Source organism: Anarhichas minor, unplaced genomic scaffold (assembly GCF_050575085.1).
Source record: "Anarhichas minor isolate MPS153535 unplaced genomic scaffold, ASM5057508v1 ptg000003l, whole genome shotgun sequence".
NCBI lineage: Eukaryota > Metazoa > Chordata > Actinopteri > Perciformes > Anarhichadidae > Anarhichas > Anarhichas minor.
The window spans coordinates 11,918,595-12,058,698 of record NW_027466449.1 but is presented as its reverse complement, the minus strand read 5'-3'; the positions used below and the strand labels follow the sequence as shown (position 1 = coordinate 12,058,698).

The following is a 140,104-nucleotide window of genomic DNA, read 5'->3' as shown; positions in this document are numbered from 1 at the left end:
GCAACGCTCAACATTCCTAACAATGAGAGGGATGATTTGATACTTAAGGTACGAGGATGACCTAACTTTCATTGTGCGTCCGTTTCTGGATCTAGAGTCAGCTTTCCCAACATATCAAAGCGGAGGAGGACGTGTGTGAGTAAAGCTGACTGTAAGAGAATGTGACCGTGCGGGACAGCTGACAAGAGGCCATGCGTGCCTCCCTACCGTGAGTGTATGCGAGAGAAATGTGTCATGTGAGTCGCGTGTGTGTACCCCCCACTCACATGACTGCACTCAGATCTGGCTGGATTAGAGGGGAGGTTCAGGGGGTGAGCATGAGTGACTGTAGATGAAATACTGCTTGCACACACACACCTGCATCCCCCTCCTCAACAGCTGAACACACACACACACACACACACACACACACACACACACACACACACACACACACACACACACACACACACACACACACACACACACACACACACACACACACACACACACACACACACACACACACACACACACACACGTCCTTCGTTTTGGCTCAGCCCATCAAACGCCACGTGGCACCTGCTTATGCCCCCTTGTTTCCACACATCCTGCAAACACATACACACAAAGACTCATACAGTGACTTTCAAACGCAGGCATGCCCGCTCCAAGGCTGTGTCAGCCATGAACCGCACACCAGTCGCTCAGCTGTACTAAAGCTGTCCGTGTTTGGAAGAAGACGACTGGAGTCTTCCGAGGTGAATCAGGATTATTACCTTAACACTTAATCCCTTCCAACGCTGGCACGCAACATATGACGGCAACACACTTTAAAACACTTGGCTCAACACTGACTAAACTTCACACAGCTGATGCTAAAGACATTAAACTGGGATACAGTTATATTAACTTCAGATTCAAATGTCTTAAACATGATTCATAATTATGGATGGAACACGAGGGGTTTTAGAGCAACTGCCTGGCAGTTCAATGTGGCTGCGACATCCTCACCACCGTCACAATTTTGCCTCCCGAGAACAATATTTAATATGTTTGGACGGCTTGCCAAATCCTCGCTGGGAGCAGGAAAATCTGTGGGTAATCAAGTCTTGGTGTGTGGAATTATATGACTGGAGAGACATTCAAACCCAGATTGCAGATCTGACTCAATGTGATACAGGACTCTTTCATCACAGGGCTGCTTTGAGGAGCAGAGAGTGACTCTGCTCAGTAATGATCTCCCGATCTCCAAGAAACGGCACCGGTCCAACCTCCCCGTCTGTCTGCAACCTCACAGCGTTCCCCCCCCCCTCCAACCGCACTCAGCCCCCCCTCCGGAACAGCTTGTGCTGCCAGAGCACACCTAGCACTTACGTAATAGCACGCATCACCGTGTGCATGCGTGTGTGTTTGAAGAGTAAAAAGAGGCTATGCGAGCCGCAGGCTACAGTTTATCTCACAGCCAAGTGTCGTGGTGTATATTCAGAGAGATGATAGGCTTTCCTTGTTTCCTTGTCGTGTAAAGCTCGGGTTGGAGCTCAACAGCATTTTAGGTAAATATGAATCCCTAGGTTTGTTTTCAACAACTGCAAGTAACTTAAACTTAAAAAATAGATATGTATCGTTGTTTGCTGGCCGAGAAGCTATAAACACTACAGGTTTTAGTAACAACCTGAAAACGAGATGAGAAGCACACACTATGGAATACTTATTAAATGTATTGGTACACATTAAAAATAACTATATCCTATGTCATTTTACACCTTAACTTTTGTTCCAAATACCAGAGATGATTCTCCAGCTATTGAGATGATGCAGTCAGCTAGATTCTTTTCCTTGGGGAAGAGGAACCACTCCGTTTGTTTTATTGAACCACAAAAAACAAACAGTTCACTCATGGTCTGAGGTTTCTTTTCACTCACAAACTTTGGCCTAGTGTGGTCCCATCTGGGACGATCTTCCAATGTGTAGGAGTCAGCCCCGGATGGTTCCCTTAGTAAAGCTCACAAAAAGTGAGATCTATGCTTTACTGGAAGTAGGGCTGTGCCCAGTACTCTGAAGCGTCATAGTGTCATTCAAATTCTAAATCAACATTTGAATGCTGCACAGCTTCTTTTTTTCCTATTCATTGTGTTTAAACCCCGTTTTTTCTGCCATACCAATTGTAGAATTAGATTCCACCGTCAGGTGCGGATGATTGTTTTACGACTTATGTGATCCAGACGTTTACTAAAAAAGATAGATGTAATCATTTCCAAAATTCTCAACATGTTTTTATCTAACTGCGGTCAAAAAACAGTTTGCTCTCCTGGTTGCCGCACACAAAGGGAGGCACACACCTGTATTAATTAACGGGCTGGTCCAGAAGCTTAAATTACATTTATACCACCACAATAACAAAAATCTATCTTTTTCCAGCTTCAGAAAAAAATAATATTCTGTAGGCTTTTCATAATGTTGTCAGACATGTATTATACCAATACGAGCCTGTCAGGGATAAAAACAAGCACTTTCAGTGCACGTTAATTTAAATGATTACATTGCAGCCTGTTTAGCCGTCTGCAAAGCAAAATACTGGGCCAATTAAAAGAAATTGTGTTCCCACTTGTTACTCAGACATAAAAACATGGAAAAATAGGGTCCAGGTTAAAGAAATACCAAAGTTACCCTTTAACAAATCTGGGTATCGATCCCATTGACTGTATGAGTGTGAGGAGGGGTGGGGCTGGGTTTGTCACAGTGGTGCCAACACCCAGAGAGCAAACTCAATTCTGTTCAAAACAGCCATTATCCACCCCTGTACACACACACACATACACTATAGAAAACATGAAATCAAAGCAAACCTGAATCAACACGAAGCACAACAGCGTGATTAGTGCTTCATATTGGGGACAATGGAGACCACTTGTTTGGTTGAGTTGAGCTCAAACCGTATTGTTTGGGCCAACCTTCTGTCCGACACCGAGAGGTCTCGGTGCACTTCAGTCTTTGTTGAGACTGAGGGTGACATCCAGGTACACTGTGTTTAATTACACGGGCCAACTTTAATGTGTACCACCATCACTCCACTCCCACATTAAGTCGGCTTTAAAGGTCCTGTCCTGACACGAAAGTCATCACTGATTTGGCAACTGGTTGAAATTCTCCTCAGTAGTAAGTTATGTTAGCATTACTGCCGCTCATCAGTCATGAGGGGCTGGAGGAATCGGTCAGGGGGTAGCTTCGAGTCAACATGTTTTTGTTTTTTTTTCTTTCAAAATCCACGCTGGTCTTTTCATTTTTCTCTCTCAAAGAAAAACAAACGCATCTCAATAAACACACCTATGCCCGCAAATAATTGGCTAGCACCAGACGAGGCAGAGTCATGCACAGTCTTGTTCAAATAGTCTGAATGCAGTGAAGTCAGTCAAAAACATCCAGACAGACTTTGGTCAGACCAACTCATACCATTCTACAACACCAAACTCAAAAGGTAGCCCAAAAGTCAGACACGAGTACACATCATCAGTGGTTCATAGTCTGCGACTGAAAGAAAGACAACCACTGTCTCCTTTTCACACACAAATACACTAATGCCGACCTCTGACCCGTGCATATATCAATACAGTACAGAGTGCAGAGAGACTACACAAACACTGGCGTCTAATGCAAATAAAGCTAAATATTTCTCAAGCTCTTTTTGCTGTAATCCCACCTTTACTTATCTTCCTTTGGAAAAATAGATCAAAACCTAAAAAGAAAAATCCTAATGAAATGTTTTTAAACAGATCCCTCAAAATATATAACATAAAGAGTATTCTGAGGATGACAACGTGGTGTTTCTAGAAGATCATAAGTTTATGAGAACCATAATTATATGGCTGTATCTGATGTTTTATTTCATTAATGATTTTTCTGTATATAATTGAAGTTGATGCAGAGTACTATTATTAATGTTTATGTTGATCCTGTTAGAGGCTGCAAGAGGAAGCCGTTTGAGGTTATTAAACTGCTGGAAGACTCCAATAACTTTTAGAAAATGATATCACTGTTTAGCAACCTTTAAGGATAGGAAAAGAAAACAGCTTTCCTCGATTATAATCAGTATTATATTAAAATACTCCAAACATCTTCTCAACACACCTATCAGCCACTCAACCTTCCTGCACACGGCCATGCCGTCACAACATTTATTAGTCCTTAGCTGCACCAAACAATCCGATACCTGCGACTGCATTAAGCATGATTGATTGTGAAAGAACGAAATGTAAAATGCCTGCAGAGTGAGCGTGCTTTCCTTCAAGCTGAGCCGTCAGAGGCCGAGCCAGGTCAAACTCGGCTTCATGTTACTTTTCCGCTACCTTTTTTCTTAGAGCCAAATTTCATTGTGCTCTTGGTAGCGGAGCACACGACCCCATAGGGCCCCCCCCCCCCCTCCTACGTGTGCTGCAGAGGGCCTGCTTTCCTAAACAGTATACAGAGTTGCCATTACCCGTGGCCCAAGTAGGTGGGATTGAAAACAGCGCCCAGTAAGGCTACTGGGAGATCAAAGGGGGAGCCTGGGCAGGCCTGGCCCCGGGTCTGATTTATTTTTCAATAAATAAACGGTGCATCTGTTGAGGAGTGGCGAGGGAGAGAGAGCCGCCGCTCGCTCGCTTTCTTCTGCCGCCATCTGTCCTCTGGCCGGGAGAGGAGGCGGAGGAGGAGAGCCAGGGCCTTTTTTCTCTCTTTTTTTTTTTTTACAGCGGCCGTTATGCAACACGACTGCCTGCTTCACTGCATGCCTGTTCCCTATTAAACCGACTCATTCTGGTACTGCACAGTCCCGACGCCTTCGCACACATAACGGCTTCACTCAAACAGAGGCACTTGTTGCGTTTCATCCTCTGAGGAGGTGTTACCCAAACACGTGTTAAGTATGTTTAACAGGGGGTGATGTCATTCAAAGCAAATAACTGCAAGTGAACATACAATAAGGACAGCGGGTGTATATAATATTCCCCATAAGGAATACTGTACATTCAACGACATGTAGCTCACACTTTAAAGTATAACTTTACCAAGTTACGTTACAACTCTAACGTTTGCTTGGACCTGGAAATAGGGCAACATTGCTTTCCTGGCATTGGCTTATGTGTCGTCTACAATGACAACAAGGACAGATTTACCAGTTAAAATGAGTAGCCATTTTTGAAACAATGGGACTTTGATTGCCCACAAAAGGTAAACACAAGCATATTTCTAAATGACGACTGTCACGGAAGATTTCAGTTCATCAACGCTGCCCAAGTGGGTTGGCTGGAAACTCGGTCTGTAGCTGACTTTTTATTGTTTCCAGCAAACTTGTTTTAAATGAGAAACCGGGAAAGGAGTCTGGATGTACACATGAAGGCTACAAACATGTTAAATGCCTTAAGCTACACGTCCCAGGCCAAAAAATAAATAATCTGCATCTTCAGCATCTATTTACTACAGTTGCTAAGCCATGATTGGACAATCACTATTCGGGGGAAGGGGGTTTATCAAATGGCCAACATTTCAGTCAGTATATCTAAATAACTTTAGCGAGTGCAACCGTAATGGTGGTAATAAAGCGTCACAAGATGACTGCGTGAGTAAATACACTGTAAGTTGAATCATGTAGCTGGTCTTTAAACTGCGATGGGGATGAACCTTTCCCAGATCTCATTAATAAACTCGGGGTGTCAAATGTTACTATTACCAACAGCAAATCCAAGTTGAGATGGAATTGTGATAAACTGGTATGAACCTTATCAACATATATCAGTAGGCTACATAAGCCTTTAGAGCAGTTTGTGTGACTCATTTACTTTGTTATTGGACAGGAGATAGACAGACAGTGTAACTGTACACAACATTTCATAATACTATCATTATCTGCACAGTGACACATGAAGAAAAGGTTTTTCCCAGATTACACAATATAGACATTTAGAAGAAATGGGGCCATCATTGTCACACTGACAACAACAAACAAACTCAGGAACAAGCATGTTCGCAGGAGATACTGTAACAGGTGAAGTAGACTATGCATTCCAGTGAAAAGTATGTTTGAACATGCAGCCAGTGTTTACCCATGAACAATATTACCTCCTCATCTTCCACAACTCATTTTCATAATCGACTAACTGGAAATGGTCGTGTCTGTTTTGTTCAACTGAATTCAAGCATAAAATTAAACTGCAACAATTACTGGCAACAGGAAATAATTTCTCCATTTCTTCATACGTTATTTTTAGGAGGATTGCAAAGCAAAAGTACTTTTTTTCTTTGATTACGTTTAAGCTAAAACACATCTGACCCCAACCCACGCAGCAGAATCAAATATTTACATGACACTGAAATGACACATGCCACCGTCACGGTGTCGTCACTGAGGGGAAAAAAACCCACTCATGTTGCCAAACAACACTAAATCCTGTTAACGCTGTGGAATTAAACACAGCCAACGCTATTCAGTTCAGGGTGATCGATACGATTACAGTAGAAAAGCACCAACTCACCAGCAGCTGGTCTCTTTCTGCTCTGACAAATTCAAGTGTACTGACTGCTGTCTCAGGCAATCTTGGCTGGACTGTGACGCAACCAGCCTTCCTATCCATAGCTTCAGGGCAGAAGAGAGAGAGATAGACATGAGGGCGGTGAACAAGACCAAAAAAGGAGGAAGAGAGGGGGGGAACTGGGTAATTCCAAGTGAATTTAGAATTGATTTTTGTAAACTTTTAAACACTTCCAATTTGATACAAAGTATAAGGAAAGGGGAGAACTCTGGTGGGTGCCAGGGGATATGACTGGTCTGTTGATATAAGAAGCAGATGTACAATATGCAGACAAAAGGAGGAAAGGCAGATTAAAAGTGCTGGTCTGCACAGATGTGAATGTGTGCTACCATCACAGCCTCAGACAGACAGAAAAAGTCAAACGAAAGAACGATAGCCATCTATTTTGACGAGGAATTAATCATTTGTCATTTTTTTTTTTTTTAAATGCTTGAATGATTGACAACTTCATAAATGAGAGAATTTGCTGCTTTTCCTCGTCTTACAAGTATCACAAATATCTCAGGGTTTGTTGAACAAAACAAGACATTTGATGAAGTCATCTTAAATTCTTGACAGCATTTTTCCCTGTTATATAAAATCGTTAGTCCCATTTCAGTTCGGCTATCCTTTGCTTTTACAGAGAATGAATGAAAACTACAACACATGCTAATGTTTCCTCCTGCAACACACTCTCAGCACTGCATATATTACGTAATCACAGTGCCGTCACACAAAGACTCCCAAGAGAAAAGCTTGTTGTTTACATTACGTTTACCTACCATAGAAAACTCCACTTCCTAGGAAAGACAACCCCTTTGACTTTCAGCAGAAGAACCGATCAATATCTCCAACAGACAGACAGCAGGTGGTGAAAGTTTTAGTCCTAACCTGGATCGAACTTGCTCTGTAGTCCCTCAGATGAGTGTGTGCGTGTGTGTCTCAGTGAGTTTCAAAATAATCCTGATCGTCGGGGTTAAAAACAGAGGAACGAGAGACAGACGGCGGGATCGAAAGGAACGTGGCTGAGCTGAGGATCACTCTGTTTACTACAGCAGTCTAATGGGAAGACACAAATATACACACACGCGCAGCAAATCATCAACCACGCCTATCTGCTCAATCTCTCTCTCACACACACACACACACACACACACACACACACACACACACACACACACACACACACACACACACACACACACACACACACACACACACACACACACACACACACACACACACACACACACACACACACACACACACACACACACACACACACACACACACACACACACACACACACTGACTCATGTAAAATCCCACTGAAACCAAGCCCTTCTCTCTTGAGAATTTAAGTTTCCCCATCTGTGTTTCAGCTGATCGGGGTGTAAACCAAACTCCATGAGCAGCAGTCCATTCGTTTCTCATTGATGCCGGTTATAAACTATCCTGCGTGATTTAGTGTTTCACTGCGACCCCGAGGTTACCGAAGGTTGAATGAGGGAGTTCAGCCGAGTTTCTTCAAAAGTTCGAACCAGGAGTGGGAAGTAAATGTTCTCAAACACAACCAGCACCCGGACAACATTAGAACACATAAACTTACATAACCACACTCAGTTTACCTTCCGTTTGGTCCAGATCAGTTTTGAAACGAAAAAAAAGAAAGAAGGAAAAACAGGTTAGTTTTCATATTTATATTTTAAAATCAAATGAGGAATAATAAGAAAAATGACCTGATTTTCCATTTTGAAAGAAATGCTTTTGATGTGGTGTAGTGATGACACAATAAATTGATTAATCAGTCTATTAATGAATTTGAAAATGTATTAATCCTTTGAGTAATTTCCAAAAAGGGAAAACCACAAGTGTTATGTGTGTGAACGTTAACTAACTTGTTATAGCACTCCTCGGCTTATGAAAACAGTTGCGTAATGTCTTCTGGGGCCCTCGGGGAGCTTTGTCACATCTGAGAAAAATAACCTCGACGTCACAGTGATGTCATTAGGGTTACCTCACTTGGAGATAACCCCAATGACCCGAGGCTGATGTTTGGAGACTTAACTTTTATCACAGAAGGCCTGTGTTTGAAGCTGCAACGCTTCGATTAATTGATTAGTTGATAAAGAGATAACAAAATCAGTTAATCTATTGTGTCATTCTTAAGAAATGTCTTCCACGTGTGAGGATTGACTGTTTTTAGCATATATGATAGTACATTAAATATCTTTTGGTTTCAGACTGTTGGTTGGATAAAACAAGCAATTTAAGGACATTACTTGTTGATTTAAGACGTCCGTGTTTGCCACGCTAGAAAGGTCTAATGAAGAGACGCTATTGAGTATTGTCTACGGGAAAAGGAGGATACAGTGTTTGTAAATCTTGGACTGAAAGTCATATCTCGGCATCTGACCATTCCTTTTTTTTAAATCCGTTTCTCCTAAATCCATGAGTCAAATGACTAATACTCAATCGCTGAAATACCCCTGAAGCAAACCATTCTCTGGCTCCAGATTCTGAAATGTGAGGATTTGCCGTTTTTCTGTAATCGGCCCATAAATCAAAAATGAAAATAATCATTAGATGCAGTCCTTGTGTGGTGCGGTGTGTGTGTGTGTGGGGGGGAAGAGTACAGTGTTGTGTAGGAGTGTGGTGCAAGAGCAAGTATGATTTGTAGTCTAATGTTCTGTTACAGCCTGCTGCGCTGACCGCGGACACTAAGCCCACTACTCTCTGTTCTTTTGTCATTCGGGTTAATCCAAGATGAACCGTGTTTAAATCCCCCGCAATTAGCTATCTCACAAAAACAATTCAAGCCCCTGAGGCTGGGGGACGCATGTTTGGAGGAAGAGAAGGGGGGGGGGGGGTAGGTTTTAATGCCCCAACCCCTCCTCCTCTTGTCCTGTGTCTTCACAACAAGGCGACCTGTTGAATCCATGTCTACCCCGCCACCCCCCACTGTCCGCCTTAATTAGGGGAGGCTATATTTAAAAAAAAGAGTGGACAGCAGCAATGCAATTATCTTCAAGGATTAGACCCCACTGGCACTGCCATTGTTGTGGAGCTGAAAAAGATCCTTGATGCCTGACCTTGGCATTACCCTCAAAAACCATAAGCTCCGAATTCTTTCACGTCTTCAGGGGAGCAGTTAAAATACGGGAGGAAAAACAAAGGGAAACGTGAGCGTGAAGATAACAAGGATGAGCAATTTGGTGAGAGGGGAAAAAAAAGCACAAAAAAAAAGAGAGAAAGGATTAAAGCCAAATATTTCACCCGTGATGATGCCTCTGGAAGTTCCACTGTTTCGTGGCTGGCTTCAGTTAGGAGTGATTTAGAGAACACGCTTCCACGGCCATAATAACACGTTCTGAATTGGAGATTTTACAAAGCTTATTATCGCCTCTCCAACTAAGCAGTGCAGACCGCTGTTCTCACAGCATTTCATTAAGCGGCGGCTGTTTACGTTCTCAAAACACTCTGAGCAAACCAACAATTAGTGGGGTTTGCCATGGGAAGACTCTTCGCATGCGAGGGATTTAGGGGGGGGTTGTTTTCTCAATCCATCTTCTCACTGGGGGCCTTCTCTTAAGTCTTTGAATCCTGGCTATATTGGTCGGCCAATACAAGGCCGTTTCCATTGGAGCGTCAGTCAGGTACCCTCTTCCTGTTATTCCCCTGTCTGCCGCGATGCTGCTTCCTGACTGGGATGTTCCTGGGGGGTTGAACTGGCGTCACTGGGGCACCTCACTTACTAGTGTTTGTTCTTTTCTGACGGAACATTGAGTGTATGGAGACACATAAGTCAGTGTCCAGTGTGTCCATCATTGCCCGACTTTCTTTCCACTCACCCTGACAGACATCCTCCACTTGTCAGTGGCATTACATCATTGTTTTGGGGGTCAGCAGTTGATCTTGAATATCAGTGAGGCATCGTACAACAAAGAAAAATAGAATGCGTTTTTTTTATTTTTATTTTTTTATACGCAACAATGTAGCATTTGCTGAACAGCAGCTACTGTGGCAATTAGAGGATCAATGACAAGTCTCTTCAGTCAGTTGCTTTAAAGCCTGATATTTCATATGAACAATTGATGACACAACTTTGTGTAACAAAACACCTAACAGCAGAAAGACAAAGGTGAGTATTTGGAAGCTAAAGAGACCAAAAACCAGACCAAGTCACGCTGAATATAATAAGGGTACATTTTGATGCTAATTGATTCAACTTTGGATGTGTAAGTTGGGAATTAAAAGTTAGGTAGTCTCGCTTTCAGAGTGAACTTAATTTCTCAATTAAGTTATTATTAATCAGCTGGTGGTGTTGAAATACTCGAAGTACATTTTCCAAGTTAATAAAGAAACCTACGTCCTCTACATGCGTGTTTTGTATTTTCATTGGAATTGGACATCGTCATATCGTCACATTTCCATTAACGACATAGCGATCTAATCTGAAATGAGTCACTGTCTCCGAGTCATCAGCTTCTCTTTCTGGACCATCACATCCCATAGGGCTGGAAAAGTACAGCTTCTGTGATTGGTTCACAGCTGATGTGGTTTGTGTGTGTCTATACAAGAGGGAGCTGCGAGCCAGTTGTAGCCTGCTGGGGTGAGAGGGATCAACATCATAACAGTGTTACTCCACTGGGGAGAAATTTATATATAAACAAGGGATTATCGATGACTAAACACAAGGAGGATATTTCTGTCTTTTACAGGATAAACATGATGTGCTACATAAAAAAAGAAAAAGTTATCATCGGCTGACGTGTATAGTACAACGAGGCCCGCTAGCACTCAATACAAAAGCTTATCCTCAAGTATCAAGTCATACATTCCCCATGTAGTGAAATTATTTACAAGATGTCTCATGAATGGGTGATGACAACATACTGTAAACTCACACTAGTCATAGTCACAAAGCTGGTTACTGCAGAAATATGGAGGAAGAGGTCTAACGACTTATATAGAAACTCCTTGGCGGAGGCAATTGTTTCTCAAACTGGTCCATCATGTAAAAAACTTGGACCCCATCAGAAAGGTGATTAACAGTAAATCAAGAATAATGTGTTAGAATGCAAGAGAGGGCCAGTAAGTCTGATCCAGAGTGACTTTTTCCACCAAATGAAACACTCGTAGAAGAAGTTGCCTGGGATCACTTTTCCTGGGTGCACAGAATAACAGTTTGTAATGTCTTTTGAATGCATTTCAGCTTTACTTGATAGTTTACAGGTCTCATTAAAGCCTGGTACACTGCATAGCCCCTCAGCCAACTAAACCACAACACACTGACTGAATCTGGCGCGTGCATCCAAAATCCTTTTAAGGCATCGTTCTGTGTGTGGCAAAGTCGCTCTTGTAAGTTTGTCACTGTGAGTATGTTAGCATGCTAACGTTACCGTTAACCCCAGTGTCAAAGTTACTCTATAAAAGACATGACATATTTCAAGCTGCTAAGTGTGAAATGGTCCACACTTCCTGTCTCTTAAGTGGGTGACTGGGCGCAGCCCAATGTATTTATATTTTCTGTTGCCAACATTTGATATTTACACAGCTAACAACCATATTTAACATTACAAAAATTCGTTAGCTAGAACGTTTGCAAAGTTAGCTTACATTTTTGACAGTTTAAACGTAAAACTATAACGATTCCATGATTTGATTCTACAGCTGCTTCCTTTGCAGAATAATTGTGTATTAAGTTGTTGTACACAAAATAATGAACCCACAATGTTTAGTCAGTCTAGCAGCAGAAAATATGTAAACTGAGCTGCTGCTGTGTGTGAACGAGCATGTCTGCGAATGAGAAGCGGGGAATGAAATGTTGCACAGAGAGAAAAAGACTAAGAAAGACAACATAACATATTCCTCAAATGGACCTCAAGAAGGATGAAAAGGAGAGGCAGGTAAACTAAGAGCATGAATACAGCTGTTTTGAACTACAGTCCGTACATGCTGAGTGACTGACTGCTCCCACCTTGCAGGAGAAGTCAATCCCTGCAGGCTGAAGGATGGACTACAATCAGACAGGTTGGGAAGGTGTTGGTGTAATTGCAAAAACGGAATTTAATCCATCTCTACCAGGAAAAGCCACCTAATACCCTGTACCCATCAGCCCCTTGACACATACAGAAAGTGGGCATCCAGGCCAATAGGAGTGTTTACCTAGCAGCCTTAGCAGGTCCTTGTCAGTGTCAGTTAGGTGAGATTTTCAGCCAAGCAGGTCAGTGGAAAGGAAAGCCGGGTTAAGTGAGTCAAGCCAGTGTGTCTGTTTTTGTAAGACAGCAAAATCTGGTGTGAAAAGAAAATCCAACTTGACGATTATTAAAGAAGGAGAACAGCTAAAGGTAGAATGATTCAACCACTAGTAATAAGGTGATTGGTATACGACACGGGTGCGTCAGTGCTTGTCTGACTAATATCATATAACTTCCCGTAAAACTTACTCATACTATGTGACTGAATGGGACAAAATGGAGGAAGAAAAAGAGAGAATGAAAGCCAACCAAAATGACAATGTGTGGAAGGGTGAGGACCGAGGAAGGAAGGTTTCCAGAAAGAAAACGATTTAAATATGGCATTTACGTTTCATGTATTAATTTGAGCACGCTTACAGTCTTTTTATCAGTCTAAAAGGATCGGATGTTTTTCATCTGTTGCAATTTGCTGATGCAATAGATTTTTTTTAAATCGATAAATCTACTTTTCAATCTTCGAGTCCAAAAACTTTCTTACAAAGTTGCAAATTTCTCCCAGAATGTCTGCTATTTCCACTCAGGTTTTTTTTTATTTTTTTGAAAATGTGCATAAAAACAGGTGGGTGGGAATTCACTTTCAGAGAGAAACTTATTTTCATTCTTCCTGCGTCTGTCAAACCCCGACACTCTTCACATTATCCTTGTGCCTCCAGCTGTTTGGGCAGGGAGGGGACCCGTTGCCAAGGCGACCCACACCTTTTCGGCTCGTCTTGTCTGGTCCTGTTTTGTCAAAGCTGAGGGAAGGAGGGAGGGAAATGAAGGAGACAGCGATAGAGGCAAAGAGGAGGGAGGGGGCAAGCGATCAGGGATAATAAGCCCGTCTCTGGGAGTCTAGATCCAGGGAGCAAGCTCAGACTAGCATTGAACGCTAACCAACATAATCTGAAATGAATCCAACCAGCCCAGCCAAGAACAGAGTCTGGATTGGACGTCATCTTCCAGTTGGACACCTGCCGGCCGATATTAAATCCCAGTGACTTGCAGAAACCCACAGCAAAGTATTCAAAGACACCAGTAAGCCCTCTTGGAAGCACATGTGTTAGGCCAAAAAGCCTGGTAGTAACCTTTTGATAGCTGTTGTGTTATGTGGTGACGACGCTGAGCTACGGCAGCACAAGCACAGAGGGTGACAAATGGTGTGATTTCAGTAAATTATGGTGCAGGTGAACTCATTCAGTCCAGTCATGCTGTGACTAGAAGAGACGCAGCCACACCAGGAGCTGATCTATGGCAGTGGGAGACCAAAGGCAGGCCTGTCTGGGAATTAAATGGTTGAAAAGCATTGCAGGACCGGCCTAAGATCCTCTTGCTGTCTGTCTGTCTGTGTGTGTTTGTGTCTGCTCTTTGTCCTGCTGCTAAGCCAACGGCATATCAAAGAGAGTATTCGTAGCACTTTGAAGAAAAAGAAAACCTTCTAAAAGTCAAATATAAAAGTTTAATGTTTTTTCTTTCATTTTCAGAGTAAAAATTCCTTCTAAACCTGTTGAGTGGGTGGAGTGGACAACGGTTATATTTATGTTCCCATTCTTTCTAAAAATGTGCCTCTCACGTGTGCAGCCAATGCAGAGTATGCGAGCTCTGGAGGGGAATAAGCAACAGATTGAGTTCTGCACTTTAGGTCAGGGTTGCCATAACATTGCCCCCTACTGTTTAAAGATCGATACAGGCAATGCGTGTTTTAACTCTTGAGCAACAGCCAAAAGATTGAGCCAAATGTGAAATAAGCCGTCAGAAACTATTGCACTTTTTTTTTTTTTTGAAAATTATGCTGAAACACCCGTGTGGACGTAGATCGTTTTCGTTTAAAACCCCCGTTTTAAAGGAAAACGCATCAGTATGGATGTAGCCTTAGCTTGCATCCACTTAGTTGCATTTTACAATTCGGTACATTTGAAGAGAAAAAATATGTTTATATCAAATCTTTAAAATAATGTGAGAACCATTATTAGACATCAGATTACATTATAGTTTGAATTGCTATATTGCTAATAGGTAAAAATACTTTTGCTGTCAACCCATCCCCCTCCATCTCTCCATCTGTCTGTCTATCCCAGTCCACACTGGTCTACAAGTCTTTCCCTAATCTCCTTACATAGTCTCCTGACTCCTTGGTCTGGGTCAACACTGACCCTGACCAAGGAGACAGGTGGCGTCAGACATGCTTTGTCCGACACTACCTTCCCCCTGTGCCACAAAAAGGTCATATAAACACAAATGTAAAGACATACTTCAAAATTAGGTAGCACAAAAACTCACCTTCTGCCTCATTCACAACTCTGCAAACAAATCTTAAAAAAAAAAAAAACTTGTTATGTGAGAGGGGGCAGAAAGGCTCTCGTGAAAAGACTCAATAATGTGAGGAGCAGGGAAAGGAGAGTGCAGGTTAAGCTCTTTGGCTGTCTCTTCTACCCCACTTTATTATTCTCAGTTGCCTTGGAGAAAAACTATATATAACCATCTCTCTCTCTCTGTCCACGTCCTGGCTGAATGCACTTTTCTCTATGTCATTTTCCCTTTCCATTGTTTCCACTAAGGTGCGAGAAGGGGACAACTTCTCGATTCATTGGGAAAATCCATCTAATGCTCAGCTCGAGTGGCAGGAGGAGGTCGACAAACCAAAACAGGCAAGAGGCCGACTGACAGACCAGACACTGTGTCGGTTTCTCTTCTGGCCAGACTCCCATTTTCAGAAACCAGTGGCTTCAAAGGAATAATTCATTTCACAGTCTAGTGGCCAGACACAGAGCCCCGACAATCACGCCCCTTTTAACACCTAAAAAGAAGAAGAAGAAGAAGAAGCAAGCTTTGCCGCTCCGTTTCACCTTCACTGTGTCTCAATGCAACACAAGAGAGATGCAATAACTTCTGGGTACATCCAGCGCGAATCAAAAAGCTCAGTGGGCCCAAAAGGAGTTATGGGGACAATTTAAGGATGCGCACATCCTCTTTAAGTGACAGTAAAAAACACCTTTTGAGGTGCCCTGGTGGCTTTGCCATTTAAAGCGCTGGCCATGTAATAGCACAAGTCCTGGAAATAACTGTGATGAATGTAATTGCCCTCTGACATCTCTTTCGGCAGGCCCACATCATTTGTCAATGCCTCCTAAAATCATTACAAATCCTTGTTGCAAAAAACTACATTTTTAGGTTAAAGTTTGGTTAGTTTTAGGAACAAAGTTGACCGGGTTAGGGTAGGAATAGATCATGGTTTGTGTTAAAATAACTACTTGGGTAAGGTTAGCTGACGTTTGTCATCATGGTTACAATAATAACCAGTTGGTTAGGGAACGATTATGGCCATGGTTAAAAGAAACCAACGGTGCCTGTCGGTAAGAAACAGGAAACGGACGGCAGTATCTCAACCCAAGTCTGACGTTTTGTTAACCCGTCCAACCACCTCTCTTTGCAGACCTTGTGGCTACAGCAACATCTCTCTGTCCAAAGATAAGTTACAAAAACACACTTTTTTTACCATCACCTAAACAATGAAACAAAGCAACCACAACTGTATATATATATACATATACATGGTGGGTCAATGTGACTGGGTTGATTTGTTACATGAATACAATATTACGTGATGAGACATGATAGGAGGCAGCTCGCATCCAGTTAGGACAAGGTGTAACATTGTCACGGGACTTCGGATTCTTGGTTTGCAAATGAAGCACCCCAGATTATAATGTCATGAATTCTTAGGGCCTGTGTCAACATAGCGCCTTTTTCCAATTGTTCCCAATGAGGAGGGGGCGCATGGGGGCCGCCTGGAGAAAAGGAGCTGCACCCAGTGACTTTTTCCTGAGTGCTCTGGGGCCGCTTTTCTGCCGAAAAAAAGGTGTTATGTGGGCACATGCCCGTATGTAGCAGATTTGTCAGCAAAACATTCTGTGAACTCTACTGCAGCAGAGTATAACACAAATAGCTTTGAAGATTAGCAATGCTCTTGATGCCAAATTATGCTAAATGAAGTAAAGATAGTAACATTAGACTTTTTTTTGCCTCTTTTTAGGTGACAGGAGTGAACATTTGTCATCCTCTAACATTATGGTTTCAGAATGATGAAGAAAATTGAAGAAATATTTCATACAAAATAGACTACAGGACTTTAGAACCATCATGTTTTTCTAAAATGAATAGTCTTGGACCATATGAATAAAAGGTATGTATTTTGAAGATGGGCATAGTTCCCCATTAAGTGAACTCAATATTTAAGATTGAAGACACTTTGATTTTCCAGGACATGAAGAAACTCTGAAGATAAGCCTGTTGACTGTTTACTGAAATCACAGTTCTTCTGTTAGTTGACCTGGCAGGTTTAAGGGTTCAATGTCTTACCTTAGAGGCCCTCCGGCGCTCAGGACACTCAGGGTGCTGGCACACCACCCAGTCTTCCTCCTGGACAGGCTTGTCATCTGAAACAGAACACACACGTCAATTAAACATCTCTCTTTATCACCAAAACCAGCCACCCAGCCAGCTACACGTCCATTGACACACCTTTCTTGGTATAGCTGTAAAAACATAATGTAGACACGAAGACTAAAGTCAATGCCTGTGTTTGTATACGGACGGAGTAGGAGAGTGACTATGAGACACACTCTCATGTAGTAATAGAGACCAAGAAGAAGTCTGCTTAAAAAGATTTCGTGAAGGAAAGGTAAACAAAGGGAAGATGGCGGGGTGTGTTGTTGGGAGGAGATCAGAGAGAAATGAATAATAACCAATGAGACAGGAAGAAAATGAAGCGAATGAGAGGAAGCCCCATTCTGTTTTTTTTGTACAAAAGTGCACTCGTCGTGGGGAAAGCTCGCCGTACTCCACCATAACAAATCACCATTGTCAAATAAACCTCTAAATTCTACTTGACTAGTTGGCCAATGCTGCATTGAAGGTATGATGAAAGGCAGTGTTTACTTCTACGTCTTCTCCATGTACACACACGATAAAGATATCATAACAGAGCACCGATATTTATCCGTCTGCCTAATGAGAAAAACAGAGAACACACGTGTGGGGAGGAGAAAGTAAGAGCAGGGAAGGGGAGCATAAAGAGCAGGGGGGGGGGGGGGGGGGGGGGTTGGGACGGACCATGACAGCAAAACCTTTCCAGCAAGCTCAGATAACTTGTTCATTGTAATGTCACCGCTCCCTATTTGGCCCGAGCCACAAATGGTAATACATCATTACTAAATCATCACTCATAGAGAAATGAAGTCGCTTGGTGGCCGAGCTTCAAGGCCGACTTCAAACAACAATTTGTCAACATGAAAGCAATGGTAAAACAGCTGAGGGCCCTCTGCGGGCCTGAGCTGGCGTACGGAAACAAGTCACCTTGAGTCACCCACTTGGCTACAGCTACACTCGCAGGTCAAGTGTGCTTGTGGGGAAGAGGGAAAAACACTGTAATTGGTGCATACCACAGAGCCCATGGGTTCCCCACTGGGATGGGAAGGGTCAACCTGCCTGCAGTGAATTTGCCCGATGGGAGTAAAAACAAGACTGAGAGCCTGCAGCCACACTAGCAGCTGTACTTAGGTACAGCGGTACTTTGAGCTAAATGCTAACACGCTAGCGGCTAATGGAAATCTCGTTTGTTTTTTCATTTTGTATTCGTCATAAAACGAAGTATGAGACAAAGTAAGACCTGATGATGGCCGCTATATGAAATGTTCACCAAAGATAGCAGTTTTTGAGACAGTTAGGAGGATTTATCACCTGGTAACCATGAAAGAACAAAGTTTTGTGCGTGTCCATTAAGTTGATGTTGAGATATTAAACAGAAGGAATGAAATCAGTGACTTGCTGGTGGCGCTAGAACAAAAGTCAGGTAGGATTCATCCTCTGTGGACCATGAATGTAGGGCTGGGCATATCTTGATCAGGATATATATATATATCACAATATTGAATGTTTCCTGGTAATTCAATAAATAAATATGAATATTGAACATGAATATAACCACCTGATTCCGTATACTGCTGTGTGAATTTAATATTTGACAAATCAAGAGTGTTTTCTCGCATTTACGCGACAATTTTAGTGTAAAATAATACAGAAAACTGAGAAATTAGAGTTAGTACGCGCTTGTTATTATCAATTTAGACAACATAATTGTGAAACACTATATCTTGATGTAAGATTCCATCACGATATGATTCCATTGAAAAACAATAAATTATCTAATTGAATAATCGCCCAGGCCTACATGAATGTCTGTACCACATTTTTTTTTTTTTTACCAGAATGTTTTTTAAAACTTCCACCAGCTGTGTCTCTGCTGTGCTGGAAGCAGGACGAGACGGGCTGACTGTGGCCAGCGGGCCACAAGCTAACGGCCCCCTCAGGGTTTACAAGCCTCCAGCTTTAATGGAGTGTTTCCCAAAGAGGCAGGACTGCCTTTACCACAGCGAGACTTCACAGACGACTTACATCCATCAGGTGGTCAGAAGCAAATAAATGCTCATGTTGCTCTGTATCTGCGGGATCAGTAAATAAGCAGCTGTTTGCTAACGAGTTAGCGATATAAACTTCAATGTTGCATCTACAGCTTGTTTCCTCTGCCTCAAAGTGGCCACAAATTAGATTACATTTGATATTTAGCCAATTAGTTTTTTTGGATTAATAGTTAAATCTGCTTGTTTTACCAACTTGGAGATGGATCAGCTATCAGGACTCAACCCCGACTAAGGCTGGCACTCTCTATTGAAAAGTCTATTGAAACGAGAAACAATAAATGTTATGAAATGTCAAAATTCAAAATGCACTGTATAAGCACAACAGGCCGTCCCTTGTGTTCCAGTAAAGGGGTGTTTGTTAAATCCATTGTCACCGAGGTGTGTGGCATTTTGGATTTGACACTAGATGGCGAAATTGTGGAATTGTACAATTCATCTTTCTCCAAGTAACATAACTATGACTACACAAATCTGACGAGTCATCTTTTAGCTCGTCATGCAAAAGAAGCAGCGGAGGCAACACAAATGAACATGGGTTACGTTAAGTGTTGCTTCTCCTTCAGTCAAAACTAACTCAGCCGTAACATGAAATCCACTCAATACGCCGCTGTACTAAACTCAAGCTTCTCCTTAGCTCCTCTACCTCTTAGCCCTCTCTTTACTACCCGACCGTCACGTTGTATTGTGAAAATCACTTCATCGTCTGCTGAAGCTCCGTCTTCTCTCCTACTTGCTCATTTCTTGCTGACTCTCCCGCTTTCTCTCTCTCTATGAACTGGAATTCCTAAACTCAGCACTGCTGATTAAGCCAAAAGCAAACACAAGCACACACACACACACACACACAGACAGAGACACACACACACACACACACACACACACACACACACACACAGACACAACTATACACGAACACACGTGACAGCAGACAATGAGCTTGCACACTAAAGAGACAGTGGAGCATCCCATCAACGCAGCTCTCTGCTGGCTTGGTCGCCACAGATAGACACTGCCTGGGGGCAAAGACCCATTAGGCAACACATAAATAAGCCAGAGCGCCAATGTCAAGTTCAAAATGATGCACACACTCGAACACACACAACATACTAAGTATTCCAACTTGTCAATCAACACTTCCTCAGTTTGGAACCATAACTCCAAGTATGAATGTGGGTTTGAAAGTGGAAATTAGTCAGGATTCTTGTATTTTCTTTTGTTGAAGTTCCCTCTTTACGGTCAAATCTACTTGTGTGCTCGCTACGAGGGAAACGTAAAAGCATTCTGGGCAATTAGTTTTATAATTAGCTTCTAAAATAAGAGGCCTCCTGTTATCCTCCTGACGTTAAGGAAGCATTGTTTCAAATATTACTTTGGATTTTTGGTGGTAAATCTGTCACAATATCATTGGAAACTGCACACATCCATTATACTGTACTAAAAAAGCTTCACAGGAGCAGTGGTTTGCACCTGTACATTTTAATGTAGGCTAAAGATCTGCACACTTTTGGTCTGATATGCAATCCGATATCAAACTCCCAAAAAGTTCATCCAGGTCCATTATCGCTGCATCATGCCCGTCATACTCTAGAACCCCATATTTAGGCGGGGAGAGGCCGAGTCGAGCACACGTTTTTATGAGGAATGTTAAGAATGCTTCACTCTAACTTCTATTTGGTGAGATCTCATCATGGCACAATTTCACATCATGTTTTAGCCCTCCCCCCCGAATGTAATGCTACATGCACCTCTTCGCTAGGAGATCATTATGAAAAGGCCTCCGAAGAGATAAACACAGATGGCAGGCAGGCAGGATGGCGTACGGACTGCTAGACCTGGCAAATCAAGAGCCATATAAGCACATGCCGAGGTAGTAGACAGACATATTCAATACATAAATATGGAATGAGTAGAAGAGAAGGTGAGTAAGCTCTGCATGGACGAAAGGCAGGTTGGCATGGAGAGTCTAATTAATGGATGGACAGATGTATAGGCCTGAGCAAGAAGGGAGGGAGTTTTATAGTGCCTTCTATTAAAGATTCCTAGCAATTTTGGTAGAATTCATATTAATTATTTAATTGGAAACCGTTAATTAATTATAATTGTTCAGAGAAAATTGATACCACTCATATTTGTACAGCGAGTGTGACAGTTAGCCTAGCTTAGCTTAAAGACTGAAAGCAGGGGGAGGAAGCTAGTGCGGCTCTGTCCAAGGCTATCAGAATCTGCCTTAAGCACCTCGACAGTAAAGCTCACTAATTAACACGTTATGGCTTGTTGTTTAATTGACACACAAACAAAAGTGTACAAATAAATTGCAGTTTTAAGGGGGGGTTGTGTGCCAGACTATTTGTTGAATGTCGAGCAGTGACTTCTGGTCTTACTTACAAAATGAAAGAATACAAAACGTTTATTTATTCCTTTTGGAAAAGTTCCTGTTACACAGAAACTTATTTATACCTATCTAATCACACTTATAATGAATAATGGCACCTAAAAAGGCTCTGTTCAGTGAATACCAACCCCAACCTTTACTACTGAAACCATGGAGTATTCCTCTACAGGTGAATGAGTCTGGGCCCAGCGAGCAGACGGTAAAACACAAGCAGGTTGTTTCTGATGCTGAGGGTTCGGCGGCAGCGGAGGCAGGACACAGCCCTCCTGCTTAATATTGTTTTACCCCATAGTGGTTAAATCAAACACGTGTGCATCACACACACTCTCCTACCCCCTCATCTTTCTCCCTCCTCCACCACATCTGAGCAAACCCAAGGTCCCCACGTATAAAACTGAAAACCACAGAACAACATGTGTAAACTGTTCCAGAGAGGGATGGAGGACCAGTCAACAATTTTCAATTCATAAGATGGAGGAAAACAAATATCTAATTCACTCTGCTTACTCATTTTGGAATAATGAAAGAAATACAGCTTTCTGAAGTCTTTACATGTATATCTGATTTCTGCATGACCGTTACATTAAGGTGGAACTCAATACCCCGTCACCATATATAAGAGGGGTCATGAGGGGATTACTGCATATCTTGACTTTTTAAGGGCATTATTGCCGGAGAGTACAGTAATTGGTCAAGCTGGTTATTATATAAGAGGATGGCCTTTTGGTTCAGACTATTCTCTTTATGGGCTTTATTGGTGCTGAATTCCAATTAAAATAAAAGTTCTGCAGTTACTGGAACCCGTAGCTAAGTACGTTATTCCACGTTATTCCTAGACCGAAGATACCTTGTGTGTATTATGGGCACGACTTCTGGTTATTCCTTTCACTGATCCGCCGTCTGTGAGTATCTTCATTTCCTTAGAGATTTTTGGGGAAATAAATTATGTTGGAACACTTCCTGTCACACCATCAATGGGATAATGTGATCTCACCGTTGCTTCCTACAGCCGAGGGAGGATAGGGCGACCTGAATAAGTGGCTCTGATAATAAACAGCAGCATATTTAGCTGCTTTACTTTGAGCTACAGGCCACTTTCGCAGATCGTCATCCGATCCCCTTGTAGTGGCTGAAGTATGATCACATCACATAATCCCGATTAAGGTGCGACAGGCTTTGTTCTCATTTAATATATTTACCCAAAAGCTAAGAAACGGGAAGACAACTGTAGCATATCGCTAACATTTGCGAACACTGGTGAGCCCACAATTCACAAAAGGTATTATTGTTTTGTCCGACCAACAGTCCAAAACAAAAATATTCTGTAAACTATCATATGTAACAAAGAAAAGCACCAAAACCTGTGATTTGAGAACCTGGGACTAGAAAATGTCTTCAAATCAAAATAGATTTCTACTGATGGACTAACTGATTAATCATGTCAGCTTGAAAATCACCCATAAATGATTTTTATACTTGTTGATACACACGTTTCACTGTGAATACAGATTTTCTAAGTTGCTGCAAAATGAAGAAAGTGCGTTTCAAAAAAGGCATGAAAACAGATCAGTTGCTTTCGTAGTGTTCTCGCTGCGCGACGGAAGAACAGAGAGGAGCACCGAGTATGTATGGGTACAACCTTGTTGTAGTGACTCTCTAAATAAGGCAAGAGAAGTGAATTTTGGGCCCGATTCCGAAAATGGATTCTGTTGTGTTTTGGAGAAACGAAAAGTATCTTTAAGCCGAGAATCTCCAGGGCCGAGTGCTCCAACAGAGTTGGGAAATGTTTTCAGAAGAAGCTTGGGGCTTAATTACAGACATGGTGAAAAGGTAAGGATCAAAGCCTCACTGTTCCTTCTGTGGCATTCCTCTTTTCGGTCTTTGCCAAACAAGTCTGCCTCAGCAGGCACCGTCCTTAAGCTGACCAGAAAGTAGCCGGATTTCCAGGAGGCTGGCTGGCAGAGAGAAGAGGATGAAGAACATTCCTCCGGCCCTGTGTTATCACTTCCCCTTCACTAATGGCATAAATCGGGCAGCACAGCGGAAAGCAAGTGCCCCTGTGCCACATCAAAAAAAAAGGACTGAGAGGAGACAGGGAAGCATTTCAGCTCGGCTGTGCACTTCTTCGGTGGTAAATATTTCATCTGTGGAGCTGGTCTCATCCGTTCTTTCCCTCTCGTCTCTCTCATGCGAGGCTGTCTTCATGCCAGGTCACTGAGTGCTTTCCACGGAAGAACAGAGCAATGGAAAGAAAAAAAAAGAGAGAAACCTTTCCATGATGTTGCTTAAATCCTTAGCTCAAAAGTGCAAGTGAACCAGATCATCTGTTTTGTGGAAAGGTTACATACAACAATGTGAAGTAATGTCTGATCCATGTCACACACGTCATAGTGGAGCAGCCAGGTCACAACGACACACAAGGTTTCTACGTTTGAGGCATGTTGCTGTCTCCCAACCATGAACAGTCATGCTAGCTCTGTGCGACTGTGTATAAATGCTAACAACAGCAACATGCTAACAGGCTCACCACAGTTCTTACAATTTATCCTGAGATCAACATGAATTTTTTAACACAAATGTCACGGCAATCCATTGAAGAGTAATGACATTTATTTCACTAAAAGCCAAAAATGTCAACCACATGGTGGTGCTATAGAGAAAGTCAGGTGATCACCTTAGTTGGAGGGTTCATCCTCTAAGGACCATGAATGTCTGTACAGAATGTCATGGCAATCCACTCAATAGTTGTGGAGAGATTTGAGTTTGCACCGAAAGGCAGAAAACGATTCATCTCAATGTCTCAAATGTCTGCAAATAATTAATACTTTAAATGTATAGTATGTTCTGCTCTGAGGGAAAAAACTAAATCGACAATAAAAAGGATAGACAAATGCAAACCATGCCACTGCCCAGCCTCCTGTTTCATTGTGAGAAAACAAACACAAACACAAATCCACCACTAGGTCAGGTGACCCTCACAGTAGCCCAGCTTACCACACAGATCATGGATGACGTCCAGGGATGAGGACCAGGAGTAGCGCTCTGTTCCCGCTTGAGTGAGAGAGGGTGGCAGTGCCTCCAGCTCGTACGCTCCACGCTTCTTCCAGTACAGGAACATTTCGAGTTCTTCAGCCAGCTATTTGGTAATAAAGATATACTCTAAATGTTCAAATCATTACCCTACAGCTTAACTCATCCCTCAGCGTGTAACCCGCCCTTGACCTCGCCAAAAATCATAATGATCTGAACTTCTGCAGACGATCAAAACACCCTTCTCATCAACCATCTTTATGATTTAAAACTTGCCAGACGTGCTTAACTTTAAACTCTGCCAACGGCCAATATGTTCATGTTCATCCCCACCTGCAGGATTACCTCATCCAGCTATAAGCCACAAAACACTTTGCTTTGAAACTTCTGTCCAAGTCTGCTTCAAGGCTGGTCCAAGTAAGCCCATCTCCAGGGGCCCATATTATTGATTCTAAACCTGGAATAAGCTTAGAAGCTGCCATCCAGGTTTCAACAGGCAAGTTTTAAGTAGGTAACAGTCGTCTCTCTACATTAATGTCACATGCCTTTTCCTGTTGACACTGTAGATTTTGTAATCATCCACTGAAAGCCACCCAGCCAGTGCTGCCAAGCACCAAATGCTGCTCTTTTCTAATCCATTTAAGAGAGCTAGACTAAATTACAGACGACCAACTGCTTAAAAAGGTATTGCAAACTTATCTCCACCAGCAGGTCAGATTTCCTCTGCAGTTGCCTTCCCTGAGCCTCGACTTCATCCATGGCAGAGTTTCTCAAACTGTGCAAAACTTTGGAGTGTGAGGCAAGCTGCTCATGTTAAAGCCCTGTGTAGGATCTCCTGGCGATCGGGGGGGCTTTCTGCCCACTCCATCAGACAAGTGTTGTATTCATGCAGAGGTGAGTTGCATGCTGGGATGGGCAATCTGGGCCAATGGCTTTTGGACTGGGTGACACAAAGATCTCTTTTAAAACCTCCCTCCTACGTCCAGAGTGGACTTTCTTTATGTTTTGCGCAAACTGTAAAAGGCTGACATTTTTCTGCATTAATTAGTGCCCGCGCCCTTTATGTCTACTGAAAGATTTATTCCTTTTCATGAATGCAGCAGCTCTGTGGTGACTGAGCTCAGTTATTTCTGTGGCGGTACAATGCACACATTGGCCTCTTGGGGATGAGAAAGATGAAATGAATAAAGGGAGTCTCGTCATAATATTCTTATCTTAGACAAGGCGCTTCCACTCCTAATATCTTTGAAAAAGGGTTAAAACAACGTGCAGTTAAATATTTCAAATGGAGGCATAATATCCCCAGCGTTGCTTAAAATACGATGCACTGCTATCATGCGTCTAAAATGGGAGAAGAAATACTGTGAGAATGTGCTGCACCGGCCGGGGAAGGGAGGGACGTTGTCACACACACACACACAACAACCCACAGGTCCAATTTTGGGATAAGAAATTAGAGGGTAGGATGGGAGCCGGTTCGCTGCTCGGCTCTGGGCTTTGCAGACATATGGTAATAATCTGAAGCAGCTTTGAGCACACGGCTTCCCTTTTAATGAAGAGAGCAGCCGTGCAGCATGAGAACTGGGCTGCAAATAGAAGGGGCCATTTCCACCTACTGCAGACACAAAGAGGGAAGCAAAAGGAGGTACTAGACAGCCTCGCTTTCATCATCCTCCAAGCCGACGGCCAGAAAGTACCTGCCACCAGAACATCACAACCAGGATGTAAGCGGGTGTACTTTTTCCACCAACAATATATATTTATTCCAGAGTTCTGAATACCTGTTTTCTCCCCTCTTAAAAGGGGTGCCTTCATAAAGTGGGGGCCTTGTGGCAGACAGATTAATGTAAAGAACAGTCAAAATCAAAAACAACAGAGGTTGAGATTTTCTGACTTCCACTCCCTGGTGTGGGTCATGCACCAAAAACACTGGATCCTACATTTCCCAGAATACAACTCAATCTTTTAAATGGAACCTCCCTTCCTCCTAAATAAACACACACACTGACACGGCCAGTCTATAATGCAGTCCTCCTGAGATGACATCATCTGGGTCATTTTTTCAAAACTTTTGAACGCTCCTGCAGAGCCTCAGACACTTAGAAGTAGTGCTCACCGTGAAGACGAAACTGAAATGTAAAATTGGTGGAGTAACCCTTTAAATGACTATGTGCTAGAAATCATTTGTAATCACACCTGCATGGGACATTTTTTTGTCCACCAAAAACAAAAGAAAACTGAAGATTTAGCATCATGCACCGCTGCTTCTGGCTTAGATAGCTTAGATCAGATAACAGTGTTAACTTTTTCCGAACGTGGCATCCAGCAGCTTAGGGCAAACATCATCTCGATACCAGACTCAAGGCATGCGTCTCTCAACAGTGCTATCCTGAACACAAGCCCTTAACCTCTTTTCTACCGACATTGGACAACGGTTCACAAAGAAAGATACATAGTCACTGCAGCTGTGTCTTCTAGCGCTATAAAGACGATGGGAGGAGCAGCTCAGCATGTTGTCAGTATTATTACGTTACAGGAAGGCTCCGGGACATTAAAAGGAAAGGTTTATAATTTTGGGAAATACACAGATTTATCTATTATGACGAGAGATTGATGAGAAGATTAATTCCACTCTCATTTCTATCTGTTATATATATATATATGAAGCAACAACCAGGAGACGGTTGGCTTGGATTAGCAGAAAGACAGGAAGTGAGGGAAATGTCGAGCATGGCTAGACAGCAGTAGTAGACAGCAGATAGCAGCTTGTCATCTAACTCTTGGCCAGAAGTGAGTGAACATATTTCCCAAGAATGTCATTAATATAGCATAGGTTTGAGAGTAAACACACCAAAAGTATTTGAAATTTAAAAAATAAAATGTAGTTCTATATTACAGATGTTTTCCTTCACTGAGCATCACCATAACAAAAGCTAAAGTTGGCTCAACTACCTCTAATTTGTTTAAGTGTCAGACACAAAAAGCACGCAGAGTGCCGAGACTGAATGAACTGGCTTCTCAGTAGAATCACACACTCACTAAAGTATTAATGGCGTGTTGAGAAATGAGTGTGTGAGCTGGTGCAGTACGGCAAGACTGTAAATGAGCCTATTAGAGAGCGTGTGTGTGTGTGTGTGTGTGTGTGTGCTGTGAGGGGAGTGTTGATAGAGGGAGTGGAGTTGAAGGCTTGTGCGTGCCCATATGGAGGAGGTTTGGGTTTATATTTAGTAAGTTGGCCCATCAAATGGGCCAGGGTTAACCCTTCACCGGCACAAACCAAGACTATATGTGAAGTTTAAGACTTCTCTGCGTGAAAGAGAAAATGCTGGAGATTCATTTCAGTTCCATCAAAGAGACACTCTAAAAAAAATTCTTCTAGCCAGACTGTATCCGACATGGAGATACAGACAAAGAGTAATAAGTACAGCCTGTGCCTGATGATTTATTCATCTCCATAACTACCAAGCCTAAGAGTCTGCAGCCATGCTAGCAGCTCTGTGAGGTTGCTTTGATCTAAATGCTAATGTCAGCAGGCTAACATGCTCACAATGGCAATGCTAACCCGCTGATGTTTAGCAGGTTGATGTGAAGCTGAAATGATTTACTGGAATGTTTGGTCCAACAAAACAAGACATTTGAAGATGTCAAAATTAAATTACCACAAGTTGACTAGGTGTCCATTTTATATTCTTTAGTAGGTTTAATGTTTTTGACCAACCATCTTTCTGTCTGTTAGCATGCTAACGTCAACACTAAACACAAAGTTAAGCTAAAGCTAGGATGTTTTGCAGGTAATTGGTTATAAATTAAAGTATTGGTCAAGTTAGACTTTCTGACCAGATGATGGAGGTAGATGAAAATGAAGAGATTCCTAAAATGATTACAGTTTATCTGTAAATATTTGTGCCAAATTTCATGAAAATCCTCCACAAATCGTCGAGATATTTCCGTTGGGACAAAGGTGTATGAAAGCAACTCAATAGTATGCTACAACCAGCAAGATAAATCCAAGATAGTATTTGGTACCTGAATAACAATATAATACAATCTAAAAGAAACAGGTGGGTTTATATCACATTATCAACAGATCATATTCTAATATTGTATTTTGGATGGTGTGCAGGACCATCCATGCCAAGTGAATTGCTGTGAGGCATCATGTAATTTAACTGTCCATCCTTAAACCCGCAGGGACAAACAACCCTTCTTCAACTTGTTGATATGAATAATCCCGTAATTTGAACAATCTGGTTAAAATTGCAGTGGGGGCTGCTGTTGAGAAGCCAATAACAGAGTCAACAGGAATCAAAAACACTTATTCCCTAAAAGTACAGTTATTGTCATGTTGCACACATAAACAGCCATTTAGCCAGGCTGGAGGTTATGTGTGTGGAAGGACACATTGAGAGATAAACATTTGCTGCTGTGTTTCTTAAGTTAAAGAAGGTGCGTGACCCTCACATGGCCCCTCTAATTATCTGCTGCAGCGACTGAAGCGGAGCAGCTCACCGTTGGTCTATTTACAACATGAAGGGTGACGTATTAGTTAGACTGTAGTCCAAATGTAAAGATAAACACTGACCCATGACCAAATGTATACAAGCGTGTACACGGTTAAAGTGATTCTGTACGCAAATTAAATGCAAAGCAGAGCCCAACAGTTTGTCCTCTGTCTGATGATGCAAAAAAAGCAGAGATGGACGAGGACAGAGAATAGGCTAATACCCCTCAGAGCAAAAAAAAAAAAAAACATGTACTGAGAATAACAGTGCGTGTAATAAGAGCCGGCGAGTTAAGAGTAGTAGAACAGTCCCGGCTTCTGTTCACCATCAGACATTTCAAGTGTTCTGTGAGTCCTTTGTGAGAGAGAAAGAGATTGTGGGAGACGATACGTGCGAGAAGGGGCGGGAGAACTGGCCTCCAGCAGTGAGCATGGTCACGATAATGACTAAAATGACTAAAAACTGCAAAACAGATGCTGCAGTGACGTATAGAAGGCCACAACACCTGTTACATCTGCGTATTGTGAGTCGCATTAAAGGAACAGAAATTGCTGCTGAACAGTTGCAGAGTAATATTCACAGAGCTTAGATTAGGGACAGCATCATGTTTACGTTTTCGTAAGAGCAATTTAAAATCCACTATATCAGAAAATACATTAAGGATTAAAAGATAGTGGACCAGGAAGTAACATGGAAGTAGAACAGCAGCGTTCAAATCCCAATGTTCCAATATTCTTCTTTTTCCAATTCTGAAATGCACTTACATGGTGTGTCTGGTGGTTTTACAAGAAATAAGAAGGGATTTTTTGTGTCACATGACCTTTTGTACTCCCTGCTGTAGTGAAGTCCACATCCAGGAAGTACAGTACGGAAATGAAGAGATGCAAGGAAGGAAATGATTTGTCAGACACAAGTAAGAGGATCAGAGATTCATTGCATCAGTGCTTGATTTGTTTTCCTATTACAGATAACAAATTCAACCAGTGAAAAAACGAGCTGCATTGCAATGTAGACGAGTGTTTATTGTGGTGCAACCTGCAGCCTGTAAGCAGCTTTTTAAGACGAAGAGTACAAGATGACCACTAGAGACATGAAAAAGTCATTACAGAGCCTGCCGTGCTCCCGACATCATATTCAGTGTATAAGTTGTTATGCATAAATATTACAATAAGCTGCAACATTGCACATGAAGCTGGGATGAGTATCCCTGTCCACAGTTGCAGAGAAAAGAGAGAAAAACAAAAAAGCTGAGCAAAAGCTGTGACCCGGAGCGCCCATCAGGAAAAGGCAGAAAGGAAAAGCGAGGAAAAGAGAAAGGAAATCACTGACGGGAAAAAAAAAAGTGGAACAATGGAGAGACAGTCCGAAAAAATGAAGTTTTAACTGCACAAGCCACGAGCCAGGTGATAGCCACCAACACACATGCACACAGACAACGTGGCGTATGCACCCAAATTACAGCAGTCTAATCTGGTTCAAATGTTGTAGCAGGAAGACTAAACAATCCAAACGCTCCCTCGGAGCTCTGCTTTTTTTAGATCAACACCTCCACAATTCTGCTTAAGAAAAGCATCTCACCAAAAGCTCCATTTAGTAGCTGTTCTGGAGCTTTCGATCATATCGCATGACCTTCCTTCATCAGCAGATGGGAGTTTGTCCAGTTGTCATGGAATTATAAATATTCACGTGTCCATTTTTCACTTCCTGGGCTGATTAAGATCATGTGATGTAATAAAAACACCAGGGCAGCTACTAAATGGACCTTGTGGTGAGACGGATTTCTTATCTTCAATGCTAATATGGACCAGAAGTCCTTACTTAAAGTGCAAAGGAAAACAATAGAGATTTGAGCATTGACAATGCCATGCAAACTCCATCTGCTGATGAAGATCATGTGATCTGATTGAAAGCTCCAGACCAGCTAGTGAATGGACCTGGTGGTGGGATTGATAACTTGGCAACAACAGATGACACTAATGACAGCCCAACACAAACATATCCGGGCATCAAATGACAAAACATGTTGGGCTATGAACTAAACTAACAAAACCACATTCATGAAATCCTCGAACATCTGTAGCCTTTCTACAGATGTTCCCTTTTTTACGCTGACCGACATTTTTCCATCCTACTAGTTCATCTAAAGAGTATGAGCCGAGGTTTCTAGTCTGTGTTTTTGTTTTTCGGTGGTGGACAGAGACCAGACAAGACATCTGGTCCCAGATTAGACTAGTGTGTTTAAGACAGGCTTATGACTCCGGTGGCCTGGAACATTGAAGGGTTCCAGACTCAACCAATTACGGGCCGCTAACTCCATGCTGACTTCTTACTGTATGAACCCATGAACTGCCAGCAATGCATACACCACACATGAAAAGCTACAAACGAGGAGCTGGCTGGTTGTAGAGCTGAAAGAGATTAGTGGACCAACAGAATATCAACCTGCAACAATCTGGATCATTCTTTAACCATCTAGGTCCTTTTGTCTGGGCAAAAAGTCAAAAAAAAATAACTGGTTCCAACTTTTCAAATGTGAATATATATTTTATTAGTCTCTGGACTATTTGTCTTTGGACAAAACAAACCATTTAAACATGCCTACTTTGGGGAAATAATTGTTAGTTGCAGGCCAAAGGAAAGCCTTAATATAAAAAATGCCACTTTGATGTGAATTAGGAGCTGGGGAAAAAAAGAGAGAGAGGAAAGCCCAGATGGCAGGCCTGGGGGAAACACAATAAATAGAGTTGGTTGTGAGATTTACAAGAGCTCATATCTATCATCTGAGTGTGTGCTGAGCTGTACCAAGACCCTTCATCATGAGGGGAACTTCAGATCACAGTGTACTGTCCTCTGATTAAAATGCCCCTGCCTCCAGCTGGGATAATTGCTCAGGTCACTTGCCAAATCCAGCTAGTAACTTTGATGACTGAGGGGGGGGGGCATTCAACAAAGATCTGGTGCCTGAGGATCAAAGTCATTTGACTTCTTTAAGAGCAAAAAAAAAGTGCATTACACAATGTGTTTCTTACAGAACAAAGCATTCAGGTGACTACTTTCAAGTTGCAGGACTTTTTCCCCCCCAACAGCCTGACATTAATACAGAATGACCGATATTCATGGATTCTACTTACTGAGTCGTAATCTGAGCCCAAGCCAGCTCCTCGGTGGAGATTTGTGCAGAACTGAATTCATGGTCCACTTGTTTGGCACCATCTATGCATGCAGTCCTTGAAAAAGAAAAAGAAAGAATCCCCCCCCCGTCGCAGCTCCGTCTGTCGGTGCTCGATGCTAATCACCCAGCGATGTTTAATTAGCCGTCTTCTCTCCAAGGCATGCTCACTTTCTTCCCATTTCTCCTCAGCACGGTGAGATCTGTGGTCGGTGGCGAGCACAAAGCGGTGCAACTCGCATCGCCGGGGCAATGCACGGAAAAGAGTGGTAAAAAAAAAAAGAAAAAAAAAAAGCATCCAGGAAAAGTTAACACCGGGTCTAACAGCCGCTGAGGTGCAGAAGCAACGTTTGGAGTCCGTGCTAAGCTTTGTGTAACCTGTTGCTAGCTGCACACATGCGTAAAAGAAAGCTCCTCGACGTCTGTTGGTGAAGCTCGGTCGGTGCAGGAATGGAGATTACGAGAAGAAGAAGAAGAGGGGAACAAACCTTCTTTGTGAAGCTTTAAAGAAGCAAAACTGTGGATGGAGTTAATTGTATCAACTTTACACAACGTGCCGTTGAAGTTGGACACATTTGGGGGGGGGGGCTGCTTCGTCTCGCCGGCCTCTCTGATCGACCATCGGCTCTCCATTCATTCACACAACCTGAATCCACAAAAGACTCGACGCCGTGTGTCGAGACTGAGGCGCAATGTGGCCGCTAGCGGCGCCAGAGAGACAACAACAACAACAACAACAACAACACGTCCAGTAGTCAACAGCACACAAACCAAAAGAACATTCCGTTTCTGAGGGATTTTATCCAAGAAACACCCAGATGTTTCTCAACCAAGTTATATCTGAGAATAGTCAAGAGGAGACAACATATCAGCCTAAATGAAAATGTAAATACTTTTACTAAAGAACAATTTTGAGGTACTTGTAGGCTACTTTACTTGAATATTTCCATTTTCTATTACTTCTATGCTTCCACTCCACTACAATTGTTTGATAACGTTAGTTATTCGATAAATAATACAAAATATAATACACAAATACATTGTGTTAATATAGAAATTCTCAAATTACACAGCAGATAAAGTAAAATGACAACATTTAAGTGATATAACGTAACATATGCATAAATAATTATAATATCATGATGGTTTGGAGGCTTAGAATAGAAAAATAATAATACTTGCACAACCATAAGATTAGATTGATGCTTAGTGTGGAATTTTCAAACAAGCTTTACTTTTACAAGAGAAAGCCACATCATGTGTGAGGAACATTTAAAACATAGTAGAAACCTGAAAATCTGCACAATCAGAAAGCTGGACGTTTGGTATCTTGGCTTTAAAAATACCGTTTCAAAATATATATTTTCTATCAATTAATTAATCCTGTTTTTGAACAGAACTCGAGCTAACAACTTGCTCTATTTAATTGACGTACTAACTTTCCCTTTCCAGGTTACAACGGGTATGTTTAACATACTACTAAACTTATGGCAGCAGCGTCAAGTAAAAGTCTGTGTTTTTTGCTTGCTCGTTATAAAATAAACAATTTGTGTGTTATTTCTGATCACTCCGGTTCATGTTGACCGTCTAGTGTCGCCTCTACTGTGGGATTTCTCTTTGGTTTGCATGAGGTCTATGAGGAAAAACAATGACAAAGCCAAAACAATGACGCTGGCAAAATGCGTCTGTGTTGTGTTTGTGTGCTCCCACCCTCAATAAAGAGGCGGGGAACAGCGGACAAAGAAAAACGAGGGGGCAGAGAGAGGGGATGTTAAAACAGCCCACTTCACAAATTAGCAATTCTTCAGTGTGTGAGTGTATATTCATGACCGAGTGCTCCTTCCATTCGCAGGCAGATCATTTAAAAGGTCAGTCTAGACTACATACAGTTACAAGTCGCTCTCACGAGGTTTGTGATTCGACTTGATTTGTTTTTTTTTAAATCGATATGAAACATTTAAGTTATTCAGTATTGTAAGCCATCGTCTTTGACAGTTTTCTATTACTGCCATTGAGATATGGCAGTATCTGTGTTGAGAGCAGAATCTCAACACACATGTGCTGCCCCCTTGAGGTCCAAAAGGTAGCACCAAGAAAGAAAAAAGTCCCTAAATATTATCTTTTATATGCCAGAAGGGCCTACATAAGAAAACAGAAACATTGCATTTAAAAAACGCCTTGAATGACTTAAGAGTACAGGACGGCTTTATGTCCCTTTAATAACACAATACCAAATGTACAGCAGTTAATGTGGAGTGTGGAATACTGACAAAAGGGGCTTCAAATTCAAACTAAATGTCAGGGGAAAGATCCCTGCTTGACTCTGCCCTGTTCTGTACTTGAGTGTTGGGTGCAAGCAGAAACAACATGCAAAGTCTTGGCAGTGGGCATTTTTTGGATAAAATGGTTTTAGTACCATTGCCTCTAAATCTACATGGATCCATGACTATGAACCAAATACCAACGTCGGTCTAAAACGGCACATACACAAGAAAACCACAAAGTTTTATTAAAAGGCGTTTCTCATTTAATATCTGGCAGGTTTTTGCATTCATTTGCAGCTTTGGAATGCCAACTACACAATGAAGAGACATCACAGAAGAGCTGCAAGTACTAAGTGTGACATTATTGTCCATGTGACAGAAAACACAGAAGCTCCTTACGGCCCCATCAAACATATACACACACACAGTAGGAGGTTGTAAGTCCATCACAAGGAAGGCAGCCATCCCCTCCTGCAGAGTCCGTGATACTGGCTGTTCTGTCCATCCTCAGTTCTGTACATTCAAAAGGCCAATTCTGACTGGTTTGGCGTGAGACACCACTCAAGAAGGGTAACGGGCAGTGCGATGTAGAAAATGTCATTGCGGCCCCATTTGACTTGGTCTCATCAGTCCCTTGAAGACTCGCAGCTTTCCTGCACCAGTGAGATCAAAACTGTAGTCCGTAGTGACATAGGGCATCTCTCCTTCAAAGCCCGGCTGAAACACAGACAAAAAGGGACTGTAAGTAACGGTAATATTAAGCTTTAAATTAAACTTTATACGTCAAAGCGTTATGAAAGAACAGAGCAGTCTTCTGACCTGTGTTGTGAGGATGCAGGAAGGCAGCGATATCGCGCCCATGAGGAGACAATTGACCTTACAAAGGATGGCGGGATCTACAGGCGTCAGCAAAAAGTACAGACCTCGCACCATGTCGATACCTCGGAGCACACCTGGAACACATTAGCATTTCAATTCATTGACGTTTTACATTTCAATTCAACAGCCAGGAGCCATTACCTAAACACTAATGTTCCGTTTGGGGGTTCCTGGAGACTCCAGGTCCTCTTTAAACACACGTAACATTGTTTTGTCACCGTGACACTTTATGACTTTTGCAAGTCTTAAGAGAACTGCTTATAAAAGGATACGTACCGAAGCCCACACATGGGCAGATGGGAGCCTGGGACAGCAGGACTGGGCCCCCCCTGCTTGAGACTTGCTCCCCCAGGCAGCAGAGTCCCACCAGACTAGCATTGGCAGCATAAAACATATGACTGGGCACGACCTCACAATGGATCACACCTAAAGCCACTGCGGTATGGGGCACCTATGGGAGAATAGTTAGGTTCTTATAAACACAACTTAAATGGAAGTGAATTAAAAAAGACGTAATAAAAATAAATACATCTGGAGCATCATGACTCGTGTACCTGGTATGGGACGAGGGTGTGTAGAGGTCTGATTGGTCCGGGGTCAGGAGACTGCAGCTGACTCAGGTAGGCCAGCAATGACAGCTCTCTGTGCTCATTAGTACGCTGGTGCTTTCTATCAAATACAACACACCCACAGAAAATGATGTAATAATGAAGTTTTTTTTTAACATGTCAATGCCAACACGGGTTGATGGTGGTGCACTTACGCGGTTCCTTGGCGCCCCACTCCTTGAAACTCTGACTGTATAATGAGGTGAGTGTAACTTCTGGGCGGACTGTGGCTCTGCGTGAACTCGTCCAGAGCGGTCTGGGCCGGTGGGTGCGTTTGGCAGCCGTGTGCCGTCCTCAGAAACTCCGGAGTGAGGGCGGGGCACTGGGTGATACCGCTGTGACCGAGCTGGACGACGTGCGAGACCGGGAAGAAGCGGATCATGTCCACGAGCAGCTGAAATCCAAACCCTGTGGACAGCCCCGTACAAGCACACGTTCAGACACTGATTCAAGAGAGTATAGCTCTTAATATTCTGTCATAGAGGGGAGCTTGAGCTGACCTTTCACCCAACCCATGGTGTTGATAATGACGGGAGTCTCTCTGGTCTGGGACCGTCTACGCCACAAGGATTTAAGGGAGTCCAGGTAGCGTTCTAAGTCTGTCTCGCATGACGAATGACCATAGTAGACCATGTGCTTTGGTGTGCACTGATGTGTGAAAGGAGGACCTGGAAAATAACTCAACTTAAGATAACAGTTCTGATAGTGCAGATAAATAATGAAAAGAACAGTTTGACATTTTGGGAAACATTATTATTATTATTAGCCTTTTTGTGGGGACGATTGATACCACTTAAATATCTGTGCGTTGAATATGGAGCTACAGCCAAGAAACAGTCCGGCACAAAACCCCAAAACCATATCACATGTTAATTAGTAAGCTTCACATGTGCTGGTAGGCGGGATCTGTTCTGGTTGGATGGAGCGAGGCTAGCGATTTCCCAGCAAGAGAGCGAATAAGCTTATTTCCCAAAAATGTTTAACTATTACTTTTTAATACACACTAAAAGGATGCTTTGCACCATGTGTGTTTAATATAGACCGTTTGCAATGCAACAATGCAATTCTGTTGAAATGATTTAGAGCATTTTACAGACTTCAATGCATCAAGACGATTTAAAACGTACCCAGAAGTGGTCCTCTGACAGTCGACAAAGACAGGCAGCCAGAGGGAGTGAACTCCGTTTGACCGAGGTCACCTTCCAAATAATCTACGCTAGCAGTGCTACAGACACACACAATTAGTTCATTATGAAAAACATTAGAACATAAAACACACGTTACTATGGACATTTGATGTCAATGGATACAGCAGATTGTATTTGAATACAAAAAAAGAAATAAAGATTACAACTAATTATACGTCACACAACGATCATAGGTATATGCAACACTAGATCACGCTAAATCTAGAGTAGAAATATAAAAATATTACTAAATAATACTGTACATTTATAAATAAGAATGAGAACTTACTGATTTAGTAAGTTATTGATGAGGGTGCGGATGAACGTCGACTTGCCCACGTTCTTGATACCACAAACAAGGATGACAGCACAACCATCCATGTCCCCTATGAATGACAGACGTGCGTCAGTGCAGGATCAAATGTATGTGTGCAGCCATTATCAGACATGGAATAGATAGCATTGCTCTCTCCATCCATCTGTTGAAGGGATGGCTTTTTGTCACTCAGACACACATGTCCGGAATAGAAATGGAGACAAGAAGTGAGTGAGAGAGAACAAAGGTTACCACTTCCCAGTTGGATTAAAACCGGCCACTAGCTGTACATGGTAGGCGTTTTAACCCCGAAGCCATTTCATCACCCCATCAATGTTATAATTAAACAATACCGGATTCTGAATTCTGCTTTCTAGTTTATAATGTCTGGCAGTAAACGAGCATTGAGTGAAAAGATGGTAAATATGGACTCGCAATTGCTCACACGCTTTCAGAGAAATGTATCACAGTGATCTTTAGTAAGTTCAACGAGACGCTTTTAATTTCTCTCTGTGCATTTAAACTTTTGCAGACATGAGGCCGACATGTAAAATTGCCGTAACCTTTAAGCAACTTGTCTAACGTGTGCTTACCTCTGCATGCGCTGACAACCATGTTAAGACCATCTCTGTAGCTCTTTGACATTTTCAGGCCCTCGATGGCTGTGCCCAGGGGAATCATCCCCAAACCATTGAGCGGAGTGTCAAGAACAGCTGACATGAGTTCACTCTACAAGTAAAAAAATAGCTTCTGTTAGACATGTAGAGACTGACTTTTCAAAATGACCTAAACATGAATTATGCCGAAGTTCTCATCATCTCCTGATTCTAGCTCTATTCCAAATTCAATGTAGTTCAACTTTTTTTGTGATTAGGTGAGTACTGACAGTAGCTCGATGTACAAATATCCCGTCAACTCACTACGGGGGGGTTGAACAATTCACTGAGATCTGTGAAGCTCGACAGGAAGCGTGTCAGAGGCGTCTCCATGGGCTCCAGTAGGATGATGGAGGAGTTTGACGTAATACTTTTTAGCAACTTCTTCCGTGATGCTGCAAGACACAAAGAAAAATACAGTTCATAGCACAAGCTTCCTAATACGCAGCTAAGGAAAAATGAATATACAATAATTACATCACTCTCTTCTAGCGGGATAGCCTGCTTCTGCGTTTACCTGGTTGCAGATACTTTCGGAGAATGGGTAAAGCCTCCGTTCTGTCATCTCTGGTTTGGTCAGCGCTTTCCAGAGCTCTAATGGTCAGTGGACAGTGTGAGGCTGGGGAGAAGAGTGGATATGACTGCTGGCCTTCTTCAATGGTGAACCCCATCACTTCCACTCGACCGTACAGACAGGTCAAAAGGCACTTCCCACGGAAACACAAAGTCTGCGGGAGAGTAAATTGTAATGCTCAGTCAGATAAATGGATAAAAAATAAATAAAATACATCTTAATTGTTAGCAGATCATTATCAAAATATCCTGAAGCACACCTGATTCTTCTGCATGACAAGTACCGCATGGTTTTGTCGATCGTCTCTCTCTGCACAGTGATGGAGAGACTCTCCCTCCAGTCTACATGGGCTTACATCGTCCAGGTCACCCGAGGTCGCCACACCGTTCCCGTGAATGGACTTGGAATACTCCTTCCAGTCCTGCGTGTCATTTGACTCGTCATCCATTGTAAACGCTGAACTCCCGTTAGCCTGCGTGTGAGATTTCTTTAATCCAGGCTGAGGGGTGTTTTTCTTTATGTCAGAGACGGGCTTTGCCTTACTCTTCAATCTCTTGACGGTGGGCTTCTTCATCACAGACGCCTGGTGCTCCTTCGCTATTCTGGCCATCACGGGACTGGAGATGAGCTCTGAGGAACTGATGGGAGGCCGGCACCTTTTGCCCCTCACATCCCTCCACTTCAGAGATTTTGCTTGGCCCTTGACCGGTTTGAGTTTATTCACCTTCATGATTCCTGGAATCAACAATTATTCATGTGGGCTGCTGATGAAAAACAGAAGGGGAGAGCCTGCAAAGAGAGAGGCAAGGAAAGGATTAGCATCTGAAAGGACAGGTGTCACTATGTTGTTATCTCCACGAACAAGGAATGGCAATAAATTACCATTTACGAAATAATTAATCAATAACATGTGGTTAAAGAGGTACTCAATAAGACAGTTAACGTTATAATACGAATAAACTGTATTCATATATCACCTTTAATACAATAAACGCAATTCAAAGTGCTTTAGTTACAATAAAGTACAGTGCTTGAGTAAATGTACCCAAGTGGCAGTAACGTCATTCATATTAAAAACACATTAGCCACAGCTAGCTCGATGTTACAGCAATTCGAACGCAGTTGAAAGCTATGCTAACCACGCTGAAACGTACAACAAGCTAACGTTAGCTGTAACGTTATATTTCTTACAATGCACCTTAGTTTGTCAACACGTGAGGCTGAGCAATTAATAAATAAATACACACATACACTACAAAGAGGAACTAACTAGTTACAGCTAGTTAGCTGGCAGACAACAATGAATTTTAAACTTGGCGTGAAGTTACCTGACAGCTATGCTAACTGTTAGCTAATATTGCTGCATTCAGATGGATAAAACGTACCCCCGCTTGGGAGAGAAACAACGCAGGACTGTAGAGATGAGTCTGAAGTTTCGTATTAAATAGATACCGTTTATAATTGGTTAAAGTGGAGCCAAAGAGCTGGCCAACTGTTACTGAGGCGGTGTGCTAACAAGCTAGCTTAGTTACATGTGTGAGCCACTAACAGAAGCCGCGTCTAGATGGTCGACTATGGTTTAACCCGGAGTTTTATTATTTACGTTTACGTTATTAGGTAAAACTATTACACTGTATTTAGCCTATTCACAGACAAATAATAATTTAAAAAACTTAATGTAGCTACAAATAAAAATCATACATGTAGCTATTTTATTGTTACTGGTGTGCCTCTGGGTGTTTAATAATGGACAACAAGCAAGTTTCCCTGGGTTTCGGTCGCGTAAAAAGCGTCACATCCTCTTCCTTTGGCAGTTTTTAGGGGCCTGCAAGAAACGAAAACGAAGCATGTAGGTTAGCTTATTTGCTACGTTTTCAACCTATTTACAGTACATCCGAAGCAGGTGCAGCTTAACTATATGAGAAATAAATAATCCGTTTTTAATCGATCTTGCAGATGTGAGTCTCAGAATGCAGCTGTCGAGTGCGAACCTTGCTAAGGGATCGTCTTAAAATGTGTGCAAGGAAATAAACGTTGAGGTGCGTAACTCGGGTAGGTTGGGGTTTTATAATAATTTAATTTCAATCAGTGTCAACATCATAAAAACGAGCAGTCTAGGAAAATATAGGTCTACGAGAAAACTTAATTTTAATAGTCAATATATTTAATGTACCACTGACACAAATGTGTTAACCTGATGCAACTAATATCAAGCTCTCCAAAAATATTCCAACACTTATTGAAATGTTATTGTTTCAGGTATGCAATGTTGTTTCGTAATTTGAATTGAACTCTATACAAGTACATGTATTTGCAGTGTCATAGATGTAAAATTGTCATCATTTGAATTATTGTTCTCATACATTTGGCCCTTAAAGTTAACTTGTTTATATTGTGTTTATTTGGGATTTGCACCTTGTTGATATTTGATATGTTATATTCTATATTTGCACTATCTCCTTTGTATTTTAACAGCAATTTCCCTTGGGACAAATAGTTATATCTTATGTTATTTTATCTTATCTTATGTTTGGCCATACAATGAATGTGACTCTGTTTTACACTCACTCTGGAAATAGTTGTTCTTTTAGTTCTGTTGATTTACTAAATGATTAATCGACTAATCCATCAGCTCTAAGAAAATAGATATACAGCTACAACAAGGAAAGCAAGCATAATAAACAGCTATAAAATGTACAGGCAAGTAGATGGAATATATATAACCAACATACAACCTCTGTATTAGAGTTTAAATGATTAGTCTACCGACAGAAAAAATGAATAAATAAATATATATATACATCTACATAAAAGTTTTTGATCAATTGTTACTCATTCGTTTCTTTCACTCAAAAATACCAAGTATTTTTTAAATTTTAGATACTCAGATGTGTGTATTTGCTACTTTTCTTTGACATAAATGGTAATAAACTGATCAATGGGAAATTTGGATTTTTCACTATTTTCTGACGTTTTATCGATGACGCTAAATAGATTTTTAAAAAGTCGCTGGTTGTAGCACTAATCTAAACTGTTACTGTAAATTGTGTGTACAAATAGTATGTAAAGTGACTTTATATAGAGTATCATGTCCCTGTGTCTCATTCAGCAGCAGACTTCAGTGAAACCGGAGGGATGCCTGCAGCAGAGAGCAACCATGCACTGCGTGTCCTGTCCTCCCTGAACCAGCAGAGGGCAGTAGGGAGGTTTTGTGATGCGGTGTTAAATGTAGGAGACGGGGTGGTCCACTTGGCCCATCGCAACATCCTTGCCTGTTTCAGTGAACTGTTCCAACAGTCCAACATGCCCACTGCACCGTGCACGGAGTTCTGCCTGCAGGAGTGTCCCACTGACGGTCTGGAGCTGCTCCTGAACTTTGTCTACACCGGAGAACTGAAGTTGGATCCGGACAACCTCGAGAAGGTGCAGCATGCAGCGGCCAGCCTCTGTGTGCCAGAAGCACTCACACTCTGTAAGCAGTTCAAGGAAACTTCTGTGGATCCTGTGCCTCTGAAGCGCAAAAGGGGCAGACCTAGAAAGTCTACATCAGACACAACCCCTGATTCTTCAGTCAAAGAAGAGAACTTGCTTACAATCACAAAAGATGAGTGCAGCCTTGATACTGCCACTGCCAATTGTAGCATGGCCGCCACTACCACCACCACCCGCTCTGGTCGTGTAGTGAAGGGCCCCAGGCGACTGGTGACTGTCGAGGGCCCCACCACAGATTTTACAGCCCCAGAAAAAGTCAGCAAGAAGGCTCTGCTTATACCCATTGAGACAGAAAGTGGTGACGATATTGAGGTGAGCCGAAACCCAGATCAGCCAACTGGTGAAACCGAGGTAAAATACACGAGTATTACAGTGATTGGACATTTGCTGCATGTAACTGCAAGTGCAAATTATGTTGATTTTAAAGATGAATATGGTGTTTATTATTATTATGACACTTGTGTTGTGCTGTTTGCAGATAACTGACTTGCAGATTGACATAAATGACAACGGCGTCAGCCAGGTATTGGAGGAAGAAGAAGAAGAAGAGGACGATGTGGGGGATTTTGAGGGGATCCCTGAAGACACCGATGAGGAGTATGTGCCTGTTGAAGAGCCCATTTCCTCAGCCCCGTCAACATCAAAGGCACGGAAGTGCAAAGTCCAGAGTAAAACGGACCAAAACAAGAACAGTGAGGCTGTGGAAGAAGACTCCAAGAAGGATTCTGTGCAGTGTCCCATCTGTGACAAATCCTTCAAGAGCAAATACTATCTCAAAGTCCACAACAGGTATACAACGTCGGTATTTTCACTTCAGACAACTGTTGAAAGAATAGCCACCAATGTGTCTCCTTCCGCAGGCGGCATACAGGGGAGAGGCCCTTTGGCTGCCTTAAGTGTGGAAAGAGGTACTTCAGGAAGGAGAATCTTTTGCTCCATGAGATCAGAGACTGTGCTAAAGTACAGGTGAGCACCTCTGAATTCTGTCTTCAATATCAAGTAAGATCCTAGAAAGTGTTTCAAACATACGTTTTTTTTTGTGCTGTGTTAAAATGTCAGACGTACACCTGCGTGACATGCTCCTCAACGTTTAACGGAAAAGAAGAGCTACGTTTGCACGTTGTGTCCCACACTGGAAATATGCCCCACAAGGTACTGCCTAATAAACACAGAACAAACACAGCATAATTATGTCAAATCTAAAATGAGTTTCTTCAAAATATTATTAACATGGTGTCATTTTTTTCAGTGTTCAATATGTCCTGAACAGTTTATGCACAAGAAAAACTTGACAATTCACATGATGAAGGTCCATGGTTATCCCAAACCACATCCAGTAAGTTTCCTTACCTACTGGTGATGTACCTTCAGTAAATAGTGATTTTCTGCTTTGAATTGTGTCGCAAAGCTTAAGGTTTCTTATATTTTCCCCTCTGAATCCAAGGTATAAGCCTGCTTCATTCTGTTAAAACATTGTTTTACTTTCTAGTGTCCGCAGTGTCCTAAAACATTCTTAACTCGGTCAGAGCTGCGTGTGCACGAAGCAGCCAAACATCGAGGCGAAAAGCCGTTTGTGTGCGAGGAGTGTGGCCATCGAGCCTCTAGTCGAAACGGCCTGCAGATGCATATTAAAGCCATTCACAGGTACTGGAACAGGTTTCTCTGTCTGGTTTCATCAGACTAGAGGGACCTAACATCTCTATCAGTACCTGTAAATCTGGTGATAGTATTTGTGCATATTGCCTGAGTCTCTTTTTTTGTTTTGCTTTACAGAAATGAGCGCCCTTTTGTATGTAACGTATGTGGCCATGCGTTCTCCCAGAAGAACAACCTAAACATGCATCTGCGTATACACAGTGGTGAGAGGCCCTACCAATGTCACCTCTGTGGCAAAACCTTCAGGACGCAAGGTATCAGCCATCCTTCCTGGTCTGCTGCAGTCTTCATCACTGTGAACGCAACTATGTTGAATAGATTACATCGCACACACAGCTCACGAAGGCAGTCGGTACCTCCAATGTCCATCGTTGAATAAACATCCCATCAATCCGCCAAAAGAAATGGAAAAAGATGCTCCATACTATTCCAGAGGTGCCGGAGAATCACCAAGTGTTTTAAAGTTTTCCTCAGTGTCAAAGTTATGCCGCGGTAGTCTATACGTCCATGGTTACATTACAAACCGAAATAGCTAATAGGTAATTCAACATGCTTCTAATGGTGCCTATTTGCCAAAATCAATACAAATATAGCCCACTTTGTAACTAACTGAATCTACCGCCACATTATGCTTTCTGTTTATGTCCCCGATGGAATTATGGGAATTGTAGTTCCACTATTTAGAGCATGAGTACATGATTATCCTACAAATACAAGTAAGATTGTAATAAGAGTGACACAATCTATAAATATCGACTTTTCTTTGTGTTGCAGTCACAGTAATCCCTGGGTTAGATTAAGAAATAATAATTATATATACAGTATATAAGGATATGTGTATTGTATTAATCATTGTCTTTTTAATACCAGCCAGTCTAGATAAACACCACCGGACGCACACTGGTGAGCGTCCTTTTAGCTGTGATGTTTGTGAGCAGCGCTTCACAGAGAAAGGCGCCCTCATCCGCCACAAGGCCAGCAAACACGAGGAGGGCCGCCCCCACTGTTGTCACATCTGTGGCAAAACCTTCAAAGGTACGATATATAGCATGCTGATTATACAGCGTGCCCCGGTGAGCACGGAGTCAAGCACTCACTAATGTGATTCTTCTTCTTGTTTTTGCCTTCATCAGCGAGGGAGCAACTTCGTGTTCACCTGCGTCGCCATAAGGGCATGAGGAAGTTTGAGTGCATCGACTGCGGCTACAAGTTTACTCGACAGGTAGGCTTGCTGGAAGGGGCTGCAAACAATTATTCACGGTTTTGGTTACTCCCATTGTGCTACACACAGATGGGAGTCAAATCCACAATCCTTGACTTAGGAGGCCAGTACCTTATCCAGTAGGTAACCGAGGCTGCTGCAGTTGTTGCTGAGCCACTGTGCACAACCACTGTTCAGTGGTATTCACACTGTATTCCTTTTGTAAATCACTTTTCTATGGACGGGGATGTTAGCCTTTGTGTGAAATTAAATCATGGAATGTGCCTGAATGTGTTTAGTGGCTGTGTGATGTTGTTTATTGCGGCCCACATTGCAGACTAATTGTTTGATCTATAAAAATGTCAAAACAAGTGAAAAATGCCTGGTAGAGTTTCCCAAAGCTGAGGAGTCCAAAACCCAAAGATGTTCAGTTTACTATCGCAGAAGATGGAGAATAACAGCAAACATTCAGATCTGAGAGGCTGGAACATCTGAGTATTTTGGTGAAAAGGGCATTACTGTTGCAAAAAATGTATATCTGGATAAAAGAAGATCCCCCTTCTCATAAACACGAGGTAAACAATCTCACTGCATGCAATATAGGCTGAGTGTACCAAATTTTCACTTAGAATTCATTTTTTCAGTTTAATATTTTGTCTTCTATTGACCCCCAGTTCAATTTGAATTAATGAATTTAGCCATTTTTCTTAATAAATATGGGCGTACATGGGTATCTAAGACATTTGTAAATCTTTCTTTTGTTTTGTTATTTGTGTATGTATTTAATATTATTATGCTATGTCGTTTTTACTTTCTAAAACATAAATTTAAAAAGTAGCTTCTTTTTTTTTTTTTAATCCAAAAACAAAAAAATACTTTCAGTTCACAAAAGACAAAGAAAAGCAAAAAATAAAAAAACTGAATTTTTGAGAAGTTTCAACTAAGGGGTGTTTGGCTTTTGTCTTGAAAATGATAAATATTATATATATTGGATTATACATTTTCTGTCCATTGACTAATCAATTAATTGACTGATTCTGACCCTCACAGCTCTATATGCTTCCTCCTCCAGGCACACTTGCGACGACACATTCAAATCCACAAACGCACGGAGAACTACAACCCCCGGCAGAGAAAACTAAGGAACGTTATAGTGCAGGAAGTGGACGGCGAGAGTCCTGGTGAGAACGAAGCAACGAAGGAAGTGCAAGACGCGTTGATCGCCGAGGAGACCACTGACGAACAGGAATCTACAAACGCAGAGCCTGACTCGGGGACAGGCCTCACTTCTAGTTGCATAGTGGGGGTGATGATTGAGTCGAGCAGCGTGGTAATGGAGGCCGTGGTGTCCAACCAGAACCTGGGACATGTCGAGGCCGCAGACAGTTTCTCTGTGCCAGAAGTCTTGCAGCAAACACAGCTGGTCACTGAGGCGTACGAGTCCACGATGGACATGGAGGAAATGGTTGAGAATATACCAGAGACTAAGACCTGAAGGACCAGAGACTGTGTGTGTGCAACCCACTCAGAGTGGACGTTACTGTGAAGACCACTTCCTGAATGAGAAGCACCTACATGTGATGGAGAGACATTTGGCCTTACAGTTCCAAAGATGACACTGCAACATATTCAGCTACTGTCGACTTTCCAGCCATGCAAGAGAAGAAGAGCAGCAAGTCATTCTCATGCTTTTAGTAGTTAACTGTAACTGAACCGCATGCGTGTGAAGGATGCATGAATGTGAAACCATGCTTTTGCAGCTAGACTCTGGAAAATCGAATAAACTATCCTTGGTGCAGCATATTTTGGGAAATTATTGCCTTTCACGATGAGATTGCTACCACTCACACGTCTGTTCTTTAAATATAATGTTCACACTACGAGCGACAAAAGCAGCAAAACGTCCCAAGCCTTAATTGGAATGAAGACTTTACACAAATTATGATTTTATTTGTTAAAATATATATATATATAATGTATAACCTTTATAAGTGTACGCATTAGCTTCCTCTTGCTATTTATAAAACTCTTTTCACACTCTGCTGCAACTATTGTCCATTGCTTACAAGAAATTCATTAGCAGCCCGCTAAGAGCTCATCAAATGTGACTCCAGCCTGCAGTTTAATTTATGGTAACCACACTGTAAACATTTTACAAACACAGTACGTGAGGTTACAAAATCGATTCAACACCACAAACTTGTATGAAAACTAAGACAACGATAAAAACGATGCATAAACAATACCATACAAACATTAAAGCTAAAATACATAAATTGAGATTCTTTCGCACTTCCAGTTACTGGCGACCCATCACCCACATTTACGAAGAGTTACTTTTCTTAATGCAACTGAAAGGCGGGAACCTCGTAAGCAACCACAGCACAAATATATCCTTAAATAAACATGGCAAACTATTAAAATGTCCGTAAATACAATTCTTAAGGAAAATTCTTCATGCACCTTTGACTGGTGGTTAAAAAGGTTGATGTGGCAAAGTTAAAGAGCCAGGAGTGACACAAGGAGTCGTCTAATTATCGCTAGCAGCACAATATCAACCCGGTGCAAGTTAACATCACAACCAATCATCCTGAAATCCTTTGACAGATGATTACTCAGCACACTTGATATTTCAATCCATCCTATAAAGCCATATGTCTGTTTCGTAGTTCGGCACCGAATGTCTTTCTTACATTTCAAGCTTCTATTTAAGTTTTTATGACGCTTCGAATTTCTGTCGTCATATTTTATGACATCGTCACCCAAATTATTTTAAATGATTGTGGTTATATAAATGTAATTTACGGTACCGTTGGATTGCTGCTATACCGACCCGTTCATACAGGTACATGCATCCCTTTGTCTGTTATTTGACCACAGTTCAAATGTTTCTGAAAGGCTAAACGTCAACAAATATGGATTGAATTTCAATAAATTGTAACTTTTGGACTTAAAGCTCTGGCGTTGTGATATTAGTGTAGCCTAATCTTTATCTGCAACTGTGAAGACATACGGGGGTTTTAACAACAATGAAAAGACACAAAAAACAAAAACAGCTGCACAGCATTCGTGTCTTGATTTAAAATGCAAACGTCAACGTTATAACAAAACTCTGAAGCTTCAAACTATCCTGTGCAGCCCTACTTTTTAGTGCGAGATATATCAATTGTGATTACCGTCGTTTTTTGGAATGTAAACAGATTATTGCTGTTTCTGAACAAATATGACAGTACACAGAAACACCTCGCCCTGTTGGGGACTGGAAGCGACTGTGTGCTGCTCTTTGTCAAAGGTGGCAAAGTTAACCAGAAAGTTAAAGACTTCATCCTTGGAGTCTTTTCTCTTGTAACACTAACACATACAGTAAACAATCTCACCTTTGTGCAGCTTTTCCAAGTTTTTAAATTGTGGAATGGACTTGCTACTGCCCCTTGTGGCCAATGGCGGGGAAACAAACACTGCAGCTGCAGTTATGTTTTGCATTTTCTGCTCTCTGTCGTCAGGGGAAAGTTATAAACCCATCACTGCTTGACGCACCAAAATGAGGCGTAGACTCTGCACTAGAAAAAATACTTGGACAAAAGACACAAAGGTGACATTTATGCAGTGCTGAAAGTGTTGTTAAAGAGTCTATTTTTGGTTTTACAAGACAAATAGACATCCATGATGAAGCTGCCAGTATGCAACCTACCACTTATGCAACTTCCCAAAATCTATTATCCACACTCACTGCACGCCATGATTGTTTAGCTGTGTCGAGGTGCTCTCTTTTTTGATTATTCACACAACTATTGTCGTCACTTTTCACGTCAACAAACAAGTGCAGCACGATGAATGCCTTCCAAAAAAAGACCGTCACTGTTCCCTGTATCTAAATGACATCCCTCCCCCTTTTGATGGCCAGCTTTTCACTTCGTCTTCGAGTGTAGCAGTTCAGAACAACTAAAAAAACACTTGATTTCCAACGTGGTCAGACAAACTAGTTCTGACTGAGCATAACCCGACCCTGAGGACTAACTGTTTGGTTTGGTTAACTTCTCCACCTTCAATTTGAAGGTAGTGGCTTGCCTTAGCTTTAGTATACATTCCGCCAGGCCTTTCAGATTGAAAATGTAACGGGGGGGGGGGGGGCTTCCATGTCCCAACTCAGTGCGCTGGGTTCACATCCTGGTTCTGGTTTTGGTTGAGATTGTTGTTGAGATTGTGGAGCGCTTGGTGACGATGGTGCCGATGCAAGTGGATGGCGTTTGACTCGGGTATCTCAGTCGGTCCAAACGCACTGGTCACCTGGGGCATGAACTGGCGGAATATGCTGACGCTGCCGTGCCAGAAGGTCGGCTGAGGTAGTCGTCCAGCAAGAGTCCATGAGCGGGTGGTCGGATTGAACGCCTCCACCACATCCGACAGCTCAAAAGTATTGTCATAACCACCGGACACGTATAATTTACCGCCCAGGGCTGCCACACTGCCTCCAACGTGCACCTGGATAAAAGGAACGACATCAAGAAAACGTTATTTACACTTTAATACATTCGTATAAATATATACACACACACAAGGAAAATTGGTAATGTTTTGTTTTAGATGGAAAATAGGAAATACATTTATGATTAAATATGTGCCAAGACCAAAAACAAAAGACAAGTAATGAGTTAAATAAATAAGAAGAGAAAGCTACTGATTGGAGGTTAAAGGATCATTATAAAGCTTTACATTTCTTTTTACACACCATGTGAATTCTTCAACAAAAAGAAGTATTACTTATTGATTTATTTTGCGATGCAGTATTTTGGGGCTGATACCATATGTTCAATTCATATCATTAGAGGCAGTAATCATTTTAAAGTAATCATAATGAAGTCATTAGGCCAGATAAATGCATCTATCCCCTTTACTGTATTCAGAGAAGTCATATCAATTAGTGACAAACGGCAGCAGTCATTATTTTTGTGTTGCTGACCCCTCTGATCACAAGTCAGAACTATTAGAGATCATAACAGCCTAATAAAAGCATGCTCACAGACAAGTGTCAGATGTGAAATACAAACCTGGGTCATCGGACTAATTTTGTCCCACTCGTTCTTTTGAGGATTATAAACATCGACCTCGGGTGAGTCATCCCTACGAATAGAAGCACACCAAAGTTAAGCCGCTGCTGAATCAATCATTACTCACTATAACATATTCATGCAAACTTCACTGACTATTCACTGACTATTGTAACAACAATGTATCATGAGCAAATATCTCTTTCAGGACTTTTAAATAATGACTCATATCCCAAATATTAAGGATAGTCTTCCTGTAAGTGAGACAGGGACGTATAATGTAACTTGTATTTGACTCTTAACTAACCTAAACTAATGATTAACAACATGTTGTACATTGATTTTGTACGTTACAAAAGTACTACATTCTATATTAGTGGAATTCTGTTTTCTCATTTCTCGCGGGCCGGAAACTGGGCAGAAAAGAAGAAGACGAAAATGCGCACTCAAGTGGTAGAACAACAGAATGACTGTTTACGAGATGAAATAGTAATGCCTTTATCAGTGTTAACCGCACGTGGAAGGAGTTCTCAGATCAGAGCCACAATTTGTATTTACTTAAGTGTTAAAAGTAAAAGCGATTGTTCCTCAGAAAATCTGCCCCTGTGACCGATATCTTATTTTAAATGACATCATTAATACTAATGCATCAATGTGTAAGCAGCAACAGTTTCGTCTGGTCGAGGTGAAGCTAGTTTTAGGTAGTTTTCTCCAGTGGTGCCAAACCTAGTAGCTGATACAAGATAAATCTGTGGGGTCGTGGGATGATTAATGGGAGAAAGAAGGAAAAACAAAGTTCCGATACAGAAATTTGGATCACTTTTTCTCTAATCTTGTCTTTTTTTGTGAAACAATGGAGAGTTTTACCTCTTTGGGCCATTGATGTTGTGTCATTTAAATGAAAAATATTTCAGGGAGATGTGTCTTTTTGGTGGATCTGTCCCAACTACACACTGATTTTTTGGAAACATCTTGTTAGTGTGTTAAATGTTTTAAATCTTAATCTGAGAAGTAACTGGTAACTTTAGTTATAAATGTGGAGTGAAAAGTACAATATTTCTCTCTGAAACATGGTGGACTAGAAGTTGGAGTTACATAAAAAGGATATACCCAATTAAAGTACAAGTACCTCAAAATTGTATTTAAGTACAGTGCTGGAGTAAATGATCTCAGTCACTTTCCACCACGAGTGTTTACAATTAGTATCTGGATCAAAAGAAACCAAGCCAATTCTTCTCCCGCGCACACACAAGATGATGGTAAATTAAAGTTTAGATGTGTAACTGAAGTCACTTCTCTCCTCACCTGATGAAGTAGATGAGGCTTTTGAGGGTAACAGTTTTCGGCGTGAAGGACCACGGCGGCAGCTGTCCACAGCTGACCATGGCCCAGCGGTTGGTGTCTGCATCATAGCCCTGGATGACCATGGTCTCCTCCCCAGTCAGGGAGCCGATGGCATACAGGCGCCCGCTGCACGTGGTGGTGGAGCAGTTGTCCATGGCGTGCAGCATGGGCGGTAAGGCCTCCCAGCAGTCCAGAGCGTGATCGTAGCGCTCGGTGCTGTCCGACGCCACCACGTAGAGCTGACCCTTCAGCACACAAGAGCTGTGGTACTCGCGGGCCTTCAGCATGGGCGCCGCCTCTGTCCACTCGTTGACGCTAGATTTATAGCGCCACACGCCGTCGTAGAGACGAGAGCCGTCAGAGCCACCTGGAGGACACAGACGCGTTGTCTCGACGGTTAATATGCATCAAGGATTTCATGGTGCACTATAACTGCAGATAATAATATACTGCAAAGGAAAACAGCAGATAGATTTTAATCCTCCGGGTAATAAGATGAACAACAATTCTGTCCAAAATCAAAGATTTAATATCTCAAGCTATATTAAGATGCCCTTTAACTTTTATTGCTTTAACTTGTCATTATGATGTAAATGTTGATTGCACAATGTAATGGCTGTAGATTAATGACACCATCTGTGTTTTGATTTAAACCTCGCTTTCACTATGTAATTCTGTGTGCCACCGGGAAAATGAAAGTTTTAAACTTTTTTTTAAAAAGCCTAATGTACCTGCTCAATATTGATTCAAATTTGACACCAATTGTATTACATTTAGTTATTCAAAATAAATTTTATCAAAGGTTATAAAATAAAATCTAAATCTACCTGTCGCCACGACAGTATGTAAATCATATGCTATTGCTGTCATCTAAGGATCGAGCTAACATTGCTAAATTTGTTTTCTTTTATAGGATCCAAGCTCTGAAACATGATGATGATGATGATGATGATAACTCCACTGCTGTCCTGGCAGCACACCATGTCCTGCCTCTATTCTGCCTTAGTCACACAGGGACACATTAACCAAAGAGCCTGCAGTTTATTTATACAAGCACAGTCTGACGGCCATTTCATAAGATGAAGGAGCGGGAATGGAAATCTACCGACGGGAGCGTTCACGCTACAGTGACTCTAATATACACAGCGACTGTAACCACTGCACCACACCGTCTGTGACACCAGATAATGCCAAACTCTTACTTCAAGATGGAGTAGATCATCCTCTGTGCTACATTTACATGTTCTATACTAGTGTGTAACAAAGGTGTTTGAACGTCTCTGACTAACTTACCTGTGACATACATATCGTTTCCGAGGGCAGCTATGCTGTAGCCTCCTCCGAGGTGGTCAGGGAACTCGGCCAGGTAGCGCCACTGTCCGGTCTGCGGGTTGTAACAGTCCACTGTGACCAGCTCATCGCAGTCCTGGTCGCAGCCTCCTACCACCACCAGGATTTCTGCCAGCCCTGTAGACGGCCGCGGCCGCATTCGGTGGCAGGGTCTGTCATGTCGGTCGTACTCGCAGGACTGGAAGCTACGAGCCTCGTTCACCATGCGAAGGCAGGTGGGTGACAAGTAGACGAGCGGGTCGCTCTCCACATGGGCCAACAGGAAGAACCTCCTGACGAAGGGGAGTCGGACCTGCTGGAGGAGCTCGGGCCAGTAGTGCAGTCTCCGCTGGAGGTCAGCCTTCACCCAGCGCAATGCAATGAGATAAACTGCCTCCTCCTTGTCAACGCAAAACTCATCGTCCGACACAAACTCAAGGAGGCGCTTCCACGGCAGCCGGTCAAAGTCTGTGGCTTTAGCCAGCTCCATTATGTTTTTGAGGACAAAGCGGCGAGCGCTTGTCGCCAGCTCTCGGCAAGCGTAGGCCTCTGCAAAGTCCTGGATCTCTAAGCAGTTGGTGACGTCCAGCCGCTGCTCAAGAAAAGCACAGCAGGCCTCCTTGACAGAGGGGAACTGAAACAGATCTGCCGTCTTCAGCAGGACGTCCACATTATCCTGCGTGACGGTGACCCGTCCCGTGTAGCAGAAGTCCACCAGCAGCCCTAAAAGCTCAGCTGACACCTCATGTAGAACTACCCGGTCCATAACGCTCTCCTTTAAAGTTCCTGCGAACATAGCTCGAAAGTAGGTGCTGGCAGCGGCCAGCACTGTGCGGTGGCAGTGGAACTCGCGGCCCTCAGCACACAAAGTCACATCGAAAAACTTCCGTTCGGCACGGAGTTCGTGGATTCCCCGCAGCAGGTTGAAGGCGTGGGCCGTGTCGAAAAAAGGCAGGGTGGACGGTTGTGTCTGCAAGACTGGCTTTTCCATCTCTCCTCTCTCTGGGTGTCTCAGTATCCGATGGTTGTGGTCAGAACGATGTTTTCGTCTGAAACAGATGTACACCAGAAACATACATCAACTTACAACCCATCGAATGTTCCATTATACCATTATATGTTCCACACCATGCAGGGCTGCCACTAACGATTACTTTCAATATCAATTATTGTGCTGATTATGTGTCAAAATGTCAAAAAAAATAGCAAAAAAATACCCAATTCAGTTTCCAGAAGCCCTTCCTAAAGTCTTTAAACTGCTCATTTTGACTGAGCAACAGTCCAAAACCCAAAGATATTCAGTTTACAATCACTTGAGACCAAGAAAAGCAGCAAATCCTCACAATAGAGGACCTGAAACAATGGGATTTGGGCTTTCCAAAACAAAATAAAATCCATACACAGTGGCCTGTGATGGGGAATGATGACTTTTAAATGTTTAAAAAAAAAATTTCAAATTTAAAAACCAAAGAACAAAAGCAAAGAGGATGCATCATTTAACATTTCAAAAACCAGTTAACTACACTGATAAGTAGTGGTTACTTCAGAAACTATACAACTAAACATGCAAGTATTGTAACAGCCATCTCCATAATAAATAAACTGTTTTTAGTCCTACCTGATGAGCCCCTCTAGGCACGTTTCGTCTATAAAACACGACGGCGAAGCTCAGCACGACTCTGGTCTCTCTTGAGAAGATACAGAGCTTCTTGTGCTCAAGGGCTATAAATACACCCGCAGTGTCCATTTCAAGGCACGGGTAGGAGGGGGGGGGGGGGGGGGGGGTTAGGGAGAACACCTAACAGGCTGTGAGCTGATGCTGTGGGGAGAGTTTAAGCTCCCCCACTGGTATGTCTCTGTGGTCAGTCAGCGTTAAGTAAGTGGTCTTTGAGAAAGGAGCCAGCTGAGCCCAGGCCTCCTCACCACCTTCTGCAAAGCAGCACACCAAAACACAAAAGCTCCCCGTCATAATATTCTGTTAGCCAGGTTACCAAAGCAGAACCTGCTCCGATCACAGCCGACAAACAGGAACAGGGACGGACCGAGTGTCAAAAACTATACTCTCAATCAGCTGTAACTGTCATGAATGTTAAAGCTAGAAGGTGGCTACGAGATCCAGCTTTATTTAGTTTTCACTGCTAGTTGTATGTTAGAAATGTGCTAATGCTAACTATAGGATTGTTCTAGATCCACAGTTCCAGCTACTGTAATGTGAGGATTTGCTGCTTTTCTATGTTTTATTCTTTTCCTTGCAAACTACATGTTAAAATCAGTGACATATTTCCAGTTGACTACAATATTTAATGTAATATAATAGTCAATATGCAGTAACTCACTTTGTTGCCTGTATATTTTTGTCTTGAGAGCGGAAAGGTCAGACAGAATGTGGAGTATATTCATTCCCATGCAAATATAATAATGATAAAAAATGAGGCATCTAATCTTGACCCTATAAGGTGTTGAAAAGAGTGCTTCAATCATTCATGGCTGTAGTGAGTTTAACAGTAAAAGTATAGCTGACTTTGACATCATATTGTATTACATTTTAGTTATTCAATAAATTAAATTACCAGGAGAAAACAACAACAACAACACTTGAACACACTTAATAAAAGCACAGGTTGCTACCGAGTTGGTAGGAGTCTACATTAAAGGCCTATCTAGGATTATTGTCAAGATGAGATAATCATTCTTTCTCAAAATACACAAGCATCTCCTGACAGAGATTTGTTTAAAGGTTGTAGTAAAGCTCCTCTGGCCAGAAGAACCTAGCACACATTCCACACAAGTGTTTAACAATGCAGCGGTGCACATACTGGAGCTCTGTGAGGGATCAAACTGCTCTCCTGAAGGGCAGACAGGACCTCACAACCCAGACCTGCACTGAAAAAACACCTAACTTCTGTAGAAGTGATTGTCTTTACGTTAGAGGGGATAATGGCATTTCCTTACATAGACGTCGTGAGCTTTCCTTTTACTCAGTCGTGTATGTTTCTTACTCCCACTGCCCTCTGTTACAAATACCTGAAAAAGTAAATTAATTTAACTATCACATCTGGTCTTTATCTAAATATTTTAGCTGTTTTTTTTAAAATCGTTTTTTAAAGCCATGACTTCCTCCTCAGGTCAGAAGTATTGAGCAACTTACGATCGGCGTGTTTATCAACCAGATCCAAGAATAGGCGACAGAAATGTACGCTCTCAAATGAAGGGAGGGAAGGAAGGTGAGAGGGAGGGGAAATAATAGATGTGTGGAAACAACCTCACTGCTATGAGCGACGAGTACGGAGAAACCGGTGAACCAGCCAGCATCGAAGGGATCAGCATCCCTTTCATCACGTACTATAACAGTGTCAACCTGAGGTACAATGCTGTTAGTCAGAGGACATTAGAAGCATCCTGGACTAAACTATGGAGGAGGGGAGGGTGGTGTATATTATTGTTCATCTATTCCTGTACTTGGGAACCATGGTACAAGTGTATTTGGAGACAGGCAAATAATCAGAACTACTGTAAATAGAAACTCTGACTAAGTGAACCTACTGAATCAGAGTTTAAACCAGGAGCGTGAAGAGTCCACGGCCGAGATAGCGGCGTTAAGCTACATGCTAGCGTAAGCATGACGCTAACATGCTCCTGATTACATGGTTAGCATGCTAGCATCTGCTAATGAGCACCAAACACAAATTATAGCTGAGACTGATGGGAATGTCATTTTTATTTTTATTTATTTCAGAAATTTTCAGATGAGTTTGTCAAATAATTTGGTTTTGAAAACATGAGGGATTGACAAAATGATTAAAAATGATCTTTAGGGAGATATCAATGTTTGAACCCAACTTCGTGGCAATCCATCCAATAGTTGGTAAGATATTTCACAAAGACTACAGAGGTCAACGCGATGGCTGCGCTACACGACAAACTAAAGTCAGTAGGATGCATCCTCTGGGGAACATGAATATCTGAACCAACCCACAGACCAAGATTCAGAGTAGAAATACAAAGGCAAACGTTTTGAGGGAAACAAAAAACAAAAACAATGCAAAAATTACAACATCATCTTGTAAAGAAACAACTTTGAACACTCGACGTATGCACTGCATCCACAGACCCCATAAAACTGTGGCTTCCAAGAGTCCAAGTATTCAGCGAGTACATAATGTTTGTCCAGGAGCTGTTCTGTGCATGTCAACAGGGTAAATCAAAAACAGGCTCAGTTTTCAAGAAGGTGTTTTTGCAGTGCGTTCTCCATCTCATGGTTTGAATGCTAGCGTTGCCCCCCGCTGGTACGAGCGTGCAATTACCACCGAAGACAATTTACAATCGAGGCTTGAACGTTATTTCGCATTTTTTGTCATCTCCGTATCAGTGATCATAACAGGAGTACAGCTCTAGCGTTTACAGAATCAACTTGGCTATTCATATTTAGTGTCTTAGTCCGCAAGTGTTAAGATCAGGCTACTTGTATTGCACATGACAGAGAATATGAAGAGAGGCGCATAACCTGGAAGGCATTTTTTTGTTTCTGCAGCAGTGCCCAGTTGTAGCACAGCACCTTGTGGGCTCACCGCACCGAGACAGCTGCTCTCTCCCTGCTGTCGATCCAGGCCGCTGGGGCCGAGGCAGCCATCACAGTGGACCTCTCCACAGCTGAGCCTGTCCTGGCCATAAAAAGGCAACCGCACCACACTCATATCATCTCCCCCCCCCCCCCAGCTCAATGCTGGGCCAGCTCAATGCTGAAACAAGGCCCATGTTTAGACCTGGCATTAACATGCGCCTTGAGTGATCCAATCACAAATGGGACAGAAACAACTTTTTTTCTAAATATTCTTGATTGTAGAGATCCAGGTTGCTCAGCATTACAGTTTAATCACAGCACGAAACAACAGCTCGACTGTTACTAAACCACTAACTCTGAATTTACCACTACTGTTGTACTTAATGCATACACGTGATGTGGCTGGCTACTCGTCCTAAAACACATGTAGCTCGATACCTCATTCTTTCTTAAGATGTGCTCCATTGCCAATAAAGTGAGAATTGGTAGATTCATGTTTTGTATTTAATTTTGTAATATAATACAGTCACTCACCCCTAACTAATGCATTTACATTTGATATTGAACTACATTCGAGAGTAATTTTTTGTTTTTTTCACAGCTATAGTTACGTAGCAGCATATCATTTTACATGTAGGCAAATATGATCAACTAGTAAAATATGATGTATTGCTATAGATTAAACTACCCAACACTTACATAAAGTTGTTAAATGTTAGCTCCACCTTTCCAATAAAATCCAAAATAATCCCAATTCTGCTTAAATGACAATTTATCAGTATGATACTATAGAATAATAGTATTCCAATAACATGCTGTATATTGTAAATACAACAATCTGAGAGGTGCATTTTGCATGATGAGTACTTTAATTGTTTTCTACTTGTTATGTACTTTCACTTGAGTAGAGTGTTGTATGCAGGACTTCTTACTTCACAAGACGAAACACGCTGGTCTAACAGTAAAGTTCTTCTATCTATATACTACAAGTGTTGCTGAAGTTTTGACCTCTTCAGACGTTTTCACTTCTCCACGCACATTGGAAGTAGATGTAGTTGTGCCAGAAACCCTCACTCTGCTTCTACAGGACTTTCACTTGCGATATAATTGTATTACTGCTGTATTGCTCCACAAGGGATCATTTCAAATACCGAGCACTGTGCTCCTTCAACTGCCCAGGCTACATTCCTGTAATTCCTGCTCCTGTAACAGTTACACTTAGAGGTTGCAATCAGTGGAGGAAGAAGTATTCAGGCCTTCAATATGAAGGTAACTAGCAATACTACAGTGACAAATACTCAGTTACAAGTAGTCCTGCATCCAAACGCTTACTTTAGTAACAGTACAAAAGTATTATCATGAAAATAAACTTAAAGTGCTGAATTCATTATGCAGAATGGTCCATTTCAGAATAACATATATCACATTACTGGATAATAATTATTGATTCATGTATGTGTTGGCCGATACAACACTCGTGGAGCTTAACTTTAATACATAATTTATTACTATTGATTTATATTTTGTATTCATAATATAAATCTGCAAAGTCACTAAAGCTAATAAATAAATGCAGTGGAGTAGAAAGTACAATATGTACACAATAAGTAGAAATAAAAGTAGTTACATTCACCTCAAAAGTGTACTTCAGCACAGTACTTGAGAAAATTTAGCAATGTACTTAGTTACATTCCACCACTTGTTATAATAAACATTTGTATCACTGCTGCAGCCATACAAGTCCACATTATGGAGCACATGAGGCCTCAGACAGAGAAAACAATTCCTCTTCTCAAAGCCATGTTTGGCCTGTGATAATATTCAAATGCAGAAGCTAATGCTGGATCATAACTCAGATACATAAGGCCCAAAGACCCCCCCACACACACACATACGAAGTGTCAGTAAAAGCTACTTATTATGACAACAATGCGTAAGAACATATAAGTAATGTTTACAAATGGCTCGCAACGATATTTTCCAACATAAGTTTACGGACCGCTATTGTCGATCTGTCCTCCGCTTGCAAGAAAACGAAGATAAAAACATGCCGACTCAGTTTCAGTCAACTTACCGCTATGTGTCTTCTCCTGATGTTAATAATCGTAAAGAGTATTTGGAGTTAACACCGTATGAATCGAGCTGTTTGATGCCGTGAATGTCTTCGGCCTCTCTGCGCCATGATACCCTCAGCTGTAACGAATGCTGCCTTCACGTGGTGTCGGAATTATTACACTTAACACGCAGACGAAAATCCTTAGGTTGGATTTGGGTTGTAAAAGAGATGTTGGCTGCTAGGTTATACTGGGAATTGTATGTGATTAATATATTCTGGTGTGTGATCGTAATTTTAATATTTGTTGAAGTTTAAAATAGAGTGTATATTTTTATATTTTGAATTAAAATGAAACGATAACAACAACAATAAAAATGCTAATAATACGAATGGCCAAAATATACAATAAAAGTTGGGGAATTAAGTTGCAAATAGTTAATTATTTAGTTTCATATCAAAAATAGACCAGATGAAAGCCTAGAATGAGTACTTGAACTCAACATTTAAAACTGTCAGCTAAAACAGTAACACATGCAAGTACTTGCAATATATGAAAGAATTGTTCGAATATCTTTAATTTCAAGGATCCCCAAAATACACTCAATTGCACCAACGACTCGCATTACATAACATTTAGAGAAATCATAAATAAGTTAAATTTAAAAGTTTGGCATTTTAAAGGGTTATGTGTGAAGTTTTCTGTAAGACATATAGAGAAACTGCTCTTACAAGGGAAAGGACGACCAAATGTTTTCATGTCAAGGTTCCCAACAAACCGTATGTATTTATGGAAGCCTCTTTCCGCCAATGTGATGAAAACAAATTATGTTAGTCATTATAATAACTTATTATTGCAAAACAAGGACATAGTAACTCAAAATAATGAAAAACTTTCTCACCATGACGACTGAGTATCTCAAAATGAAGGTATGCTGTACAATATTTTGGAGATACAGAGTCATTATATTAAGAAAGTGCCTCAATATAATGACTTACAGGATCTTTCTTTTTCATTACATTGGCAGAAATGGGCTTCCATATTCAAATGGGACCCCTAATTTGGCAGTATAGAGAGAAACATCATGCGATGTTTGTGTTATGTGACTTCAGAGAGGTTGGAATCATTTTGTAATTTTATGGCGAACTCTGGTGGCAGTGCAGGAGAATAAACCAAAGGGTCAAAACCCGGTCAAAGGGAGACGTAAGAGGTTCTGACATGTCAAGGTATAGGAATAACAAAGGCGTAAAAAATGAATGATGGCTGAACTGTATATAGCTGCTTCGTTTTCAGAGTCCTGGTAATGACTCACTGCCTCATGAAAACGGTCAGGAGGGATCAGTCCATCTACATCCTGCTCTACGAGATGTTAATCTCATATCAGGAAATTGTAGATCTTTCACTTTGAGGAATAGCTGCAAGGACTGGCATCGATTCACTGCTATGGCTGCTCTGCTAAAGCTGTACTGTTTCTTTAATGGCAGTTTAATTATCAGGTAATTATCATCACCAAGCTTACCTTATTTAAATTGTCTTAGACTTAAAAACATTGAATTAATTTGGACATTAAAAGTTTATTAAATTCATCTTTTGAACAATGCTGTGTTTAAAAATAAAGTCTGAGTGTTAAATTATGAAATCCCACCAGTCCTCCACCATGCCTTGGAGTGTTTGCCATTTTCTCTCATCTTCTAATTAAAAGCATCATCAACACGCTTGAAGGAGTATCTATTCACAACCCTTTCTTTGTGCAAAAAAAACCTTGTAAATGAGATGTATTGCTCTTGAATAGGAATTAAATATATACATATAAACAATTTATAAGATGTCTCAGCCTAAACTAACAGAAGTGTCAGAAAATATGAAGATGTAATTCAGATGATGATCGTATGAATGAATACATTAATTCGTCAGGTTTTCTCAGTTGTTTTTTTTTATCCGGCAGAACACTGACACGGAATATCCCTGAAGGCAATCACACTTTCTATTTTAATAAACTGCTTAATATTCAGTCCATGGAGGACACATGTGAAGTTTTCTACCTTTGCCTCTTATTCTGCAGAGGGCGATTCTGAAAAGATAAGAAAGAAATGATGGCCTGGAGTGTAAAATGTAAAATAAAGAGTGAATTACCCTTTCCAGTGCAATTAAGAGTGACCTGCTGTTGAACGTTTTCTGGCCTCACTTTGTCCTTCGGGCATTGTAGATGTGGGATTTGCTGACGGACATCTTAGACAGCGGTCACAGTGACATTGCACAAAATGCTGCCAAATTAGCTGCTCAAAGAAGGTCTTCTATGAATTGATACTGACATTTTATATCACCTGAGTGAGATTTAGTAATTAAATTCTCACTATGACACTTGGTTTTTCTTCCTCAGAGGGAACAGGAATGTGGTTGATCGTTTAGACAAAACACACAGATATAGTTTTAAAGACATAGTCAGACTTTTATTGGGGGGGGGGGGGGGGGGGGGGGAATACTTCTATTTGCTTTCTTGCGAGTAAGAACAGACGATTGATACCACTCGCTTTATGGATAATCATGGAGCTACAGCCAGCAGCTGGTTAGCTTAGCTTAGCATAAAGACTGAAAACTGGGGGTAACAGCCTGGCTCTGTCCAAATGGTAACAAAATCTGAGAGCACCTCTAAAGCGCAACACGTTATATATCTTGTTTGTTCAATCAGTACTAAAAGCTAACTGTAAAAACAACGTGGTTTTATAAGCGGTTATATGTTGAACTACTCTATTCCTTAAATTTACACCCGCCTTAAATCATTTTTTCAGGCCACTTGGTGGCAGCTGTAAACACAGCACTTATCATCTTCATCCATTAAAGTTGATATAGCAAACTTGTCAGCAAACAGTTGCTTATTTAACGTCTACAGAAATACTATTCTGTATTCCGCCGGACAAGTCAGTGTGGTCACAGCAAATTGGATGTTCATGGATGTTTGCACAACAGCCTACGCTGCACCCACTGATAAAGAAATTCACGCAGGGTGGAGTGACAATTATCTGTGGGTCTGCCACAATGAGTGACACTTTTCATATCCACAGCCATTTAGGCTTTTGTTATGATAAAAATATTGATTATAGCAGCTTTAAACTTGAATCATTAATTCACCAGAGCAGTCATACTGTCAAATATGATCACCCTTATGTCTGATCCTGCAGTCAGAACGGAGCCATTCTCATAATTTGTGGCCCCACCTCATTGGCATATATTGTAAAAACTATGGAAAAATAATCTACCATCAGCCCAAGATTTTACGGCTTCCATGTTCCTCCAAGAACAAGGGATAGGCGAACACAAAGCATATTGAAAAAAATGAATGTTTGCACTCGTTCAGTCACTAGATGGAGACATTCTATAGTATTTATGTAGCCACACTTAACATCTGTTGACCCAATAACTCTCAGGAGAAAAATAATATCTCCCTCATTAATTACGGAATAGTAATTAAAAAATATGATGTTGACACTCTAATGCTTCTGGGTATCCTTGACTAAATTGCACTGGCTGTAAACAAAACGTTGCTTCTCTAAAATGATACATTTAGAGGGCTTACATTTTAGTAGTGGCAAGACTGCCTGTTTACATGAGGCCAGTCTGTTTACATGAGGCCAGTCTGTAGACTGTACGTACACACTTTAAAGTTAAAGTTTCCATGCTGATTGTAAAAACATTATTTAATAGGGTTGTCTGCAAAGTCCTTCCTAAGCTCTAAATAACTGCCAGCTAGTTTCAAACAAGGTTGCACCATTAAACAACAACTTTTTTTAGTATTAGCTGTAAAAAACATTCCAACTATTCCTAAAATGATCATTGTTTTATGGATAAATGTTAATGCAGTTCAGAGAGGCAAACATATGATAATGCTAACTGATGTTACTGAGTTAAAAACATTACTGGCATTATGTTTTGAGATTTGAGGTATATTATGTTGTGCTTAGGGACAAATTATTCTAAATCTCCAAGTTGAAATCATAATTACACAGGTCAGATGTGTTAACCATATTTCATTCCAGGTCATATAACCAGTTAGTTCTGTTACCTACGCAACACCTGGCAATAACGTACGTATTTAGTAACAACTAATATCTACAGAAGAACTTGATTATGTGATTTGTGTTTTGATTTAATGATGTGTAAGTTAGCCACTTAATAAATACCTATAACTGAGTTTGAACTTGCAAACAGCTGGTCAACATACTAATGTTCTGTAGCTAAATACAAAACACTGTATTTTAGTAATTTATAAGTGCTTTTAGTGTGAAGTTATGTCAAACACCAATATTAGGCTAAATATAGAATAACTATAGTCACCTCAAGGCATCGTATGAAGTTGATTTTAAAGTGCATAATTTATCAAGACGTGAATTACTCAGTCAATCAACTCATTCCCGCATTATTTCTTGCTATGAGCATAAAAACAAACAAACACTCGGCTAATAAAGCCCTCTCATGGTGCAGCAGGAAATCGACTGGACAGCAGTTACATCCATAACATTGATGGTTAATGAACATTTGTTGTCGTGATGCTCTGTTGCATATTTAAGGGCACAGCACATTCATTCGCTGGGTAAATTATTGATCTGACAAACTGCAGGTTTGAATGACAATGCATCTCCCCGGAGACGAAAAAGTGAAAGAAACCCCCCCAATAACGAAGTTACATCAATGTGAAGTCTGAAAGAAGCGGGATGACAGAGGAAGCGAGAGGAGGCAAACAAGTGATGAACACAGGGTTGCTGACGAAGGGAGAAAACTGAGAAGTTGCAGAAGAAGAAGAAAACAAAGCTCACTTGCACATCCAGTTGTTTTTTGCATGTAGGACAGTTATACAACAATACATGACAATAACAGCTTTCTTATGTTGTGCTACGATAGGTCAAGATGTGCTTTGGTTAATTGAATTCCACATTTATTGTTGCACGGCGGTGCCTCTCCATGTGGTGATGGCTTTGATGGGCCTGATAATAACGCACCCTGGGCTCCATGAATAAGTAGGTGTATTATTTGTAGATCTGGGTCTCGGGGAGAAACAAAACATTCAGTGGCGCTGGCATAACATTTTGAACAAACTCATCATTATTGTGCTTAACTGTACAGACAGAGGGCTGGATGCTCCCGGGGCTTGGTCAGCAAAGCCTTGGATAAATAAGGGTTTAAAAATGTATTTTTATATGCATCCTTTTTTATTATTCATGCATTATTATTCGTTATCTTTATTTGCAGGGTTATTTATGATTGTTCACAGTGCTTGCAAAATGTACCTGAGGGCATATTTATTTCAGCTATGACACTGAATAATTGTCTTTAGCATGCAGTAGTAGTTTAAGAGGTTGTTATACTGGGACCCCACCATCGATTTATTTATTTATAATTAGGATGAGTATGTGGTGTATCTTAGAAAACAACTCAATTCCGTTCCTAAGGCAAAATCCAAATGTCCTTTTTTTGCTGCTGCATGGCTCCCCAGTGCATCCTGCTACATGTATAACTCAATTCACTGTCTTTCACACATTTCTCCAACGCCATGCAGTTTGTGTTTGTAATTTAATGTCTTGCAGCTGCCACAATGTTTATCATGCAGTGAGGGAGATCATCTTAATGAGCTCAACCATCGCTCAAAGCTGATCCACATGAGGCACATTGTATTTGTTTTTTCATGTTGCAAGAGCCCAACTGTTCACGTGCTGAAAACCATGTCATATAAAGGACATCTTTCAATCAGGCATCACTGTGTATGCGCACCGTAATCTGAGCACAAATCCCCTGTCAAACATTTGGTGTTCACTATTATTACGAGGACTTATATGTAAAACATTGTTCATGCCATATTACACATTGAGGCGGCCTTTGTCTTCTTTTCACCCAGTCGCTGTTTACATTCCCTGCTGTGATCCCGACAAAATTGGAAAAATACAACATCACATTCATGGTCACACATCTGTGAGTCTTGATCATTACAGGATGTCATCTTTCTGGTTGCTGAGCAATTCTGTCCAATAAACTGTAGAATAAAAGCTAAATTGCAAAGCATAATTATAACTAGGATTATCGCCTCCACCAACCAGTCAAGTCGCAGTTTACATTCACGTCTGTTTAAAATGTCATCCCTTTTAACGTTGTATCCTGTTAGGCATTTATGGGAAATTGTGTTAATTGCCGTATGAATTTTGTGAGGTCACAGTGACCTTAAACCACCAAATTCTAATCAGTTCATCCTTGGGTCCCTGTGGATGTTTGTGTCAGATGTAATGAAATTCCCTCACAGGTGTTTTCCTGAGATATCACATTCATGTGAATGCGAGATACAGACGGACGGACAGACAACCCAAAAACATGACGGCTGCCTTGTAGTAATGAGAAATGCAAATGATTGAAACATGTTTCTTTTTGTGTGTTTACTTAACATAAATTGCACCGTACAGTTAGGGAACATTTTCTGCACCCAGTCATCAGTCTTTGCTGTGCTGTGCTTGCAGTTGCATATTACAGTTTATCTTATATGTAAAGCAGGTTTATTTGCTCTTGCTGATGCATTCACTGGGAGGAAAGAACACTTTAGCGTTGGCTTATTGTGATTAATAATTTCTGAAGGCATGGTTATCTGCTTGCAGCCTATATGATAATCTGCAGTCTAATCCAATTTTGTGCTTCATATGAGTGGGACACTACTTGAGGATATTACCTCTGTTGGCACATCTGCATCTGCTGAGTGAACATTAAGAAAAATATAGTTGGAATTTGCAAATTCTACTCTTTTCTCTGTGCATTTGCAATAAAACGTCCCTTCTCAGTCTTTCAAATTGAATATGACTGTGAGAGTTTATCCTGCCACAAAGGCCATCAAAGTGCGTAAATGAAAGTTTGGACGCCATTTATCCTTCTGAAAAATATATTATTTGGAGATTCCTAGACAGCGTTTTTCTAAGACGTCAGCAAACTGTTCCTGTGGTTTGATTTATCTTTATACCAGTCTCCTCTTTCACACAATAAATAAGAAGTTACTTCTCCCCCACTGCTGAGGACTCCTCACAAACCCATCTGCTAGTTTAGTTTGCCTCCGAACACAATTAATCATGCTGTCACACAATCTATGCATGTGTGCTATATGGCTCAGGGCTACGAGGCACAGAGTGACACAGTCAAACAAAATAACAGAGGATGCTAACTACTCTATGTTCAAAAAAAGATTTTCATTATCGCTGTGATCAAGTACGAGAGTGTTGGAGTAGCCGTTAGTCATCTTGCCTTTTATGATTATTAACTCAAAGTCCACTTTAACAGTCAGTCATTTATCCTCCAGGACTCCCATAATTCATCGAGAACAAACTGTTCTAATCCAACAATGTGTAAAACAGAAATTCTACAAGCCAAAGTGTATAACAGGAAAAGAATCACAAATGTGTCGTGACAATTCATGATTGTGACAGCATCTGAAATAAATAATTGGATAATTTCAATATTTGGCTTTACGTTTGTATATTTTATCTCATTCTTCCTGAGTACGTGACTGATCCTTCACCAGCACCCTCGAAAATAATCTTCCGATATAACACGCCAACTAAATGAACAGATAATAATGAATAGTCAGTTTCCCTTCATTTCCCAGTCTGCAACCCCCTCACAGTGTGTACACAGGAAGTGACACCAACACAGCAGCGTCCCTGCTGACAAAACTGTTCATTTTCGTACTGTCTGTGGAAAATAATAAGTCATTAAACCCTGGGAGAGCTGGAGAGCCTTATGTTGCTCGCAGTCTGTCTGCGAAGAGCGGCTTTGCTTCCTCCTCACCAAAGGCGCTTAGATTTGGGGGCTCCTGCCTCCTGCCACATTTCTGGGGCAGCTGTGTTATTATGGACGGAGATTACTGAGAGTTGGTGGGCAGAAGAGGACCTCAACTGATCATTAGGGTAACAAAGAGCACTGCCTGTCAAGGGTGGCCTGCTGGATTGCTGCTTGAACACATGAACTTTTAAAATAAATAAACCCTTTGCCACAAAAAGGTTTAGTATTCGATTTGTACGGAAAATGTTATGTTTTATGTTTCAGGGGTTCTTTAACTTGCCTGCTACCGAAGAGGGAAGCTGCAGAACCGAAAGTGAAACCTAAATTTCTGCATTTTATTCCAGAAAACCCAAACCTATTTCAAGATCAAACAACCTCTGGATCTCAAAAGTAAAGTGCCTTACACACCTGCATTCTTTCTAATTGCCAGCAGGGGGGCGGCTCCTGGTTGCAAAGAGAAGTCCGATTGCGAAAATGACCCTACTTCTCACCAGATGTATTACCTCATAAAACATTGTGAACATAAGTTTGCCATCTCAACCGCTAGTTCCAAGTCTTCTTCAATACAGCATGATGTTCATTTAGTAAAGTATTATCCCATTTTACAATAAAATAGACAATAAAGCAGAGTATGCTTTAGGGCGTGGCTACCTTGTGATTGACAGGTCACTGGGTGTTGTCCGTGTTTTCCATTTCATAGTGTGTTTTCAGTTCATGAACGTTAATTGTAACCTTTTTGGTTGAAAAATCCAGTAGGTCTGTCTTTTGCAGTTTATTGGTCTATATTTCTTTAACAAAAAACATTTCAACACAAGATGTGTAAATTCTAACGTGTCGAATGTCAGTTAAGGGTAACTGTTTGCTAATCAATTCATTATATAACAAATACATTAGCTGGACCACCAAGCAACATTATGTGGGTTATCCCTTATTCTACTAATGTTACTGTATTTGTGTTTATCTTTGTTTCTTCCCTGCCGTGTACAATTTGTTGGTGATGTCAGAGCAGTATCAAAACAAAAATATTTCCCCATATCTTTTAAGACTGACAACTGAGGTATCGCATGGCAATCAGGCAAATTGTGTGATATATTTCTGCCTCTCACATTTTGCAATTGAAATAGAAAAGTGTTGTCAATTACTGAGCCAACAGTCAAGGCTGTGTTCATCTGCACAGAAACAAACACACTGCCAAACATCCCATGATTCTGTCTGGATGATTTCACGCTTGGAGAAGCGGAGGTTAGGGAGAATATATCAGGTAGGAGGGGACAACAAGGCCTCTGGTGTGGAAGCACCTTCTAAACACAGACAGACTGAGTGGCTTTGCCCACGTTTAGCGCAGGTATATTGTCTTTTCATTGCTCAGATGGCTGCTAAATCTATAAATAGGTCTTATAGCAGTTGATTCACTCACCTACAATGTAAATGGTCAAAATTCCAGATGGATGAATACATGAGACATTTGCTGTTCGTATTATTCAACTAAACAAGACATTTTGTGAGATGTCTGATGTATGTGAGTTAAATATTTCATGTTTCTGACACATTTCTAATCAAACATTGAAGTATTCCTTTCATATAACCCCCTGACTTTAATTTACGAAACCTGTGTGCATCCCTGAGTCAGTTGCCGTGGTGACTAGATCACATTTCCTGTCTAATGAAAACAAGCTCATTTACTTTATCGTCTCCCGGCTCTGTGTTTCTGCACCTGCTCACTTCAAGGCATTGAATGTCTTAAACACACCAATCAGACCACATCTATTGCACCAATTATACTTACAATGTTTAAACGTATTTTTATTGCTTAAAATTTCTTAAATTATGGAAATATTTAACAAAAAAATTATAATCTGAGAAGCCAGTGAACACGGCACACTTTGAGCACCTGTTCCTGTTCCTGCATCCTGGGATCTCCCCTTCTTGTTTGCTTGCATATTTGCATATAGTTGCCATATGGCAACAAATTAATGTTAACATTTTATAAAAAACGTATCATCTAAACTGTTTTTTAATTATGAAAAGTCGCGTCCCCTAGAAAGTATTTATTTATTTTTTTCTTGAAGGAATTTTGCCTAAATGTTGAACAATTAGATCACGTGTCCATGGAAAAGGGAGGATCACATTCCTGCTCATGTAATGTGATCCTCCCTTTTCACAACTAAACAGTAACAACATGATTTATTATTACTGCCTTTTAGTAAAATTGGGATAAGTTATTGTTGCCAAATGGCAACCCCATGTGGGATATGTAGCAAAGGGCAGTAGATCCTTGGGAGGGGCTTTTGGGGCTCATGAAGAAGAAGAAGCTCCCATTTTTCTATCAACAGTCACAAGGCTTTAGTATGCAGCATGCAGTTGAACATGACAGGATAAACCAAAATACAGGATAATAATATATTTTTCTCAGCTAACATTATGGATCTGTTGTAATTTTGATGTGGCTTTGAGCTGATTCAAGCAAAAAGGCTCACAATAGTAACATGCTGATGTCTAGCAGGGATATTGTTTACCACGTCCTCTATCTCGTTAGAATTTCCGAATTAGCATTAAACACAAAGTATGGTATGCAAAGTACTGGACAAATTATAACTTCGACCTGATGATGGCACTCGATGAAAAGTTAAGGGATCACTTAAATTATTGCATTTCAACCCGAGGGAGACATGAATATCTTTGCTAAATTTCATGGCGATCCACCCAACAGTTGTCGAGACATTTCAATCAAATCCACAATTGTGAACCTCATGGTGGCGCTAGACAAAAGGTCAGAGAATCATCACATCAGCAGGTGAATGTCTGGATAAAAATCTGTAGATCTTTTAAGTATTTTACTGGATTAGTAAACAGTTTGAAAAGTCCTCCGCTCCCAGATAAGCGGAGGGAAATGGATGGATGGAGTTTTTTTGACCTGATGATGGCGCTAGGTGGAAAGTAATCACCAAAGTTATTAAAATGAATCCTAAGGGGAGCATGAACGTCTGTACCAAATTTCACCCAAAAAAAATACATCCAATAGTCGTTAAGACATTTCACCTAAAACCACAATTGTCAATCTCATGGCGCCAGAAGAAAAGTCAGGGGATCACCAAAAACATCAGGATACATTACATCACAAAGCTCCTCTAACCCTACTGAAGTAATTATCTTAACCCCAAAACATGATGTTTCCATGAACCTAAGCCAGTAGTTTTTGTGCCTACATCCAACCAAACCTCAACCATAGCTTTGTTAATGAAAATTAAGTCTATGTGGATGCATAAAAGCAGCTCTGGTGAGGTGATTTTTGCATATTAAAAAACATCAAATACAACATAAAACAAACTGCTTCTTATACACTTCACTGTCTTTAAGGTTCTTGCTCTGAAAGCAGATCCTTTCTTCTGCGTCTCTCTCGCTCTCTAAAACCCAGAGAATGGATCAAAGACATCATTGATCCTCTCCGCCTTCATTTGCAGTCAGATCTGAGGAGTAGCACTCTGCTACAATAATCTACTACACACACTGGAGAAAGTGCTGCTGCGGTACCTGCAATCTGTCAGTGTTTGTTTGTTTTGCTGTTAATGTTAAAGGACTGCACTGACTGACAGTGGTCTCCTTACCAACAGGTAGAAAATACATTTTTCGTTTCCAGTTCATAGCTGTTCGACCTCAGACCCACAGAGTTAAGAATCTGGGAATAATGTCAAGTATATAACACTGCCTTCTTTCATCTTCGTAAATTAGTCTAAATACGCCCCATTTCATCCAAATCAGACACTGAAATCTTCGTATATGCCTTTATTACTAGAATAGACTGCTGTAGTGCAGCAGCAAAAGGTCTCCAACTGGTCCAGAACGCAGCTGCCAGAGTCCTCACAAGATCTAAGATGTCTGACCATATAATACAGGTACTAATGCATTGGCTATTTATTCACGCATGAGCTGATTTCAGAATTTCTGACCTATAAGGCTGTAAAAGGACTGGTTCCCTCATATATCTCTCTTATTTCACAATAAATTCCATCACACCCTTTATGGTGGTTGAGCTTTTGCTAACCAAGCTCCGCTTATAATCTCCCATTGCACATTCGGGAGGCAAGCTCTGTTGATACTTTCAAATCCAGGCTGAAAACAGGTCTTGTTTCACTCGTTCACTCTGTTTTCTCTGTTTTTAAAATGATTAACCTCAACGCTGTTCTCATATTAACATTATAATTTGTGTGTAGGTGTGTGTGTGTGTATGTGTGTGTACTTTAACTTGCATATATTGTGTTTTCTTTTCTGTTCTTTTTTTTCTTCTGCTGACTTGTTAAGTGTACAGAGACTCTCTAGGTAATGGGCAAAAACTGAAGCTAAATTTGATGAGCAAGCTAATGCTGTATAGCACACAGAGTGTATTGCATACAAATGAACAAGAACATTGTTTGACTATTTTTCCCGTGTCTGTATGTTCAGTATTAACCTATAAGAAGAAGGCAATTAGCTTAGCTTAGCATAAAGGTGGGAAGCAGCAGGAGGAAACGGGTAGCCTGGCTCCATAAACAAACAGGAAAACGACAAGCTGTGCTTTTACGGATAGTTACGTTTGTCGACATTAACATTTTAAAGCAACGCATCAATTAAAAAAAAATCTTTTGTCCTTAGAGCTGCAAATCAAACAACGCCATACTACGTATGAAGCGACCGTGTTCTGAGCCGGGGGAGCTCCGTGTTATGCGGAATGGAGGGAGGCCGGGTGCTGCCTGGTGCCCACGCAGAGCCCGCGTGTTATGGAGATTTATGCTGCTTTGTCAAAAAAAATGCTGAAGTCCAATAATCTTGATTACAAACAGGGGTAAATGTATTGTAAGAATTTTGACACACTATTAAAAACCTGACCTGTAAAGGACTTATGAGAATATTGAGTAGTAAAAAGCTGACAGCATTTACATGCCTTGGGATTGATATGCATGTCAGCGGGTGCTGAGAATAGACTCTTTTGGACTCAATCGCTCCTCTGCTCTGTGCTGACAGCAGCTCAATTAAACCCCTCATCTCAATGACATTCAGGACGTATTTGGATGAGGTACTGCTCTGCGCACATTTCACCTGGACGCAGAATAATTATGCTGATCCCCATCCATACTATACGTAATGTCACTCTCGTTCATCACTGTGTTGTGTGCTCAGCCTTATTGAAAAGCATTGTGATTGTGGCTCCATGAGTATTTTAAGCCGCCTTTGAGGGCTTAACAGAAATAGCATGTGTCTATTTCATTGTAAAAACCCACAGGCATGTGTAATATTCATTGGCAGATCCATTTGTTCACAGATCATCGCCTCATCTGTTGTATTGTAGCTTCACAGCACCATCCAACAAATCCTGTTTACACAATTTATGACTGTTACTAATGAGCTTATATGAGTCAAAATAGAAATATTTCTCTCGTTGCCCCACAGCTGAGTCGGGAAATCTTTTGATTAACACATCGTGACAATGAAACACACACACACACCGGGATACACCGTCACACACCGACTATATACTGTAGAAATCCTGCCCCCGTGGCCCTCAGGAGAAGTTCGTTGAAGTGCTGATGTTGATTAGCATAGCTTTGAGTGAGCCAACCCTTTGTCATGCATTTGCCACGATGAATCAAGTTCAACATCTGTAGCCACCGGGCTGTCACCACAGAAAGATTTGCCACAGATGAAGTTGATTTACATATCAAACCGAGGACCTCGGTGCCCACACCTGTTTTAAAATGATCGATAGGACCATCACACCCCTGCTCATTTATTTATAGCTTCTAGGCAGAATCCCTTCACAGCAGACTAAGGTGTTGGATTATTAGTACTATCTAAAACGAGCTCTCTCAGCAGTCGTCTTGATTATCGCTTTGATTCACCATCAGCATACAGAACGCCTCTATTTGTTTTCTTCAAATCACTTTTGTAACTGCAGAGATCTAAATTATTGAGAGATGGAAAGACATTTATATGAGAGACACTATTTTGTGTTATTTCTAACTGCTTCATGAATAATTAACGAAGAGGGTAAGATGTACTGCGCAATTAAACCTGCGCTGTTTGAACAATGTTTCATTCTGTTTAACTTGGATGGTCATTTGAACACAGAAATCGTGGATAGTTTGTTTCTACTCGGATTTGTTGCTGCTGTGATGTTTTCAGCTGCTGTTGCCTCAGATAATACTGTCGCTCTTGTCAGTGTTCAGATCCGTTACTTAAGTAAAAGTTGTAATACACAGATATCTCAAAAATGGCAACTTTTCATGAGCCCAGAAAAACAGCTTTGTGAAGACGCAGTCAGCTGGTTTTAAATTAGCAGAACACTTAATCCGTCAGTTTATCGCAAACATTCCCATTCTGAAACACCAAATTTGGAGGTACATGGTTTTCACTGGACAGGAAGGAGATGAAAAATGTCAGACAAATGTAGTGGTAGAGGTAGTAGTAAAACTTACAATATTTGACTCTTTATAAATATAAAGTAGCATAAAATGGAAATACTGTACCAAGGTAAAATACAACAAGCACCTGAAATTCATACTTTATATAGTTCTTAACCTCTGGTGATGGTATTCGGCTGACTTCCACTGGGCGTTTTATCTATCTGCAACATTATTTGTTATTCACCTTGTACCATTGCTATTATAATGCGAAGTTGATCTCAAACTGTAGCGTATGGATAGGATTATTCGTTATGTGGAAAAGAGACAGAACACTGGAGGCTTTTCTGGGTAATGATGCATTATCTTTTTTTATGGCAGTTTATTTACCAGCTGTCTCCAAATGATGGAATATACGTTAACAAGGAACCAGTAGCATCATTTGTCTGACAGACTGGACATTCTTGGACAACACCCTCTAAATAACGTATAAGGAGGAAGAACTGCTACACCCCAGGTATATTTCCTTCCACAATTAAAGATGTTACATTGGTAGTGTTTGCTGCACTGGAAGGAAATCAGTGAGAGTTTTTTTTAGTTTCTTTCTATACATCTAAGCACTACCAAAGCGAATACTGGTTGGCAGTGAACCTGTTTGAATTAACAACACCGCGGGGCAAAGGAAGGGGGCGAGTCAGTATCAACTGCAGCAGAAGCAGAGAGGAAATTAACTCTTTTGAAAACCCGAAGCCAGAAACTATTTATTTGCCTGTTAATCAGGCTTGCCCAAGAAGAGCAGATCCAATCTTCAGTAACAGGAAGCACAGTCGACCCCCAGACTGCAACCTTTGAGGGGAAACGCAGGGTGGGGGCCACTATAAGCTCTCAATTATCAAAGCTATCTCGGAACAATAGCCCACCAGTGTAGACAGCGTCGTATTTACGCCCATGGTTTAACTAAGGGAGTCGACCGAGATCTGGTTGAACTCAATATCACTTATAATTAGAAAGGCATGACATCATTTTTCTGATGCCTTATTCATCACAGGGTTTATGAAATTACTTTAATTAATGGTTAAGAACATAATTAAGGGATAAGGTCGAGCAAATTCACATATAGTTCAATGTAATGTGCTAGAAAAGTCAATTAGTTTTAGTTTTTTTTCCTCACCTGGGGCTTTTTGCTCATCTTTACAGCCTTGATTTGAAAATAAACACCTTTGAATTCTAATTATCAGATATGACGAATTAATTTGAATTGAATCCTCAGAGGTTTATGCAAAAACAGCGAAGGGAATCAGCTGCTAGAGATGTATTTGCTTTTATTGAGCTTCATTAGCTATGTCCCAACAGATACATTCGGCAATTTTCACATCCCAATTCACTTATCGTTAAACAGCTGCTGCAACGTTTGACATTGTATTCAAAATAAACACATAGCCAGTGGTGGAAAGTACATTTACTCAAGTACTGTACAATTTGTGGGTACTTTACTTTGAGTATTTTATGCTACTTTATACCTCAACTCCACTACTTTTAGAGGGAAATATTGTGCTTTTTATTCCAATACATTTATCCGACAGCTGGAGTTACACTACATATCTAGATTTGACAAACAAAACAATTTATAAAAAAGTTCTTTGTGCAATAGATTTAACCAAACAACAGTATAATAAGTAGCTAAAATCTGCTCCAACATTGAAATTCTGTTTACATAATATTATAACTGTCTGAAAGGGACCAATCTAACCAACAAACACTTATGGGAATAGGACTTTTACTTGTAACAGAGTATTTTTACAGTGTGGTATTGCTACTGTTACTTATGTAAAAGACATGAGTACTTTCACCACTGTAGCGACCATTTATTCACTTCATATGCAGCCTCACAACTTGGTCTCTCTCCCTCCTCCTGTCCTTGTTTCTCTCTTTCACACACAGAGCTAAATCCTCATCATTACAGGCCGTAAACACTCAGGGACGGGAGCGATGGGGGAACTGGCGGTGGGAGCAGCGAGACCTGGGAAGTCACAGGTGGTTCAGCTCGCGGTGGAATTCATCACAGGAGACATTTTGACCTGCAGGGACCAGCACAGCCACTCAAACTGTGAGAAAAACAAGCCCAGTGGTCGTTATGTTTTTGTTTTTAGTTTGTAAACACTGTGTGACGGCCCCAGAGTCCTGTTGCCTCAGTACTGTGTGAGTGTGCGTTTGCTTGTGTGTCTTGCAGGTTCTTGGCTGAGCGGAACAGGGGCGCCATCGTGTTCCTCAGTTACTTAAGCCCGCCTGCCCAGACGCTGCCGTGTCGATCACTTCGCCCTTCAGCAAGCTGATGGCGTCTTTGTTGCGTTGCCTTTGTTTGTTGTCCACTGACCACTGCATTCATCACTTATCCACCTCATTGTTATCATCATCTATATCTTACTGGATTAATTTCACTTTTTTTATAATGCCAAGTTTGGCGTACATCTCCCTCCTTTGAGAGAGAGAGGGAAGGAGTGGTGGCGGCATTTAAGTCAGATGGAGGGGGGTTGGGAGGAGCGATGTGGAGAATGAGGGATGAAGACATGAGAGGTGGAGGAGGGGATGACTCTGGTTAGCTGTTGTGTTTCTTGGTGACTGGCTTTTTGTTTCATGTATGTGATGCAACAATTCTGTCCTATCACCTGAGGACAAATGTGATTCATTAAGTCCTCACACATTATTGCACACACACACATACACACACACACCACGCGTTCATGCACTTAACAATCTTGGCCCTGCTAACACACATGGATTGAAACACATACAGAAACACACTATATATATATATATATATATATATATATATATATATTTATAGATTCATATGTATATACATACAATACATTCAAGCGTGTTTGTGAGTGAACACACGTAAGAGACAGCGGAGAAAAAGAATCAGCCGAGGACGGAGACACGTTGTATTCATCTTCTGCATGCTGGGCTGCTGCTGCTGCTGCGTGTGTGTGGGTGTGTTAGTCCCCTTGGATGAGCACACACACGGCTGAGGATGCAGCTGGGAGCATGAGTTCTGACCGAGAGGAGTATGACATGGTCTGTCAGAAAGCTGTAACCCTAATTGTTGACCTTTGCCTGCACAACAGCTCACTGTTGGATCAAGACACCTGTAAGGATTACCTCTTCCTGTTGTCCAGCCACAGCTCTGACCGCAAAGAACTGGGTAAGGACTATAATTAACTCCTAATCTATATTGGGTGAAAAGAAACAGCCTTCCTGTTGTGCTTTGTAATAATCCATGCTTAGTTTTTCCTCTTAAGAAAGCTACTTTTAAAGGATTTTATGTAGCTTTACTTGTATGTGAGAGCAAAAGCTGCAATCTGCTTTTCTGCCATTTGACATGTAGTTTTTCCCCTTTTTCCTTTTGTTTACCATGTGTGGTCATAGATGGGTACTCAGCCAGAGCATCGACTGAGCCATTTATACATCCTTAATGAGTTTTTGTGACCCCAGGGCAAAGGGGAACAATAGGTATATAAAATAGACTCACATTGGCTCCCCAGGTTACTCCAGAGAGGCAGAGCTCCTATACTGTTATTACAGTAGGTATGCCTTCAGGCGGACTAATGCCAGATGATGCTGTCTTGACCACTCAGGCTTACAAAGAAAAGAGAAGAGAAACAAACAAACCTTTTCCGAAATGTGTGTTGCTGTGCCTGGGTTGACAACACAAAGCACTGATGTTGTGTGCTTTAATCTGCCCTGCAAAGTTTCAACATCCTGAATTGGATTTTTGATTTATTCATGAAGGATGATTTACACATCTGTTGCACCCTGGTGCATCTGTTGCTTTGGCACTTGTAGTGGGCTTCACCATCTTTAAAGGAATAATCCCTCTCTTGTTAATGGAGCAGCTCTACTAAGTGCTCTTGCGGGCTCTGCAGGCTTGAATTCTTTGCTGTGTGTATTCTAGTTGGGAAAAGGTGCTGTTAAATCAGGGAAATATTGGCTGAATTGTCTTGAAGCATTCACACTCGTGAATTTAGTGTTACATTGCACATAACACTGTTCAAGATATGACCAAAGGGTGTGTGAAGAATTGTAGTTTTATAGATTTAGAAGACAAGCTCTGACAGTGTAACAGGTTTATGGATGGGAGAGGTTAAACATCAACATTTGTCTGTGTACAATTTGTAAAAAAACATTTTATTTTTGTCTGGAAAACTGAAATTAAGAATACCAATGCAGAATATCAGGACATTTTATTCCATGCCAATAACGTGATCTGTTGTATATTAGATATCTGTTACTGCATGCTTTAATCATTTGCTAATCCGGCTAATTTTTAATTTCTTCTTCAAACGAATTCGTTTCTTGTACGTCCATGAACTCTAGTTTTGTCAGCAGGTGCACAAGAAAGAGGAAATATCATTTGCGGTTGCTTTTTCGAGGATGGGTCCCTGTTCACAGCGTGCATGTCACACCAATCCTGACCAAATCCACTGTCAACTCACATAATTCTCAGTGGAGGAATTGAACGTACATCACAGTGCCACTGGCATCCACCACTGAGCTGTGGGGACATTAAATGCCACTGCATGTTATGCGGTCATTGATGTAAATGATTTCTGCCACATGGAAGCTAAACAAGCTGCTTCCCATAATGTTGGAGGGTGTGTAGGTTGGGGGGCGGGGGGGGGGGGGGGTTGTATGAAATGTCGATATTTTTCTTTCCTATGATTCATAGATCCCACAGTGTGTACTAAGTGGTTATAGCAAGAAATGTTCAACAAACAGATACATAAAAGGTGCAAGATACAACATTGGGAGCATTTCTATTTCTACGGCTCTCAACATGGCGGCGGCCAGCTGGCGGCCCACAGCTAACGGTGCTAACAGCGCTACCTGTGCAAATAATAGCGAAAGTGCCTGCAGATTCAGTGCCTTCAGCATACCTGAAGGGGGAAGCGGAAGGGTGGGTGCTACGCTGTCGGTCAGGACGGCGTTATCAGCAGAAACCGCTGTAGGAGCACAGTGCAGAGAAACTAAAAAATCACAACTAGAATCTCCCCACCCAGATGGTACCGGTACATTCAATTTTGGGTCAGAGCCCATAGACTATTAAGTAAAAGATCTAAATACGTTTTCCATCAATGACCATCACTCTCCTCTAATGTCATCTTTTGAACTTCTTCGCTGTAAATCTTTTTAATCTAAAAACGTCTCTGTCCTGCTGATATTACCGACATGTCTGAGCTAACCAAAATACCTCAACTCATTCAGCTTTCAAGATTCATTTTTTCCGAGTGTTAACTTAGCATATGCTTCAAATTTTCTTTGTGGAATACAAAATTAGTAACACGATGGGTCCTCCCAAATGTTTCATATTAAAGTGGAGCAGACGACTTAACAGTTTATAGCCACGCAAAAAGTAAGGAGATTTCAAAATGCAATCAATAAACTGCCAATGAACCATTGTTGCTCCCGAGTATACAGTATGTGCATTTAAAAAAAGAAATTAAAAAATTCATCTCAGCTTTTAAGAAAGATTTATAAAAATGTATTTCATCAATTTGCCACCTTTCCTCCTCTGTGCTAGCACAACAGAGCCCATTAGGTTTGTGATCATGCAGCTGTTTGAATATATCTGCAACTATCCCGCTCACAGCAGCAGTCATTTTACTAAAGTAAATTTTCCCTTCCGAACTCCCCGCTGTTGGCTGAGTATCCCCGCACCAGTTTCAAATCGATTATGATAAAATAAGAATGACTAATTAGAAAGCCTGGGACTCCCTTGTCCTGATGGGAGAAAATAAGCCATTGTCTTTATTGACCAATTTGTTGAAAATTGAGTTGGCTGATTGTTTTTCAATCAAGGCCACGCAGAACCCGCCTGCTGTGCGTGTGAAAGGAAACAAGACTTTTTCAGGGAGATAAATAGGAGCTCGGATCAGCGTCTCACACTCTTTTGAGAGAACCGTTCCCATTGATCAGCCGCCTGCCTAAGATATTGATGTTTACTCCCGAGTGCTGATACAAGTAACACAACATATCCCTTAAGCCTGTGTAGCTCCTGGATTGCTGGATGCACTTTTAACCCACCTTCCACCCCCTCCAAACAAACACAACACTCAGCCTCATTACAAACTACTCTTTCATTATCAGCTGCAGCTTCAGGTGTGTGGGCTTTGAATTGATGAGGCATATTTTTTTGATCACGTTGTTTCCCGCACGCCCATCTCATCTTGAGGTTTATTAAACAAGACCCCGGCTGGCAGAGGACATTAGCATCAGCAGATCATTCATTTAGTCCCCACCGGTATCCAGTCGCTCTATGTCCGTGGTATTTGCAGGGACGGATGCTGCATTGCAGGTTGAATCTAAAACAGAAAAACAAGAACATCAAAATAACTGCACTGTGGAGATTAGAACCCCATTCAAACCAATGTGCCTTTCAATAATTAATACCATACCGTCTCCTGTCTCTGTATTTTATTGATACAACATTTCGCTGTAGACCACAAAAGAACAGTGGAGACACTGTTCCTGTTGTGGAAGATAACGCTCAGAAAAATGTCTGTCAGACCAAATGCCAAGCCTCAAAGGCTTGTGTTATTATTACTGTAATCATTACAATAATGAAACACATTTTGATGTTTTTGCATCTTGTGGCATTCACTTAAGCAAGGTGGGCAGGGAAATAGAGCCAATATGTAGAATCAGGAGGGTTTATGTATTTATCCAGCCGTTATACTTTCTTTGCACCTTAACACAAGTGTGAGGGTATAAAATGATCTCATGTGAGAGCACAGGGAGTTCAAATCAAGCGGATATGTTAGAGTAGGGTCAGTGAGCCGGTTCAGTTGGAGGATAATGACCAGTAAAGTGGGACACATTTTTCATTAATGCGCTAAAGACAAAAGTCAAACAGTGGTTGGAATATCAATCGGCTGTAAGCAGTCTGTGAACAGCATTATAAACAGGAATCCCTTCATCTCTCTTTCTCTGAGGGCTCCTCTGGTGTTTCCTCCCCCCACAGTTACATTTTGAAACTCAACGGCAACTGGCATGACCCTGAAGGTGCTAATTTCAAGTGATGTAATCGGCTCCCCAGTTGAACAGCCGTGGAACTATCGTGAATGTGAATCCATCTCCATGAATAAATAATAAAAATCCTTCGTCCTCTAGACCTTAATAGTGCAGACAATGCCACGCTGTGTTGTAGCTTTATGTCAGTGTTTCACAGGACAGTGTTCTCTCTGCATGGCTTTCTCCTACAGAATGCATCAGTGTCATTAATGACAAAAGTATTAGGAGGATGAGTAGTGTAGAAACCTGCTGCGTGTTATCCAGGCCAGTGCACTGGGCAAGGCCTCTGCTGAGCTATTGAGCAGTAACATTGCTTTATTGATTAAAGAGTCAAGCCCCAAGCGAGCAGAACAATGAGAGCCTCAAAGGGCGGCGAGAGACGCAACAGAGCGTGTGAATGTTTTTTTTTTACCTGGAGCACAACATTATGCTGCAGTTTGGCACTGAAATACAACAACTATCATCTACCCTCTATTTCATATTTGCAGTTGACAATAAAAACAAGGCCAGATGTAAAACTCAAAAATGATGGTAACTTTTTTTAACAAGTGGACCTTGATTGCAGACAGAGTTTGATAAGAGCAGGCTTCTCATTTCTTTAGAGTAAATGACAGTATAATGTGTGTGATAATCCGCTTACGTTGGGCAGGGTGGGAGTGCCGTTCGTGACCCGTATGAATATAAAGTCAAAGTTGAGTCATTCGTTTGTAATCAAACAATACTAAGTTTGCAATATATCAAACTTATGATACTTTGTGATATGTGAACTTGTATCTACCCCCAAGCTGAGCAGCTTGGAAACTAGAACTCTGTGAAGTGATCTTTAATATGCACTGTTGGTGACATGCATAATATCGTAGCTGAAAGACTTGGTCCCATGGAAAAAAAGTCCAGCCTAAACTCTCTTATAGTCGCATCAAAGACCAGTTTCACACACTGGAAAAATACTACACAGTGGATGTCCAAGTAGTACACAGAGCCTGTTAACATGACCTGTAAACCCCCAAAGTATAAAATGCTTGTTGGCTTTGGAAGTGAATCTGGGTTAGATTAGTACTGTAGGTAGTAAGCTAGTTAGCTGGACATGCTAACGTTTGCAGTTTACGCTAGAGCATGTAAACACAAGGTATATAAAGAGTTTTCTCTTGAGCAAACGTGTAAGAATGGATTAAACTAAGTATCACTTACTACAGCCCCTGTACACACCACAGACTACTATAGCCCTACTGTATTTTAGGATGGTTTAATTTTTGGGTTGAAGCTGAGAGGAGAAAAGAAAGTGGTTCTTAGTCTTTTGTTTTGCCTCATTTGACTTCTTCACGCCACTGATGTCAAGCTCTTCTCATTTCCCTCCGTTCTAACGAAGCCTCCTGTACCATCTCCTTTTCTCAGAGTTTCACTGGTTGGTTTCGGTTCAAGTTGACGTTTTGTCATACTGGCTGTTGAGCTGTCTGTCACGGTGAAAGGTTGAGAGCCTCCGGGGGCCGCTCCTGTCTCGCTCACAGGCGCAGAATAAGATCTGAGGCTTGTACACTTCATCACACACATTAATGTGCAGTCTTAGAGGGTGATATCACTAAATGGTTGAACACTAAACACTGAGATCTATAAAGACATAACTAACACTGGCTTGGAACTGCAAATTGGACTGACACTGTTGTGAAACATTTTTTATGTGTACCTTAAGGCCCTTTACACACCGGGTCGTGGCAAATAAACTACACGAAAATGCAAAACTCACACCTGCACCACAACAGCTTTACACAGTGACAATACCATCAATGTTGCTACACTACCCCCAAGTTGGCAAAAAAAAATCGATAAACACTGCTCTAAATCTGAGTTAAATTAGTCGGATTAATGAGATTTGTAATAATAGGTGGGAATGGGTAGCAAGGTTTATGTAATTACCCGTTTAAAGTTAAATTTGGCATAATTACGTTTTTCCAAGAAGCTCTGCAGTGTATTTTTACTCACAGAACACACAAAATGCAGCATCAAAAGAGTGGCTCCGTGTCCAATACTGTGCCAATGTTGTGTTCACAGCCCGTTGTGCTGCCAAGTGGCAAGAAATCAATTAATGCTGCTGTGACTAACAAAGAAGCTGAATCTGTTTTCCCAACCTTATCTGATACATCATTTTACTAAGATCTTTTTTACACTAATATGTACACAGGAATCTTTCTCCTGTACAATCTAACACAATCCGACATAAGAGCCCTACAATAAATAAAGGGTCCTGTGTCAGAGGTGTTTATTGAACTTTATGAAAAACATTACATTATTTTGAGAGCTGTAGTTTGTGATGTGAAAGGTGTTTATAGTGTTTTAATCCACTGTGGGCATTTTCAACTGTACAAAGATGTAAAAGAAATCACTGAAAAGTAAATGTTTGTCAAAATCGTTGAAACTGTAAAGTATATGAATGAATGAACTCTTTATTTCTTATAATATACTGAAATAGTCCATGATTCGCTCAACAGCTCGATATGCAGTATCATTTGCATTTTTTGGTGTGTAAATTATTTCATTTATTTATTTCATTCATTCCTTTAGCTTTATTGTTATGCTATTATTAGGTATATTATTGCTTTTTAAATGACAAAGATTACCATTTAAAAACAAATCAAATACTTTGTTATTGTTGCCAAACACAGAAGGGCAATGATACGAAGCGTGGTTGCATCTGGTTGCAATGATTTGGAATATCCGCAGAAGTAAAAATGTCGGCGCAAAGCAGTACTTGCTCTGGATGAAGAGACGGTTGAAGCACGTATGGAGAGAGGATGGACCCGCCGGTCTATGTGGGTTCATTTCTCCTCCGTTGTTGTTCTTGCTCAGCACTCGTAGCCTGCATGTAGGATGGGACGGTTGGTGTTAGTGGTATTTGTCCCGGGTTAAACGGTGACAATGACAATCGCAGAGTTTTACCAACAGTTTTGACATTTTTCAACTCTTGGCAACCAGAAAGAAAACACCAAACGTGCAGCGCTCAGTGGAGGATAGACGCTCCTCTTTACGCTGCTGCCGTTTGAGGGATAGTTTATATGTGCAGGGTTCCCATTGCAAATAATTCAAAAAAGAAAAAAACATGATCACAGTGGTTGTGGCGGTTGCTTGCCATCCACTGCAGTTTGCTTGTCAAAAGCGATATTGCGACAGCCCTACATAATAGGCTAATACCACATGTTGCTGCAAACCACAGATTGAACGACAGAAAATAAAGTATAACAGGTAATTACATACAGGGGCACAAAAATGGAAGTTTGGGGGAAAAACCTAGAAGTTATTGTAGTATGTTGTATTTACAATTACTGTATGCCATCAAAACTGCGGCAATACAGTGATGTAACGTAAGGGGCTTTTGTAAAGTCTCTGAAGAAGTATATGCTACTGACAACCATTTAACAAATTGTTCATATATGTTCAGGGGTACTCACCAATGGTGGATGCTCAACTCTTAAGAATAGTAGGGAACTTGTCATTTATGGAGTACGACAATGTACACAGGGGACTTAGGAAAGAAACTAGCCTACTGCATAGGCAATTTAGCCAACTATAATGCTCTTTGGATTGTCTGCAGAACAATAACAAGGAAATACTTTAGCTAAAGCAGTTATTCCCCCCATAGATACACAGTATTTACTAAAAATATTTTAGTTCCCATTTCCTCTAAAATTGTTCCCTCCTTGTTCCCCATAGTTTCCTTTTGCTGTAGCAGGAAGTATCTTATTGGTATCTTATTCATAAAATGGAATTACACTGTAAATCGTGGGCTGTGTTATCAAGTATTAGCAGATCTTTTTGTCCGGGGGCGATTACATTCCTTCAGGGAAGATTACATAATTCACATTATATAAATTACATATACATCATTTCATGATTAATTAAACCATATAAACGCACATGCATCTCCTTTAAGTGGAGTGACAAAGTGAAAAAGTCTTGATGTCTCTCACGTAGACATGTGTCAGAATAACACATGAGGTCCAGTCAACAGAAGGGTGTGAGGCGTTTCATCTGCTGCCTCTGGGTGAAGGAGGCAAGATATTTTCTTACCACTATAACTGTAACCACCCACAGGCTTTGACAAGATAATGAGAAGGAGCTCCACTTAAAATTGTATCCACTAATTTGATAGAGACGTTGTTGCACGCTTGAAAGGCTAAATTAAATACAAATACCGATGCTTAAGGGGCAAACCAAGGGTGTAATATGTATGCAGCACTGCATAGTTTTGTGCTATGATGCCAAGATGGTACTGAATTCTGCCGCCATCTGTTATGACAATGATTGAAGATGTTTTTCTTTTTTCTTTTCTTTTTTTTTAAAGTTCAGCCAAAGGGGACGAACACCACTTTGTACAAAAAAAAGTCAATTATAGAATGTGTAGAATATCTTTTTTAGGGTTGTTTGCCTGTAAATCCTGTGTTCGTGAGCAGCCAGAAAATGTGTCACAGTGCACCTAGAACATATGGTGCCTTAGGCCCTCCATCGGTTCTGAGTATATCGCTCCCATTTCCTGGAATCTCTTGCTGCTTCCTATATTTTGTGTTTTCACTTATACTGCCATTAACAATCCCCCGAGGAAACATGAAGTACAATCAGGGGGGATGGGAGATGGGGGAAGGACAAACTGAATAACAGCCTCATGACAAAAGACTAGGAGGCATAGAAAAGTGTGACCTGCATGTCAATATGTGTGTTTGTCTGTTTTGTATGCAGTTGGCCGATCAAGAGGCTTTTGAACAACGTGGTGATCACGTTTCATTAAAACTAAAGGGAGAATTCTTTGAACCCAACTGGAAAAAAGAGTTTACAATTTGAGGTTTGTTGTGACATTTTATCCTCTGATTATATTAGCGCCCTCTGCAAAGCAGCAGCTGTCTGGTCTGAAATGATGTTACCTAAGCTGACAAGAATTGATGCATTGACCTTACAGATTGTCACCAGCGGAAAATTGCTCCACGGTTTCACTGTGAAACATTGGAGATGTGAAAACAGTAAAGTGTCCCTGTTGCCACTATTGTTATCACCAATATTACATCAGTGGAACCAGACTGCGGCACAGGAGATTAGATAAGAAGAGTTCTTGGAAGAAAACGCACAGAAAAAAGCTTCCTATTTGCAATATACAGTTAAGCATACGGTAGATTGAATTTTTGGATAACAGCCAGATAACAAGTAGTTATAATCATCTCATACACACTCTGGGGGCCATGTTCCATTATTCATCAATAGATGCGTCCTTTAAATTTGCATATTTCATTTAACTGTTAGATGAAGTAATAAATATCCAGATATATGTTCTGTTCGGAGACTAAATTACTTGAAATTCATTCGTTCAGAGGCAAAGGTGCAAGTTTTACCCAGAAGAAAATAATGTCACAAGAGGTGTTTGGAAAGCAAATAAAAGTGGAACTTTTTCTGAAACTTATGAATAATTCTATCAGATTAGAAAACAGGTGAGTTCCAGCTTGTGGGTTACACTTTTACCAGTATGTCTGTGGACCATGAAATGCTTTCACAAAAAAAAACTTGACAGGTGTGTAGTTGAGATCAAAATGAAGGCCAAACTAGGATCTACAGTGGGTACGGAAAGTATTCAGACCCCTTTAAATTTTTCACTCTTTGTTTCATTGCAGCCATTTGCTAAAATCAAAAAAGTTCATTTTATTTCTCATTAATGTACACTCAGCACCCCATCTTGACAGAAAAAAAACTGAAATGTAGAAATGTTTGCAAATTTATTAAAAAAGAAAAACTGAAATATCACTTTAAAGGGGTCTGAATACTTTCCGTACCCACTGTATTTTGGCCACCTCTGATACTGAAAGTAAGAGTCCCATTCTTTTTTCCGTAGACAATGTTACGTGACTCACATTTCTATGGCTCGGATCAGCATGAAACTCTCTCCTCATACAAAAGATGAACCAAAATATCTAGTTCTTTGATTAAAAAGCTAAAGGTGCCTATACAAACACACACAAACGAGATGCATTCCTGCAGAGAATCACAGAATTGGTGAGCTTGACATTCCCGTGTTCACCACTAACAGAAGCTTATAGTAGCTAATTCAGGTCGACATGGCAGTGTAACTGAAATTACTGAATGTGTTCACTGATGACTCATCCATTCCCGCACCACTATGTTTTGGCATTGACTGTTTTTTTTTACAGGTCCATAAATTACTTATCATTTGCTAGGATATTTCCTGAAAAGCATGTAATCTGGTATTAAACATTAAGAAATGGAGACCTGTCCAATGGGTACATTTGTAATTAGTTTCAGCTGAGTATAAAAAAGAAACACAAAGTGTCTACAGGCAAACATGCAATTCAACACACAAGAAGAAGAAAGTTTCCAATAATAATGAAATATATATACACACACCAAATACCAACTGCTTTAAAACTCAACATAATACCTTGAAAAAAAGCTACTCTATGCATATTCATCAGCAGGTAGATCATGATTTTAATACTAATCATTTCCCCTTATATGACAAGTAGTCGTATCTGTTGGTTTATCAGTGTTGTAAATGTACGTATGTGGTGAATTCTTCCCTGTGTAGCACTAATATTATAACAGGTGAAACGTGTTGGGAGAGTGACAGGAACGAGTCACCTCAATTTACAAGCTATTAGTAGCGACCTGGGGGTCAGTTATGGAAATCCCTCTATGTAAATAAGTTTTACAAATGGTAATTCATAACCTGGGAGATCATAGCCCCCCACTTTGACAAGATAATCCCCAGCCAAGCGTGTAATTAAGAACAGAGTCTATTGTATAATGGATGCGTATGACAACAGTGTGCAAAATAATCACCTGTCACTGGCTGTTACTGGCCAAACAGTCGCTAATACTTCCCCGGAGCCAGGTATGGATGAATATAGAGAAGAGGACCAAAGAGAAGCAAAGGCCCGCCCCTTCTGGTGGACCACTATGGGATCTTATTTTGGTATAAATAAATAGTAAGACAACGGCGAGGGACAAATAATATTTTGATCCTGTTTAAATTGTGCAATGAATTACACATTTGATGTTTGTCAATTTAAAAGATAATTTTGCATGTCAAGAAGGTCTTGTCTTTGTTGTTTTCAACGGTCACCATAATGATCATGATTGATGATGATAATGACAAACGTTATATGTGTTATTCATGGCACAATTCAAATGGTATTAAAAAAATATTTGTCTCTCGCCATTGACTACTGTACATATTTTTTTACGAAATAAGGTCCCATGGGAGACACCAGAAGGGGAGAAAGTTATGACCGGAGCATCATCATTAAATGACTACAAACTTTCTGTTCCATGCGCAGGAGGTTTCACCAGCATGAGACTGCAACAAACCGTGGATGTGCATTTCAAAATGTTTCACTAAAGCCTGGGGGAGTAGTGGAGGTTTGTAGCCTCAGGCATAAACCACCATTTACAGCGGTGGATCCATATCATATCACTGTATTATCATAACATTATCATCCCTCCATTGCAGCAGAATTAGCACACGTACCTAAAGGGTTTGCTACTGAGAATCTACTTTAGTCAGCAGCCTGTGCTACATTATCAGCGTCTCCTCGACCTTTCTCTGGTCGTTCGTAGATGCAACCACAGTCATACTGAAAGAAATAAGGTTAAATAAAGTTATTTTGACATGGCAATGTGACAATGTTTTGGTTAATTTATTATATTTGTTATTGATGATTAAGTGTTTAATAAGTAAAATACAAGTACTCTATCACTTTAATATATATTGTTATAATAATGTATCAAATGACAATGTGAAAACAACACGTTCGGAATATCAATTTAAAAAGTGATGCTATGCTAAACACTCCACTATGTTCACCAGCTAGTCGCTAATTGTGTCTGACTTTTTTCACTGACAACAGCTGCTTTCTAGAAAGGGTTCTGATGGGAGTGGAGAGTGAACCAAAACAATTATCTGAAAGATGCTAAAATGCTTCACAGAGCTGCTTTAATAATACATAAAAAGAATTTGACCCATCGGTGTATTATATTAGCTATATCAGTGCAGCTTTAAATTTCCTTTCAGTGCCTTGCAGCTACCAACATGTGCCACATGAACTATCTTCAGTGTAGATAAAAGCATGTTACATATGAGTGTGTTTTCCCATTATTATACAGCTGACCATGATTGAATCCCCTTTCAAGGATACACTTCATGTAAATGTACTGTGGACCCACTCCCATCATGGTGAGAGGCCTCTCCTCTGTATAGCCACGTTCCTCGCGGTAACGACACTTCAACACCCTATAGAATGCAAAGATAACTCATTTGACAGGGAGGCGGTCTTAAAGCCGCACCACCGGTGGCATTTGGCTGCAACTGAAGTGAAAATATGTCAGTACTGGAGAGCTGCCCTGCATTCAGAGTGGAGCAGGTCAGTCGGAGAGAGGAAATGGAAACACTCTCTCAGGACTGTTCAAACCTCTCGAAAAAAAGAGAAGTCCTGTAATATCCGGCCTCTGTCTGACTTGATCAATCACTGATACGTATATCTCTCTGTGGCTTAGCAAAGAGTTTCTGTCCTTTATATCGGATCAGTACTGAAAAAATACCACTATCACTAGCCAGGTATCCCTCTAAATACAGCGTTTTAAACAAAATTTCTGAGAATCTGCAAAAGAAAGCAGGCCAGTAGCTGACCCCTCACAGCCGGCCCACTGCCTCTTTAGAAAGTTTATTCCCTAAAGCCATCACACTCCTCAACAACCCATCCTAGTTCCCTCCTTCACCCCGACTGTCCACCACGGATCATTGCCTAACGCCCCGATCCGCCTACCATCATCTCCATGCACACACGCACATCCCCTACACCCCCTACTGTGCAACACGAGCAAAGTAGCTTTATTCAGCATGCTTATTATTCTTAAACAGTATATGTGGCATAGCGTAACAGTTTTGTATTCTTTAACTTTTTAACTTACCCTTTTAACTTTTGCCTTTCTTAGTTGTACTGCGCTGTATCTCTCAGTCAAATTCCTGTATTTAAATTGTACATTTGGCAAATAAAGTGGCTCTGATTCTGATTCTGATTCTCGGTGCCATTATATCACTGCAGAAGAAGAGAGCGCAACAAGGTGATGTTGTGAAAAAGGCACCAGTCAAACCCCAAATGTTGAAAAAATTGAAAACGTGATGTAATATTGCATTTATGTTTGTTTGTTGTGTTCACTTGAGGAAGGTTACAGTCTCTTCATCGCTTTACACGGAAGTGTTTCCATTTTCTGCTGCTTTCTACTTCTACTTTATTACATTTTTGAGCAAAATACTGTATTGTACTTTCTACTCCATTCATATGAAATTAACTTTAGTTACTTTCCATATTCAGAATATAATCATTCAAATTACGATGTTTCATTAAAAGGTTTAGATAAAAATAGATTGATCCCAGGGAAATTCATAAGCCAGCAAAGTAATTAAAATTAGTTCCACCTTTACCAACTGCAACATTAAAACATACATTAAGTAATGTACACATCAATCTATGAATAATTATACTCCAGATATTTAATATACATTATTCTCAAATGGGCCATTCTGCAAAATGAGTACTTGTACTTTTAATACTTTTAAGTATACTTTGATACTTTTTACTGATTTTCTTCAGTAACATTTTGAATGCAGAACTTTTTTTACACTGTAGTACTGCTACTTTTACCTAAAGAAACAGTGTAGCATTATGGGGATCTTTTAGCAGAAATGCAATATATTAACAATAAGTATGTCTTCATTGTATAATCAGCTGAAAATAAGAATTGATGCGTTTTTGTTATCATAGAATGAGCCGCTTATATCTACTTACGGAGTGGGTCGTCTTCAAGGGGCTGACTGGTAAGTTTTTAAAGTAGCCCAGAATGGACAAACATTACATTACAGTCATTTAGCAGATGCTTTTATCCAAAGCGACTTACAATTCAGATTCTATCACATTTCTACACCTTAGGCACAACTACGGGAGCAATTTTGGGGTTAAGTGTTTTGCTCAAGGACACATTGACATGCGACTAGCAGAGCCGGAGCCGGGGATTGAGCCGCCGACCCTCTGATTGAAAGACGGCCCTACTATCCACTTAGCCACAGTTGCCCACACAAACCACACACTGGCTCTGGATAGGACTACACCGTAGTTCTCCTACACACTTTGCACACTAGAGAAGTTTCAGTTGGTTACAATCTGCAACCTCAATGCTAGATGTTGCCAAATACTACACACTGCACCTTTAAAATAAAATATCTATAGTACTTCTTATTCCATTCTTCAACTGTCTCTTAAAATCTCTTCGTTTACAACTTCTCTATGATCACAGGAAACCATCACGAGAAGACCAATGTATGCTGGGCTACGCCTATGAAACCAGAATATGTGGTACCAGAGAGAAAAATAAGTGAGCCTATGGCAATATCTGTTCCTTCATTAAAGCAGCAGAAGATGCCCTCCATTCCCTGATGCTCTCATGCCTGCACATCTTGAGTCTTTCCTTTAACCTTCTTCCCATCCTTTCCAACTTACTGCACAGTTCCAGGTCAGCCTTGCTGATGCATGGGAGGATTTCAGGGGGCTGTAATAAATCTCTGGTGAATACCTGAGTGAATTTTGATTTGATTTTTATTCTCAAAGCATTAGTCCCGGGGGAACACAGTCCTCCAGCTTGAGCTCAGTCCTCTTTGAACTCTACTTAGATTTTCTCGCTGGGCCACCAGCCATAAGCAGATCCAATGTGTTGTTGAGGCCTAAGACGACAGGAGGCTCCTGTTGCATGGTTCTTTAGAAAGATGAATAGTACATCGATAACACACCTTGAACATGAAACAAAATGGACCCCGGCAGATCCCCTCATACGTACTAAGTATTGTACATAGTTCTGGTCATGTATAGCAAATGAGTCAAGTATAATTATAAAAAGTTTGTATTGGGACTGCTATCCAAAGCAGGAGTCTTGGACTCCTGAAGATCTGAGTTGCTAAATGAACTCATTTTCCTACCAAGAAATTGTATACAAATGAATTTGTAACTGAATAGGTAAAACCACCCGAATACATAGTGATATACGTATTTACGTTACTTAAAACATATACACATGTTAAATAGTTAATGAATGAGACCAAATGAACACATTTAGATAGAGTTAACAGGCTCCTGTTTTTTTTCTCTCCTCAGTAAAACAAACAGAATCTACGCTAGCTTTTCATAAAAGATTCAGTGTTATAAGTAGACTACAATTATCAGAACGACACGAACATTCAGCCTTCCTCATGTGGCTCAAAGGTGTACAGCAGATAGAAATGTTAAATAAAAGACTGGGGAAGAAATTCTGTAAATGTATTTGGCGACCCTAACAAAATCTCCTGCGACTGACCCGTGGGTCCCGAGCCATTCTTTGGGAGTGACTGATCTTAGTGACTCAGTTCAAAGAGGAAGTGGCAAAAGAGGCCCTTTTACAATTCACTTCTTGAATGGTTTGCATATAAAGAATAGTGTGTTCGGAACAGTGCAAACATTACATTATCAAAAAAGAAAGATGAAGCGTGTTGAGTGCATCCCCGGTGAGGATTCACCCTGTTGAAGTTATGTATGTATTCAGGCCATTGCTTTCTCCACACTCACTGGCAGCAAGAGACCGTGTCAATGTCTGTGAGCAAGCCTCCTAAAAGAAGGGTTGTTTACCCAGGTAAGAATACTTTTGAGATTCAAAGTCAGCCCTTCAATACAAAGTACAGAACCATCAAGTTTTGTTAAAATCTGACAAGCAGTGTTATATTAATGCCCAAACCATGCAAATCTAGTTTTATTTGTACTGCACTTAGTAGTACTGAAAGAGGGATCGATGTAACAGGAGTGTCTGTTTGTGAATAAGGATTAAGGGCTCTAGTTTCAATTCCACATCGCGCAAAACACAGACAAGGCTGTACAAGCACACATGAAGTGTCGGTAAAAAGCTTCAACTAAGTTTGATTCTGGATATGCTTTAAGTAGATGAAATAAGGCCAATCAGATCTCTTCTTTCTCCTTCCCTTTAAAAGCATCCTGTGACATGGCACTCTGACATTTTCATGATGAAGACAGCGATAAGAACTGAATGAGCCACAAAAGCTTCCCCCAAGAGTATATTTAGGCTACTGTGTGTCATTGTGCAAGAGGTGAGGACTTGCAGGGAGTGAAAGTCTGAAATCAAACCAGCACGAGAGCAGAAATGGTGCTTCTGTTCCTTGGAAAACCATTGTCTAGGTTTTGCGTGCACAAGAAATGTAAATTTACTTGAAGGCCAACAACTAAAATAAGAAATAAAATAAAAGCCCCTGTGCGGGAAGTAACACAAAATGTGTTCTTTGTCATTAAATCAAAGCTCAACAGGAGATCACAGACCATTTTGTACTAATGGATTCAGTAGAATTGTTCTAAAAAGCTGTTCGATGATTAGTGGCTCCAACTGTTATAAAATGTTTGAATAAAAATGGGAAGTTTAGATGGATGGATTTGTGGATTAAGCATTCTGGAGTCCAACTGAAACAATCAAATTAAAACAATATAACAAAGTGAACAAAATGTTGTTTGCGGGGAGACGTCAGAGCATAGAGGTTTAGGTTTGGAGTTGAGTACTGACCTAGAAAGCGTGTCAAGGAAAACATCCTAAGAAACATCATGGGAGTAGCGATCAAAGATGGGTGAACTCAGTGTTCGAATACGAGAGAGCCATCGGGGGTTCAGCATCCCAAAAAGAGACCTGAGCTCCCCGAGAAGCAAGGAAATCTAGAGCATGGGGTGAGTCTGAGATGCTATAATGCTAAAATGAATTACATGTATGAGAAATATGTCGAATGAGTGAAAACCTTACTTTACTTCCCCATCACGCACCTTTGTGCTGCAGGTTTGTCCTTTATGTCAGCAACAAAAACAAGATTTCAGAACGGATTAGATGTAGGAAACCCTGCTGTAGCGATTTTTCCACGCAATTACAAATAAGTTATAAAACAAATGAATCCTGAAACCAGAAACAGGCCTAAAGTTCTGACCAAGTGGTGAAAATGGTGAAATAAACCATTGGTAGTGAAACACTGCCCTGCATTATTTCTTCCTGATGGCTTGAGGGAGAGTTTAATACTGGATGAGATGGAATCACACATGCTCAGGTCAAGACATTTTAGCAGTACAGCCTCAGACATAATGCCCCCACATTTCCCCTCATCGTAAGGGTATCTCTTCATCTTTTAATCTGCTATGTTCACTAATTTCCCTCACTTTCAGTCAGAACTGGTACAAAATGAGGGAATGCGCACTGTGCTCCATTGTAAATACAGAATGAATGTTCTTGCAACTGTCTAGCTTGGTTGTGGGATTACTAACAGATTAATAACAGATTACTCTATTCATTATGTGTATTTATAAGAAATATCTCTCTTACAGAGACTGAGAGGCATTATGTATCTTCATGCTATGGCAGGAAATCTCCCATTACCAAAAGAAATGACAAACTTAATCAAACAAACGTCATTTGCCAAGCATGAACGGAATTTACTTCCTAGACACACAAGAAAACACTAGATTCAAAATCTTAAACCAGCATATTTTAACTAGAGATGTTGAAAAATTGTGAAATCTAGTTTGGAACAAAATACAAATGTAAGACGGATCATGTTCATGGTTCTTGTGGCTATCGAGGGTTCCATCTCTGCCTAAGTAAGTAAATACTGTATCAACATATAAAACTACAAGTTGAACACAGATGCATCAGTGTGTAAGTAGCATTTAACTGATTGAACTGCTTTATATACACTGTTAAATAGTCTAGCCCAGTGGTTCACAAAGGGTCACAAGCTAAATCATCTGAAAGGTTGTGATGTGATTAAAGGAACAGTGTGTAATATTTAGGAGGATGAATTGGCAGAAATGGAAGATAAAATGCAAAACTATGTTTTCATTTGTGTATAAAGATCTGAAACTAAGAATAGTTAGGTGTTATTTAGCTTACAAAAAGCTAAATTGGATAATTGTATCTACTTTCTTAAATGAGACCACCGCAGAGGTAGCAAACTGAGAAACAACCGCTGGTTCAATAACTAACAATGTAATGTATTGTATTTCAAATATATCAAACCATATTGTGTTTTCTATGTAAATTCTTAATCGTTAATGTAGCTATCCAGAGGTAAAGTTTGTCTTTTGGTTCCGTCATGTTTCAAAGTGAACCTTACTTTCCTCTTTGCCCCTCAGTTAGGTGACTGTTCTCTCCCACATGTAAGCTTTAAGTCGCATATCTGAGTGTTTTGCTTGGTTGCCCAGTTTCCACTGGCTCGCAAACCATCAGAGTGGCATGGCTTAGTTTCACTTTCAGTTTGAGGTTGCGGATTTTCATCTATTTTAGCTTTCTTTTACTTATTTAACACATCATGCTCTCTTCTGTGGCAACAAGCATGTAAAATAAAGGCAGCAACCTGCCTAAAAGTGTTTCATCCAGTGTTCAGCTGTACTTAGCTCCCCCTTCTTGTGTAACTTCTCGTTGCAAAAAACAAGAAGGCATTGGCGAAAAACCAAGATAGCGAGAGTCAAAATGCCGAACTCGAGGCTTCAAAACCGTCACGGTAACTAAGTCCACTTCTTGTATACAGTCCATGGTAAAATAGCACCATGGTGACCTTTTTGTCTGCATAACAAGCCTAGACAAAGAACACATTTTTCCTGCTCACTATGGTGATGCTTCAGCTGCTCCTGAGACAGCCCTTGATGCCATCTTCAACATCATCATCATCCTCAGTTAAGAGGAGTAACTGCTATTCACACTGAAATGGAATAGAAGCCTTTATTGTCATTGTACAACATACAATGACATTGGTAGCATGACTGCTGATTAGTGCAATTAAAAGGAAGGAAAAACACCACAAAAACAAAACACTTCAGCAAACAAACATCTATAGCCAACAACACAGGTTCTAAAATAATAATTCAAATTGAGAAATACAATTTAATTTAGCACTAGAATAAGAGCATGTATTGCACTAATACGAATGTAATTATTGCACTAAAATAAATGCAATTATTGCAAAAGATCCTATAGGTTTGCCTTGAAAAGTCGTTCATCTAATTGTTCGAGGGAGGGGGGGGGGGGTCATTCAATCCTAAGGCCCAGGTTAAGACACTGTTCTTAAGTCTGGTGGCCCTTGCTTTGAGGGTCCTTTAACGCCTGTCAGCGGGCAACGGGTGAAACCAGTGGATCCAGGATAAGAGTCCTTGTGCTGGAGATGTCTTCCAGGGAGGGCAGGTGATGATTTTCTGTGTGGTTTTGATGACCCTCTGAAGAGCTCTTTTGTCTGCTGCTGAGCAGCCAGCATCACGCTGAGATGTCGTAAGCCAGTGCACTCTCAGGAGGCGTAGTTCCTTATATGTGCAGTGCCTTCTTAACAACTGCAGAGGTGTTTGCATACCAATGCAGACCTCTTCTCATGCTTTCATTAGTTCACCTCACACGCTTTCTCCAGATGTGGTCGTAAACAAAAGGCTGTAGGATCAGTACTTCGACTAAATGACCATATTGGACAATTGCTGAGATACTGGGGGAATACAACACAAACGATTTGAGGAATGTAACAGCTATACCCCAGAGCAATGTCATGACCATGACTGTGTATAAGAAGTTGACGCAGTCACTGTCAATGTCACCCATTGGTTTGTGGTCGTTTTAAAGCCTCGAGTTGGGCGTTTTGGCCATCGCCATCTTGGCTTTTGTGACCATATTTGGACGGCAGAGAAGTGACGTAGAGACACCGTATACGGCTCTGGTAGGGTAGCGACCAGACGGCAACCTCCTGTTCTGCAGAGTAAAGCCAATGCGGAACACACAGCAGTCACCTGACTTAACAATGTGCAGCTGAGCAAGTCTGTTCACCTCTGCCATACAGGTGTACTTTTGAACAAAAAGGTGAACCTAAACTTTCTCCATCAATCTCATTTCTAATAACAGCAGTATGCAGCTGTTTTCAGTGAAAGAGCTATGATGAAGACACTGTACGTAAGCTGCTCCACACGTATTGGAGCATTTGGAAGCTAAAGAGCAAGATATTTCCCCAGGGGTTGGTGAAGCAAAAAAGGAGAGCAAATATTGGACTTATATTTGTCAGGTGGCCAGAAACGTGACTGTCAATGAATGCTAATGTAATTCTGTTACTGATGTGTAAATAGAAAAAGTGAATGTTAACATACAGGTTTCGTGCTATACTCCCAAAGTGGCCATGAAAATTAATTAATCATGCTTTAAGAAGTCGGAGATTGAAATGTTGACCTTTAATTGGCTTGCTGTAATTAGTCAGATTGCAAGAGAATGTGTAGCACGTTTGAGTTTATCAACTGGACTTACCAAGGTTAAATTTGGCCATTAATTACTGTGGTCCAAACTCACAGCCAAAATTACCATGTTTAGCCAAAATTAGACTGTTTAGGTCTAAGATTGTATGTCTAAGTTGACAATTCTGACTGATCAACCTAATCCTTTACATCCCTCTATTCAAGATAAAACTATTCAAGATAAAATATTTAGTACAGCAGGTTTTTTTTCCTGCTCATACGCATTGTGCTCAGCTACATACTGACATTTGTTTGGCTAAGACTCATCAGCAGTCTACCTTTAGCTGGCATCACCATCCCCCCGCTTACACCCATCAATGTCCCATCAAGGGCCTGTCCAGCCGCTGTCAGCCGATTGTCATGCTGCTTGCTTCTTATAACCCAATCTGTCATGCATTGTTAATGTTTAAAGGATATTGTTGTGTATGCTGTTTGGAGCAGCTACATCACAGGAAACTGAGTGATGTGATTTGACTACAGGATTATGGGTGCATCTGTTTCTTTGATATTAGATTTATTTTGGGTGTGTGGGGGGGGGGGGGGGGGGGAGTTTGTACAAACGCTAGATTTGATTCTAATTGTTAAAGAAATGAAAGGACGGCGCTGTAAGTCTAAATCACATTAAGCTTCTTGGCAGGATGTGCAGCACGTTGAAGTGGTTGGTGATGAAATCCATCACTTGATCCAGTGTCAGTATCAGACAGACAAAACTGTTTACTGATGCAAGTTTTACTGAATTTGATCTCTGACACCAATGAGTTATTTCATTAACACAGTTTTTCAATCATTTCCCAGCACATGGATCAAAAATATACACATGAACTCACCCATTGGTTTGTGGACTGCGGTTTTAAAGCCTTGAGTTTGACATCGCCATCTCAATTTTTTGCCATCGCGATCCTGTTTTTTTGTAACAAGAAATGAGACGAGAGGGACATTTTTAGGTAACCAAAATGTTACAATAACTTTCATGAACTGAACACACTGTGAAAGGATTAAAGTTTTCCCAGGAATAAACTCCCAGACCGGACAACGTTGTGGTAGCGACCACTAAATCACAGCAAGCCCGCCCTAAAGCGTAGCCTACTTTATCGTCTATTTTACTCAAAATGGGACCATAATTTACTAAATGAACGTCATGCTGTATTGAAGAAGACTTGAAACTAGCGATTGAGACAATTAACTGATGTTTGCTGACAAATCAAGTAAGAAGTAAGGTCATTTTCTCATACTTCTATACAATCAGACTTTACTTTTGCAACCAGAGGAGTCGCCCCTGCTGGCCATTAGAAAGAACTTTTCAGAAATGGAGGTTGCTGTTGGCATGACCAGCAATAAATCCTGGTCTGTGCCCCTCCAAAACCACAAATCCATTTTATCATCTAACAATGCGGTCAAATTGGTTCAGTTTAGTGAAAGATCATGGTTTGGAATGAAATAAATCATTTTTCATGCTTAAGGAAACATCAGGGTTTTGGTTAAAATAATCAAATTCCAATATTTTGTTGACCCATCGATGCACCTCAACCTCCTCCCTGTCTGGACTTTTGTCGCTGTATAACTATACAAGTCAACTGACTTCCCTCTTTGCTCACGTAATAATCACTAGGCTACGAGACGGATTGGTTACTTGAACATAAAGTGTTCTGATTACTTGCAACGTAAAATATGAACGAAAGGAAAAGTGTAGTTTTAAAACCTTCTGCAGGAGTATCTCAGAGTAATACATAATGCATTAGCTGCTGTAACAGCAAAGAAACCCTCTCAGCTGATAGAACTGCGCTGTTCATGTTATCCAGAACACACTTTCTAGGATCTCAATTCTGAACGCTTGCCAACTGCACCATATCATACATGCGTGCAGCGCTCCGAATGCAATTCATTTCAATCTATTTTTCAGTGTTGCGCATCCAATTGATTTCAAGGTTCTCCTGCAGTCGGAGCCTCTGGTCAAAGAAGCACCCTTTGCGGACCACAGCCTGTTGATGAACTGATGCTAATCTAGATAGGAGGGAAGACTTGGGGGTTGCACTTTCTTCCCCCACCCCTCCTTCTCTCCCTCCTTCTCTCGCGCTGTTGAAGATTGTACTACTGATTGTGCTGCAATATGTCGCATGACCATGGTCAGGACTGCAGGCTGAGGCGCAATGTCGCCCATGCTTATTTAATCAGCGGTGTATGCCTCTTGAAGCAGTGCGTGGATGAGCATGTGCTCCTCACAGCAGCTTACCGCAAGCTCCCTTGACACAGAACAAAGCAAAAGCTTGCATGTGTTGCTCATCAGAAAAGGCTCCCTTTTGATCCCTCATGACGCATTTGCCTAATGCCATTCGATGTAGAAATAAAACAACTCTTTGAATGTGTTACCTGGATATCTATTCAAAGAAAAGCTTTGATATTCATGTGGATGCCCTCATGTATATTCATGCTCCTAAACTTATGCATGTTTCCTTTCTTTTGCTGCATTGCCTGTGTTTTCTAGGGAGCAAATAAAAATGTCTTTGCTGGGTTTCTCTTTTGCTTTTCTCTTTCACTGCATGTTTTACAGAAGTTCAAGTGGCTTGCTGTTGTTTTAGCACAACGAGATTGAAGTGAGAAGCTATTGAGCTTGTTTGACTGTTCGCTGGGCTGGGTGAGGGATCTGCCCCTAGACATTTGCACTACAGTATCCTGCTGACTTGCTTGCTTGCTCACACTGCCATAGAAACTGGGTTCCTGAGTGCAGTGGAGGCTCATTCTGTTCAGGAGCAAGCAAGGAAGAGGATCGGGAGGAGAGACTGAGGGGGAGAAGAAGAAAAAAAAGACACAGAGAGAAAAAGAGAAACAGAGGGAGGGAGAAGTGAGAGAGAGAGGGGGATCAAGAGAGGAAAAGTGAGAGACATTGTCACTGGTGAGTACATAGCTGTCACAGCAGATTCAATCAGTGGTTCAAATCTGATGCTTTGAGCGTCTTTTTTCCTTCTTTGTTTCCTTCTTTGTTTCCTTTTGACGATTGATTTCCCCGGCTTGATTTCACTGCTGTGCTGAGGTGCTGTGAGGCAGGTTGCAGGTTGCCAGTTTGTTGGGGGATGTGTGTGGGTGAGGCGCACGGTGCTTCGCTCTCAGATGCAGAGGACAGATGCAGAGCAGCAGCCGTAGCTTTTTATTTGTATATCAGTCATTAATACTGTTGTAACCTCTGTAACTGGTAATCTTTGACAAATATTTACTTTTGAATAATACATGCCAAGATAAAAACTACTTCTCTTTTTTTAGGCAGCCTTACTGACTATATCATACTCGTCTCTATCATTTATGAAGCACCGTGTTAATATTTGATAAGAGTGGATGTCTGCAGCCGCACTTTCCGCCTCTATCTTACACACCTTCTGCCCATTACGCTGCCGTCTGAACCAAGGTGAAAATTGAAGAGATATTGACTTGTTCTTTCCACAGCTTTTTATCAATGACAGTGCGTCCGATCTAATGCTTTTTGTTCAAAAGTACACCTGTATGGCAGAGGTGAACAGACTTGCTCAGCTGCACATTGTTAAGTCAGGTCACTGCTTTGTGCATGTGTTCTATGTGTGTCTCTGTCTTCTTCTGTGTGCACATGCTTATGTCACTTTTTCTTTTTTTTTGTTCTTTCTCCTCCTCGCTCTTGCTGGGTTTGATCAACGTGCATCATGACACTTTGATGAAGCGCCAGAGCTGCGGGGCTAATAGAAGCAGAGAAATACAGCAGGATACCCTGCGCTTCTTGTCAGCCCGAGTGCAGGGAAATTGTGTTATTCTGATCATCGTCTGCTACATTTGTCACTTACGATTTAAAGTACTTCAGATGTGTTAATAAGCAAAAATTCTTGCCTTGAATTGATCAGGGAGTATCGTTGGAAACGGATTCTACAAAAATGTACAACCTGTGATGTGGAGTCAATCCTGTCAGTGTTCATCTCTGCGGTTCACTTGGATCCCCTGCCTCCCTTCACCTGTTCCTACGGTGCAGTTATATATTTTTTTCCTCCCCCTACAGCAGCAGCAGCTTTGGGAGAAGGCTGAATTAAACAAATCCAGTCAGCCTTATCAGTCTTCTGCTGGCTCCTGCCATGACTGGACCCCGGTGGCCCTTGCTGGCAAGCTGTGTTTATGGTGTATGTGTGTGCTTGTGTATGTGTGTGGTGGCTCTGCCCTGGATGTGTTACAAAGCGCATGTGACCAATTGCATTCATGGATGCATGCATGTGTGTGTGTGTGTGTGTGTGAGCAGCACTGACATGATTGTGTGTGATCAGGATAGCCGCAGGGGTCGTTTTGTTTTTCTTTGTGAGAGGATTCAGGGATTGTGGCATTTGTTTTCTTTCCTTTCTCTGGTGACATGATTTATAACTTCTTGTTAAAATGTCACTCACTAAGGCTGGACTGTAAAATGTCCCTGAGCGGGAGCTTGGTGTGTGAACAATAGTGCACAGCGGTGTGATAAACCCATAAAGCACACATGCGGGAATGCATGGATGCAGGATGGGTTGGGATAATGTTGAGCTCTCTGACGGCCCCCTCCGGACACAATTTGTTTCAATACAATATAAAATTGGGCTGGATTTTGACAGCCTTGTGGCCTGGATCAATACCCCAGTCATCCAAGAGAGGAAACACTATTGCTCTTGTACAACAAGAGGATATGCTGTCCTGATAATGATTGCACTTGTTTAGAGGAAGCAGAACAAGCTAATGTTCGATTAAGCACATTAGAGGAGAATCCTGTTCGTGACAGGACCAAATGTTGCCTCTCTGAATTGATGCTACTGAAATGCGAATGGCTGTTTAGCGATTTGGCTCAGTTCCGTTGCATTTTGGTAAAATACCAAGATTGATTAGGCTGAGACAAAATAAATCCCTTAACAAATCTTTAATTCACAATCTGTCTTTGGTCTCTTCTGCCCTAGTCTGAAACTGGTGACGTATGTAAACACAAAAACGCTTATGACTGACTGAACATAGCCAGCCAACTTAACTTGACCAAAAGAAACTCACAAGTCCCCTGCTTATATTTATCAACTGTACATAATATTAAAGTATGAAATTATGGCAGATGACTTGACATGAACTAAGGCTCCTCCTGAGTGAACCGCCGGTGTTACACCATGTACTGTACCCATTGGATTCTATGACCTGTAGCAGTGCTATAACGATTTTGCCTTCACACAATGTTAACTGCATTGTGCATGGAGAAAAATCTATGATTTATTTAGTAGATATTTGCAATATTTCATTATTTCCACCTCGTTTACATTACTTCTGCATCTGCAGCACATCCCAGCAAAGGCCATTTTCCATCGCAGAAAACACAAAAAATGAATCCGGTAAAGGTTAACAAATGTCACTGAGCAGTGACAAAACATCTGGTGAAAGCCCTACACCCTTCGAGGCTAAATTAAATGCTAAAACAAAATGCCTGTGACAGTTTTCTGCAGCTTCAGATTATGCCATAAAATTGCTCATTTGGTCTGACCAACACCCCAGAAACATAAGATTTTCAGTTTACTATCAAACAAGATAGTGTTTCACAAACCTTTAGACTTGTTACCTCTTAATATAAAGCAGCGACCCCTCATTGGTGAAGTCAGGAGTCAACAAGTTACAAATTGGGACCTCTAGACTTGTAATATTGATTGTTTTTAATTCATTCATTCGTTGACAAAAAGCAACAATTTAAGATAAGAATTCTGTTCTGTGTAACTCAGTTTTCATCCCATTATGAATCTCATGAACCCCTCAGATTCGTCCTGTGACCCCATAGGAGGGGCCTTGACCACAACAAATGAATTAATTGAACTAGAGAATATTAGGCATTTTTACTTAAAACATTTAACAAACTATGAATCAATTATCAAAATAGCTAGAATAATCTCTCAGCTCTAAAGATGTCGACATTCTACTACCTAAACTATCTAAAAGGAGTTGTTGATAATTCTATGAAATGCTATCAAACCCCATCCCTATTAGCAAGAAACATTGGCATATAGCTTCTCAATTTATTATTGATGAAATGCATAGTTACACTTTCTATCTGGCAAGAAAATATATAAGATGCATAGAAATATCATGACATCCAAGGCAGTCATGAGTGGCAGCAAGCTTAAAAGCCTTTATTCCATTAAGCCTTAGGCATTTCCTCTTACTTGTAGTCACGTTGCAGCTATAAACCAAAGCTTTCACCACAACTTGTTGTTGTTGTTGAACGATGTGATCTCTTCCCCAAAACAACACCAGCTGAAATAAAACCAAAACACCCTAAAGGCACTCTTTCACTCTGTTTTTGTCCGGTGTACAAAAGAGTATAAATTTAGGTTTCTTCCACACAAAAAGTCGATATGAACAGTTTCAGCGTTGGAGGTTGCATCACAGATTTTATTTACAAGAGAGAAAGAGTGCTCGAATGGGTTTTTGTTTGGGAGCCGAATTAAACATAAAACTGAAAATATGGGAAGCAATGATTAATTCATTGCTCCTCTGTAAATGAAGAGTAGTACTCTAGTTTCCGTTTTAAACAATACAAATAAGCACAGAGAGGAGACGTGATTGGATTCGGCTGCTAAAGCCCTGCAAGTTGTTGAGCAGTGCTGGGGATCCTTTAAGCCTGATAACGCTCCCCTCTTAATAAAACGCCTTCTGCTTGCCATTTGTCATATTATCGGCTGAACTATAATGCATCATGAGGCGACCGGCTTCTGAGCAAGTGGGTCCCAAATGTCAGGCCTGGGTTGAATCAACAGAGTCAGAGTGATAGATGCATCATTTCCTCATGCTGACGGGTTGTCTGTCGCCATCATTCGGGGGGCCCAGAGGCCGAAGGTCAGGTCAAACCAAGGGCCTGCCCCCACAAAGAAATGTGATGTGGCTGCATTTATTTTTAACTGCACGATGGGTTTACAGATCATAATTTGATGTGTCGTTGAAAATTAAACTTGAGATGGATTGGTGTAATTAAATATGAAAACAGAGGTTAAAGTTTGACATTTTGGGAAATGAGCATATTAGCTTTCTAGCCAAGAATTAGATGAGAAGTCACTGGTCTGTACGATAAACGAGCGAGCCAGGAAACATTTAGCTTAGCATGTTTTATTTACTCTGTACAAAAAACAAATTGAGCTGTGTCGAACGCTCATGTCTATACTGATTTTCAGGCCTGTGTGTGTGTAACGTGTAAAACAAGTCGAGAATGAGAAAGTATGTTTACTTCTTCTAAATATGGAGCTACAGCTAATTAACTTTGCTTAACATAAAGACTGGAGTCTTTTCAAATGACGCACCCAGAGGTATTTCATAAAATGTCTATAAAATACTAATTCTACTATTACTATTAACCACAATAAAAAAATATTAGTATTATGTATTGTATGTATTGCCTCATTCTGTCTTTTAAACAAACTGTATTAAATACCCGTTGCTCTCACCGCCTCTGGTAAACAATCAAACATTTTAATAGGCTCTTAAGAATGTGCCAAAACATATCACCATTTCAATTATGTCTCTCCCACATATTTCCCCTAAACCTAATCAGAGACATTAAGAAGCTATTGCGTCTTCCCACTCCCGCCACATCACTCACACCTTCTCTACACACATGACAGGGTGGCTGCTAGTGCTGTTTATTTGTCATGATTAACAACGCAATATTTCAGGGCAATGGAGCATTTTGAGTCGAGCGAAAGCTTTCATCGAGCAATACCGGGCGCTCATAACTTCTGTCTGTAATGGATGTAGCACATCCATTTAAAATCCCTGGTGATGAAAATTACCGATACTGAAAATGAGCTTAAGCTATTTTTACAAGGGGCCTGTTAGTTTTATTGTGATGCCTCTGGAAATTAAAACATCCATATAGTGGCATGCAGGAAGCATGGACTAAATCGATAAAAAAGTTCTCCACCCTTGTAAAGTTGGACATTTTCAGCCTTTATTATTTGATAGCATCACGCAGTCCACCTGCTCCGCTGGTCTCATGCCTTCTTGTATTATAGAGATTCTAACTCGTGCTGGTTTATGATTTTCTTTTCCTCCACATCACATATGAAACAAATCACACGACTTCATGTTGGATATAATATTTATAGCTCGCAGCACGGTAAAAATTCATTAGCTACAGAATGATGGGACGAGGATGAGACAAGGCTGCGGCGGATGATGGATCAGGCCCGGATGCAGTAGTACCACTTGTCAGGTGGATGGGGGAATGACATGTTAGGGCTGCTGAGCTGAGCAACGGCAATGGAGAGGTGGCTCAGGGTTCTCTGTCTGAACCCAACGTAAATGCTCGAGGGAAGGATGAAGCTCAACAGATGTGTTTGTCTCAGTCCAGTATCCCTATAGGAAGTAAGCCCATATTGGACGATTCTGCATCTCATGATTTACGTCCATTAAGATGATTCATGTACATGGTACATTTTCTAAATAAGGTGGTGTTTGATAAAGTAACCACAATAGGGGCCAAACAACTTCCCAGGGGCCCCTGAACACGTAGCTACGACAAAGGCAGCATGTTCGACTTCCATGCACGTAACTGGAGTTAACCTTAACCACGATTCTTCCATAAACTTAACCAAATGTTGTTGTTGCTTAATCTTACCAACAATCCTTTCTTGACTTTATTGTAGATGTACATTCACATACATATACAAGATAAGATAAGATAATCCTTCATTAGTCCCACAGCGGGAAACATTTGCAGGATTACAGCAGCATAGTGGATAGCGCAAGCAAACAAAAAAGAGATATAAGAAGAAAAATAAGATCAAGTATCAACAAGTATAATACATATGTAATCACACAGTAAAGGTATAATAAATAAGTAAAAAATGGCAAATTCCCACCTCAATACCTAGTACATTTCAGGGAAAATGCAGGTATTGATGTGTTGTGAATGAAAGCAGTAACATTGCAAGCACGTAAAGGGTTAGCATCCATTAATGTCGCATTACCGCTTTCAGCTGGACTGCCCCTCGCCCCATCTATTCCGACATTGACATGCTATGTGAGAAAAGATGTTTGATGGAAAATCATTAGCGGAGTTTATCCGAGTGACTTTACAGTGCGGCTCATTGATGTGTTAAGAATAGTTATGGTCAACAATGGAGCTCTAGGGCACAGAGAAATACTATATATATATATATATATACAATCCATGATCATTGCTGTTATTGATCCATTCATGGTATTCACTGACAGAAGTCCTGGATTGAGGTTGTCTTGTTGTTGTTGTTGAGGAGTCAGTATATAAACACGCAAGTTTAATGCCTTTTTTATTTACTTCTTTAGGATGGAGAAGTAGATTTCCCACCAGTCACATAGCTGATGCTTTTTCATTTGGGTAAACAAGACAAATCTAAAGCGTCTCATGGGCAAAAGAACTGAGACATGATAGGGTGTTTCTGCACAAGAATCTGGCTCAGCACAGTTTGAAATACTAATTTGTACTTCATATGAAGCACATGCAGTGTACATACAAATTAAGTTCAAAATAACATAACTTTTCTAAATTAATCATAATTCTAAACCTATTTTACTCTGTTATTTACATACATTACTGATGCAAAAGACTAATAGAAGATGGAAAACCTTAATAACTGAGATGTAGTTTGCTGCTTTTGACATTTATTGTAGCTGAATTTTAAAATGTAATATGTTTGGTGTCCAAGGATACAAAGACTTCTCATTGATTTTCATTGATATTGTAATATATTATATTTAAGTGTGTTTATTTGATAATATAACACATATTTACCATTAAAATGTTTTCAATTCTGTGTATTTGTTTTACAATAAGTCACATTTTCATCTATCAGATGGTGGTGCAAATTATAGATTTTTTTAAATGCAGTTAAATGCTATCAGTTAATACGTTTTTTAAACATAAAAGACACAACTTTGAGATAGATGGTTTAATTTAGCGCGATAATGTAGTGAATCAATGTTCAATTTGAGGTTTGCCTCAGTCCTAATGAGTAATGGATTGATTTTGCAGTATATCTCTCACAAGTAAGGTTAACTGCAGAACATCTACAGCTCCAACTCTTTCTATTTTTGAATGCTTATTTTCTCTTGAGCAGGCCTCTGGAGCTCTGCAATCTATTTCAACAGTTGCTCTCTGCAAACAGCCCCCACAAGTAAAGACAACCTGGCTGGCTGAAAGCTGTGCGACAGAGATAGGGGCTCCTGGTCAACAAGCAGGTTAATTGCGTGATAGGACCAGATGCTAATGCTGGACTGAACTCAACAGTCACAGCTTCAGGGGAGGCTCCCTCGTGGCCTCTGATTGGCCGCAGAACACAGCAATCAAATCAAATTGGACACTACAGAAAATGTGTTGTGGCCAAAGTCAATACACTTTTGTAGTGAGTTTAATATTCCAACTTTAACGGATAGATGACAACAGTGAGTGAACCGTTTGGAGGATTAGACGATGTGCAGGGTAAGAGAGAATGCACTTTGATTAACTTCACACTTGTGGAGGAGATAACAGCTTTCTGAAAGTGTCTCCTCGGTGGATTATTGAGTGTGCGCGCTGGCACATTGTATGAACCCTCTGTGGTCAATTAGTAAACTCAGGTCATTACGCGATGAGACAGTGGGAGTATATAGGCCTTTAGGGTGACGAAAAATTGATTTAAAACAAGTTGATTTAAAAAAATGTCAATATAAAGCAGTGAGAACGACACATTTGATTCTGGTTAGTTGAAGACTAATATGATGCTGAGGTTAAGAATGTCTTTTATTAGGAATCATTACATTTTAGAATAAAAAAAAGTCTTCAGTAAAGAGATACACAATAAAGACTAATGACGTAATCAATGTTGATTTTGCATTACGTGCTGCGGTGCGTAGTAAGAATGGCTGGGCCCCAACAAAGTATGCATTCCCCGTAGAACTAACTGCAGCTAGAAAAAAACTCACCCACGGTCGTATAAAGCGTGGAAGTATTGCAGACTCACAACATCAACATTATCATCGCAGTACGACTGCCATGAACGGACCAAAGGTGAAAGCATACTGTAGCGCTTCGTCAAGCGGCAGGAAGATCACTCCATGTCCTGTTTATTTTTTGTCCCCACTAAAGCATGATATTCGCATTAGGATTATCAACACGCGGAACATGTTTCTGTTAGTAGTCGTCACTTAAGCACCCATGTTAAAAGTAATTTCTGCATTGCAGCTGTTAGGATAAAGCAACGTTAAGCCATGCGTCATCTAACTTAGTCATTTGCAGATTTTATAAGTTATTATTATTTTAACGGCTATGTAGCTATGTATTAGTGAGAAATCGAAAAAAATATCTATCAAAATATCTATAGATTTATATAGATATAAAAATATCTCTATATATATTAGCTATATATAGATATCTATAGATAGATTTCCTGACGCAAATATGCAGATTTCGCCTGATTTTGAAGTCTCATTCAGCCACTTCTTAGCAACCACCAGTTCTAAGACACGTAAAAGCTTTACAATTCTAGAGAGGGGTAGCTACTGACGCATTTTATATCGTAGAACAAAACCTTAAGCTATCATAGACCTTATTTCGGGCATCTAATCAAAAAACTAGAAGACAAAGAAGGACGGGAACAGGAAGTGCAGAAATGCTAAATCATTTACGGGTTTTAGGACTCATTCCTGCAGCACTCCACTTCATCAATATTTGAATTCATTGGGTTAAGTAAAGTTAAATATGGTTATTACTTTGCATTACAGCAACGAAATCTGTGCTTCTGGGTGCGTCCATCCATCCTTTGAACATTTTCACCATGACAGTTTTGTGGACAATCTCTGTCGCACATTTTGACAAAACCGTTGGCAAAAACACCAACTTGCTCTAAAAGACAGCTCTAGTTTTGAACATATTTTCACTTGACAGTATATCTTGGCCTTGCAGGTGGGTGAGTCTTTAAAAGGTTCTGTCTCTTTTATCTTTATTGGCAACACAGTTGGGTACTCTGAGTGGAAGTTTACTCTGCATTGAAATACAATTTTTAGTAAGCTGGAAGAAACATCCCTGCTACTTTCAGTGTTTACTCACTATTTCAATCATAACAACCTGTTTACGGCCCCTTTTTCTACACACAGATGAACTTGAATTTAAAGCAATCAATGATGAGTAATTAGATGCTAAATATTCTGGACAGAATAATTACTTACACGTGCTTTTGAGCCTAATTTAGATAAATCCTCAATAGATATAACATCTTTTCCCCACCGAGGTGTGGTGTAAAAGTCTAATGTTTCTCTCCATGGACTCCAATTCCTCTTCACACCTCCGGCTGATCTGCTGCTGTCTAAACTCCTCTTTGCATGTGGTGGGGCTTTAGGATTTGGGGATCTGGGGGATTATGGGATTTTATGATTGCTCTGAAAAAGACACCATGGGATACAGAAATCCAAAAATGGCTGGGATACCCACATCAAGATTAGAGCGCATTATATCCCCCTTTAGGGAAAGAAGACAGTACACCACTGACAGCTTTGAAACAAGTGTGTCCAGGAAACATTTACAATTAAATGAGATTGTAGTAAACTACAAAGCCTACTTTATGCTGAAAGCAGTTGTGTAAAGTCAATGCCTTTTTCCAATTTCATGAAATGTCATTGCTCGTTGTCTAAAGTGTACTTTTCCAGAGACAGTTTAATTTTCCCTGAAAATTGTAACTAATAATAAGTCAACTGCACATGATCCTCTTACACTTAAATGTTGAAGGCTGAAATTACTTTCACATTTGCAATTTATCCATTACCACCGTTGCACAAATGTGCTCGAAGAAAAAAAAAGTATATCTGTGTATGCTTTGGGAAGATATTAATATGTTCAAATGTTATTTTAACTTTCTTGTCAGAAATTGTTGCTGGCCCACATTTGCATGATTTTTGCAGCCCTTTTCTCTCCCCTGTAGAAATATCGGACGTCATGTGTGACAAGCAGAGATTGTGGGCTAATTGTGGGCTACAGGGCAGAGACAGCACCAGCACTCACCACCATCCTAAGACATTGGCCTTAAGGTAGATGAAGCAGACAGTGCACGCCAAAGCAGTCGTTTTATTACTATTGATCATTGAGAGACCGTTAGGGACTGTATGGAAATTATTAGGGTTCATTCAGCAGAAGAATTCTGGCCTCGCATGGCACATATTCACTGTACGACAATAACAGTTGCAGAATTACCATTGACGTTTAATGTAATTTTTCTTTCACACAGAAGTAAATTAAAGCAGGCTGCCCCTTTCTAGCCGATGACAACAGATTTTGTCATCTGAAGCTAGTTAGCAAAAGCTAATGCTAACACTTATAGTCTGTGACTTGGTTGAAAACTCTGTCACCAGTAAACTTTTTATTGTTTTAAGCTATTTTGTTCTCACAATTAGTAGCTTGCCACCCCATATTCTGCCCCCAGGTAGCTCAGGTCATCCTCACAACAACTCCTCTCAGTCCTTCACTCATGACTCAAAACCAAAGACGATGGGTTTTGTCAAGTCTTAACTTATATATCTGTTATCTATATCCTCTTCGGTTTTAGTCAGTTGTTTTTATTTCCATTTCTCTTAACTTCCCATCTGTTGTATCTCTATATTATTGTTTTATTTTCTATTTCTGTCATTATTATACCTGTATAGAGGCAGATCCTAACCCATTTGGCTCAACTGGAAATCACTTTGGGTCAACTCCTTGTTTTTAAACTGTACATAAAAAATTGAATTAGCAATTGTCTGACTTAATGAAAACATATACAGTAGCAACATGGTGAATTCTATTCTTTTTATGACTCACTTTTATTTTGGTACGATTCACATTTTTTCTTCTCACGGATGAAGGTTGGAATGACTGTTGGTTGGGGCAACGGGTAACCAGTTATACCGTTTAAGATCCTTGATTGTTTCAACAAATCTACAAACAAAAAAAGACAAATTACATCATCCTCCGCTCTAATAAGTTCCGTACACGATATGACAATGAAACCACAGCCTTCATCTAAGAGTATCAAAGCCTATAAAGTGTGTGCTTGAGTAAAACTCAACACAAACAGCATTTTGACGTCTCTATGTAAGTAAGTAAGTAAGTAAAATATAATTATAAAGCACTTTTCACAGACATTAGTCACAAAGTGCTTAACATGAGCAGAATTACAAACATAAAAAGCACAATGTGACCATATAAGGGCCAATAATTTACATTAAAATGCACAAAAACAGAAAGTACAAACGTAAAACATGGTTTAAAAGCAGGCCTATAGGACACGAGTTACTACCCAAACGCCAGTCTTGTGTCTTGAGCTGATTTTTGAATGAGTCCACAGACACAGCAAAACGTAGGGGTGCAGGCAGAGCATTCTTTAGCATTATTAGAATGGGCTTTTTCCACCCAAGATAAATCAATTCATAACAGCAAACAGAGAGAGAGTGCATATCTTCTCTAATGACCGGGTTACTATGGAAACCATGTTCGATTTAATAGCTCATGACGAAAAAAATGAAAAGAAGAAGAAAGGTCCCCAGGCTTCACTTTGCTCTTCGACTCGACTTCAAAACAAACCTTGATTCAATTTGTGCACCCTGAGAAACACCTGATAATGTCGAGCCAAGCCCCGCTGTGGTGAGACGAGCAGCATGAAGGAGTAACTTCATAACTGAATCAAACAGAGAGCCAATTGAAACACACACAGCGGCAGTGAGCCGCAGTGAGTACAGCCACCGGTTGCTTGCTGCAGAACTGGATGTGGTTGTGGGAAAGGGTAAGCATGCCACAATGTTTTTAAAGCACTGGAGCTGTCTCTGCATCCACGCAAGTCACCCCAGCTCAGAGGTCAATACCTGGACGTTTTTATTTTTAAAAATTGAAACGCGTCTTTCTCACAGCGGTGCCTCACTTCCTTGCCCTTTGCACCTGGCCCTAAAACCCACCTAGAGGAGCTTTATGGTGAGAAAATACCCTTCTGATTGACTGCAGGATAGTGGTAGTCCACACTCATGGTGTGGGTGTGATCATTAATGGTGTGCTAAACCCTGAGGTCAGTCTAGTCTCACGCTGTCAGATCCAGAGGGAGTAATATGTTCACACAGCTCTGCTCCATTACCCATCTGTCTGGAGAGGAAGAACAATGGCTTCTCAATAACTCTCTGTTTCCCTTACATTCATGCCTCTCGCGTTCTGTCTCACTGTCTCTGCATCATTAGCTTTTTGCATACAGTATGTCTCGCCTTCGCAACACTAGAAGGTAGGACAAAGAGTGAGAAATGAACACTTCTATTTTTGCAGTCATTATGGTAGAAGTGACGTGGGCATCGCAGTGCTGGAGGTCTCTCATTAATAACCTTATCACACCAGACTAGACTGATGACAGCAGCTGTTATTATCTTAGAAACCATCATAAGGTAGAAATACAAATCACGGTTTATACTTCTTTTTACACTTTTATCAACTATGGCAAAAGTAAAACAAAAGAAGAGAAATTTGCAGCTGTAAAGTGACTGCTCACACTCATTTTAGTGCTAATTTTGGGCAGAGGTTGTATGACTGCGAGCTTCCCTTCACGCACAAATACTGCTTGAGGTGAAAGAGACACATGCATGCCGATTTTCTAAAAACAACAGGAAGTTGATTACTGTAGTTTGGCCCACTGATTTGACCCGTTTACCAACACAATCAGCAGTTGGCACTGCAGCAGATGCTGTGACACAGAATCATGGTACTTTAAAAACCCTTAGCGCCCGCTTGCCGCAATTTACGTTCAAATTTGCACTGCTTCTCTGAGTCATAACTCGACGTAGGCTACTCTTTTGGTGGACCTCATTATCCCAATTTCCATTGCGAACAAACATTCATAAATCTGTTTAGGAATATTAGAAAAGCTGCTACTTGTAATTTTAGAACTACTAGCCTGAGATCACATTTTAAAATGTCCTTCAGTATTAAAATAATCAAGGGATAGTTTTCTGTATATTCATGGTTACATTACATTACATTTGTTTAAGCTAAAACAATGTCGCACTCAGCATAACCCACTGAATTCATTGCAACATTATACTTCCTGTTTCTATCCCCCAAAGTATTAGGGTTCCAAAAGTTATAGCATGGTAATCTACCAAATAGAAGTTAGATAAAGAATTGTCTTGAATTTGTCTGGGGGGACCCCGAGTGTCAAATCTCGAAAAACCGCCGTTTCAGTGGATTCTTCACTTGGAGCGGTGCCGCTGAAGTGTAAAAAGCCAAACAAGCCAAAGTCACATACTCAAATACACATTTTTTGGCCTGTCAACGGATTTTGTAGTGAAAGATTGTCACCACGGGCATTCGTATTTCAGTACCACAGCGCAGGATCTACTTCAATTTGCCGTGACGGCGGATGAAGACTCTGCGAGCGACAGTCCAGTCAAGAGGAAGCTTTGTGGGGAGCTGTGTGAAATTTCAGATGACAGAGAGAGGCCAGAGCTGTGGACAGCTGAGAAATCCTCCTCAGGCATAAATCCTCCAGACATGAAATCCTGTCCACTGCTTGGCTAAGCTATAAATTCCTCTTGGTGGACACGAATTTTTAACATCAAAGCTCTTAAATTGTGGGGCCAAAAGGTGGTGAATGGTCTTTCGATAATATTTTGATGAACTATCATTTAGAGACAACAGCAATGAACGTTTGTCAGACAACTATTATTGTAAGTGAGTTATTTAGAATTTTAAGACCATTTGACATTAAAAGCTATTATTGTTATACTTCTGCTTCACTACAAGGCAAATATTGTACGTTTTGCTTATGATCACCCTTTTTCGTGAAATATTATATATAAAATGATACATACTTCATTGGGCCTCAAGCTGTATTTAAATAAAACCTGAGAGGTTTAGAGGGGAAATGTCTCTTTGGTGAACAACTCATAGACATTTGAAATATGACAAGGGACCTCAACTAGACCTTTTTTTGCTAAGGTGTCATAAGAGAAAACTACTGATTTAATCTTTTAAGCGATGAGATTAAAGATTTGAATCTCATTTTAAAGCAACTAGTTTCCATAAATGCCAGTTAAATAGAGCCGAGTAAGAAGTAGAATAATTCCCTCAGAGGTGTAGAGGAAATATTGTAAAAATGTACATAGATACATTCCACCACTGCTGATAAGTACATTTTGCTGAAAATACTTCTTTGTGTAAGATTTTTAATGCAGGCCTTTTACTTTTCTAATGAGTACTATGCCACTGTGGTATTTCTACTTTCACTTATGTGGAGAATTGTAATACTTGTTACCTGGTTTTCCACATATGTAATAAATCACATTTTCTCTCCAAACCCTAACCCCACCTGCAGCTTTCAGCGCTTGCCGATGCTCATATTTTGCTGCAGTGAGGAAAGCTTGAGCCGAGTAAATATTAGAAAAGAGCTAATTCAATGTGCCTTGAAGCAGCTTCCTGCTATCTCTAGAGTGTTCTGTGCAGACAGGAGCTGAGGGATCCTCTGAGAGGCCACAGAGACGCTGCTCAGTGTGAGTTACTGCAGATAAATTCGAGCAATCAGGGTGCGTGGAAAAGAAATGCTCCCAAGAAATTGAAGAGAATTGAAATTGAATCCTGGCCGGAAAGCGTGTAAAATGTGCCACGTATCGGGTGGAGAAATACAAAGACTTTAAATTTTTTTAAAAAGGAGCAACTCTGGCAGGTGTCCCAAAATGCAAAACCCAGAGATACAGGACTGTATGTTTTCTGTATATTTTTCTTTTCCTCTTCGGTCCCTGTGAAGAGTGCTTGTCAGCATTCTTGGTTCGTCTCCAGGTCTTTGTAAGCTGCTTTTTCCCCAGGAAGCATAATCAAAATGCTGGAAAATAAATAAGGTTGACAGTGCCCTGTTCCTGTTATCTGTTTCATGGTAAAACAAAAAAAAATCCATAAAGGAAGGTGCCTGACACCTTGGTTCTACTCCCGTGTATTTTTTGGCTAAATCAAATCGATTATGTGCTTTTTGTTCTTAGTATTTGTCAGACTATAATTACATTTCCCTCTAATGTCATGGAAAATCATCTTCGTCAGTGTGCATGAGAGCATAGTCACATTTCAATTCGGTTTACATAAATATGGTTTCCTTATCCCTGGGCTGAACTGAAGACTAATGGAAGTTACTTAAATATTTATGAAACACATCTCCCAGTATACTTGTCTCGCTGTCCTTATATAAAACCCACCGATATAGCACCAGAAGAATCATGACCTAATAGACCGTCTCTCTCTTTCTCTCCTCTCTCACCCTCGTTATCACCATCTGTTTGTCCATATTGTGTGATCCTCTGTTTCGGGTTCCCGTGGCTCGCCACCAGGCGCTTCTTTTGGCCTCTTCCTCGGCTTGTTCGTGGTCTGCGGCCTGGCTCTGCTGGGCCTTCTTACATTCATCTCTTGGAAGCGGTGCCGTGTGCCTCGGCGAACTAAGGCCCATTTCCCCAGTCCGTCCCTCACCCCGGCCTGTGACCCAGAGGACCGCCCGCTCCGGTCGCCTCTCCGTCTGCCCAGCCCCCAGCAGCCACCGGTGGTCACCATGGCGACAGAGAAGGTGAAGGACCCCATGGGTTCAATGGGTTTCCTGGAGGCAGCTGTAAAGATAAGCCATACATCTCCCGACATCCCCACCGATGTGCAGCTCTCCATGAGGGAGCACTTCCTGCGCCGCACGCAACGCATGCAGAGGCAAACCACTGAGCCGGCTTCCTCCACTCGGTTAGTCATACACACGCATTTAAGGCTCTGTGCTGTGGTTATTGGTGTGTAAATAAGCTTTGGGATACATATATGCATGCTGACATGGGCAGAGTTTACGACACAAAGACATGCGGTACAAAAGGTCCATTAATCCAAAATGAAATAAAGAAAAAATATGCAAATCAAAAAGCGCCTCACTGCTCGGACATTTTAAGTAAGTAGGCACGAAATACATTTAAATTTTACATCTCGGCAATATGGTATCAAAAAAGTTAATTATATTAAATATTGTAGATTGTGTTGCCTCAGAGGCCTCTCTTTGTATGTCATAATGGTAAGGCTAATTAATGGTTTCTTCATGAGAATTAATAGAACAGAGGGGAGATAAAAAACCTTTTTGCTGTAGTAATACTAGCAGAACTGCACGTTTTCATCATGTTAATAAGTGGACATCTGGAGTCCATTCTGCTTAATATGCAGCTAGACTTTTAATAAAAGCACACTTATTTGTCCTTAGAATAAAGCAGAAAAATTGAAATTTAGGGTCCTGACACAGCAACGCATTGCTCACCCCCTGGTGCTCTTGTTGTTATTTCATACAATTAGGGCAGTTTTATCTTGACTTGAATTTCTATAATTCACATTGTTCTTAATCTGTATTCCAAGCATACAACAACAGTTCAACAGTGGCATGAGAATAGCATGCTAGTTTTCTAGGAAAATAGTTTTCATACATTTAAAAGAAAACAATATAAACACAAGCCATGCACAGGTCACTCGTTTTTTCCCCCCATTCACACAGGAAATAACGTAGCTAGCCGTTAGCTGTTGTCTTTGATCGATTGCAACTTTAATAGAAGAAGTCAGGTGATAGAGGTGACACAATCCATCACCCTTAGTCAGTGCTGGCTCTTAGAGGTCAGCTTGGTGTGTCTAGGCATTTGCATTCAAAACCTCCCTCCCTCGAATTCAAAACCTTCAAGTTCAGGGTTCTCCTGCTCGTCTTCACTACAGGTCTTCAAAACATCCCACAAGTCATTCCCTGTCAGTCACTCCTCTTTTCTTTCTTCTTGTCTCTTCTGTCCCTGCAGGCACAATTCCTTCAAAAGGCAGATGCAGGTATGCAGTCTAGACCTGGGAAATGACTACGTAGTCGACGATGAAAAGTCAACCAGCATCGGCCGTATTCAGCCAGAGCTCTACCAACAGAAGGCCCTCGAATCAGAGGATTCATCCAAGAACGGCAGCAGCAAAAACTGTGGCAGGATTAACTTCTCTCTGAAGTACGACTACGAAAACGAGGCCCTCATAGTCAACATTCTCAGGGCAGCAGACCTACCTGCCAAGGACTTATGTGGCACTTCTGACCCTTACGTGAAGGTCTACCTGCTGCCCGACCGCAAGAAGTTCCAGACTCGCGTCCACCGGAAGACGCTCAACCCCACATTCGATGAGAGTTTCCAGTTTCCTGTGCCTTACGATGAGCTAGCGGTCAGGAAGCTCCATATGAGCGTCTTTGACTTTGACCGGTTTTCAAGGCATGATATGATCGGTGAGGTGGTGCTGGACAACTTGTTTGAGACATCGGACCTCTCCAGGGAGACGAACATATGGAGGGAAATCCAATATGCCACCAGTGTAAGAATCTATTCCCCTTCTCTATTTCTTCTAGATTCAGTATCAAATGACTAATTGTATAAACGCAATTATATTGAATTCATCTATCGTAGACTGGTGAGTTCAAGTTCACTTTACGCATTACAATCTATGTGAGTTACATTTTCAGCACACTGCGGTCATGTCCACTGGAAATATTCTGGAAATTGTTTTAATATTAGCTGAGTATTACTTTACAATTTGTAGCAAAAAATGCAATTTTGACCGAATCCTGGGATTTAAAAATACATTTTCTGCAACTTGCTTTTTGCTCATAATAGAATTACACAAGGTAATGCGGCTTTTCTCTCTTTTTAGTCCACATTGTTAAAGACACAGCCGTCTTGTTTGAATAAACTGTATCTGGCATGTCACAGGACAAAAGTGACATTAGGTACGGTGCATGTAGAATGTACATTCTACAGTTAAAACTTGCAGTACTTTACAGATTGAGTCCAGTTCTTCTTGACTAAATGGTTGATACTTTTGTGGCGGCGCAACGGCCACTGAAAGCAGCGTTTGGACAGTTTGGTATTTTTCTTACTTTGAAATTCTATTTGTCCCTCTGTGTGTTCTTTTGGTGCTCGGCACTCATGTTTAATCTGTACAATATAAGTTTTTGGTGGAAATTGGATCCTATACATTGTGTTGAGAATAGACATCTCAGAACTAGGTCTGCTTCTGGCTCAAAGTCACTCTGTTGTGCTACTGCCAATTTATAGAAGAGTAGTGATGACAAAAAGTAAGAAAATGATGGCTGGTAGTGGGTTGTTTGAGGCTTACCTTAAGTTGGCATCAGCAGCTGGCTCAAGCATAGGTCTGGAGTGGTTAACCCAAGGGGTGTTCGTCAAAGACTTCTTCTTCAAGTTCTGTTGTTTGTAGTTTGTCCAATTGCCTCAAGGCAGTCGGCTTGACAGCAGGCTTTCAGTCCAACAGTAGCTCCACAAAGCTACCAGCTAGCCAACAAAAACAAAAGGAAAGTGATGTTAGTTTAGTGTCATTTGTTGAGCCGTTTGTTGTCGAGCTTTACTGTGAATAGCCCAATTGTTTCAGAGCAATGAGACCATAGTTGTGACTTGCTGAGAGTGTATCTATTGATCACCACATCCACAAGCTACATTCAATTTCAACTAGCCCTTGCTAGATTCATGCGCTGTTGCACATGAATCATAATAGCAAGTGCACTTGGAGATGAGAAATTGTCCCTACCTTTAGGCCAATAACTGAATAATCTGCATTCCCTCAACTGATTTTTTTTTCCTGTCATTATGCACCATTTCCATTATGGAATACATTTTTCAAGAAAATATTATTTAACAATGAATTTATTACATAAAATGCAAACAATAAAAAAAGAGATTTATAGACCTTTGTTCGACAAACATTTTCTGAGAGCTGTAAGGGGTGAATTGGGGTAATTTAAATCCTGTCTACAGCCCTGTAATGTGCATTAAACATCAAATGTATTCTCAAAAATCTGATACATACTTCCATTTTTTATTCTACAAAACAAAATAGTCACTTCTTATAATACAGAAAGGGACTGGCTGTTGTCATGAGGCGTTAACGTCTCAAACACGGAAGGATAATTATTTTGTCTTTGTTAATGATGTCCAGCAGCTATTTTCAGAAACAAAGCGTTCTCTCTGGTACCATGCTAGGCACCTTACAGCCCTCATCACTTTATCACCTCCGCAGAGTCCTTTAATCTGAGAGTTTCCCCTCCTCCAGTTGTTGAACTTGAGCTTCTTCAAGGGTTGTTCAATAATATCAACATTATTGCTTAGAATGCAGAAAAGCAGAGAGGCCCTCTCCTTGGCACACAAACTTTATTGAACCACCAAATGATTTTATGACAAAATCCCTTGCTCACATTAAATTCAAGATTGGCAACATAGAGGATTCACAGATGGCAGGGTTCAGCAGAAACAAAAAAACAAACATGAAGTGGAGTGTAATGGAAGGCTTGTTGAAGATAAAGATCCTGCTTTACAAACACTTATAACTCTCAGTGAGTGGAAGCGACTCGAGTGTTTAGCAGAGGGAGAGATGGTGAATTAAAAGAGCCAGCAGCTTTCCTCAGTTCATAGATCAAGGAGAGATAATCATCAATTACCTAGCATTACCAAGAAAAAGAGTCCGGAGGAGAACAGTTTACTTATTGACTTCAGATTTCTCACACATGTTCGATCTCAATAAATTATGTCGGGGAAGGTTTTAACAAGATAATCAGTGGCTTGAATGGAGGGGATTATTTACCTTGTAGAAGTGCCGAAAAACCAAACCAAGACATAGTTATTCTTTGTAATAGTGAATAATAAATAAAGCAATAAAAACGGAAATACAGTCAGTGACAAATATGTAATTGACTGCTAGCAGCTAAATGCTAATGTCACTGTGCAAACATGCTAAAGTTGAGCAGTGTACTGTCTTGGTGTGTAAAAATGCTAACATTTGCTAATCAGCACTAAACTCCATATGCAGTTTTGTATGCCCTGATGGCGGTGCTAGATGAAAAGTCAGGAGATAACCAAAGCTATTTCAATTCAAAGTTATTATAATTAAGAGTTACATTAATGTCTGTACCAAATTTCATGGCAATCCATCCAGTTGTCGAGATATTTCACTCAAAACTACAAATAATGACGCCTGCTAACATTGGCTAATTAGCACTAAACACAAAGTACAACTGAGGCTGACAGGAGTATAATTTTGTAAGCAATCAAGTCATAAACAAAAGCATTGGAAAATTATATTTTGACCTGATGATGAAGCTAGATGTTGACTTAAGATATCACCAAATTTAGTACAATTCATCCAGAGGGGGACATGATCGTCCAGGTTTCAAGGCAAGCTATCCAATAGTCAAGATCCAAATAATACCCAAAAATGTCACCCTCATGGTGGCACTAGAGTGAAACCTATGGCATACTCAGAATCATTAGGATACATCCTGGAGCCACAAATGACTGTAGGAAATTTAGTATCTGTAAGATATAAGATATTTCATTGGATAAGTTTGGCGCTATGAGGAAAAGTGAATCAGGACTTCATCCTCTGGGGAACATCAATCTGTCCAAATTGTTTTTATTTTATATATAATTATAGATATTGATATTTCAGTCTGTGTGGTGGACTGGCCCGACGACCGATCGACAGACTACCATCATTGGAGCTGCTAGCTGGCTAAAATATGATTATTGCAAGAACAGATGATACGGACTGGCACCAAAATAGCCTGTGTTTCTACAAGGACAATCATAGTGTCACTTCATACTTTTACAACACTGGAGATTTCCGCTGCGCTCTCACATTATGGCTGAACCTTCACACCCTTCAAACGAAATCCCTCACTTCCACAGCAGAGAAAGACAAATTGCAGCTTGTATGTGTGAGGAGACGTTAAGACTGCAGCGCTCAGATAGGCGTGTTGGAATTTGCCAATCAGTCGGGTTCTCGCCAAGTTCATTCATAGTGATTAGGGGTCTGTGCGACCTTAATTATGTTGGATGGGGCTAAGAACTCACATGTTACAGATAACAGGACTCTCATCAGCTCAGTAGGGACTCACACAGTACTGTGTGAGCTAATATTTTAGTGGGCAGGTTGTGCTTGTCTCAAAAGTCATTTTCGAGTATATAAAATGAGGGATCTTGTTGATTTAATTCTCAAAAAAAATATTTGAGGATTCACTCATTATGCGGGTTACATTATGTTAAAGTGCTGAGTAATACATTTTATTTCCTCTCTGTTTTTGTAATTTTCTTTTGATGAAATCCGCTCGTCTGGCAAAAGAGTTGCTCAGGAGGTCGGCCAGAAGTTCAGAATGAAACCAATTTGTTTCAAGGAGACACTAACGCTAAATAACCTCAAGGACTTTAAGTGAAGCCCAGTTGTTCAGCTTCCTTTTCTCACTTAAACTGCTCTATAGTACTGATGGTAAGACCTGTGGCACCTTTCGCTTTGATTTATTTTCTTAATAAAGGAAACACTCAGGACATTTTCTGTTATAACTTATTTCAGATTTATATTTCTTTGTACAATTTTACAATTAAGTTATCAAGAAATGCAAGTCAGAAGAACAATCTCTTTTCTGTGCAAAAGCAATGGAGGGAGAGTTGGGAGGTGATTAGCTTAGCCTAGCATAAAGACTGGAAGCAGGGGTAAGCAGCTAGCCCGGCTCCCTCAAAGGCTAAAGTGCAGCCACCAAAGGTAGAAAATTCACTTTAATATACTTTGGTTTTATGATGGCGCCACATAGTTTAGCATTAGATGGAGAACTTCTTTCGATACAGCCAATACAATCTTGGCTAGAGCAGTAACATCAGTGTTAGGCAGAGCAGACGGTCCCACTGAGCCACACAGCAGCCTGCGACACAAGACAGGAGGCACAGGCTTTTAACAACAACACACATTAGCTTTCCTGCTTCAGTATCCTTCTCATCCGACTTACAAACATGAACACAATTCCTGTGCTGCACCGTAGCTTACTGAACGAGCGGCCAAACAAACATCCACCAGAGAACAGTTCACTGCTAAAGTGAAGGCTAGACAGCTAATTAGCTGCTCAGCAACAACACATTAAATAGCATGTATATGCACCTTTAAATGTCACTTTGGCCCTTTTAATGCTGGTGTGGCCCTCACTCTGAGTGCTGGTTCTCCAGCTGCCTGCTAGCTGCTGTCAATCAAACCCAGACACTGACACGCCCCTCCAGTCGGCTGAGAAGAAAAGGGGCACTTCTGATGTTTTCTCACAATCTTTTTTTTTTAAATAGTAAAAACAATACATTTAAAAAGCATGAAGACATTACTTTTGACTACCAAAAGGATGTACTAACTGTGATTTCCGAACCTCATTTGTGACTCCTCTGTGACGTTGAATCTTATTTGTTTAATCACAAACGGAAATGAAAAAACGACCTTTGCTTATTAGCGGTGTTGCACCATGATGAAAAAGAAAAGAGCTTTCTTTGCGGCAAAATGTCTTTGAACTGAGTGCTTATAACATCTCCATCGTCAACACATCTTCTTGTCTAAATCTCTGCAGAGAAAGTGTATTTTGTTGTCCTGGGTTCTAAAATGACAGCAAAACAACTCATTCTCTAAGTTGCAGCACTGTGGTTCACAACAAAAAATATCCATTTGTCTTTCAACATAACTCTCTTCTGTGCCTGCTCTAAAAACACAGCTGCAGTTACTAAACAACAAACTCATAATGCAGTTCTTTTTCAAACCAACAATGCCTAGAGAAGTTGCATTATTTAGCTTTAGACACCTTTGTGTGTAGTTTGTGCTCTAATTAGCCAGTTTAGCAGTCTCAGCTGTGAGAATGTAGTTTTATTACTTGTGGTAACAAGAGGCCACCATAAAATGTACCATGATTTTGCAATTTCACAATCATTTTGAGCAGGATAACAGATTACCCAGCAGAACATTATGTAGTTATTTGTTTGTTAGTCTTCACTGACTGACATTTATTTTGCAGCTTCAGTTACTTTGCAGATTTAGATTATTAAAACAAAATATAAACCAATTCATAATTTATAATATATTATTAAAGGTTAAGCTCCCCAGCTGTAAATAAAGTAGTTAAAATCATTAGCCCTAGATTTACAAGCTTTATCGTTAAAGTGACAAGCGCAGGAATGTATCACCAATTATAATCCATTAATATAATAATTCTACAGAATGAGTACTTTTACTTTTGGTACTTTAAGTATATGTAAGTGTTTGAATGCAGGACCTTTTGTAGTTTCACATTAGTATTCTGTAATACTACTACACTGTAAAATATCAGAGTACTTCTTCAACCACTGGTCTTCACTTTCTGTTTGCTCTCACGTTACAAAAAGCAGACTTTAGGCAAAATACAGAATTAATCCCAGAAACATACCTTAAGGATGCTATTCTTATTGTGCATTACTCTGGATCAAAGCATCTGTGTTGAATGTAAATGTGAAACTGAAAGAGATTTTTTTTTTTTGCTTGTGTGTGTGTTTTTCACAGGAAAGTGTTGATCTTGGGGAGGTCATGTTCTCACTATGCTACCTGCCCACCGCAGGCAGACTCACACTTACTGTCATCAAGTGCAGGAACCTCAAGGCCATGGACATCACTGGATACTCAGGTGTGTGTGTGTGTGTGTGTGTGTGTGTGTGTGTGTGTGTGTGTGTGTGTGTGTGTGTGTGTTTAACTGTATGTGCTTGGGCTTGCATTAGTGTGATTCACTTACAGCTGCAGTGGCTCAACATGAATCAACTGAATATCCAATTGTAAGCGTGTCAGATAATGTGCAGAAACAGAGTCGCCTCTACAGCGGTGTGCTGTTTATTTCAGCAGTTATTAATAATCAACACTTGCAATATTAAGACATTGTCAGCAAATAGTTGCAGGCAGTCGGTTTTCCGTTCCACTTTTCCGGCAATACTGATATCACTTGTAAAATGTTACATTTATTGTGCATTAAATGCAAGGGTTCAGGTGTAATTCGGAGTGAATATGGCGTTTTCTTACTCCCGTGTTTAATGACGATTTAAATGAGAGACACAATTTGAATCCCCTGAGTTTTGAGGGGTTTAGCTGTGTGCCATTACTGTAAAACCGTAGCTATCAAATTGTGCCTTCCAGCATATTAAGCTGCAAAGCAAGCACTCTTGTTTGTCGTTTATAGATTTAGGGCAGCTAACATCTGACTAAAACGTGGCATAATGGATCATACGAGGCAATTTGTTACTGACGGATGAAGATTGAAATCAGCATTCATCAGGAAGCTTTCTCAGTCATGCTGTTTAAGCTATCTATGTCCTCTCGCCCTCTGTGTTTACACAAGCCGTTGACGCATCTACTTTTATGGACATTACCGATGCTAGGTCCTCAAGGGTTGCTTTCATGCTGAAGTAGAAAACACACACACACATATACACAGACACTGGGTGATGAAATATGCCACTGATGGCTTAATCTTCACAGACATCTTTGAAGATGATTTAGCAGCCACGGCAAATATTTGTAAAACCTCTGTTTCTCGCTCTGGGAGTTTCTTTTCAACCTTCAACTTAGTTGAAACATGATATTTAATTATCAGCAGTTCCTATTCAGATAAAGTCACTTATTTTATGTTCTTCCTCTTACCGCCATTAGATCCCTATGTCAAGGTGTCGCTCATATGTGACGGGAGACGTTTGAAAAAGAAGAAGACGAGCATAAAAAAGAACACTCTGAATCCCACCTACAATGAGGCCATCATCTTTGACATCCCGCCAGACAGTATGGACCATGTCAGCCTGCACATCTCTGTCATGGACTACGACTTGTACGTACAATCCAAACATCTAACTTCACACCAATGGATCAGGACAATAAATGTAATGTTAGAAAGTCCCCGCTATCGAAAATCGATTTGCTTATTGTTGACACACTTGGAGAATTTACCTTCACCGTGCAGAATGAAGTTTTCGCAGAGAAGTCGGTTTTCAAATTGAAATGCCAAAGATTGAAATTTGAAATACCCAGTGCAGACACACTGAAAATGGACCTTTAAGGGGATGAAAGATACATTTTAGGTCTAGTAGTTGAAGGCACAATGAGCAGGATTCCCCCCCCCCCCAAGAAAACAATGTAGACTCATTCAGAAATGGTCCCTCTCAATCATCACCTAAGAACCACCAGAGGCGTGTGGCGGTGTCTAGAGACCCAGCCCTCTGCCTGTATTTTCTCTTTTTATTTTGCTGTGTCGGGGAGATTATGGGCATCATCACTCCTCTACAATCCAAATATAGTCACTTCTGTTCACTAGTTGCAAAAAAACAAGATGGGGATGCCCCAAAATCCAAGATGGCGACAGCCAAAATGCCAAACTTAAGGCTTCAAAACCGCAGTCCACAAACCAATGGGTGATGTCACAATGAATATGCCTACTTCTTACAGTCTATGATAAAAACGTAGCGACCAGGTGCCAGATTGTAAGCAAGCATGAAAGAGGAAGCTGCAAAAAATGGTAGAAGAAATGCAGAAAAAAACACAACCAACAAGTGGACAAAAGCTTGTTCCATATCTACATCGGATCTGGGTTTGTCTTTCAGAGCTGGGGAGGAGGAGCCAACTTTGAATGTTGTGTTTACAAACTGCAATTGACAAATCTCATTGTGCCTTTAAACACGAACAATATTTGCATTTTTGTAGATACTGAATTTTTGTGTGTGGAATAAACACATCAGACACAAATTATCATTGAAAGTGATTATTATATAGGTCTGTAGGGGATCTTTAATGAAAAACAATTGATTATTCCTCATTTTCAAATTAGAGTCAGTTAAATTATACTTCTTCCGAGAAAGAGTAGTGCACTATACGGTACCATTTTAGTATGTGAAGCTATAACAGGAAATGGAAAAAGGGAAGTGCATGCAGTGCAGACAGCTGACAGAATGAGAGCATGCATGCTAAAGGTCAGTCTGTTTTTTTTATTGTGTAGTATAAAAGGACAAGACGCTGTTTAGAAACCTAGCCTCTTTGTGTGTTCTTTACTGCCTTTACTCATGCCAGGATTAAATAAGGTTTCAATTACACTTCAGGCATTGTTAATGGAGCAAAGATCTCCTCCCTAAGATGAGTCAATTCTAGTGTCACGAAGACAATCAGCTGCAGGTTCACTGTATCAAATCGGCAGGACAGCCAGATTCAGATCTGTGTCTCCTTTTATTACAAAAATGCCCTTCTTGCAATTAGGAGGGAAAAAAAACAATTTGATGTATGAGATGTCTTGTCAGGTTAAGTCAGATCTATTCATACAGTACGTGTGTGTCCCCACAGGGTAGGTCATAATGAGATCATTGGTGTGATGAGGGTTGGCTGCCATGCCGAGGGACTTGGCAGGGACCACTGGAACGAAATGCTGGCTTATCCACGCAAGCCCATTGCACACTGGCACCCCCTGCTGGAGTCCAAGAAGTCTGTGAAGGAGGTAGGTTCCGCACTGGAGTCATTTTACTGGATCATGTAGGATGAGGAATCACGGGCTGAGATGGTAATGTTCTGCTCCAGCAGTTTGAATCAAACTGTGAGGGCAGTTTAGGGGGCCAACAACAGCATGTAGAGTTTAAGGAACGAGTGCATACTTGTGGTAATTATTGTAGCTTGACCGCTTAATTACTTAATTAACACTGTCAACAGTTGCAGCGGCAACAATGGCTGTCAAACAGCTCATGATGCCAATTAAGGTAGTTGCGTCAAAAACCGGACTCTTTTCTCATCATCAATAAGTACATTTCAGACAAAAACTGCTTATAGCTAATTCGGCATACTATTAATGGTGCCAAGTGTCTACAATCTAAACAAAACGTGGCTCAAGTTGTAGCCATACATCCATGTTTGTAGCCCACAGCATAATCTGCATGCACCACGGAAACTTTATACTTCCTGTTTACATCCCCCGAAGCATTATGGGAATTCCAACAGAAGTACATCAATTTATATATATCTATATAGATAACTTTAAAATGATCTATATGATTGTTTATTTGTGTACTTATTTATTCTCTATTCTGCATTTATATTTAGATGCGCTTATTTTTGACGTTATTGTTATTTTGGTATTATAAAAATCCAAGACAGAGAGGTTGATAAAATCATACCTATGTTATTGATGAGATGTAATGCGGGTATCTTGTCGATATATTAATTATTCAGTATTTGTTCCTTGTATCGGTGCTTTCAGTCTCTTTTGTGTTGAGTGTGCTGATCCAAAGGTCTGGACCCAAGCAATTATTTTCCTGTACCCTCATAAATCGGAATATTAGATCCCCAAAAGAGTGCTGAACAGTGCTGTAAAAAAGAAGAAGCAGCATGTGTGTCATGAATCATTTCCATGTGTCTTTGTGTCCTGCAGTGGAAGGCGAGGACAGCCAGCTTTGACAGCCAAGGCTCATGCCCTTCACCCAGGCCCCCTGCTAGTCCCTGAGCAGAGCCACCTGTGACCCAGCAGCCCAGAAGGGGGTTTCCTCCCTCTTGCTGATCCACTTTCTGTCTGTCTGATTGAGCAGAACACAACCCCACTGTCACTCCCTCTCTCTCTCACTATCCCTCCCTTCCCAGAGCACTCCCAGGAACTGATCTAGGACCACAGTCAAGTCAGTTAGTTGTGCTAAGTGCAGTCTTTTGGGGTTTCAGGGTTTGAAATGTGGGTGTTGTGATGAACCAGAGCTGCCATTGTTGTCCTCAGAAGAGATTGGCTGGACATCCAGTATGCAGACACTTCAAATTGAGCTGTCCGAGCTGAGTTGAACGAATCTTGGTGTTCTCATGTGGAGACGCTGAAGATTTAGCTTTTTGCCGCAGAGACTCTTTGTTAGAATGACTTGGACATCAGATATTGCTCCACGAGAGCAGCAGAAGTTTCACAGCGGAGGCAACATCTGGGGTAGAAAAAGAGACTTAAACTGGATCTGAAGCAATTTCAAATCTCTCCAGCTTTCTCTTATTGAATTTTAAAGCTGCTGTATTAGCAGAAAAAAAACCAATACTGAACTGTAGCATTTTGGAATTATTAGATGTAAAACCTCTCCATTCGTCGTTATTGTTTATGAACAGCAAAACTGAAATGAATTTCAAAGCTCCGCCTGAGTTCACTCTACTTCCTGTGTCATCAAGAACATAAGCAATTATCTGATCCGAAGCTCACTGAGGTGAGGTTGGATCAGCAGAAACTAAAATATTCTCATCTAGACAATTTGCAACTTTAGTGTGATTTCTCGAGCAGCCAAGACAAGTAGTTGTATGTAAAGAGAAATGAATAACAAAATTATTGGTATTCACATGAGAGCAAATTGAGTGCAGTGTTAAGGTGTACAAGTTTAATCACCTGGTAAAGGCACAAATGGTTATTGAACACCAACTATAAAGAAAGGGTTAAAAAAAACATTAACAGAAACAAGCTTTTTCTCAATGGAGCTCTGTAAACAGGGAACCTGTGAGCACACTTAACACACCCGTACCTCTTTCTCTGTTTCATGTTTGCTTTGGAGCATTCTCACGCTTTTCTTCCAAATGAAAGCAGACAAACACTGTTCAAAAGCACTTCTTTGTCTCTCTTGTTCTTTTTTTTGTCAACAGGTTTTGATGGATGTCTATAGTTTCATGTACAGACGTCTGCCGGTTACTGTATGTATGTTTTGTTTTTCTAAGCAGAAAACCAGAAAATATATTATTAAAAGAAGAAAAAAAAAAAAAAAAAGAATACTGACATTTTGAATATATTTAGCTTTGTTGGTGGTGATGATTGAGAATAACCTAAACTCTGAAAAAGGTGAACATATTCGTCTTTTGAACTTCGAAACATGCAACTTTCTTGATGTTTATGTCATTAATCATACTGTTGTACAGGGAGAACGTTTGTTTTAATTTGCCAGCAATATGTGGATAATAGATTTTTTTTTTGTAGATATTTGATGTGATTAAGAAAAAGACTGCAGCACCGCTGTTGTATCATCTTGCACCAGTATAATTCCTCTATGCTGGTGCAGGATCGGGCCCCTGCATAATATTTGCTCTCTTTACAATAATTAGAAGTTTTAATAAAGTATAATATGCACAAAATTGCAGTTAAGGCAAGGATAACTGATGCTGTATCTTCTCAGATGAAAAAAAGTAATGCATCAATAGCTTTTAATTAAAATATTACATAATTGAGGTTCCACATCTTTACAATGAGAATAAAACATAATCATTTGGTTTTCTATTTACAGGATTTTCCTCCAGTAGCAGTAGTTTTGTTTTGCTGGAATTGGCAAGCACAGATAACATCAGTTTCATTCGGGCCAGGAAATCGGGCCAGTGTCCGTATTATCTCAAACAGCAACTTAAATCTGATATGTAAGAATGTTCTTGGCCGTGGCTTAGACTGGTCTAGACCTCTGGTGCCTCACTGGAGGACAAGCGATATTACAGCTGAAACATACGATGAACATGCTATATATCACAGAGTTTGGGAAATTAGGGGCCAGACATCAAGACATGAGCAGATGCATTCAGCAGACCCAGCTGGATCTGTTTTAGCCATTTCCTTTATGGGTAAGTGTACCCAGAGAGAGCTGTTTAGTACCTCAGTGTGTGTGTGTTGTTTGTGAGACGACAGCGCGGCGGCAGCTGATGGGTGGACGGGTCAGCGTCTACAGAGCAGTGGCATTTCTCTAATTGGCACTTGCTATAGCGAGAACGAGTCAGTGCATTATTGTTCATGCTTGACGTAATCCATCATAGCATAGACACCCCTCCACGACAGTGTGAAATTTGCTCTCATTCACAGTTATTTTGATGGTGAAATTCCTCCCTAATGGCATTATTCATAGATTTCTAATATCTTATTTTCGTGTTGAAACAGTGTTTTAAACATGTGCTTTACAAAGGTCATATTTCTTTGACAATGTGGTGTGTTTTCATAGTAGAAGAAACCTGTTAAATCAATTGCCTCGGTTTATGGAGTCTTTCAAGACCTGCTAGCTTTGCCTAATATTGTAATGTTTCTTGATATAATCTTGTACTCCTTCCAGCTGTTATGATAGCACTGAATTTCCAATTTTTTATTGAACATTTTGTATTTGTAATAATAGAAATGTTTGAGAAAATGTTCTGGTGACTGACATCAACAGTTGTTAGTGGAGGCAAGTCTATTACGAGTTCCTAGATCATTATGAAGACTCTCAATATGAGTGACCCAGTGTGTAATAAAGTAAACTGAAATGGCAGACATTATTTCAGTCACAAATAGTTTCATTCTTTTGTTTCAACAAGTCTGAAAATCAACAGCAGTTTGTTGTTGTTGTTTTTTCTCCCAAAGGGTGTGATGTGTTATCAGTTCTGTGATATGATTTTATTTTCTTTGATTAAAAGACTTATGCAAAAATCCTCTCCGCACTGTCAGTTTTGGGGCAATAAAACACAGCATATAATGACAACACTATATAGTGGCTTAACAAGCAGGAGCAGGCACAAAGGAAATGAGATTTCGTCTGAATCAAATGATCAAATTAAATGAGGGGAGATGACACAAAACATCACATAACAGTAAGATTGCACAGCCTCTAAGGGGCATTTTCATTTGGTATACAACACACAAAAGAACAAAAGAACAGAATCAAATTAATAAATAATAGTTCAAAGGCTATTTCTTTTGCTTAAAAATGTGTTATGGCTGATCCCCATTAAATCTACCATGAATAAAGAGTGCACGCTACTGAAAGACTTATGGCATAGCATGTGTAAATGTACTGCTCCTATTCCTTCTCATTGCCTTTGAAAACATTATACTGCTTCCCTGCCGTCACACCAGGAGTTTCCTCTTCATGGTCAGTCTGTAAATGATTTGGTAGCCATCGTCCCAGGCGTAGAGCTGTTTTTCCTCTGGGTTGTATTTCAGACTGGCGTGGGCTCCGTACCTCCTGGGAAAGTAGATCAGGGGAGCCTCCTCGCTGATGACCATGTCGTTGACGTCAAAAAGGCACTGGATTCGAGACCGGCTGGCCGGGCGTGTGTTGTAAACGACATAGACAGTCCCACAGACTACGAAAGCTGCCTCTGCGTTCTCCCTTGGGCACCGGGTGTCCCAGATTTGTTCTATATCGAGTGAGTCGCGGTCCATCTTCGCAAGGTGGATGTTCGGTTCACTGTCGCTGGTTGCGTACAATAGCCAGAGGCCTTCGTCATCTGCTGCTAGATCTGCAACAGTTTCTGGGTTGAGGTTGTAAACAGTAGCGTGGCTCTCCACGGGGAACATGGCGGCGTCTGTCACCGAGCCACTCAGCAGGTCATATTTGACCACCTGCATGTCCGTATTATCCTCCTGCTGTATGTAGTACAAATAGCCGTCGTAGACGGTGCTGCCAGGACCTCTCAAATCAGAGGGAAGCCTGATCTGTCGGCTGCTGGTGACGCCAGGAGAGCGGGAAAAGTTTTGTACGGAGTTGAACTGGTAGATGTTGTCCCCTGATGTCCCGTTAAAGACGTAAACCTTGGACGACCTGGGGTCTCTGGTCCACATGCCCTTGGGACTGCCCACTCTCTTCAGGATCTTCACTGATCTGATGCCAGAGATGATTTCCACACAGTCTGCAATGAGAGAAAACACAAAGACAATATTGTTGTGCTTAAAAGACTGTTTGCTGTATTTGCTACGCCTGTCAAGCTTTCCAATATTCACATAACTCACACATATGGGAATAATGAATGAAAGCAAATTAGCTGGTGGAAAAGCTGGTTGAAACCGCTGACTGACGTTTTTAATGTGACCGTTAATGGTCGTAAATATGCCATTAATAACTACATACATGATATTGTGCTGAATGAAATTGGTCTCAAGCTACAATTGGAAAGTCAGACGGTTTTGTCAAACAGTCAGTTCAGATCAATACCCAGTGATTTTGTTTCACATTAATGTCACAAAACGTGTCAAATAACCAAAACAGTTTTTACTTTGGCGGAAACTTTTGTTCATGTAGCACCACATTGCTAATAGTAAGAAGTGTTCGAGGTTAAATGTATGAGATTGGGAGCATTTCTAATACCTCTCAACGGCTGTTTCCTGACGCGTCGACTCTCAGCAGTTTTGCAAAGGGTCACAAACAGTATAGTCTCCTGGACGAAAGTCCTGTGTTTGTTTGACCCATCCACCTCCCCTCTCACATACCCCGTGTGGCATCTCGCTGTTCATACTAGTAAGTTGCTCCGACCGTATAATTATCACGTGGGTGGGTTTACATTGGAGTAAGTTGAAAGCCCACCGCATTGCAGAGACTGCAATGCGTTGGCATTAGACGCCAAGGGGCACTGACCGACAAACCGTTGGTATTTGACAAGTTGGGAGTGAGACCGGGTCGTCTTTATATAGACAATAGTTGTTTGAAAAAAACGTATTCTAGTGGGAGACTTCTGTCACAATTAGCTCCACTATGAATCAACGGGCGATGACAGTTAGGTTGTAAACTCATGTTGCCAATCAAGATCAAGTTCACAGTTAGTTCCATTAGGATATTAGTGCCATTCCTAAGATGAAATATGTATTTTGCAACCGACAGTAACATTTGGAAAACATCAAGCAGCCTGCAGCAGTCACTATCTGGCTTTCCAAATTAAGGCAAAAAAACAGTCAGGGGGATATTGGACACAGACTTATGAGAGGAGGAATGAGTGCAGCACACAGACAGCAGGAAGATGCTTCCTGTAAAAAGGAAGAGTAATACAATGCTTTCACTAAAAAGCACAAAAAAGGATGTTCCCTCCCTGCCCCCGATGTTTCCTGGAGCGAAATGAACACTGTACTCACAAATCTGAAATGGGTCGCTACAATGCGGTAAAGTTCGTTTTGGGTCACTTGACAGACATTTACAATGGTTCACTGTGTTCAGAGCGAACATGAGCTCGGAGAGTAACGCCGCTGACCTGAGGGCAGCTTCCTGTCCCTCCTCTCTGCAGAGACAGCTCCAGATTGCACAGGAGATTTTACACACAGAGACTAATAGAGAAGCCTTTGCTCTGCATTGCACCATCATCCACTTTGAATGAGAGAACTGGCATTATGATTCTGAGCAGACAGTTTATGATATTACTAGATAATTCTTGAATTTATGTGTTCTTGATTGTCTTAAGTCAGCGCAAATAATGAGTAAATCTATATTTGTTTTCATTTGGTTTTGCAAGAAGAGTCTGCATAAATGGTACCAAAGGAATTAAATGATCCATCATCAGGGATTTTACCAATTCAAAATATAGATCTTTTGCTTGAAGGAGCCAAATGGGATATTCATAGCATGTCAATTGCCTCTCAATGGCAATAGACATGGAGGATGGGCATCAGCTGTAACCAAAGTATGCATGAGCGCAGTGCAGCAGAGCGGCAGCCATGAGCTAGCCTATTGAGCACGCTCCTAGTCGGCCGGCCCGGCCATGTAATCAAAGCACAGAGAAGCTCTGATTACAACACACACATCGGGAGAAAAACTTCATTCTCTGCTCAGCTTACTCATGTGTATATTTACAGAGCAAACAGTTGCTTGCTGCTATATTAATGCTCTGAATATCATATGCAGAACTTTTAATGTGCATATTCAGTGAAATCTGATGATATAAAGTCTGTTTCGTGGAATTAAAAAAATGTGTGTTTCACAACTTTCCAAATCACGCTTTACAAAAGGGTTATAAGTCCCCGTATTAAACAGAGCAAATGACCGTCTCAGCATTGTTTGTAGCAGCACGCCTTGGGATCTGAGGATTATAAAGACGAATGCTGTGCTCAAACAGCGCATGCAGGGGAGTACTCTGCTGAAATAAATGAGTTGCATCAAGCCACATTTCTCCTGGAAAACATTCTGCCCACTGACTCAAAGCACTCCGTTAAATGACTTGTAACAGCACTGTGCTTGTTTCCCATTTTCCAGAGGCATTGCTTTTCCAAGACAGCGACTCAGAAGGGGTGGTTTAAAGCCTGATGCGAACACACACACAGACATATATATATATATATATATATATATATATACAGTACATATTATATATCTCTTAGGTTCTGACTGTGCCAGGGCTCTGTCATGAATAAAAATTAAAGATCAAACACAGCCATCCCATGGAGAACGTTTGGCATAAGTGTGTATGTACATCCCTGCAGCTCACCAGAGACTCTGGAGTGCACCTCCTCCCAGTCTTCTTCCTCCTCTTCCACTCCTCTGCTCTCCTGTAGGCTCCAGGCTCCCTGCTCCAGCACCTTGTTTGCCTTATTCACACAGGCCCGAGGGGAAGTCTGGGTCTCCACGTAGTCCATCTCTCGCTCCACCCGGTCCACTCGGAGTGCAGCTCCTTCCATGTCTTTGAACATCATGCTGTGCTGATTTCTCAGACCATCCATGGCCTCAGCAGTCAGCTTTTTGAAATCCAGCTGGTCTGTGTGGTAGCGATGGGATTGCTCATGCCACAACTGCATGCGGTCCTACCAGACGAGAGCAGAGCAAAGTGTCGTAAAAACGTGTTAATAAACTGAATAATAGAATAAACTGTAGGATGAGTTTTGTTTTTTTCACTCAAACTACCAGCTGTACTGACCAGTAATAAAAGTAAAGGCATATGGCCATGGTTGCAGTTCTGTGAGGTTGTAGAGTGGTACTTTGAGCTGAATAGCATGCTAACAGTCACAACAACAATGCTAACAGGCTGATATTTTGCTGGTACAATGTTTACTGTGTTCAGCATCTTACTTTAGTGTTCTAGCATTCTCATATTTGCCAATTAGCACTAAACACAAAAGCTGAGGCTGATGGTAATGTCATTAACTGGGCAGGCATTTCGTATAAAACCAAAATATCACTTTACACTGATTCAAATTTGAACCCGATGATGATGCTGCATAAGAAGTCAGAGAATCACCAACGTAATTCCAAGTCATCCAGAGGGGAACATAAATGTGTGTACCACTAAAGAAAAGAGGATCACTAAAGTCAGTAGGATTCAACCTCTGGGGACCATGAATTTCTGTAAGAAAAGAAAAAAGACAATCCATCTTGTAGTATTTGCGATAAATCTGTCAGGCTGAAATATGAATTTTCATGAAATCTCTTAGAGACATTTATGATCCCCAGGGGCATCAGAGCTTTGATTTTTCCAGGGACCTATCTCAACATCTAGATGGATTGACACAAAAGTTAGACAGACATTCGTAGTCATCAGAAGATGTAGCCTATCCTAAAGACCCACTGTACACTACCTGCTCAGTACCAAACAACAGACACACACTGTTAGTGACTAGCTGAACATAAGCTAAAGAGACAAATCTTACCCACAGAAGTTGGTTGAGACCAAAAGCAGAGCTAAAAGAAAGTGACTCTAAAGGAATGAGGCTCTTTATCTGTAAATACCTAACAGTTTGCTAACAAGTTCCTTTATATCTACGTAAGAGGTGACGATATGTCCATATTGTGTTCGCAGCTCGCTGGCCGAAAAATCAATTACACAAATAATGATCAGGCATAACTGTACTTTGTGTTTAGTGGTGAAGTCTAACGACCAAACATTAGCATGTTAACACGCCAAACCAAGATTGTAAACTTGATGAATAACTGGTTGCAAAACAAAAGACGTGAGGAGAGAGGAGTCGAGGCAAGAGGCATTTAACAAAATGAGCATTCTTGCCTCAGAGTCACTTAAATCTGACATGTGGCACGGGTGCCGAATAGACTTCAGTGTATCCTCGCTTATGGCTTCTCCAGCAAGCCTCTTCCCTCTTCGAGATGCATTTTAGGAATTTTGACATCCTTCAAGTTGAAGTGCTGGGAGATCGAATTCCGGGTCACAAACCGGAGGATCAAGGAGAAAGGAGGCGCAAAATCGTGAAATGAGAATATCCCTTCGTTTTGTTACAAAGCATTATCACTATCAGCAAATAGAAGACGGTTTCACAGCATGTGAATGACACAGTCATAGTGACGGATAAATTATTTAGAGCAAGATTTAATAACGGACGGCCTTCTCCGCTGTCTCCTCCGCAACAGATTCATTTTCTCCCTTTGCTCGCTGTGGGCCTGTGGTCAAATGGAAATGAAAGTTCAATGAAAAGTTATTTGATGAATTGCTGTGTTCATATCAATGCAGAAGTTGAACCAGCATTTTGGAATTGAGACTGGAGGGAAACCACAGGGGGTTGAAGAGAACAGGATTTAGCTGTAAATAGACTATTCATTTCATGCGGATAACAGCTTTAAGATTGTCATTTCTGCATTACAGCCGCACGGAGAGTGAAAAGAAAAAATTCTGACTCTGAAAATATACACCAAAAGAATACATTAAAATAATTATTTAAATGACAGTTCACTGAAATTACAAACCACACATGTAATCCTGCATTTCATATCATACGCCAACAAAAGTCTTACACACACTTTGCTGTCTCATAACCTCCCTATAAAAACACAATACTGAACTCTCAGCAATTTGATTCCTTCCCTGAGGCACTTTGTTGTAACACAGCATCATTCTACCTTTCCATTAGGAAGGTGGCATGTTTCACACGTTGGCAGCAATGGTTGAGCTTGTTCTCATTACTGCTGTGTCATTGTTTTGAAACACTGAAGAAACTAATGGTGTTGGACAGAAGCTGCATGCTACATGCTTCGACTGGTATTCTCTCAGAGGCCCACTGCAAAGTTGATGAGCTCGACAGAGATCGCATTAATTGGACTGCCTTAGTTGAAAAATTTGATTCACATAAAAGGACGTAGTCAGGAACTTATATTTCTAATTTCTAATGAATGTTTGTTCAGACATGACTGAGCGCGTCAAATTAACAAACATACTATCTCTGCATATTGTACATATTTTTTATAATTAATACTGTGAACATTTGTCATTTATGTCTAGCTCATATGTGATTGTTTTGCAGTATTTGTTTTTATAAATGTTCTCTCACTATTATGCACCAAAGATACCGAGGAAAATTGTATGCGAAAGCCTACTCGGCAATACAACCTTATTTTGATTCAGGGATATCTTTGCTGTCACATAATCCGTGGAAAACTACAGTATATTGATTGATTGTTAGTCATTTAAAGGGGTATTGCTTCTTACCTCCATAGCCAACAACCTGTTCTCCAGATAATCCATCAGCCCCTGGTAGTAATACTGGGCTCCAGTCAAAGTCCAGGCAGTGGAAACAAGGAGGACAAACACCGGCTTCATTGTAAGCCGATCAATGGGGACAGCTGAGTTTCTTTGTCCAGAGTTTAGATGCTTCTTCAGGTTTTCCCTCCCAGAACTGTCCTCAGAGCTTCACACAACCTATAAACACGTTGAATACAGTATAAGTACATGTACGAAGACGTGAGAAGGGTAGAGTGCAAGTAAGAGGCCACCCTGAGAGTTCTCAATTCTTTGACCGCTCTCACTTTGCTGGAATGTTTTCACAAACTCTCAGGGAGGAGCCTTGTGCCTCTTACCCCTCTATGTCCTCAAAAAGTGAATGTGCTTGCTCCACTCAACTCTGTGCATGTGTGCAGGTTGGTGTTTGTTGCACATTTTGTACAGTCTGTCTCAGGCATATAAACAGGGATTATATACACAGAACATAACTAAACAGCTCTGTCGACTGTTACTTCTAACAAAGTTTAAATGAACTCAATAACTGCAGGGATACAGTCTGGATACTGCAATGAAATTAGTTATGGTGCCTGTCAACGCCGGTTAAGTACAGGCAACAGAGTGAGGAGGACTCAAACGCAGACAGAAGAGCAGACAGCAACAGTTCAGGGATTTATTGAAGGCATGATAGAGTAAGCTTACTGGCAAGCCCAAACAGAGTTGTAAAGAGTCCACAGGATAGCAGGAAAGGGGCAAAGGAAGGTTCTGGCAGGTATGCAGGGCCGTCCAGATCCAGATAGAGTTACAGGTTGCACATTTCCGGTTGCAAGGTTCGGAGGCTGGCTGGCAAGGGATGTGCAACTTTGAAATTGGAAACAGGCGGGCGGGGAAGTCAGGAAAAGTCCAGGCCTCTAGTGGACAGGTAGAGAATGGCAATGAACGGGTCTGGGGCATTGGGAAAGGGGCAAACACAACAAACTTCATTATGTTATTTTGGACAACATAGAGTACAAAGTGTTACAACCCCAGGTCATATAGTGACATTGTGTTTTGTGTATTATGTGCTTCAACCTCACCCACCTCTCTCTGGTGAACCTGCCGTGGTAGCTCTGTGTAAATGGCTGCAGGTGAGTCTCTCCGATCGAAAGTCGTTTATTTTTCTGTCAGAGTTTCCAGTCCTTCACGCTGTACGTTAGGAAGTTAAAAGACAAAGTAACAGAGTCACAGCACTTCCTTTGCTGCTGACAAGGCCAGTAGAGTACGAACAACATACAAAAAAGATGAAAAGATCATCATCATCATCGCAATGGAACAAAACCACACAACAAGGTAATGAAAGGCGATTGAATCGATCGAGAAGATGTAAGAGAGGGAAAGGTTCAAAAATGCTATTCTATTAATTAAGAAAATGAAAGAAAACTGTTGTACTTGTACCAAACTGCACCTATTTAAAAGCTAAGGGAAAACATTTGCAGTGTCAAATTTGTTCCATTAAACAAGAGTCAGACATCTGGCTTCACCAGTGCCCACGGTTGATTCGCCTTATTGGTTTCGAACATACAGCCCCCCTCGCACATTGGCAGCTAGAATTGATCAATAACACTTCATTGCTGCTCGGAAGGAGATTGCTTTTCTCTGATGCGAGCGAACGGCGTATACTGTAGATTATGCTCAGTGCAGGGCCAGTAGTGCATGAGGGTTTGATTACACAGGCGATCACACTTACTGACAACACCTGACTTTTCAACCCAGGGGCAGTTAGAAACTTTTTTAATTGACTCCATATAGCCCACAGACATGAGCAGATTATAATTCTATAGGCCCCTGGACGCAGGCATGTAAGAGCCCACCCACCTGTCCTACATAGGAGCGAGACACTCAGACTTAAAGACACACACAACGATTACGATTGATGCAGCAGCATTTAGCGTCTCTATTTAGAGATGTTGTGTCTCCTTTAGACGTTTTGCGTCTCTTTGTGGCCGTTTTGTCTCTCTTTTTCGTCTCTTTTGTTTTGTCCAAAACTATTGTCTATTTTTTACTTTCTATTGTTTTTTTATTTTGAAAGTTGACATGTGTATTTAAGCTTATTATGCATGAGTGTATGTATGATCTATGTTCCATGGGACCATGGGGATTGTGATGCTGGCATGTGCGTATTGTGTGATGCAGCTGCTTGGAGCATGAATAATTGTACCCTGTGGGACAATAAAGTATACCTTATCTTGTCTTATCTTTGTGGTCATTTTGCATCTCTTTGTGGCTGTTATGTGTCTCTTTGCTGTCGCTTTACATCTCTTTAAATTCCTTCTACGTCTCTTTCTATTTGTTTTGAGTCTCTTTTTGGTCGTTTTGAATCTCTTTGTGGTTGTAAACAGTCACTTAATGCAGAGGCTCTGGTCCAGGAGCTCCTGGTAGATCTGTTCACTACCTTCTGACTATAGGTTGGTTGGGTTGCCGCCCCTCTAGCCCCACCCCTGTTTCTACCCCTGTCACAACAGATCAAACTATAGACCGTGAAGGTTGTTTTCAGGAAACAAACCACAAAGTCGGAGACGTTGGGGTTCAAGGCTCGCAGCTTGTTGCTGTATCATCATAGTTTGATTAAGGGCCGGTGCCAGGTACTCCAGCAGCCCAATGGCTGAGGTCTAATCATTCTTTTCTTTGATTGTCTGCTGGCCAGTATCATCTCATAGTCCTGGACTGAATCACAACCCCCCTGTCTATTTGTTTGCCAACAGACAGCAGACCAGACCGGACTGTGGGTGTCGTCATGGTAACAAAGTGTCATACAGCTGCTTTTAGAAATCAAAATGGGCAACCTGGAGTTTGATCTGATCTGGAACACATTGCCTGTCTGGAGCTGGCGGGTGAGAGCATTGACAATCCTGGCTGTAAAACTGTGTGTTTATGAGTGAGTGTGTGTGTGTGTGTGTGTGGGGGGGGGGGGGGGGGGGGGGGGGATACCTGAGAGCTTTTGTTTTTCCAATCATAGTTCTTGATTGATGTAAGTAATTACAGTGTTATGCCTTT

At 40.8% G+C, this 140,104-nt stretch overlaps 5 protein-coding genes across 16 annotated transcripts; 2 read left to right on the top strand and 3 right to left on the bottom strand.

The window, feature by feature from the left end:
* Positions 1-34,836: 34,836 nt before the first annotated feature.
* On the bottom strand, positions 34,837-40,483 carry nol9 (nucleolar protein 9). Of its 2 annotated transcripts, none has more exons than XM_076098168.1 (13): positions 40,145-40,483; positions 39,076-39,605; positions 38,760-38,970; positions 38,507-38,637; positions 38,180-38,315; positions 37,560-37,656; positions 37,211-37,308; positions 36,584-36,751; positions 36,239-36,491; positions 36,030-36,144; positions 35,752-35,926; positions 35,416-35,549; positions 34,837-35,313 (listed from the first exon to the last, which is right to left on the bottom strand). In XM_076098168.1, the coding sequence occupies exons 2-13, from the start codon at positions 39,544-39,546 to the stop codon at positions 35,194-35,196; spliced, it is 2,109 nt and encodes a 702-aa protein (XP_075954283.1). In that variant the 5' UTR covers positions 39,547-39,605; positions 40,145-40,483; the 3' UTR covers positions 34,837-35,193. The 2 variants fall into 2 exon arrangements, with proteins under 2 accessions (XP_075954283.1, XP_075954276.1); XM_076098161.1 differs by having other exon boundaries at positions 40,202-40,482.
* Positions 40,484-40,624: 141 nt separating this feature from the next.
* Positions 40,625-47,205, top strand: zbtb48 (zinc finger and BTB domain containing 48). 9 transcript variants are annotated; one of them, XM_076098114.1, is made up of 12 exons: positions 40,628-40,665; positions 40,773-40,855; positions 41,929-42,659; positions 42,787-43,097; positions 43,169-43,274; positions 43,368-43,460; positions 43,558-43,644; positions 43,798-43,952; positions 44,082-44,218; positions 44,835-44,999; positions 45,098-45,186; positions 46,238-47,205. In XM_076098114.1, exons 3-12 carry the CDS (start codon positions 41,952-41,954, stop codon positions 46,658-46,660), a joined length of 2,274 nt encoding a protein of 757 aa, XP_075954229.1. In that variant the 5' UTR covers positions 40,628-40,665; positions 40,773-40,855; positions 41,929-41,951; the 3' UTR covers positions 46,661-47,205. The 9 variants fall into 9 exon arrangements, with proteins under 9 accessions (XP_075954197.1, XP_075954237.1, XP_075954206.1 ...); XM_076098130.1 differs by having other exon boundaries at positions 40,647-40,665; positions 40,773-40,868; XM_076098100.1 differs by having other exon boundaries at positions 40,648-40,665; positions 40,773-40,868; positions 41,926-42,659.
* A 63-nt stretch (positions 47,206-47,268) lies between these two features.
* Positions 47,269-59,662, bottom strand: klhl21 (kelch-like family member 21). 3 transcript variants are annotated; one of them, XM_076098210.1, is made up of 5 exons: positions 59,522-59,662; positions 52,851-53,935; positions 51,519-51,924; positions 50,214-50,286; positions 47,269-49,647 (listed from the first exon to the last, which is right to left on the bottom strand). In XM_076098210.1, the coding sequence occupies exons 2-5, from the start codon at positions 53,875-53,877 to the stop codon at positions 49,312-49,314; spliced, it is 1,842 nt and encodes a 613-aa protein (XP_075954325.1). In that variant the 5' UTR covers positions 53,878-53,935; positions 59,522-59,662; the 3' UTR covers positions 47,269-49,311. The 3 variants fall into 3 exon arrangements, with proteins under 3 accessions (XP_075954325.1, XP_075954317.1, XP_075954334.1); XM_076098202.1 differs by lacking the exon at positions 59,522-59,662 and adding an exon at positions 57,391-59,504; XM_076098219.1 differs by lacking the exon at positions 59,522-59,662 and adding an exon at positions 57,442-59,504.
* Positions 59,663-76,690: 17,028 nt separating this feature from the next.
* Positions 76,691-130,365, top strand: syt6a (synaptotagmin VIa). The gene is made up of 7 exons (XM_076098042.1): positions 76,691-76,883; positions 115,432-115,825; positions 116,899-117,445; positions 123,473-123,593; positions 124,607-124,778; positions 126,278-126,428; positions 127,353-130,365. Exons 1-7 carry the CDS (start codon positions 76,691-76,693, stop codon positions 127,422-127,424), a joined length of 1,650 nt encoding a protein of 549 aa, XP_075954157.1. The 3' UTR covers positions 127,425-130,365.
* Positions 130,366-130,781: 416 nt separating this feature from the next.
* On the bottom strand, positions 130,782-137,173 carry olfml3a (olfactomedin-like 3a). The gene is made up of 3 exons (XM_076091662.1): positions 137,063-137,173; positions 134,123-134,435; positions 130,782-131,566 (listed from the first exon to the last, which is right to left on the bottom strand). Exons 1-3 carry the CDS (start codon positions 137,171-137,173, stop codon positions 130,782-130,784), a joined length of 1,209 nt encoding a protein of 402 aa, XP_075947777.1.
* Positions 137,174-140,104: the final 2,931 nt, after the last annotated feature.

Coding starts and splice junctions, on each gene's coding strand:
- nol9 (XM_076098168.1), bottom strand. CDS start 39,546: ATGAAGGTGAATAAACTCAAACCGGTCAAGGGCCAAGCAAAATCTCTG. Junction 38,638..38,759: donor CCGAAAGTATCTGCAACCAG/GTAAACGCAGAA, acceptor TGTGTCTTGCAG/CATCACGGAAGAAGTTGCTA. Junction 37,657..38,179: donor GGTTGTCAGCGCATGCAGAG/GTAAGCACACGT, acceptor TGTCATTCATAG/GGGACATGGATGGTTGTGCT.
- zbtb48 (XM_076098082.1), top strand. CDS start 41,952: ATGCCTGCAGCAGAGAGCAACCATGCACTGCGTGTCCTGTCCTCCCTG. Junction 43,461..43,557: donor CTGGAAATATGCCCCACAAG/GTACTGCCTAAT, acceptor CATTTTTTTCAG/TGTTCAATATGTCCTGAACA. Junction 44,219..44,834: donor CAAAACCTTCAGGACGCAAG/GTATCAGCCATC, acceptor TTTTAATACCAG/CCAGTCTAGATAAACACCAC.
- klhl21 (XM_076098202.1), bottom strand. Junction 51,925..52,850: donor AAACGATATGTATGTCACAG/GTAAGTTAGTCA, acceptor TGTGTCCTCCAG/GTGGCTCTGACGGCTCTCGT. Junction 50,287..51,518: donor AGCCTCATCTACTTCATCAG/GTGAGGAGAGAA, acceptor TTCTATTCGTAG/GGATGACTCACCCGAGGTCG.
- syt6a (XM_076098042.1), top strand. CDS start 76,691: ATGAGCACACACACGGCTGAGGATGCAGCTGGGAGCATGAGTTCTGAC. Junction 123,594..124,606: donor GGACATCACTGGATACTCAG/GTGTGTGTGTGT, acceptor TACCGCCATTAG/ATCCCTATGTCAAGGTGTCG. Junction 126,429..127,352: donor CCAAGAAGTCTGTGAAGGAG/GTAGGTTCCGCA, acceptor TGTGTCCTGCAG/TGGAAGGCGAGGACAGCCAG.
- olfml3a (XM_076091662.1), bottom strand. CDS start 137,173: ATGAAGCCGGTGTTTGTCCTCCTTGTTTCCACTGCCTGGACTTTGACT. Junction 134,436..137,062: donor ACAGGTTGTTGGCTATGGAG/GTAAGAAGCAAT, acceptor CTCGTCTGGTAG/GACCGCATGCAGTTGTGGCA. Junction 131,567..134,122: donor GGTGCACTCCAGAGTCTCTG/GTGAGCTGCAGG, acceptor CTCTCATTGCAG/ACTGTGTGGAAATCATCTCT.